The sequence below is a fragment of the Lepidothrix coronata genome, unplaced genomic scaffold (genome assembly GCF_001604755.1).
Source record: "Lepidothrix coronata isolate B3197 unplaced genomic scaffold, Lepidothrix_coronata-1.0 Scaffold260, whole genome shotgun sequence".
Lineage (NCBI taxonomy): Eukaryota > Metazoa > Chordata > Aves > Passeriformes > Pipridae > Lepidothrix > Lepidothrix coronata.
In genome coordinates this window covers 775,785-898,692 of record NW_016690440.1, presented here as the reverse complement: position 1 = coordinate 898,692, position 122,908 = coordinate 775,785, and the positions used below count along the sequence as shown (strand labels likewise).

The 122,908-nt window shown below is 48.8% G+C and overlaps 2 protein-coding genes across 19 annotated transcripts in view; both read left to right on the top strand.

Moving 5' to 3' along the window:
* The first annotated feature begins 2,949 nt into the window (after positions 1 to 2,949).
* RALGAPB (Ral GTPase activating protein non-catalytic beta subunit) lies at positions 2,950 to 66,617 on the top strand. 5 transcript variants are annotated; one of them, XM_017835590.1, is made up of 31 exons: positions 2,950 to 3,037; positions 9,607 to 9,819; positions 10,237 to 10,439; positions 14,486 to 14,649; positions 15,269 to 15,455; positions 19,891 to 20,022; positions 21,158 to 21,336; positions 23,558 to 23,706; positions 23,817 to 24,033; positions 28,893 to 28,928; positions 30,611 to 30,812; positions 32,185 to 32,352; positions 33,129 to 33,243; positions 33,488 to 33,635; positions 36,347 to 36,411; positions 36,594 to 36,726; positions 38,693 to 38,814; positions 41,179 to 41,361; positions 43,619 to 43,770; positions 45,391 to 45,578; positions 47,720 to 47,826; positions 49,395 to 49,547; positions 50,181 to 50,390; positions 51,117 to 51,275; positions 53,233 to 53,401; positions 55,946 to 56,068; positions 56,811 to 56,947; positions 57,717 to 57,825; positions 60,232 to 60,310; positions 60,729 to 60,877; positions 62,528 to 66,617. In XM_017835590.1, exons 2-31 carry the CDS (start codon positions 9,637 to 9,639, stop codon positions 62,719 to 62,721), a joined length of 4,515 nt encoding a protein of 1,504 aa, XP_017691079.1. In that variant the 5' UTR covers positions 2,950 to 3,037; positions 9,607 to 9,636; the 3' UTR covers positions 62,722 to 66,617. The 5 variants fall into 5 exon arrangements, with proteins under 5 accessions (XP_017691079.1, XP_017691078.1, XP_017691081.1 ...); XM_017835589.1 differs by having other exon boundaries at positions 38,681 to 38,814; XM_017835592.1 differs by lacking the exon at positions 28,893 to 28,928.
* A 21,857-nt stretch (positions 66,618 to 88,474) lies between these two features.
* CHD6 (chromodomain helicase DNA binding protein 6) overlaps positions 88,475 to 122,908 on the top strand; it is an 89,023-nt gene continuing 54,589 nt past the window's right edge. For 6 of the 14 annotated variants that reach the window (XM_017835572.1, XM_017835570.1, XM_017835571.1 and 3 more), the window contains exons 1-2: positions 103,720 to 103,896; positions 120,791 to 120,846. In XM_017835572.1, coding sequence (XP_017691061.1) covers positions 103,884 to 103,896; positions 120,791 to 120,846 — 69 coding nt within the window. In that variant the 5' untranslated portion in view covers positions 103,720 to 103,883. Of the gene's footprint in view, positions 88,584 to 92,893; positions 93,329 to 93,991; positions 94,104 to 103,716; positions 103,897 to 107,563; positions 107,649 to 120,790; positions 120,847 to 122,908 lie in introns of those variants that run through there. The other 8 variants (XM_017835581.1, XM_017835573.1, XM_017835575.1 and 5 more) reach the window with 7 other exon arrangements.

Genomic DNA, 122,908 nt, shown 5'->3' with positions numbered 1-122,908 from the left:
ACGCAATGAGGGCTCTCAGCCTTGAGGAGTTTCCTCGGGGGAGCCCCTGTCTGCTGACCCTCAGCTCCGAGGAGGAGCAGCTCCACTGATCCCCGCTGGGGCTCGGTCTGTAGCCCCATTGAATGTGATCTGTGGTCAGATACAGTCACGTTACCCCTCACTGAGCGAGGTCTGACCTCCTGCCCCACCACAGCCACCACGCGGGTGTGATGGGGCTGGTCGTGCCGGCCAGCCGGGACATGGCCCGCTCACCGGCCGGAGGGGCTGGTCCTTGCTGGGACGGGTGCACTGCCACACCCTCACACAAACATTATCATGACACTCGTGAATTGGGGGAGTACTACAAACCCCAGTGTGGCCTATGGGAATGACACAAAGTCAACCATCCCAGCTGGTGACAACTGTGACATTATCTGATAAAGCTGTTGAGGTACATGTGATGGGAGGGTTAACTGCTGGATTACAGCCGTGAGAAGGGACATGAGAGGGTATCCTGAGGACAAGGTGGACCCAAAGTTCCAAAGATGTTGGGATACTAAAGTCAGCTGATCCAGTGCAGATAGAAACAGACGGAGGCCAATCCCTCTCCTTAAAAAAATACCCAGTATCTCAGGAAGCAAGGAAAGGTATAAGATCAGTAACTGAAGATTTTCTGAAAAAAGTGATGTCAATTCTTCATGAGTATCCTGTAATACTCCTGCCTTGCCTGTTAAAAAACCTAAACTAGGCCTGGATGGAAAAATAGTTCATAGATTTATCCAAGACTTAAAAGAAATTAATTAATGGGTAACTGTACTGCAGCTAGTAGTTCCTGATCCTTCGACAATGATAACCATGATGCCTTGGCTAATGCCAGTTGATTTGTGTGCAGCCTTTGTCCTGTTCTAGTGCATCTGGAATCTCTGTATATTTTTGCTTTCACCTGGGAAAGGAAACAGTCAACGTGGACTAGATTCCAACATACCTGGTGGTTGTGTTATGTGTGGTCCACACAAAAGAAATGTAGAGCTATCATTTCAGAGGTTCATCTGTGCCTAATTGTGCCTGATTATCCCCCTACATCAAAGGTCTTTCCTATGCACAACACAACCACCTTTCCCGCTCGGTGCAGCCTGATGTTACGGCCCCGTGAGCCATCGGCTCCACTCCGAGTTCCGTGCCCCACAACTCAGTGATGTGCAAACCCCACCGTGCAGTCCTCTGTGCCACAGAGGAGCTTTGGAGTGGCCAGAGAGCAGGAGTATCCAGCACTTCACATGGGCTGATACACAACACCCAGCAAATGAAAGCTTTGGTGAATCCTGGGTGGGGCTCCACAGGTTCTGCATGAGGCAAAGAGAAATCATTTCATACTCCGCAAATCCTGGGGGACGTGGTAAGGGGTGTCTGCTTGTCCTTCCAAGATGATATTTGTGGTCCACGTGCCACAATTTCTGCAGGGATGGATCTTCCCTACTGAGAGCCAGAAGACTGCAGGCGGGCAGGCAGCTGGGAGGGGACACAGCCAGGACAGCTGACCCCGGCTGACCAAAGGGGTATTCCAGACCATGTGCTGTCATGGTCAGCAAGAAAAGCTGAAGGAAATGAGCTGGTGAAGTCCAACAGTTGTTGGGCTGAAGTGAATTTAACAAGGGACAAGTGGCAAAAGCCGCCTTTGGCGACCAGCCCAGAGGCCCATGTATCCTTGGCATAGACTGTTTCAGGGGAGGGTAATTCAAGGACCCAAAAGGGCACTGCTGGGCCTTTGCTGTAGCTGTTGTGGGCACAGAGAAAATTAAGCAGCCATCTCCCTTGCCCGGCCTCTTGGAGGACGCCTCTCTTGTGGGGTTGCTGCAAAGTTGAAGAACAGCGGGTGCCAATGGCTCCTCCAGTGGTGCACTGGGGGCAATATCCCACTGAGTGACACTTCCCAGTTCCCATCCATGAGCTGATTCGTGGCCGTGATCAGCAGGACCCGCTCACAATTTAACTGCCCTGTATGGGCACCATGAAAGTCTGACAGGGGGGAGCTCACAGTGGGCCATCACGACCTGAACAAGTGTCGCTGTACCAGATGTGCTGGAGCTCCAGTACAAACTGGAGTCCAAGCAGCCCAGTGGTGCCGCAACTGACATTGCCCATGTGTTTTTGTCAGTGCCTGTGGCAGCAGTGTGCAAGCCACTGTTCGCTGTTATGTGGAGGGGTGTCCAGTACACCTGGAATCGACTGTCCCGGGGGGGGAAAGCACCACCTTCCCATTTGCCATGGACTGACTAAGGCTGCACTGGAAGAGGGTGATGCCCTGAATGTCTGCAGCACATCGGTGACATCATGGTTACAGATGCAGAATAAGGGCTGAGACCACCTCTCCTCAAGACTTTGTTGAGGGGACTTCTAGTCTGAAATCACAGGAATCCAACAGTGACCAGGAGCAGAGAGTCCCTGACCCTGGCTGGGAGGGTGAAAGGGACGGCCAGATTTACTGTGCTATGTGGATTCAATGGCCTGGCACGTGTGGTCCATGGAGTACGGGGCTGGAGGGGGACAGATACAGGGTGTGCCCTAATGCCATCAGGGTGCAAGGCCTGCACCCCTCGGGTCAGCGCCTGCCTCGGTCGCTGCCCGCGTGGCTCGAGCTGGACGGGCCCAGCTCTGCCTCTGGGGCGGCAGCGGCTCCTCAGCCCGAGGCTCCCGGGGCGGCCGTGCCCGGGGCGGGGAAGCTGCAGGCGGGGCGGGCGCGGCCCCTTTAAGAGGGAGCGCAGAGCGGCGGAGCCAGGCGCGGCTGCGGCCGCTCGGCGCATGCGCACATCCTGACCCCGCGACTTATTCGGTGCCGCCGGCGCGGGGCCCGCGAGCCGGGGCGGGGAGTGGCGCTGCAGCACGGCCGCGCATGCGCAGGGCGCGGCCCCGCCGTGCGCTTTGTGGCGCTGCCGGAAGCGGGCGCGGGCCGAGCGCAGCGAGCGGCGCTCCTGGTCCCGCTGCCGGAGCCGAGCGGCCGCGGCCCCGGCGGCCTGAGGGAGCGGCCCGGCCCGACATGCCTGCCGGGCCCTCGGCGCAGGTAAGGCGGCCGGGCCTCTCGCCGCGGCGCCGCCGAGCGCGGGGCCTGTGGCGCGGGCGCCGCCTGGAGCCTCCGCTGCGCTGACCTCTGTACTGCCGCTGCGGGGCCCGCGCGGGCCGGGCGGGGCCGCGCCTTCCCCGGGGCTCTCCCCGCGCCGAGCCGGGGCTGCGGGGCGGGCGGAAGCGACCCCCGGGGACTCCTGCGGCCCAGGGCCCCCCTCGGCCGTGCCCCCGCCCCGGGAGCGGTGGGAGGTGTCACCTCGCCTTCCTCCCGTGCGGGCCCTGCGAGCGGGGCCTGGCCTGGGGCAGCGCAAAGTTTGTGTCGCTGCTCCCCGCAGACTCCGACCGCGGCCCGGGGGTGCCGAGCGTGCCCGGCCCGGGCTGGGCCTCCAGGGCTCGGCCGGGGTTCTGCTCCCCCCGCCTCGCTCGGTCTCCGGGGCCTACGGGCATTTATTGCTATTTATTTGGCGAGCAGTAGATGTAGCGAGGCTTCTCCCCAGGCCAAGGGTGTTGTGGCTGCGGGAGAGTCCTTCTTGGGCAGTTTGTAGAGTCCCACGTGAAACTGGACTGAGAAAGAAGTGAAATTGTAAAATAAACTGTTGAGTAAAAATTATTCTCAGTCTGAGTCAGGCAAATGCATTGTTCGTGGTTGAGTTTGTTACATGGTTTTTGGCAGAAATGAGGGGTGCGAAAACTTATTAAATTCTCAGATGACCTGCCTGGGAGATAATTTTCTCGACCCTTCTGTTAAAAACGAGTGATGGTGAGAAGCAAAGTAGTAGACTGAGTAACAAAGTTTGAAAACAGAGTAACAACCAAAACATACAAAACTGACTGATGTTTTTGCTTTCCTATTCTGCTAATCTTCAGCTATTACAGTGGGCAGCTTCTGGGCAGTGGCTTCCCCCTGCTCCCTGCCTTGGTTGGTGCCCAGCAGTGTTCCCGGGAACCAGGAGGGGGTGATGGGGACAGCGAGACCCCAGCCTTGTGGCTTAAATGGCACCTTGCGTTTGAGACCCAACCTTCCCTGTGGCACAGTCATGTATTAATTTCTGCTACAGTAAGGCAATAAAATCTGACAAATTCATCTTCCCTGAGCAAAGGTAGTTGGGATTCTCTTCTCTTACACTCTGTAGCTCCGTGGCTGAATGGCCTGGGAAAGGATCACAGGAGTTCTTGTTTTTTCTGTGCCTGATCTCTTCCTTCCTGACCTTTTTTTCATTTAATAGTAATCCTGACATGCATATTCATTTATTTTTTAACAAAATACTCACTTAAAATGCCAACTTTGTGCTAGTCTTTCTCTCAGATAGGTCTTCTGTTTGGCTCTTGCTATTTTTATTTTTTGCCTGCTCCCTGCCTGTTATCCTTTACACACAGTGTGTGCCTTGAGGAGAGCTGACCTGTTGGATGGCTCTAACAAAGAGCTGTGCTTTGTCTGTCCTGGTGGGCTTAATACCAGAGGTGCTGAGTTAGGCTGAGCTACATGGAGGTCACTTTCTCCAACATGAACTTGCAGAGTGCTGAGACAAGTGGGCACATGGCAGCTGTCTGTTCTCAGGATGTCACAGACCTGAGGAAAATTGCTCATAAACCTCCCTGCTGTGTGCTTTGGGGAAGGCAGGTTGTGGTAGGATGGCTTTTTGGCAAAAATTGTTTACTCTAGAGAGCAGATGTTGGTACTGTTGGATAGGAGAGGTCGTGTTAATGGCAGGGATTTCTTGCTTTCTGGGAAATGCTTACAGAGCGTATCTAATATTGCAGAACTTTGATGTAGACCCTTTATGTGGATGCTTCTCTGGTTTAGGTTCAATTAGGCCTTCAGCCTTCCTTGAGTATCTCTGCTGATGGTCTTTGCATCTACTGTACTACTGACCACTGCCTCTGCTCTGATTTTTTGGTTCTACTAAACCCCAGTATGGATCCACCTTTGGGACAGCTCGTCCTTGTGCTTGAAATTCTTTTGCGTTGTGGGCAAGCACTTCATTGTACATGTGAAGCTGCTGAGTGTGAAGGACTAAATGTTCCCGTTTGCCCCCAGCACTGCCCTCCCTCAGCACACGATTTCTGAGGAGCTGCTCCATACGCAGGGATTGAGTCCCTGACCTCTCCCCTGCACACACTCCAAACACCCCACCTGAACTTAGGCTCTGACCTACTGCCCCTTCCTTCAAAGTAACTGCAGAATGTGGCTGTGTTTACTTAGGTGATTCTCACTGTCTAACTTCAGTCATCCAGGAGTTTAAATATTTTGGCTGCAGATGTTCATATTAAGTTTTTGGGAACTGGAAATAGAACTTTTTTTTTTATGGACTCATTACTATAAGTTCTTTCATGCTCACCAGCTTGAGAACCGAGGATCTTTGGTCTTAAATGCTGAAACATCCAATTTCAGTGGTTTATATGGTGATAGCTACTGAACCTCTTAAGCTGAAACAGATCTGGAGGAAATACATTGAAACTAGATTATTTACCACACTAAGGAATACTGGAATTGTGCTCGGTTTCTTAGTAGGTGATAAATATTTTAACTTCACATGTCTGCTTTGTTTTGCCAGTGTTAATGCTGACAATTTTTTTCCAGGTCTGTCTGTGGGAATCTGGAGATGTTTTATTTAGTGCAGCCTTCAGGAACATACAGTGAACATATAGTATACAAGAGTGTGTAAAACTGCTTGGTAAACTTCAGGGGTTTATTTACTCTTCTTTCACCCCTCCTCTTAATTAGCCTTCTGAGAATCCTTAATGATTTGAACTCTTATAAGACGTGTGTATGTGAAGTATGGTTATTCAGCTGCATGAAACTTGGGAGATATTAGTTGGGCCAGTGAGGGTCCTTTATGGAAGCTGAAGTACAGGAGTCAAAATCAGGGTATGCTATTGATGTGGTATGACAGTTGCTTTTTTTGTCTTCAATTTGCTGTTGCTGTTTCAGTAATGAGTGATAAATGCAGGCTCTATGAAGGGAGAGGGTCCTGCTGCTGCACAGCATTAGGTGCCTTTGGTCTAAGGCAAACTACAGAGCTGTCAGTGTGTGGAATCTGTCAGAGCACTTGCTCGGATACCATCGTGTGGGGAGACTTTCCAGCCTTTTTTAACTCATGTCCGGTTATAAGAAGCTGCACACTAGATGAGTTTAGCTGTACACCAATCCTAATAGATGGCAGCAATTTCCAATTCAAGTGGCAGTTCAAGTGGAGTCTTAAATGAAACTTCTAATCCTCACAAATAAAAACTTCTAACTGCTAAACGTAAGGGGCAAATAGATTGATATCCTGAGAAGTCCCCCTCATAAGGATTTTGCATCTGAAACAATTACTTGTTTCAGTACTCCTTGTGTATGGATAAGACTAACAGAAGATTTTCTTTTATGGCAAGACCAGATACAGATTCAATCATTAAATTTGTGTATGATGGCCAGGCAGCAGGCTGTGCCTGTGTGGTACCAGAGGTTTTGGCTACCGTGTCCTGCTGCTAAACCGCTTAAACATGACATATTGTACAGATATTCTATACAGATATCCTGTATCTGTTACAAGTGCTGCTCCTTGGAAGTGTGGAAGGGTCACCCAGAAAGGCTTTGCATCTTTGCTTTATCATGGCAGGGAGCTGCATGAAGGTGGGTGGTTGTGTCCTAGTGCAATGAGAGTTTTCCAAAATGCAGTAGGATTTGGGAATCCTTGTCCTTTCTGAGTTTTGTGTTCTAGATGAGAAAACTTCTACACAGGCATTGCGTACAGTTTGCTTGGGCTGTGCTGCGTTTCCACACATCTGGGCACACTGCTCTGGGCCGAGGGAGAGCAGCCACAGAGGGAGAGCAGCCTGTGCTGTGCTTATCACATCTGATAAGCTCCTACCAGGAGCCGTTCACTTCAACCCTGCAGCCAGAGGGTGGCTATGGAAAGGACATGCTGCTTTATCAGTTCCAATCAGTTTATTTAAATCAGCCTCCTCAAATGGTGTTACCTGCTTCTAATGAACTTGTATCACAGGAGAGGGATGGAGAGTGCTTCCGCCCTTCCCTCGTAGGGAGCAGCAAAGCTGGGGGGCAGGGAGAAGAGACACTCTGCTCTGGGGGTAGAGGCACAGGGCTGTGGGACTGAGAGGAGAAGGGGAGGTCCTGGAAAGTGGATGATATCTCACTTCTGTCCCTTCTGCTTCAACTTCAGACAAGCTGGAGACTAAGATGGCGTTCAGGGGACAGAAGGGGTAAGATAAAGAGACTGTGGCTATAGGATATGAAAGGAGAAGTATGGAAACTTAGATAATGAAGCTAAGCAGAGACTGAAGCCATCACTGATGATTGTAGGATTTCGGGGCTTTTGTTTGTTTCAGGGCTTTTGTTTGTTTCGGAGGGTTTTTTTTGTAGTGGATATTTGGGTTTTTTATCCTGTTTTTTGGTTGGTTTTCTTTTGTTGTTTTGGGGTTTTTTTCTGTGTGTGTGATGGTTTGGTTTGGTTTTGGGTTTTTTTGTGTGTGACTTCTCTGTGTCATGGAATTGTTGTTTTTCTCTAAGCCTAAGAGTTTTGCCTGCAGTGATAGGAGCATCCCCCCTGCCCCAGCCTGCAGAGGAGGGAAGGGTGAAGGATGTAGGGGATGTGCTTCCTGCAGGCTGCTGCTGCTCTGGTTAATTCACTTTCAGTTGAGCACATGTGATTGCTACCTCAAACCAGAAAGGATGTAGTTTGGAAGACCAAGATCTTGCTGCTTCACTTTCCCTCCTCTCTTGAAGGGAATCGCCAGGATTTTTACATGGGTTTTGAGTGTAAATAAACACTTGGGGAGTCAGCTAAATATGCAGACCTGTTTAAATGGCGGCTTGTCCCTAGGAAGGTGTATTTCTAGGCCTGGCTTCTTTTTTGGTTTTGGGCCAAGGAGTGCCTAAGAGTTGTTCATAACATTCCCTGTATAACTAACTGGCTTCCAAATTGTGCCAGGCAAGTGTAGTTGGCAAACAGACCTTGGAGTGCCATTCGTGACAGCTTGAGCTGATCTAAGCTGTGGCTGTTGGACACTCCTAGCTTTTCTCCTGTGCCAACCCTGTGGTCAGCTGGCTCAGATAAGGGATAAAAGACTGCTGGTGCTGGTAGGAGAGGAGGAAAGGAGATGATGCAGTTGCAGTGCTCAGGCTGCCATGGTGCCACCTGCTCGAGCAGGAGTGTGATGTTGTTGTGAGCAGGTACAAAGCCTGCTGCTGTCAGAGGGTGCTCCTGCCACCCCTCTGGCCCTGGGTCCTCACTGCTCCATTGTGTTGGCACAGATGTTTGTCTCATCTGAGTTAGATCAGATCTTGATTCACCTAAAAGCTGTCTCAGCAGACAAAACTGGGTGCTGGCTTAGCTCTCTGGATGTTTTGATGTGTGGATCAAACCTGGCTGCGTGTGGCAGATCTCCCTGAGCTGAGGCTGGAGGGCATTCCCATGCCTGGCTGCTGCCCTGCCCCGGGGGGGCTCTACCTGGGTTCCAGCCCCGTCCCTGCACAGCAGTGGGTGCTGTGGGTGCTGCTGGGGACACAAGGGTGCTGCTTCCTGAGAGGGACTGTGGAAGCACAGCTTAACTTTTGCTGCTTCTAATCTCCTCCCTTGGTTGTGGTTTCACAGCAATGCCAAAAAACCCACCCTAAACCTCCACCACTGCAAAAACCTGGTTAGTTCATGGTCACTTGGCTTCCTGATCTCAGACTGCAGTGAGGGGAAAAGCACAACTGCAGTTGTGCTGGGATTGTTGCTGATTGGAGAACTGTGTCTCCTCTCTAGTTCTGAGAGTGCTCCCTGAGAAATTTCCTAGTGGCTTTTCTGTCTGGACTCTGTGGGACAAATGTAGATTTTTAGAGAGTGACTGTGTGTGTTGACTTTACAAGGATTTGAAATGCATTAGAGCATACCCCAATGCCTTAGGTTTGGAACATGTATATGATGAAACTGTAAAGTGATGCTGGGTTTAAGTTAGTGATGCACTAGGACTCAGTCAGTCCTGAACTCACTGCAGATAAAGGGCACTCTTCACTATCACTCAGTCACATTTTTCAACTACAAGTTTTGAGTAGTGCATGTTGTAGGAGAAATACCTTATGAATGTAAAAGAGGCTGAATTTTTGTCTTCTGAGATGACTCAGGTTTTCCTGAAAGTTCCCTGGTATCTATTTTTAACTACTATTGAGGTAAAAAAGGGAAAAAGGGATGAATTGCAGCCATTGCTTCTATGAGCAATATACTTGTAGAACTATTTTCTACTTAGCTGAAGATGCCATGTAAGTGAGAGCATCTTTCCTACAAAGATGAGGCAAGCAGAAGTGTGAGGTGAAGTCGCTTCTCAAGTTTAAGTGTCTCAAATGGGCTGATAGGCCCAAGCTGAAACTTTCTGTAATCTCTAATAAAGCTCTTGGCTATATTAAAACATATTAAGGTTGAAGAACAGCTGTTGGAATCTCTTCCTGGTCTTCAAATGTATGACGTGGACATGTGCATCTTGAATTTACAAGGGTCTGGATTGTGACACACAGCCTCAGTTTGGTAACTCATGTCACAGACATTTCTACTAATCGTCTTTTTTCCTTCCTTGCCCCCCCAGGTGTTGTTTGGATTGTAGCATAGAGGCACTATGTACTCAGAGTGGAGATCCTTGCATCTTGTCATTCAAAATGATCAGGGGAATACCAGTGTACTTCACAGCTATCCTGAGAACGTGGGGAGAGAAGTGGCAAATGCAGTGGTGCGTCCGCTTGGACAAGCTTTAATTACATCATCTGTTGGAAGTGAGAGTTTACTAAAAACAGACAAAGAAGTAAGTGCATTTCTTGGAGATCATAGCTTTCAGAGTGGCAACTTAATGGTTTTCTATAGCCTCTTTTATTTTTCTCTTTTTAATAGTCCAAGTTTTATGAAATGTGTTACATTTTTAGGTTACTAATCTACATAAGGCTTCTATTAACAGGTAGTTCATCAGCTCTTGTGTGTTCCGAAGAACTCTCTCTACAGGTTAGACTTAAGAGATTCAGGATTTCAGAGTGATTTGTAGTTTATTCATATTCTTCATAATATCATGATGTACAAGTTAGTGGTTTAGCGTTTTCTTGCAGGATATGTTAAATAGAATTGCCCATACCACATAACTACTTTTGTTGAGTTAGAACCAATGTGCTCTGACCATTATTTACTTGCTAATATTTCTTTTTAATAACTTTTGCTTTGTGTTTGGTAGGTAAAATGGACTATGGAGGTGGTTTGTTATGGACTGACTCTCCCTCTGGACGGCGATACTGTGAAATACTGTGTGGATGTATATACAGATTGGATTATGGCTCTTGTGTTACCTAAGGACTCCATTCCTTTACCTGTTATTAAGGAACCAAACCTTTATGTTCAAAGCATTCTCAAACATCTCCAAAATCTCTTTGTACCGAGGTGAGTGTTAGGGCTGGGGTACTCAGGAGGCTGAGGGAGTCCAAGCTGTAGTCAGGAGATAACCTGTCAGAGACCTCGTGAGGCACAGAGGTTCATGACTAAAATAAGACTGGGTTTGCTGCAAGATTAGGAGGAACATGTTTGTCCACACCTGTTCTGTAATTTTCAGTAGCAAATTGAATTGTTGCTGCTAGGTTTAGGTAGTCAGAATCACAGATCATTCATAGACTTTAATGTTTACTGTCCTAAGAAGATCTGTCTCTGTTGGATGACTGGAGGGCGGGGGAAAGGCTGAAGAGCATCACTGTGCAACCGTGTGCTTTTTATTGTGTAAAACTGAGATAACCAAGAGCACCTCATGGCAGTCCCAGCCTTTGGTGATGCAAGATTTGACCCCCTTTCTGATGTGCTGGAGGATCTTGCAGTAAGTGACTGCTTTGTGACTGCATCTTGCTGCCTCTTAAATGGGCATGGTTATGCTGACTGTGCTTCACTGGTAGTTTTGAAAGAATCCCATGGAAGTGTGCTTGCTGCCTGACATCCTTGGATGTTGATGGTAAATAGACATGTTTCTACATCTTGGATCCGAGTGCTCAAACATCATACCTTGTTTATAATTTATGGCAAGTTTACCTGCTACTGTTGAACACGTGTATCAGATATGTAAGAGGAGATTCACTTGACTTCAGGTCGATGTTTAGTATATGTCCATAAGTATCAGATCATCTGCTTTTATCAGTATTAATAATATATCACTGCAAGTGGACTTCAAAGTGCTCTGCTGCACTTGGGTCACTCCACTTTACCTGCAGGCTTTGTTAATAAAGGACTTTGAATAATAACTTATGCAAATTCAGACACGGAGTTCATTGCTATTTACTGATTGCTTCAAAAATCTGCCACCTACCCTTAGTGGTTGTTGCTTTTAACTTGTAGTGAAAATGCATTTTAATTTCCATTAAAGGATGGTCAGGGCAATGGCACAAGTCTGCAGAAAGCAAGCTTGTGGGTTAGACTGCTGCAGGAGGTTGTCTCAGCTTTAATACTTGGAGAATACAGTCTGCTGTCTGGGATCCTTTATTCCCTTGGCACAGTAGAGAAGTTCTTCGCTAGTCCATTAAATAGTTGTTTGTGTCATCCCTTGCCTGCTCTCACACCAGGGGCCCTGGTAGCAGGCAGCTCAATAGTCCAGCTTCTTGCATGCTCTTGGCACAAGCTGCCATTTCACCCTTCTCTCCCAAATTCATGGTTGGAGCTTGATGCAGGGTGGTAGACTACACGTGATGACTGTTGAATGCAGTAATTAACATTTAGAGACGGGGGGACTGAAAAATCATTATTTTAAACACTGCCCACCCCTCCAGTATAACTAGTCTGTGGGTTTTTTTTCAAGAGTCTCTGAGATTTATCTGAAACACTGATTTTTTTCATGGCTGCTGCTGTCAACGCTTGGTGTTCAAGTCCCTGCTCTGTTTTCAGAAAAAAGAACTCCAAGTTTTGCCCTCCAAGTTTTGCTGTGATCAGAATTCACTCCAGCAACAGGAGGAATTTCTATTCTGGAAATGAAATGCAGAACTGAGTTGTGCACACCTGGCTTGAGTAAAAGCAAAGGCTCAGTCTAACATGCCTGTGGTGGGGCAGAGGAGAGTAATTTCTGGGCTTACCTTACTGATGCAGGTTGCTGGTGCTGATGGGCTCCTGTAGAATACTTACCCAGGAGCTCTACTAGCAACCTGTGTTGAACTATCTCCTGGAAAAATCTCCTGTTCTTCTGTTGAAAATACTAAACCTTTATTATAAGCCTCTGTCCTATGGAGGGTTGTGATTAAAATAGCTTCCTTTCTCATCCTAGTTCCCTGGAAATAATGTAGCTGTTGGTTTGGCTGCCTTAAAAGTGATGGCCCAGAGTTGTGGGGAGGTTTCAGACCCTGAGGAGGATGCATAGCTGAGGTGTGAAATGCAGCAGCCTGAAGTGGGCACTTCAATGTAAATGGCATCTCAGGAGCTTGTGTACACTGGTACAGAGTAGGTGTGCATAGACCATTCTAGTCTGAGTGCTCAGCTGAATCAAATGTTTACATGCATGGTCCTTGAAACAGTATGATGCTGAAAAATGAAACTCTGAAAGCTGGGTGAATCAAGTTGCCTTTCCTCTCTCTGCTGGAGTGACTGGAGGGAGTGTGCTTCTCTCCTTCCTTCCAGCACTGACCCTTGGTCCACCCCGAAGAAACACTTTGTTGACATATTTGAGCAGTCCCCAGGTGACCCCCAAACTTTTCATCTCTGGAAACCCTGGAGTATTCAGGAAGTCTTGAAGATTACTTAAGCAATAGTGCTTGTTGTTGCTATCAGGTAAAGTTTCAGTGCCACAAACACTGTTGGAAGCGCAGAAAGGAAATATGAGAACTCTCTCCTGTGTCTTGCCTCCCCAGGAGACTGGGGTGCAGTTACCAGGGTCCTCTGTGCAACAAAAATGTCTGGAATTGCTTAAGAGACCATGGAACAGGTGACTGTTCAAGTGCTTTTTTGTAATAACTTCATATGCTTCTCACAGGATCTCATGAGAACAGTGCTTGTTGCAAGGGAGTGTGGCCAAAAGCAAAGTTCTATAGAAATCCAGATGTCTAGAAATGGTGCAACCAAAACTTACCATCGGGTTGACTTTGTGAACAAGAGGAACTTATAGATGGACAGGGACCTTTGAGTTGCCTTTACGAGATTAGCTCAGAACTATCCTCAGAAGCATATGGAGCTCCTGTATATTTTTTACAGATTCTCTAAATTATTAGGGAAACAAGTCTCGAAACAGGCTTGGAAGCTTTAAGCCTATGTAGATTAAGGATATCTTTTGGTTTGAAGTATCTGCTCTGTCGTTGCTCAGACAAAAAACAGTGCTATAAGCAAGGCAGGGCTTGTCCCCAGGTTTGTTATTCTACAGAAATTCTGTGTTACGATCTAGCACTGCTGTCCAGCACTGAGGTCCTGAACTGTGGCTGGTGGTCTGCAATTTTGCATTAGACATTGTCTTGTCTCTTTGTAATCTTGTTTCCAGTACTGTAACACAGCATTTATGCTATAAAGATAAGAGCTGATAGTATTTAGTGGATCAGCACGTTCTTGGGGTTCTTGCCATGCAACATGACTTGTGGGTTATATCACACTGAAAGTGTTTGGTAGGAATCCCATAATACTCCTTAGTGGTCCAGTGGAAGGTAATACTTCTAAAATTTTTTTGGTCATCCCTTCAGTAAGTGGTAGGAGGGATGAGGAAATGGTGCACAGGTTGAAATATGCCTTACATATATTGCACACTCTAATTTGTAGGCTCTTTCACCCTTTAAACTTTTAGGCTTCCTCAGCTCTGTTTACCAGTGTCCTCAGATACTGTCCAGAACGTGTCATGTTACTGTTTTGTACATGTTCTGCCTTGTCCAGACTAACAGGTGGAAAGAGGTGATGCTGCTTTGTGCTGCTTCTCCAACACTTCATGTCGAGTGACTCAGCAGTGCCACTGTGGATCTGATCATTATTACAGAGAAAACTTTGATAATATGAAATAATTTCCTTTCTTCCTTACTTGCTCCCAGTTGCTTGGATTTACAGAAAAAGATGTAGAAAGCGGTCATTAAAAGGAAAATCAGACTCAAGGAAGAAGGGATAAGAGTTGACTTGGAAGCAAGAGGAGAACTAGGAAGAATTTAAATTAGTTTGCTAACAATATTTCTCCTAGTTTTGCCACTTCTGGATTATGTATGTAACAATTCATGATGTCTCAACTACATTCTCATTATTTGGCCCAGGCTGAATTCCTTTGAGATGATGGGTTGTGCTTGCTCCAGTGAGTGTTCACTCTATGGCAGTGAGTGTCTGATGGTACATCTTGTGCTCATTGAGGCAGGGTCAGAATGCCTAGAGACAGAGTTAGGGTGCACAGAAGCATGTTCCTGGCTCCCCTTCAGTTATGTTTCCTCTTGTAACTCCTGAAAATTGACAGCAGTTGTCAATTGAAGTTCTGTTCCTCAAGCACTGTTTTTTTTCTCTTGCAGGCCAGACCCAGGATCCAGTCAGATCAGACTGTGCTTGCAGGTTTTGAAAGCTGTCCAGAAACTGGCTCATGAATCGACAATTATGGCAAGAGAAACCTGGGAGGTTTTGTTGTTATTTCTTCTTCAGATCAATGACACTCTTCTAGCAGCTCCAACTGTGCAAGGTTCGTGTTCATCTTCATTTGGTTCAATTACTGGAAAATCTTTTGGCTCTGCTTGATGTTGGGCTGCCAGCGGGATGGCGGAACCTGTTAAAATCTCTTAGTAGCCAGCAAAGTATAATAGCTCACTCCTAATTTTGCTACATTGCTCCAAAATAAAACATTGCCAGAGAATGATTTGGAGCTGAGTTTTCCTAAGAGTAGTTTTGCAGGACAGTGACTCTGTACAGAAGCAGTTCATGGTGAACCGTTTCAGATGATGTTGTTCCTTTTTTGTTTCACTGAAACCCCTGTGTCTTACTGTTTGGCCTCCCTACTGAAAAATAATAGTGTCAGTTTTACCTATTTCAAAAAAACACTTCACTAGATAAAGTGCAATAGAAGACTGCCTGAGATTGGTGAATTCCCAGTGTCCCTTATTGGCACACAAGTGGCTGGGTTTTATCTATCGCATTTAGTCTTTCAAAAAGGCTAATTGGCTGTAGGAAGCAATCAAGAATCACTCTTAAAAATTAGGAAAAAATGAGCTTGATCTTTATGCACTTAAAGTGAAACCTCTTTGGGGAGATACTTGATGTTTAGATGGAATACTAGCTGAAGGTGTCTTCGTTTCTGTTACAAGGTGGCATTGCTGAGAACCTGGCTGAGAAGTTAATTGGCGTGCTGTTTGAGGTGTGGTTACTCGCCTGTACGCGGTGCTTTCCAACACCCCCGTACTGGAAAACTGCCAAAGAGATGGTGGCCAACTGGCGACATCACCCTGCAGTAGTTGAGCAGTGGAGCAAGGTCATCTGTGCCCTCACGTCCAGGTAGGAGCAATCCTGTGGAAGTAAACGCGGGTGTGGGGATGATCGTGGTTAGACGTTTTTTCTTTGTTGTTGCTTATTTGTGGAATGCGCAGCAATCCAAAAGTGTGGAGCAATACGATGAGCAATACAAAGTGACATCTTGCTGGTCTCCTTGGACTCTGCGTGTATGCCTTTGTTCTGCAAGGGAAGATCTGAGTTGGGTTGTCTCTGCTGTTGTGTAAGCTCAGCACCTCTCTGATATTTAGCACTTTGCAGTGTGTGTGTATTAGTCTCCATCACTGTGACTCTGCATCATGTGCCCTGAAGAATGACTCATGAATATTAGTGGAGCATTATGGTGTGTGTGTTTAATGGCAATCACCATCAGAATTGTTAGGTGCTTGTTACTGCTGCATGCTGCTGGGTTTGAGGTGACTCTGGGACTCTGCTTCTCCTGCCCTGTGGAGCTGAAGCCATGTTACAGCTGCCTGGTGCTTGTGCCCCAGCAGGTGGGATATGATGGGCCAGAGGCAGGCCACAGGCTCTCCTCTGCTCTAGAGAGTATGGGAGGAGAACTGTACCGAGCCTCGCTGAATATGGGAACAATGAGGATCATGAAAACGTAGAATTGTTTAGGTTGGGAAAGACCTCTAAGATCATTCCCTCAGTGTTGCCAAGCCCACCACTAAACCATATCCCCAAGGGCTACATCCACACACCTTTTAAATACCTTCTGGTGACTCCACCACTGCCCTGGGTAGCCTGTGCCAGTGCCTGACAGCCTTTTCCATGGAGAAACTTTCCCTAATGCACAATCTAAATGTCCCCTGCCACAACTTGAGGCCATTTCCCCTTGTCCTGTCCCTTGTTCCCTGTGAGCAGAGCCTGACCCCCTCCCGGCTCTCCCCTCCTGTCAGGGAGTTGCAGAGCCAGAAGGTCCTCCCTGAGCCTCCTTTTCTCCAGGCTGAGCCCCCCCCAGCTCCCTCAGCTGCTCCTGGTGCTCCAGCCCCTTCCCAGCTCTGTTCCCTTCCCTGGACATGCTCCAGCCCAGAACTGACCTCAGGATTTGAGGTACCTCAGCAGTGCCAGCACAGGGGACAATCACTGCCCTGATCCTACTGACCACACTGTTGCTGGTATAAGCCAGGTACCCTTGGGGTACTTGCCCACCTGGGCACACCTGGCTCATGTTCAGCTGCTGTTGATCAGCATCCCCAGGTCCTTTCCTACTGGGCTGCTTTCCAGCTGCTCTGCCCCAAACCTGTAGTTCTGTGTGGGGTTGCTGTGACTGAAGGGCAGGACGTGGCACTTCCCCTTGTTTAACCTCATACCATGGTCTTGGCCTCTTGATCTAACCTGTCCAAATCCCTCTAGAGATCCTTCCTGCCCTCCAGCAGGTCACCTCGGTGTCACTTGCAAACTGACTGAGGGAATACTCAGATCTGTGGGCTGCAGGAGAGTTTGGGCTCTAGTAGAAGGCTCTGAACAGTGAGGAGAGTTTCAGTGTCCTTAATACTGAGGTCTTTGTGATATGTTGTGGGACAGATCTCAGCCTCTTGGAGGAAAGAACTGAATTAATTGCTGATAAGAGGAGAGCTCCCAGCTCTCCTGAAATGTCAGTAACTTATTTCTGCAAAGATGCATTAAAATGGCTGCACTGTGAAATATTCAGTAGTATATTTTTCTACAAGGGTTTATTTTAACTCTGAAAACTTTGCTTTGAATTGCCTGTCAAAATTTGAAGTGTGGATAGATTTTTCTAGGTTATGCAGCTACTTGTTAAACCTGTGGGAAATAAAGCTGCAATACGAGTTCGGCATATTTCCCACGCTATTTCTTTAGCTATTTTTAGTTCATTAGATGGAGCGTTGCATAATGGAAAATACTTTATGATTCACTGATCTGAAAAGAACAGCCCTGTCTCAAAACATGTGTTGGTGTTCTGCACCATGCACTGTGCCTACACTTTATTTCCTACTGTTGAGTAACAGTCTTAGTTCTGTTGGTGCACAGTAATCTGCAGGGTTTCCCCAATGTTTTAGTCTGTGTTCACTGATGTTGGTTTACACCTGATACATGGAAAGTTGAGCTCCTCTGAGGCTGACTCTTAAAAGTTCAGTGGTATTTTAAGCTGCATTTTTAATACTTCAATGAAGTTCCAGCTTCAAAGAGTTAAAGTGTTTTAGTAAACAGTTCTCTGAATTAGCAATAAGCTGAGAGTAAATGTTTCAACTTAAAACCATATGGAAAATTATATTTGGACATCTGTACACATATACAGTGTTAATTTGTGTCCCTGGCTATGATTTCATAGCAGGATGAAACTGGAATCTTAGTTGTGTTGCCATGCCAATTGATACTACTTGTACCCCATCTAGGTTGCTTTAATTATATTTTAACTGACTTGAATGTGTGGCTTACACTTTATTTCTGTTTTCAGTCATTCTTGAAAATGGCCCATATTTCAGTCAAGATTTGGTCATACTCTATGAAAAACTGATTTCTTGCAAGCTCATAAGGAGAACTAAGCAGTGCAGTGTGCTGCCAGACAGTGGTGCGGGGCATGATGGTGCATGGGATTGGACCAGGCTGTTTTGGGTTTTTCAGAGCCAAGTAATTCCTCAGCAAAAACCTACCATAGGATGAAGCCTCTGGGCACTAAATATAGATGGACACAGTGCAGGAGAGCAGTTACTGCCTGGTACAGATGTGTGTATTTCTGGTGTTGAGGAAACTTCCCGGTGTGACCATTCCCGGGACTCCCTGGCAGTCGCACTCCCACCACCAGGGACTTTACCCGCAGCACTGAAGCCCCTTTGCAGCGGCGGCTCCCGTGCCTGGCAGGTCCCGCTCGGCTCCCCGCACACCCCACTCACAGTCACACCAGGGCTCCCATGGAGAGTCTCAGGTGTCTCGTTCCACAAAGCAATTTATTCACGGCACAGTAACGCGGGAGCAGCTGGAGCTGGTACCTCCAAGGAGGGACGCCCAACAAAAGACCCCTGGGCTTTTCTCCCCTCCCAGTCCAAGTGTGTGCAAGTCTCAGCTCTTCCTCCCCAGTCCTCAGCTCGTGCTGTGTCTCTGAGTGCCCAGGCACCCGGCTGGGCCACGGGTGCCCCTGCCCTCTGTTATGCCCAGGGGTGGCAGTTCCTCTTGCCTCAGGCTCCCTTCAGGCAGAGCAGAGTCTGCAGCTGGCACTGCGGCTGCACCCGAGCCCCCTGCGCCGAATGGTTGGGTAACCCAGCATCGGAGTTGGACCTGGGGAAGGCCTTGTGTCCTAAAGCTCTTCTGCTTCTCTTTCCAGGCTAGGCACTGTTATAGACTGTGATTTCAGACACTTGAGTTAATTGGCTGCAGGTTACTGTAGTGCCCAGTTCTGGGAGAAGTGGAAGATGGGAATTCAGCCCATTAGACTCTTGGTTTAGGGGTCAACCATAGACTATTTCTGTCCTCCTCTTCTCCTGCTTGTAATGACTTTATCTCTGTAAAAACTTTATGGCTTTATAAGTGACCAATGTGATGAATGGGACATTTCTTGACGCTTACAAGCAAGTTAGCTTAGGGAAGGACACAAACTGATTTCTAGGGATGCTGGGATATTCAGAAGGTTCAAGGCAAGTCTCCTCCATCCCTTTAGAGAACATCAGGATTATGTTGATCAGGGAACTGTAATTTGGTGAAGTTGGTATGAAGCAGGGGTCAGATTAGACAGCAGGAGCTGAGGGAAGGTCATTGGTGCCTGTTCAGGTAGTTGCAGCGCTTCTAGAGAAAGGTCTCCATTTACCCAAGCAGTGTCCTCATGGCTCTGCATCGCTGTGAACTCTGTGGGTTTGCTCTTGGCTGGTCTGTAGGTCCCAGCCCCTGGCAATCGTGGTGCATGTGTTTTGAAGAACTCCCTGATCCGTGGGTTGCAAGTCCTGTGCTGCTTGTAGGACCACACTGGGTGCTGTTCAGGGTGCTGGTGTGCAGTGTAGGTCATCAGACGGGCTGGAATTTAGACCCGTAACCTAATATGACTTGCTGGTGTCATTGAACACTTGTGCTAAAGAGCTGTGAGGATAAGGGCTTAAATTCCTTCCTTTTTTAATATTTATTTATTTATTTATTTTTAACTTTTTCCACTCTTCTTTTTTTATGTAGCATTCTGTCAGCTATGCATGTGGCTGGTAGTTGGTGACCCCTTTGGCCAAGCAATGGGAGAGCTGCCGAGGGCTGTTGTGCCTTAACAGCTCTTGGATTTGGCTGGAGCTTTAGGCAGGCTCCAAGGTATGCACCATTCAAAGCTGTAAGAGGGCTGAATGACTGTATGAAATGGGGATCTCTAGGAAAACTTGGGATATTGTGCTGTTGCCTGTGGGCTCACCTGTGGGCTGCTGGTACCTGTGGGGTTCAAATGCACTGCTGAGTTTTTGAGGAGTGTGAACTGAAGGACAGGTCTGTCTGACTTGCTTTCTAGGTTGCTGCGTTTTACCTACGGACCTTCATTTCCTCCGTTCAAAATCCCCGATGAAGACGCTGGTCTGATTCCTCTTGAAATGGATAATGAGTGCGTTGCACAAACTTGGTTTCGCTTTTTACATATGCTGAGGTAGTGTAATTACAGCCATCCATTGTTCTTGTTCTTGCATCAGCTTTATACATTTGAATGACAAATGAAACATTTCTCTGGAGATTGCCAAGATTAAGCACCTAAATAGAATAAAATGAGAGACTTGTGCCAGTGCCCTTCAGCAGCTCAGGGTGAGGCCCTGAGTGGGTTGTTCAACTTTGAACTCTCTGACTCTTTCAGAATGTAAACTGGTTCAGTTAATTAAAAGCTCTTTTAGCTATTTGGCATTTTGGAGGAGCTGAAAAATGAGTTCAATAGAATTTTGTTTCTCTGAGATAGCAAACAGGAAAAGCAGAACAATAGCTCTGAGAGATGTATACAACTTCTGTTTACTCTCCAGGGTGTTAAACTTAACCTACAAAAGATTATTTTTAATATGGGTGTTTCTCTTTAGTTTTTCTGAAGAAATCTACACAGTTAATCTTAACATGTTACTCTTTCTTAAATTTACGACTGAACCAAGCATTTTATTTTGTTTTAAAGATTCTTGGGAATGACATTACATTAATGCTTTCAAACACTGGCATATTAAACTTTTCATATAAAACATTTTTTAATAGTTAAGGCTAGATAAATGTTAGACTGTTTAAAATCTACTTCTTAACTAACTATAAAACCTCTTTTTTTTTTTCATTTGTGGTATTAATGTCACAAGTACTATACTCTTCAAATTTGGAATTGCTGTTTCAGGATTTGTGTCAGTCAGGAAAAATTTTTACAACCCACTCTCCTTCTTGTCACTGTTTGGCAATATTTAATTCACTGCTTACCTTTCCAGAATAGATTTAAAAATGTAAGGAACTCTTAACTGGGTTCAAAAAACCTCATAAGTAATTAATATTACTGCAATAGCGGGATTAGTCTATCAAGTGTATGCTCTGGTTTGTTTAATTTTAATAAAAGTATCCAGTGTGTTTGGGTAGTGTTTGAAATGAAGACAACTAAGTACTGCCAACCCAGGAAGTGATGGAGTAACTGCTAAAATGTATTGATACTGGATGCTGGTTTATGGTGTTATTTAAATGCCTTAAACTATTACATCTTCAAGTATTTTTAAAATTTTAACAGCTGTTCTTAAACTGACTAACATATATTTTTCTCTCTTTGTGTGCAGTAATCCTGTGGATTTGAGTAACCCAGCCATTATTAGCTCTACCCCCAAATTTCAGGAGCAGTTTCTGAATGTGAGTGGGATGACTCAAGAACTGAATCAGTACCCCTGCCTTAAACATCTGCCTCAAATATTCTTTCGTGCCATGCGTGGGATCAGCTGTTTAGTGGATGCATTCCTAGGTAATGCTTTTGTCTTACCCATGGATAGCTAGGAATATTAACTTAATCCTTATTTTATTCTCCTTAAATCTGTGTTCTCCATAAATACACCAATAACAATTTATCATTTGCAAGTATATTCTGGAATTGATAGGGAAGGGACCTCAGATCACTTTTAAAAAGAAATCTGTATGCACAATAGTAGTATTTGAATGCGTGAAGTTGGAGATGGCCTTAGTTTCAGATGCAAAACAAGTAAATTGGAAATCTAAAATAAAACAGGGATCTCTTTCCCAAACAAGGCTTCTTTTCTCTTTTTTCCTAATCACTAGTGCAAGTGCTATGCTTTAGCATGTTGTGAGTGCTCACCACTGTATTTCTGCAGTTTCTTTTGGCAACTGCTGTGTGCAGTGCCTGTTTTAGTAAAGTGTTGAATTTGGACTGTCATCTTCAGATCTTTGTGAGAGTTTCACTTAATTTACAATTAGTGGGTGACTAGTACTGTTGAGTAGAAAAGCTGTGTTTCTTTGTGTCTGCTGGTACATGAGAAGCTCAAATTGGACTGAAAGGTAAAGCAGATATAAGCACTGACTGGTCAGTTTTAAGTAACAGTATGGAATACCTGAAATTCAAAGCGTTATTCTTAGTATGCTTATTGAAAGTTCTTTGGTGGAAAGATGCCATTGTAAACTCTGAAGAACTGCCTCTCTCCAACTGCTTTTTTGCTTAAATGTGTGCAAATGTCATCTGCCAGAAGCATGAGCTGCTGTGAGACTGCAGGAGACTTGAGCAGATGCATAAATGGTTTTAGAAAACACCCTGGCTGTGGAATGAGACTGTCAGCTTGGAGAAGAGAAGGCTCCAGGGAGACTTTAGAGGTGCTTCCAGCCTAAAGGGGCTCCGAGAGAGCTGGAGAGGGACTTTGGACAAGGGCCTGGAGTGACAGGACAAGGAGGAATGGCTTCCCACAGACAGAGGGCAGGGTTAAATGGGATATTGGGAAGCAATTCTTGGCTCTGAGGGTGGTGAGGCCCTGGCACAGGTTGCCTAGAGAAGCTGTGGCTGCCCTATCCATGGAAGTGTCCAGGGCCAGGTTGGACAGAGCTTGGAGCAACCTGGGCTGGTGGAAACTGTCCATGGCAGGGGGTTGGACTTGATGGGCTCTAAGGTCCCTTCCAATCCAAACCATTCTATGGTTTTGTGAGTTGGACACTTCAGACTTAAGAATATGCCATGTAGGAAGGTGAAGCATCCAGGGGAATAGCATCCCAGGGAATAGCCCATGTGGAGTACGGAGACTGGAGACTACCATGCATTCAGGCACAGGAGAGCTCTCAGTGAAATTAAATTCAGGCTGTAGGTTTGGATGGGAAGGTGTGCTCAGGCAGACTTTGAAGCTGCAGAAACCCCTTCAGCAAAGGCTGATGAGAGAGTTCATTGCCTTCTGTCACAGGTGCTAAAGCACATGGTTTTTATCTTGCTCTCCCTGGTATGTACCTACACTGCTCTTCCCTACTTCATTCTTCAGGCAGGGTGTGAGAGTGTTGGTACTCATTAAAATGGGCAGAAGTGGTGTTTGTCGCTTCAAGTTTTGCAGAAGTTGAGTTCTGATTCTGACTGGGAGGAATAACTCTGTACACCATGAGTATTTCCCTGAAGCTGGGTAAAAACTGGTCTAACGTCCGGCTGCTGCCAGAAATATTACAGCTTGCTTGGCTTTCTTACCCTATCTCATGTACTGACTTAGTATTTAACTGTTCAGCAGCTGATTCAGCTGAAACCCAGCAGAAAGCTGTGTGGTGGATGAGTTTCATCTTAATTTAGTGAGCTAAGGTGGCTTTAAGGGCCAGACATCTCAGAGGTGTCTTAGAAAGGGTGGGGAGGTATGATTGGGAAAGAAAGGCAAAGGTGAGATGCATCTGAACTTTGGCAGGAGAGAGCTGTGAAATTGGCTTTGGCAGGTGAACCTTGCTCCTGTCCCTGTTTCTAGACTGGTTCCTCCCATGTGTCATTTCCCACAGCCTTAAGCGTGGGGTCCTTTGGTGTCTTGCTTATCTGATGTAATCACTGTTTTCATTTGCTTGTGCTTTTATTTCTGCCAGCAGTAAAAAGAGAGAGGTGTTTTTCTTACTGCTGCCGTTCTGGGGGGCAGGGCCAGGCGTGGCTGTTGCCTGAGCTGTGCCGAGCGAGGTGTGAGCCCGTGGGCTGTTGCTGACAGGCTGCTGTGTTTGTGGCCCCGCAGGCATTTCCCGGCCGCGGTCGGACAGCGCGCCGCCCACGCCCGTGAACAGGCTAAGCATGCCCCAGAACACCGCCACCAACACCACCCCGCCGCACAACCGCCGGCACCGCGCCGTGACTGTGAACAAAGCCACCATGAAAACCAGCACTGTAAGAGTTCCTGCTCTCTGTTGGAGTAGCTGACCCTTTGGATAACTTCCTCAGTTAGATGAAGGAATTTCCTTGCTTCTAGGAGCTGATCTGTTCTTCTGTTCAAATAGGTAACTACCGCACATACTTCAAAAGTGCAGCACCAACCCTCCTCTACTTCTCCACTCTCCAGCCCAAACCAGACAAGCTCTGAGCCACGGCCACTACCAGCTCCTCGCAGGCCAAAGGTTAACAGCATCTTGAACCTCTTTGGATCGTGGTTATTCGATGCAGCGTTTGTTCACTGTAAACTTCATAATGGAATAAACAGAGACAGCAGCATGACTGGTAAATATTACTGAAAAATATATGTACACTTTTTTCCTTGTTTTATTGACATTTCCTACCTGCAAGATTAACACATGCATAATAAAAAAAAAAGTAAAATCTGAAGTGCTCTGTTGTGGTTAACGCCTCCTGGCTGAGCCAGCACCTGCTATTAGCTGAGCAGGTTACTTTTTACTATTAAATACTCTCTTGCTCTAACAAGCATGGCACTCCTAATTATGGTAGTGGGGAAAATGTTATTAAGTGAAGGAGATCATGTGGTAGGATTCCACTTCTTAATTTGAAATCTTGAGTACCTACAAGTAATAGCAAGTTTCTGTAGTGACTCTTTTGTGTTTAAAAAATTGTCAAACATCCCTCCAGTTACTGCACAAAGTGCTGCTACTTGGTTTTGGAGAGCGTTGTGAAAACAGGAATGCTTAAAATAGCAAGTGAATTTGCTGCCTTTCAGTGATGATTGCTGTGTATTTCCCCAAATGACTTGATACCTTGATTGTCTTCAGCCCTTAACTGCTCAACTTATTTTGTCTCCTGTGAGAACGGATGTTTTGAGATATCATAGCAGAATTAGTGCTCTGCTCAGAGAGACTTTTTAGCTCTCATCTTTTAGTGATAATATTCAGAAAAGAATAATCTTTCTCCTTGCTTTTTCCCTGTTCCTTGGTATTTTGAATGTCTGCTAAACTCTTCCAAGAGATCTATTGATCAATCTATCAGGAGCTCACTGGCCTAAGAAAAATAGGGGATAGAGGTTTGTTGTAGCAAGTTGAATGTATAGTAGGACTTGACAGCACCAGTTAAACTGGTGATCTTTCTTGTTTGTTGTGTCAAATCCCTGTGTGGAGGTTTAGGATTCGGAATCTTCTAAAAGTATTTTTAGGTATGTAGCACATAGTTTTTGAAAGTCTTTGTTGTGGATTTCTGTGACAGGAGGTTGGAGTCTCTCTGTAGAAGGCCTGTGACACCTGACTAGGGAAATAGCTGAGCTTAGGAAGGAGTAAATCATCTTTGAGGGTGTGTTCACTTGCATATGCATTTAGTGTATTTCTGCCTTTAGTTCTTTTCAGATTGATGGGATCATTTCAGTTTTGACACAACCTGTTTCTTGAGCAGTTTTAATGAAGTACTTAAACTCGGAAGGATGTCAGCTGAGATGCTGCTTATGCAACAATGCCAGCTGTAAACAGAGGTGTTGTGATGCTGGCAGAAGTACAGAGACATCCAAAATCAAAAGGATTGACTTCCTTGAAGGGGTTCCAGGGTCTTCTATTTATATTGCAGTGTCTTAAGTCACCTAACAGCAGTCAGAAAATTGTCATGTTGCCAGCCTTAGAGGGATTTAGTAGCTTTCTGGAAACTAGAGACAGCTCTTTGGAATCAATTCTGTTCCTTCTCTGTGCTCTTCTGAGCTGTCCATAGTGAGACCAGTCTTTGCATGTTGTGTGATCTTCTGTGTATTAGCAGTGGAGTCCCACGAAACTGTGTCATGTCCTGGCTCTTCTAGCGATTTGGAAGACAGAATTAACTTGCAGAAATTAGTCAAGTGCCTGCTGCCTTTCCAGGGTGTTGTTACTGCTGTGGAAGGTACTGGTCACTGGTCGCAGCAGTGCTGCAGTGGGCTGGCTGAAGGAGAGAGAACCCATACTGGCTGAAGATGGACCCATACTGCTGGCACTCTGTAGGGAGGCCCCAAACTCTGATTGCCTAGTTTATCCTTTTGCTCAGCCTTTCCTGAGGGAAAGTGCACCAAGACATATAAAAGGCCAGGCCCCTGCAGTTTCTGCTGACTTGAAGCATCAGTGTCTTTTTAATGAGGTTTAAATCCAAATTGAGAAGTTTCTGTTCTGGGAGTCTGCTCTGTGAATCCTGCTGCATCCAAGTGAAGTGTTTTCCTCCTCGAAGAGCGTAAGGCAGGAGATGCTGTGCTGGATGAGATGGGCCAGGAGGGTTCTGTACTGGGACCCCCCATTACAGAAGTGATCAAATCTGCACATTGTGCCCATCCACCTGCCTTTGCTCATGCTGCCCAGTGTAAATGTGGCTTGAAGGACAGGGAAGGGACATTTAGGTGCCACAGTTCCTTCCCTTAGGAAAGAGGTCAAACATAAATCTGATGCTTTATGGCTGTAGTTGGGCTATTCCTGTATGTCATGGTCCATCTGTTCCCCTTTGTAACCATGATGCTTTAGCCACTAGCTGGAATATTCTTACTGTATTTGACACTGCTGTTGATAATCTTGGTGTTAGCTTCAGGAAGCACTATTATTTTTGAGTGCTTCAAATATTTTATGCTTGGGAAATGTCTGCACTTACAATCAGCTTTGTCGTATAGTGTTGTCTCCCACTGGCCCACAAGCACTATTTTTCTTTTAGTTCTGGAACTGCAGCTGTATAAGATCTCGGCAGCTTTAAAAAACCCTGCTAATGTTCTCTTTGTTTCAATGCCATGCAGTTAAGAATTCCTTCTCTGTTGGCTCTCTGATGTGGCTTCTGTGTTTCACTTCTATCTGGAGGACTGAGAACCACTTTTCAAAAGGAGGTGAACTGTTGTGTTACAGCTTGCTCCTTGGTCCTGCAGAGACCCAGTGCCCTGGGACACCTCTCGGGAATGCTGCATTTTCCAGTGTTTCTTGCTCCTCTTCTGTCGCCCTGCACATTATCAGTGAGGACCCCTATGACCTGATTGCCATGAGCTCAGTGCAGTGCCTGGCAGGTAACCCTGTGGTCTCAAGCTCTAGTTCAGAATTTGGTTTGGTACTTTTAAACAAACCTTGATGACTCACATGGCCAAGCACATCATCCTTCTCCCATCTTGCAGTGCACATCTTTTTGATGAGCTTTAAGTAAAGAGCAGTTGATCAAGGCTCATGTGAGTGAGTACTCCTCCACCCTGGCTTTTTTTTTTTTGTCCCAGGGCCTCATGTCTTACCTCTGGAACTCTTTAACCTCCAGAAAGGAAGTCACAAAAAATGATCGGTAGAAAAATGTCCAGCTTTTTGTAGGTCTTGAGAAGGAAAACTATCTGAATGGGTGGAAGGGTGACTGAACTTGCTCTACTTGGCCTTGCTTTGCTGGGGAGGGCTGACTATATAATCTCCAGAGGCCCCTCCAGTCTCAACTCTCAGGTTAACTGCTGCCCCACTCTTGTTCAATTTTCTGTCATCTTCATAGTGAACTTCTTGTACCAACCCTGACTTGATTCAGAAGAGACATAAGTGTTCCACATTTGTAGTTTAGTCTGTCTCTCTTCGGGAAGAGAGAATTGTTCTCTCTCACAAGATTAGCTGGAGGTCATCTGTATATGGCTGAGTGCTTGTGGAGGTTATCACCTGGAAAGCAGTTGTCCTGTTTGCTCTTTCAAGATCCTTCAAGGTAGTCCTGTGTCATTGTTTGGATTCTGAAGCAGGGTGATGATTTTGCCATCATTGGCGTGATGCTTTTGGGCCTTGACTGACCTTATCAGATTTTGGTTTCTGCACCCAGACCTTTATGGCTTTATGGTGGGCAGCTGATAAACATCACTGTGTTGTTGTGAGAGAGTAAAAATGACCTGTTGAAAAATGTGTAGGTGGTTTGAAAGCAGCTGAATCCTGATTGCATAGTCTTTAGAATAAGATGGGTGGATGGTATTTATGTAGCTGATACTGTGGGTTGAATGATCCCTGTGATAGAAAACACCTTCATAAGAAATTTGCTAGGGAGCTTGTATGAGGTTGACCCTGAGAATGATCTCTGGGGTGTGTGTACCTGTGCCAAGTGCAGCTCTAGTGGCAGGATGTGTTTCAGACCATCTTGGCCATACGGTGTGTGCTGTTGCTGTCCTCAGCCTTTGAGAACTGGGACACACTCACGAGTACCTTGTGCCAGCATTTCAGCAACTGAATCTTCCAGTCTGATGGGCTCGTTCTTAGTGCTTGTCCCTAAAGCGGTTGGTCACAGCCTGCCAGCTCTGTGGTTTATGGCAGCTGAAGGAGACACCTTGCTGGATTGCTGGTGTCACCCAAGTGCTGTTGGCAGTGGGGGAGTCTTGGGGTGTACCCTCATCTCTTCTGGCCCTCCTGTCATTAATGTCCCAGAGAATGCTTCTGGGGTTCCAGGAGCAAACTCCAAGCAGCCCTGACTGGAGACATCTTGAGTGCTGCTGAGGGGCTTGGTGGTGGGTGTTGGTCTGACCCTGCCAGTTGGTCTGACCACTCTTACCAGGTGGTGCCTGGTACCTGGCAGCTGGAGTCCTTCCTCTCTTCTTTCTCTGGACATTGATTAAGATGTTGGTGTTTCTGGGAGCGTTCTACCTTTTGTTTCTGCTTTGGAAGGTTGGTGGTGGAGCTGGGGGTCAGGAGAGGCGTGCTCGGGTGTTTTGGTTGTTAGCGGCTTGGCTTAGGGCAGTGGGAGCTGTAACACTGTCACGATCTCCTGGTTTGGAAGCAGCAGTACTGCTGTGAGGAGACTGCAGGTAAGTGCTGTCCCCCTGCAAGACATACCCCAAGTCACAGGAGCCCTAGGATAGCCTTGTGTATGCTCCATGTGCAGTGTGACACGGGGACAGGTCTGTGAGCTGGGAGGGGTTAATACAGCCTTTTAAAGAATGGATGCACATAGGTATGAACAGCTCTAAATCTTAGTAGTATTTTGTAACTTTTTGTTCATTGTTTTGCATGGTACTTTCAAAACCATAATTTTGGACCTGAATGCCAATTTCCTATGTGTTTAACGAGCTTGCTATATCATAAAGCTTTTAATCTATTTTTTAAAAAAGCTAAAAGCTTCTTAACTTATATTACAATTTCACCATCTTAAAAGTATTTTATAACTACTGCTGTCCTTTGATTTGTTTCCATTTTATTTCTATTATCTTGCAGCATCTTTTATCCAAATTCTTCTTTCTTATAAATCTTGTAAGTAGGAACCAGTAGCTTTTCCTTAATTGCTGTCATGCTTTTCTTTTTCCATAATCCCATATTTTATTTGTAAATTCATGCTCATCGTCTCTTGTAGCTTTCGCACTTTTACTTGAAAAAGACAAGTAATTTTTTTTGTGTGTGTTTTTCAATGGGGAGGATTGTTGGCAAAAGCAAATTAATCTGCCTGAATCAGTCCCATCTTTTCTGTACTTTAGTCTGTGATCATGTCATGAATTTCAGGACTTTGCACTAACCATGTTTTTTTTACTTAAAGCTTATTTTACAGACCTAGTGTTTGATTTGTATGCATTGTGCATGTAGTGTTTTTTTCCAACTACAGTATATTGCTGGATAGCTTATTTAGGACAAAAAAATGGCTCATGGGAAGATGCATAAAGATTTGTGATTATTTGCTACTTACGTCATGAAAATTTGCAAGGTAACCATAGGTTAAATGCCGAATTTGAGGACAAAAATTCAGAGTAGACACTTGTCATTAAGACATTTCCTTTAAAAAATAAAACAAAAAACCCACTATCTGTAAATTATCAGGTATTCCAACTGCCAAAGTGTTAACACGCCTTTGTTTGCAAGGCTGACCATGAACCTGCTGTTCCCCCAGTGTCCCAGAGTTGAGACAGAGGAAGTTCTCTTATGCCAGTGGAAATACATTGGTGTGATTCTGTCAGGAGCACACATTGTCTGCTCTTTGCTTTTGTAGTTATAGAAATTTTGGAAATCCGTAGAGTCTTAGCTAAAAATAAGAAGGCACTCTTTCTGACATTAGTAATCCTAGAGTGAAGTCATCCAAGGAAAAGACAAAAAAAAATTAAAAAAAAAAAATCCCATTGAGTGCACTATATGTTTTGTTTTGGCTGCCATCCTGGAAGAAAGGATGGAGCCTGCAGAGCGAGTGGTCTCGTATCCACATGACACCGGAAATCTCTGTAGGAAGACCTGGTTTGGGGTGGATTGGCAGAGCTGGCCTACGGGAGTGAGCACAGAGCTGGCAGAGCCGTGTCCCCGTTAGGTCACAGGGGCTCCCGAGGGGCTGCTGTGGGACAGGGGCAGGAGTGGGCCAGCCCCTGTAGCTGCTGTCTGGGGGCTCTCGTAACCTCATACTTACTTGGCACTTTCAGTGGTCATCTGAGGAGGGGGACACCGAATTAGGAGAGTGGGTTCTACAACCTTCCTTTTCTCTTATGAGTCCTTAGAATTTTTGGGTTGATGTTCAGAGCAGCATGAGATGAGTTGGCCAGCTGGAAATTAAGTACTTCCTTGGAGGTCATAGTAATGGCACCATCTAAATTTTGGGGATTTTTTTTCAAGGCAGGAAGGCAAGGTGGCACTTCATTGTTGTGGGGACGAGAACTAGGTGAGGGAGATCCTTGTCCTCCAGAGAGGGTAGGAAGCTAATACTGGATATAATCTTACTCTTCCCAGCAGAAAGGAAGGGGCAGTCTCCAGCATATGAAGGTCAGTTGTTGTCATCCTTACAGAGCAAAAAAGTTAGTTACACCCAAAAATGCTTCCTGAACAGAGGCGCTGGCTCAAATACAGTGAACTAACAGCTTGATGTTAACTACTAAATTGGACGTGATCTTTGTGTCCCGGATCCCATGAGCCTGTTCTGTACATTGGCACACACAGTGAAATGCTGTTTTTTCTCTTCCCAGCTATAGCGACCCAAGCTAGTGTGGAGTTCCGCCGGAAAGGATCCCAAATGTCCACAGACACTATGGCTTCCAACCCCATGTTTGATGCGAGTGAATTCCCAGACAACTATGAAGCAGGAAGGGCAGAGGCGTGCGGGACACTGTGTAGGATATTTTGTAGCAAGAAGACTGGGGAGGAAATATTACCAGCTTACCTATCCCGGTACTAACCTACCTTCCAGTTGCTTTATTGGTGTGACTTCGTGGTGCAGATTAATTCCCAGTAAACAGCATTCTGCTGCTGTCCAAATCCCGTGGTGCCAGTTCAAAACCACCAGGTTGGCCTTCAGAGGCTGGAGGTGCTATCCCTGGCTAACCCCAGTGCTGGTCTCCTCTTGCATTCTCATGATGCTGATTTTCATTGGGTTTTCTTCAAGTTCCAGTTGAAGGGGAGTCTCTTAAAGTGTGCCTCCAGCTGGAAGGAACATTTTCTTTGGCACTTTCTTGCCTCTTGTATTTTTATTTTTGTTTAATCTGTCACTGAATATTGTTCAGATGGAAAAAGCGTGCAGACATGAGACTTTGTACACTTTATTAGACCACAGAGGGTCTTGTGTTGTCAAATACCACAACACTGGGTTTGGTTTTTTGTGGTTGCTTATTTATCACCCTTTGAATATTGAAATGTGGGAATTATTTGAAACAGTTGTGTTTGAACTGCCTCTGTGTTCAGTTTTGTTTCTAATAAAATAAGGCAGTCTTGCCTATCATAGTATACCTTCTTCCCAAATTTTTAGTAAGTAAAATAGCAAAGGCTAAGGCAGAGAGTCAGTTTTAAATCATGATTCTCTCAAACTGTTCGTGTATATTTTTCCCAGATGGCATCAAAACTTCCCAGAAGACTGAACAATTTTATATCTTGAATGTTGTAGTATTTTGCTTATAGATAGTTCATGTTTCTCTTGCCTGGTCAGTGGGACTCCTCTGGGTCTGAAAGCCTTCTGAAAAACTAAGGAGGTATAAGTATTCTTTAGCCAGAAGCTGCAAAAGAAGCTGCCTTGGAATGGTGGGCAGAGAGTTCCTGCTCCTACTTTTTCATTTGAACCGGTTATGTTGGTTATGTTTGGTCTCATTTTCCAGATTGCTGTCCTGGCATCCTGTCCCTTGTCCTGTCCACCACTTCCCCTGAGATTTCTCAGTATTTTTCTCATGTTAAAATCAGGGTTCCACTCCCACCCTTACATGGGGAGGGAGTAGCGGGGAGCAGGTGATCCAGCACTGTTAGTAATCAGCTGGGTGTATTAGCACGGCTCCCAGGGTGGGTGTTGCAACAAGTTAGTGATTTCAGTAAAACTGCTGCCTGGCTTTTCACATGAAATACCTGTGATCTGGGAAGGTCTTGTTTAGCTGGTCAGGTGTGTTTGCCCATGCCAAAGTAATGTGGGGGGATGCTCATATCAATATTTCTTAGCTCTGGTTCTGAAACTTACTATATTTTATGTAGACGAGATCAAATAGTGGCTGCACATTCTTGTTCATGTGGGATTCTGATGGTTTTTATATGCAAATAATTTAATTTTATCTTTCTTTGTCAGATTTTACATGCTTTTAATTCAGGGTTTGCAGATAGCAGATTTCGTTTGCCACCCCGTTCTTGCCAGTGTTATTCTAAACTCCCCTCCTCTGTTCTGCTGTGACCTGAAAGGAATCGATGTCGTGGTTCCCTACTTCATTTCGGCTCTTGAAACTATTTTACCTGACAGGTAAATTGCTGTTTCCATACAAACATCATCAGATGTTGGGAGGTGTTTGTCTTCTGTCATTCCTGAGTAGTTTCACCGAAGGAATTCTGCCACGTGGGGCTCACAGTGCGTGTGTATTTGGTGGTGATAATAGCAGCACTGTGTAAGCTCAAATTTTCAATTTTATTTGAGGCAGTTTTCTTTAAAGCAATAATAATGCTTTCTTTAAATGTAATATGTGAGTTGGTAGCTGCATATTCATGGATGGAAAGCAGTACCTTTAAGAATAGGGAAAAGGAGTGATTTAGCTCAAATATATTGAAAGCCTACTGATTTTAAACTTTCACAAGATATTCATTAGTGGCTGTTGCTACAGTGAATTCAATAAGTGAGTAATTGTACACAACATTAAATGGAAAAATTGATAATTTAAACTGATGAAATTGGAGTAGGTTCTTAAACCAGAAGATATAACCTCACTTGTCAGAGCTTTATAGATTTCTGGATGTTTTGCTAAGTAAAGCACTTAGTAGTACTCTCTGAATGCCTTTTTCAATGCATGTGTTATGTCTTGGTACTGCATTTTGTTTTGAAGTTATGCATAAAATATTATTTATCTGCTGGGCTTAAATCTGAGCCAATGCTTCTTTTGGATAGGTCTTAGAAAAAACAGCTACATTGCATACTGCAAATTACTTAAGACCATTGGGTGGCTGTATATTTAATTTTAACTTAATTAAATTTGGCTCCAGATTCCTGTGAAAAGTTGATTAACTGTGTGATGCTTTGATTTGCAGAGAACTCTCAAAGTTTAAAATCTATGTAAACCCCACAGAGCTAAGAAGAGCTTCCATTAACATCTTGCTGTCTCTGTTGCCTCTTCCTCATCATTTTGGAACAATAAAGTCTGAGGTAGTAAACTTATCACTTTATTTGCGTTTCCGTTTTATTTTCCCTGTTGTTTTGGAGTGGGATTTGATGGTTTGTGGGTTGTATTGGGTGTTCTCTTTGGCACTGAAACACAGCGACCGAGGGAACAGTAAGACCATATTACAGGTTGTCAGTAGCAACGAGTGCTGTGGATGTTGACTTTTGAAACAATACCCCACTGACGTGATCTTTAATTGATACTGAAATAAGTGTGTTTTTCCTTCAGGTTGTCCTGGAAGGGAAATTCAGCAATGATGACAGCTCAACATATGATAAACCAGTAACATTCCTGTCCTTGAAGCTGAGGCTTGTGAATATACTTATAGGAGCTTTGCAAACAGAAACAGATCCCAACAACACTCAAATGATACTAGGTTATTTCAACTTTTTTATTTATTGACTGTGTTGTAGAAGTGTCTGTCTTAGTCTGTCCTGGGATAACATGGGTTATTAGCAATGTATTGCTTTGCAAGAAGAAGGTTTAAATTCCTGGCAGGTTGTCATATTGTAATCTCCCTCATACTATGAAAATGTCTTAAAAAGCCTCATGTTTTTGTTAATCTCTTTCTTTTTACAGATGTGGAGTAGTACTTGAAAAGTAGAGGGGAAAGTAAAACACATCCTAGCATAAAAAGTCAGTCATAACTAGGAATGGAAATAGTAAAAATTGTCATTTTAATTTTGGGAAGGATTCGCAACTAATGGATTACAAGGAAAACCTTAGTTTTTGGCATAGTTAAACCTAGAAACAAATTGAAGTACCAGAGACTGATAGTCCAGCTCTGGCAAAATACAGATGACATTTGTTTAGCAGTGTGTAAATCCTCAGGCAAAAGCCAAAGTTTTGAATAGAGTCTGGAGATGCACTGTGCACAGTTTGGCAACAAACTGTTCTTTGAGGTAAAGAGTGGATTAACATTATGCTGAATACTCAGAAAGGAAGTAGAAGATAAAAACTTGGATAGTGCATAATCTATCAAACATTTTCAGACAAGTAAAAAGGTACTCGCCTATTATTCTCCCCCAGTTTTCTCTTTCAACACGATGTCCTTACAACTTCCCTATTGTCTGTATAAAAAGGCAACAGTGTGCCTTGTTCTGGGAGGCAGAGACTCTAGCTGGTTGACAGGGGAGGGCAAGGAAATGAGGTGAGCAATTAAGGGAAAGGAAAGAAACACAGTCTGCAAAGACTTTTGGAAGGTTACCTTACAGGAGTTGAAACAGTTTCTTTTCTAGCAGAAGACTAGAGTGCAGTAATTTGAAAGAATGATTTGCAGCCAGTGCTGGTGAAGGGGGGAGTATCCTCCTGGTTTGCAAGTGAGACCCTCAGAGCACCGGTGCTCGGAGGGTTGCCCCACCTCCAGCGCCACGTCTGGCACCACAGGGCGATGCTCTGTTAGACCCAGCCATGCAGTCCTGTGCCCCTCACAACCAGCTGGTTTGCAGCCAGCTGGGTAGGTGCTCTGCCTTGAATGGGATTTTTGCTATTATTATTCCCATGCTAGTCCATCACAGTTCATCTCCCCTGTATTCCTCTTCTGAAACTCTTGTTTCCATATATGCTGCTGGCTTTAGCTGGAGGGAATTCATGAACCTCCATTTTAGCCAGAAATTCTCACATGTTCACCAGCTTCTCAACAAAAACACTGTTTCCAGCTGCCGCTAAATGTTTGACAGCAAGTGGTGCATTTCATAGAATCACAGAATGGTTTGGGCTGGAAAGGACCTTAAAGACCATCTTGTTCCACCCCCTACCATGGGCAGGGACACCTTCCACTAGCCCAGGTTGCTCCAAGCCCTGTCCAACCTGGCCTTGGACACTCCCAGGGATGGGGCAGCCACAGCTTCTCTGGGCAACCTGTGCCAGGGCCTCCCCACCCTCACAGGGAAGAATTCCTTCCAAGTATCCCATCTATCCCTGCCCTCTGGCAGTGGGAAGCCATTGCCCCTTGTTCTGGCATTTCCCTTCATAGAGCAAGTGGTGTCTTCCTAAATGTTCATTGCTGGGTGAGACAGGGAAGAGAGGCAGAAAACTAAAGCTGGTGCTACCAGATGTGTCAGTGTCAGCCTGTTTCAGGTCCATGTCCTTACTCCTTCATTCCTCATCATCTGGAGGTGATGCTGCCAAACAGATACAGGCTGTTCACCCTATTTTACCTAAAACAGATCAGCAGTTTTAATTTAAATGTGTTACACTTATATCTTTCCCAAGGTTGAAGAGAAAACTCCCTCCTTGCTCGTTTAGATGCAGTGGGGTTGGTGACCCCTGCACTTAAGAGCTTCAGCTTTTTGAATACAGTATTTTGGTCACTGTTGGAAAACATAGCATGGAAAGTGACAGGCTGGGGAAGACTTCCAGGTAGAGGGAATTTCAGTGTATGCCATCTCAGATTATGAACTGGCCTTCTGATACATATCCTTAAATTTCACCGGAGTTTTTAAATGAGCACAATCTGATGGGAGACAAGGAACCATTCCAGCCCTTCTGTGAAGCCAGAATCCTTCCAAACTGAGGAATTTGACAGACCTATCACAGAATACTTGGGGTCCAAGGGACCTTTGAAGATCATCCAGTGCAACCCTCCCACCAAGGCAGGGTCACCTAGAGCAGGTTACACAGGAACACATCCAGGTGGGTTTTGAATGTCCCTAAAGAGGGAGACTCTGTGTTCTCCCTTGGCACCTGTTCCAGGGCTCTGCCACCCTCTATGGAAAGTTCTTCCTCATGTTGAGCTGGAACTTCTTGTGGTTTACTTTATGGCCATTATTCCTTGTCCTGCCACTGAACAGAGTCTGGCACCATCCTCTTGACGTATTTATTTTTATATCTTGAGATATATGTATGTATTGATGAGATCCCCTCTCAGTCTTTTCTAGACTGTGTTCAAAGCATTTTTAAAATAGCTGAAAGCAGCTTCCATCTGCTTCAAATGGCTAACCCTGAATCAAATCCTATGTTTTAATAAGAGATTTTATAAAACAGGGTGGCTGTCTTGTATGCTAGACCTTCTGTGCTTCTTTGTAAATTTTAGCAGTGAATGTTCTACTGCAGTCTGTAGTTACCTTCTGATATCTGGTTCTGCAGGTGCAATGTTAAATATTGTTCAGGATTCAGCACTGTTAGAAGCCATTGGCTGTCAGATGGAAACGGTGAGTTTCTCTTTGTTTATTAAGTCACCTCTTCAGAAAGAATGCATTCCTCACTTTACCTGCTACTGAAAGCAGCTCAGGTAGCATCTTCAGGTTTGATCATCTTTTGTATCTAAGAGCACCCACTGGCATAAGGAACTCTAATCAGAAAAAGCTCCTGTAAACTGCCTTTCCCTTTGCAGAACGGTGGTGAAAACAACCTGTTCAAAAGCCACAGTCGCACCAACAGTGGCATCAGCACCGCGAGCGGCGGCAGCACAGAGCCCACGACGCCCGACAGCGAGCGGCCAGCACAAGCCCTGCTGAGGGACTATGGTAAGGACAGCTCTTTGGAAAACCCTGTCACTGTATGCCAGGATGATGCTGCCTGGCTTTTTCTGTTCCAACTCTGGCTAATCCATTAATGTGCCCGGGTGTGAACCCAGGTGGACAGTCCATCTGCCGATTTGTGCTCTCGTGCCCTTCCGGTGATTGTTTTAATCCTACTGAAGGACTCTTAACATTTTCAAGATAAGAATGTAAAAGCTTATGGAAAACGTGTTTGCAAACTGCTTTATTTTAACTTATGTTTTCAAGACACTTAGTTTTTGTCAACAATAATGGCATAAATGTACACCAAGTGTAAATTAATCTTTTCATTCATTTTGGTGTCGTTCCAAATGCTCACCTGACCTCTGCAGCACCTTTTCTTAAACCACATTTAAAGGACTCTGGTTTTTGTAAAGCAAGTAAGCAGAATGCTTGTGATGTCTCATTTGTTATAACAAGAGAATTTAGTAATTAACTTCAGTTTGCTATGTCTTGTACTGTACATTTTTGATTCTTCGTAGAAAAATCTATGTTGTTCTAACTCTGTGTGTGGTAAGCTGGCTGAATGTCAAGATCCTGCAATTTCGTTTGCACTTGTGTCTTCATCAGTTTAACTGATGTCAGCCAAGTAAATGTGAGAACAAATCACCTTTTTATTATACTGTAGCCTTGGTTGACAACTCTGTCCTCACCAACCAAAAATATTTGGTGGTGGGTTTTTTTATCTAGTTTTCTAAACAGCAAGAGAAGGGAGATTAGCAGGAAAGGCTTCAGTATATTCTGGGGATTCATATAAACATGTTGATGCTTTCCCTACAGGATTTGCTTGTTGGAAATTATCAAATTGCTAATTTTCAGCACACCATTTGAATTGTTCAGTGGGTGTTTTCACTGACAAGTGCTTGTAAAAATATTCATTTGTGAGATTAAAAAAATCTTCTAAATATTTGACTTACTGAGTCTTCAAATCATGACATAACTTGAAATATATTTTGTAGCATATGCCTTTTATTGGATTTTTTAAATTTCCGGTGCACAGAAGGTAAGGTTGTGAGGAATTTATGAAAAGAATTTGTGTTTCCACTGGATGCTTCAAACAAGAGAAAACTGAAGACAAAATGGTCTATTGTAACTGTTTAGCCATAGCAGACTCTTGAATCTGCTGCTGGTGTAACACTGGACATAGCTCTGGAGTGGTTAATATGCTAATTTAAGTTTTGGGAAGGATATACCTTAGCTGTCATAGTTCTCATGTCTCTTTGTAACTAGTCATTGAGCAATTTTTTGTTTCTGACGTTAATTTACATACTTTGGTTTTAACAAATACATGTAGTATTTATGTTTCTAATATTTTGAAGTGAGAACAACTGATACTTAAAACATTTTCTATTTTTAATTTTGAGCTAAAAGTTCAAGGGAGCGAAAGGTTACAAAAAATTGTCTTTCTCCAGCACTGGTTCTTTCATTATCCACATCTCTTGAACCTAGTGCAGCTTTTGATTAACACTAGGTGAGGAAGGAATGGTTAACTTCTGACACAGATATCTAAAATTACATGTGCTCTATTAGTTCATCAATACAATTACTAATGTTTAATATACATTACCAATGCCTAAATTTTTCTGAGACTACAAGACATGACAGCAATTTAAGTACAATAGCAAAACCTGAAGCTGACTGTTCTGCTGCTGAAGTGCAGCAGAGCACTGGGATTATCCAAAATGCCTTAAGAAAAAAATTAAATGGAGCTAGCTAGTCTGAATGGGTTTGTATAATGCCTGGAGTGTACAGGAGGGAGTTAGTCTATGCAAAAGTCACCAAATTTTGAGATTCTGGGTTGGGTATGATTTATTTTATGTTTGTATTGTGGCTGCTTTGCCTTGTGCCTGTGCTTTGCTTATTGTCACTAATGCTTAGTTATTTTCCCTCCCTGTGGTGTGGTTTTGGGGTTATATCCTAGCTCTTCATACAGATACAGCTGCTGGACTGCTGATACGCAGCATCCACCTGGTAACCCAAAGGCTCAACTCCCAGTGGAGGCAGGACATGAGTATCTCTCTGGCTGCCCTGGAGCTTCTCTCTGGACTGGCAAAGGTGAGAGGTGCAGTTTGGTGTGCTCTGGCCCCTTCTCACAGGGTGGTTTTAGTCCTGTTTGGGTGAAAGTCATGGCATCAAACAGATTTCTGTGTCTGAGTTTGTCAGCAAATGTTCTGTTTGGGCACCAGAAAAAGCAGCATTGTAGGTCATTTTCTCCCAGTTTAAATGCACTGTGGCTCAAAGGACACGTGCCCTGGGGGTGCCTCTTGACTGAAACTGCTGCTCAGGGTGGCCTGTTCAGACACACTGCTCTGCTGCATGACTGGCAGGTTTTGTTGAGCTGGCTGGCTGGCTCCTAACCTTTGTAACGGATTCCCACTTGTGTCTGGCTTTGGTTTTTGTTTTGCTTTTTTATTCTACACAATCTGCCGTATTAGGTTGCATAGTTGAGGAAGAACTTGCCACTAAATTGGCAGTGTCAGTGCAGGGGCCTGGGCCATCAGTTTTCAACCTTCCTGTAAGCCATTTGATGTAGCTTTGCTTGGATGGGGGTGTGGTATGTCCGTTCCCTCTGTAACCCCACTGGGAAACGAGGTTTTGGTGATGTTAGTTGGCAGATGGCAAATATGCCAGGGAATTAAACAACTTTACTGCCCTTTTTGTATTGTACCTGCTTTTCCCTTTCCTCCTCATTTTGGAAATAGTTTTTAGAGCTTGAAGAAAGATGTCATATTTCTAATATGGAGGTGCCACCTTCTTCAGGGCTTTGTCTGCACACAGTTGCTTAATTCAACACAAATAACAACTAAAGCTACTAGGTGGGGACAGGAGAACTGTTGAGAAGCAAAATGCCCTTTTCTGCCTGAGGGCTCTTGTCCCCAAGCTGGACTTCGTGACCTTTGTTAAGCAAAAGTCTAGTGCACTTACAGCAGCCATGATAACCTGGCATGACAATTCAGCTTTTCCTGTCATATTTCCACAGGAACTCAACAGATCTCCTTGAAATATGTGTCTCAGGCAGTTTTTATAGTGTGAAGTCAGCACTGAGCTGTGTTGGACTGAGTGCTTATTTATTATTGCAGCAGCATGAGCTGAAGAATGTATTTGAAAGTGTTTGCGATGAATTAATGTATATTATGGGGTCTTAAAGAGTGTCATACAGAACCAGGGGTTTCTTGGTGGTTTAGCCAAGTTTTATTTCTTTTTTTTTTCCTTCTCGCAATGGTATGGGAATGTGGAAATATATTATCTTTTCAAATGCTTCCTCGGTTAATATTAAATATTATATTTAATAATTCTGACGCAACTGAAATAATTCTTCCCTGGGATCTTTTTCCCCTTCATAACAAAGTGGGTAGAAAGAAATCACCTCTTTGTGCAGAACTGCAGCAAGGAACCTGTTCTGTTTGTGCCTTTGGAGGTGACAACTCCCAAAGCCCTTCTCAGGGAGGGGCTGCCCTGGCTTATATCTGTTCAGCACCGGGTTATCAGTGGGACTTGGGAAAGTCAAAAATGCTACTTCCTGCAAGGTTCATGAACCTGCCTTTCATAAGCTCATCTTGAGGACACTGCCATAGATCTTGGGCTTCTGAAGGACACACTGCCTTAATCCCGGGGCTCTGAATTGTCACTCCCATTTGTGGAGTACGTCTGCCTGGCTCCAGTGCTGTCACCAGCAAGCCCATCCACCTTCCTGCCTGGATAAAAGTGCACCTGAATGAGTAAAGCTCTACAAGGCATAGTCAGATGCTACAGAGTAGGAAAAATCCAGCTGTTGCTGTGCTGAGTCACAGTTCTTTAGCTGTATAATGCACACCCTCATGACTGTGCCTGGCTGTTTCCTGACCCTCTGGTCTGGAGCCTTCCTCCCTGCAGCCCTGAGCTGGGAGAGAAGCAGAGGGGTGTTAGCAGTGAGTTTTGGGGAATGGGTTATGGGTTTTTTGTCAGCCTGCTTCTCTGAGAGTGGCTTTCCTGTCCCTTTTTCTTCTGGTGAAAGTTACTCTGCTGAGAGTATGTCTAGGGGAAAGTTATCTGAGCAGAATGAAACCCTTTGGGAAGGGAGACTTCCACTCAAGAGAGACTTGAGTGGGTTCTTAGAGATACCAAATGGGTTGCCAGAGCTAAGAAGTGGCATTTGCTGAAAGTAAATTTCCAATACTGCAAATTCAGCTTGCATTTGATTTCTTATCAAACCATGTTGGTACCACTCTTGCTCTTGAAAACCAAGCCATGCAATGTGATGGCACCTCAGTGCAGCATTTCTTTCCACTTAAATAATTTTACCCACAATTTTAAGCTGTAATCATAAAAGACCTCAACTGCTTGTTCCCGTTTCTTAAAACTGCATTTCAAAATGCACTTCTTTCTTCTCTGGAAGATTTCTGTGGAGGAATTCTCACGCTGTCCTCCTTGCTTGGCCAGGTGAAGGTGGTGGTGGACCCCTGTGATCGGAAGCGGGCGATCAGCTCCGTGTGCAGCTACATCGTGTACCAGTGCAGCCGCCCGGCCCCGCTGCACTCCCGCGACCTGCACTCCATGATCGTGGCAGCGTTCCAGTGCCTCTGCGTGTGGCTCACGGAGCACCCCGACATGCTGGATGAGAAGGTCGGAGTCTCTGCTGCACAGATTTTGAGCACTGCAGTTGTGATCTTTTCGTGCCCAAGCTGTTGGTTTACTTTAAAATATATGTTTTTTAAAAATATACTTAAAAATATATATATTTTTAAAATGTACGAAAATATATATATTTTTAAAAAATATACTAAAAATAGGTATATATTTTAAAAATATACTAAAAATAGGTATATATTTTAAAAATATACTAAAAAGATATATGTTTTAAAAATATACTTTAAAAAAGATATATGTTTTAAAAATATACTTTAAAATAGTGGGGGATTTTTTTAGGAATTTCAAAACTGGTTTTTGTGCAAAATACTTCTGAACTTCAACTCCCACTCTTTATTCTCCAATAATGTTTTTAGCTTCAAAATTACCTTTATAGTTCTAAAAATATGTCAGTCTTTCTTCTTGCCTTGTGAAACTGGAAGAAGAGAGAAGAAACCTGGAAAAAAACAGAAAACAAAAAGAGAAATGTGGAATTGAATGGAGTACATATAGCTACCTGCTGCAGGTAGCCATGACTCTTCTCATTTCTCAACTCTTACCTGACTAAAGCATCTTCTAGACTTAACAGAATTCCTCTGGTATTTTGATAATCAGAGTTTGTTTCACCAAGAAATCAGTCTTCTAGAAACTGAGCAAAGCATAGCTCAATCTAAGATGGAATTTGCTTGGGAAGCTGGAGAAGAGCATGATGATGAGAGCGTGATGTTTCTAATTGCCTTCTGCCCTGCTGCTTAAAAAAATAAAAATTTATGTGCATATTTTTATTGTTGGTCTCCTTTCAGAGCCAACTCAATGATCTTTCTGTATTTTTATAGATTATGGATTTTTATGTATAATGTAATATTTTGATGTAGTTTTAGATAGAACATTATTTCTTTTTTTTTTCTCCTTGCAGTGATATGGGAATCATATTTTGTTTATATATGCTATAACACATATAAAAATATGTGTATTTTTAAAAAGTGAGAACTGAAAACCCACAAGCAGGACTTTAAATAAAGATGCTTTATACATATGCTTTGGAGTACTGGCATGGCAGTAGGTGACTGGGACAGGATGGGTTTAATTCCCTGGATGTGGCACAGCATGGGTTTAATCAGTTGCCTTATTCCATTTCATTAGGATCTTTTTTTATTTCAGTTGGCAGTATCAGGAGATAGTGTTATATACTGTGTGTGTTATGAACTGGACAGAGTAGCTCATTCCTGAGTCACGATAGTCAGGCGGGGACCTTTCCCTGCATTTGCACATATTAGAAATGCAGCTTTCCAGGTGCCTCCCCTTATACTTGCTTTGAATTTCACCTGCTGGATTGCCAGCCAAAACTGTAAACTCTGCTGCAACTCTTCACGGCCAGTCTTTGCAGCTCAGTGCTGGTTAATTTTGCTCTGTCAGAAAACTCTTATTTTTCGTCTTCGCCTCTTGTTCTATATCGGTGATGAATATAAGGAAGGACAGAGGCCAAGATAGAGAACCCTGTCTGGTCTGCAGTGGTACAAACTGACCACTTGTATTCAATTTTAGCCACTTATTTATTCAGTAGCGTGCTTGCCTTGTTATTCTGTAGCTCAGGCCATGAGATCTGAACCTTTGTTGTAGCAATCCAAATATTTTCAGCAGATGATTTTTTTATGTACGGCACTTGTAAGTCATACCTGTGGCTCTACTGAGTGCTGGCCTCTCCTGTGATAGATTTGTTGAAGCTTTTACAGTGTACTTTTAGAATATTCTTATTCTTCTCTTGATGAATTAGATACCGTGATATATTTTACTAATGAAAGCTGTTGGCAATTGAAAGATTTAGAAAAGGATTTCTTGCAATTTGCCAGATGAGTTGATTCTTAATGTGCTTAGAACTTAAAAGTTCTGCAGAGAGTCCCAGAAATGCATTATTCTCTTTAAATATGTTTACATTTTTCAGTTGCATTCATAATAGTCCTCTTGGCAATTTGGTACATATGTAATGCAATATACTGTGTGTATTTATTCATTCAAAGCACTTTTTACCATTAGCGTGCAAACGTAAGTAGTTATCTATAGATGGAGAAAATACCAGTTCTGTAGCAAATGTGATCTTTCTCTAACAGTGTTGGAATAATCTTCTGCCTTTATTTCTGACCTCATATTACCAGCAGTGCTTTATTTTACTTAATGAAATATCACTGTTTCTCTATGGTCTTGGAGATGTTTATCGGAGTGCTTCTGCTTTAAGGTGGTTCCTCTTGTGTTCTAGGATTGTTTGAAAGAGGTACTGGAGATTGTGGAGCTGGGCATTTCAGGGAGTAAATCCAAAAACAGTGAACAGGAGGTCAAGTACAAAGGAGATAAGGAGCCAAACCCCGCATCCATGAGAGTAAAGGATGCTGCTGAAGCTACACTAACGTGGTATGTAATTAATTTGCCAGAGTACCTTTAATGTTCAGTGTTACCTCGACTGAGGGTGTTTAATTAGGAGTTCCCAGTTCCCAGCTGGTGATCTCTGATGTAACAAGAGCATTTGAGAAGTTAGGCAGAAGCTCCCTTGCTTTGCCCTTTGGGCCGGACACTGCCTTAAATCTGTTCCCCCTCCCACTCCAGGTATTAACAGAAAAGAGATCCCTGTGATCACTGTTTTCCCCTCCTGCCTGCTCTCTTCCTTGTACACCAAAACCTAGACCCTCCTGCAGAGGCCTCTCTGCAGACAGCAATTCCCTCTCTCTCCCACTTGACCTAGTGATCCTGTCTTTCCATTGCCTCTTCTTCTCAACCTGACAACACACACTGTCCCCACCCTGACTGGGAACTGAGAGACACTGTGTGTGATAGCAGGGAATGGCACATGCAGCAGATGTAGCTGGAGCAGGATGGGATGGCTTCCTGCCCACAGCGTTGGGCTTGCTTAATATATTTGAGAGGTTCTGCTGGAAATGCAGTAACAGATAATGTGTGGGCTGGGGAGGGGAAGCACAGAGAGGAAAATTGGGATTTGCTCCAGAGAAGTTGGAAAGCACTGTGTTATGGGCTGAACAGCATGATGGTAGACAGGACAGATTGAGGATGGGGAGGATAAATATGTTTTGCAAAAGGTGATAGCTGCTTTCCATTTTGCTTTGGTTTGCAATCCAACTGTTATAAATGTTGCTGTTAGTAAAAACAACTGTGTAGTTTCAGAGGAAAAGCTACTGCTCTTTGGAACTTGTAGACAAACCTTTATTGTTGCCTAAAAGCGTTTCTTTTCATTTAGGGAGAGGAAACTATCCATTTTCAGAGTAAAGTGGAAAAGCATGTGGGGAGGATTTTAATAAACTTACTTTTGGTCTTGGTGCTGGTGTTAAGAATAAAGTCCTGACTTAGATCATATGATCTTCAGTGTGACACTGGACAACTCTCATTAGTGGTTCCTGCCATAGAAATTTTCAGTTTAGGTACTGTTAGGTAGATCCTGTACAACTTCAGATGATTTAAACTGATGGTTCTAGAAGCCTCCCAAGGCTGTACCTCCAAGGAGGTAGGCACACCTGGAGGCTTTCTTCCAGGGAAGGTTGCCATCTGTGGTTGTCATGCTTGTGTGATCCTGGATGTTTTAGGGTCTTAATCCCTTAAAGAGTTTTATGTTACTGTTATCTGTACTTGAAGAAAGCAAAGGCAATCATAACTAATGCACTGCCATATCTGATATGAGAGGGCTGAAGTATGGATGATTGGAGAAATAATCTTTTAAGAATGAACATAAACAAAGCTGTGGAAGGGTACAGATTTTCATGCATTAAATCAAGTCTTAATATATTTATAACCCAGGTTATAAAGAAACTCGTTCTGTAGGCAGAGTATCCTTCTTTGTAGGTTTTCATGTATGTTTTTCTGAAGTTACTGATTACTTTAAAACAGGCTGATGGGTGAGGGCAGGTGTGCCCTGGTAGAGTAGCTGCTAGATTAAGATACAGATGAAGAATATGAGTGCAGGTTTTTTCTTGGGGGAACAGTTCATTGTCTTAATCTGTCATAACCCTCGTTTCCCACTTGCAGCATTATGCAGTTACTTGGAGCCTTTCCTTCTCCCAGTGGTCCTGCTTCTCCGTGCAGCTTGGTGAATGAAGCCACGTTGATTAAATATTCCCGTCTCCCTACCATAAACAAGCACAGCTTCCGTTACTTCGTTTTGGATAACAGTGTCATCCTGGCCATGTTGGAGCAGCCTCTAGGGAATGAACAGAGTAAGTTCAGACTCCCCATTTCCTTCTTCCTCTGGTTGAAACTCTTGTATAGAGCTGCAAAACAAAGGTACTTCTTCAAGTGTCCCTCCCATGTTTCAGGGACTTACATGTTGTGGGTGTGCACACTGAGCAGAGGTGCTCTGGCATAAAGTGGTGGGAGTAACTGTAATGCCACTAATAGTCAAACGTGCACAAGCCCACCCAAATGGTTCATGCAGTTGTCAAGGTGTTTCACCCAGTTAGATTGGATACTTGCTGCTGAATACCACTGAAATTATGGGTGATGGACAAAGGCAAGAGCATTATAGTTTGAAACATTCTTGTTCATAAAGCAATGAAAATGTAAAGAGTATAGGAGATTTGATGGGTGTAAGTGCTCAGCACATGGTGATGTGTCTCCTTTATACTTGCACCATTGCTGTTGCTTGCTTTAGACCTCCTATTACTGCATATTTCTGTGGGTGCTTTCAACTCGGATGGTTTTTAAGTGCTTAGAAGCTGTTATAACTTTTCCATGTCCATCCTGTTCTGTCAATGACGCCTCCTGTAAAGCAGATTTGTCACAGAGCGTTGGCTTTCACAGCTGAATCTTAACTTTGTTTCAACCTCATAGACTTTGATCACCGAGAATTTATATTACAAAAGTCTGGTATTAAATTAAATGATACTTTGAACTGAATAACTGATCCCTCTGCAAGTCTTCATGTGTCATGGCATTACCTAACAGAACAGATAAAAATTCTCTTACATGCCACCTCAGTTTAACCTATGTTAGATCTGCTGTATTTTCCTCATCTATGGACACGATGGGGCCTGGATACTAGTCTTGAGAACAGAGATCTCACAGAACTGCATGAACTGGCTAGGAGAAGTTATTTTGAATTGTGGTCCAGAGTGCTCTGACCTCATTGAAAATCATTAAACAGATCTTGCAGGAGGCTCTGATGCTGGGAGCTATTGCCACACATCCACCCCCAGTCTGTGTTGGAGCAAGTGTTGCTCCTGACTGGAATGGATTAGAGCATGCTAGAATGGCTAAGCAATTCTCATCCTCACTCTGCCTCTACTAAGTGCATTACTCGGGAATCCTGTAAAGCTATCAGAATCACAAATTAGATTACCTTTTCTTGCCGTGCATAACTTGCTAACAAATCCCATTTGAATTACAAGATTAATTGCAATAATGAATGAGTACGTCAGGTCGCTTCTGAGGCAGATCACTGAAGGGAATGATTGTGGGGAGTTGGTTTTGGTGGTCTCTGTGCGTGCTTGTGTAGCTATGCTGCACTCTGTACTTCCCCTGAAATACTGGGGAAGGAACAAAAATCTGCTAGTTACCTGATGGTGCCAGTGTGTGGTTTGTGTGCACTAAAGATAAATGCAAATACCTTTACAAAGAAAAGCTGTAGAACTATGATGATCCCTCATCTAAGGTGTCTATTATCAGTGGCCTTTTAGATCTCAAAGGAGGACTGAAGTCCCTGCAATAGTAAAATCATCATTGTGCCAGTAGAAAGGCACCTCAGAACTCTGCAGTCTGACCTCCTGCTCTAACTAAAGGCCAGCATTGAATTTGGACCAGGGCAATGCAACCTGGTGTTGTCCAAGTAGGTCTTGCAAACCTGTGAGGACAACTTCTCTATGTCCCTATTTCTTGTGAAAACTTTTCAATGGTGTGGAGTCAGAATCTTCCCCAGTCTTTGACCATTGTCTCTTGTCCTTCCCCTGTTCTTACTGCTGCTGTTTGTGAGGGACCTTTGCAGAAGGTCCTGGAAGCATCCTGGAATCTGTGTCCATATGGTTGTTGTCTCACCTGAATAGGCAGTGACTGGACAATCTTCTTCAGTTTCCTGGGGATAATTTGGAGAGAAACTGTGATATGGGTGAATTTGGGTGAAAGTTACTTTTAATCATGAAACTGAGCTGGCAACTCCTGAACAGACCACAAAGTGGAATAGCAGTTGCTGCAGAGAGGGGGTTTGCTTGCTTCTCACTGGGAATTGTCTTCAGGGTCGGGGAGGAGTTAACCTTGAAAACAAAACCTCTGCCATCATGCCTGCATTTCTCTCTTGTTAAATGATTACACAGTGAACTGTTTACAACATATGATGTATTATTCTCTTAACCCATGTGCTTTGCAGATGACTCTTTCCCCTCTGTCACGGTTTTGATCCGTGGGACATCTGGAAGATTTGCATGGGCCCAGCAACTCTGTCTTTTACCAAGAGGAGCTAAAGCAAATCAAAAGGTCTCTATCAAAGCCCGTAAAGAAATCTTTAACTTAGAGATGTTCAGCAGAAATTCCACTAATGTGAGACAGCCCCCCAGAGCTGGTGATTATACATTAAGGCTGAGCTACGGGGCCTTTAGCTGTAGGTAATGTGCCACATCTCTGGTGACTCTTTACCACTTGTGATTAGTATTAACTGCAGGCTGTGAAAGTGCTGTTGCCTTCTAGACTTGCTTAGGGGGAGGGGGCATTCTCTTTTTTTTTTTTTTTTTTCTGAAAGCATCTTCTGAAGTGGTGGGTAAGGCACAGTGTATTTAGTGTGTAGGCATGAGTGTTGGTGCTGGTTTTCAGGTGTCAGGCAAAGCCCTTGCAGCACAGGGAGCGAAGTCTGGAGGCATAGAATGTGGTGCTGCAGAGAGAACAGCTCTTTAAGCTACAGAGCCTGATGATGCAAAGATGGCTGTAAACCTGCTGTGAAAAAAATTATTCAGATGAACTCTGGAACAGGTCCGGAGAGGAACAGTGGAGGAGAAATACCCCAGTCTCATTTTACACTAAAGTTCCTTACTGCAGTTGTCTAGTGGAGCATGTACTCCTGCTATGAAAATTTCTGTCTGTGAATTTCTCCAAATCTTTAAATTCTTCACATGACCCTTGGTAAAATAAAGGCAATAATGATGTAGCTGAAAAGAGTGTTTGTCAGTCTCAGCTGGAATGTCCACATGAAGCAGCCTTCGGGAAGACCCTCTGGGATGTGTTTGGAGCTGTGCTGTCACTGGAGCTGAGCCCCATGGCTAAATAGTGTCAGTCCAAGTGTGCTACCTCTTACAGCAAAGGACAGGCCATGACTTCACTGCTGAGCTCCTCACTTTTCCAACTTGAAGGCATTCTATAACTTTAATATTAATAGTTTTGCCCTTCTGAAATGTAATTGGTAGTAAATAAATGTATGAAACAGCACTCAAGATGCAATGAAAGGTCTTGCTTGCTTGGACCTTATGCACCTGTAAACCTGCACCTAGATCTTTTGTTGCTCTCCTTGGTAACGAAGTTTGGAACTACATACTGGCAGTATAGAACATAATGTAGTAGCCATGTCAGAATTACACCATGATCCATGATGTAAGCCCTTCAGATATTCTGGCAGTGCATTTCCCTCCTGACCCACAGCATTGCTGCTCTCCTCGAGGCCTTGGCTTTTTGTGATCATCAGTCAGGAGGGTTGAAATGGAGCTTCTCAAACACTTGCCAGCTTTCACTCAGTACACTTAGAATGGGCTGAAAATAAGATGTTGCCATGTAAGCTTGCCATTTTTATTGGGATTTGCAACTGCTTAGAGGTTAGACAGTAAGCCGGGTTCATAGGTTCCAAAATGGGCAGAATTGTGTCTCTTTTTAAAATTCAGTCACATTTTTAATGCAGGTCTATTAGCTTAAAGTACTTAATGTTTTTTTTAATGATCGGTTCACTAATGGATTAGTGCAGTTCTGATAGGGAAGGGAGAGGGAATGTTTTTCATCTGCTATAATAAAGTATTGTCTAGTGATACAATACCTGGAATGTAAAAACAATCTTTTTTCGTCAGACATTTGTACCAGAACCTCGACCAGCTCCTAAAAATGATGTTGGATTGAAATACAGTGTGAAACACCGCCCTTTTCCTGAAGAAGTGGACAAGATTCCATTTGTGAAAGCTGACTTGAGTATTCCTGATTTACATGAAATTGTGAATGAGGAAGTAAGTAACTGTCTCTGACTTGATTTTCTTCTTGGGGTTTTTGACTGTTCATGAGTCATGGACTAATGTCTTGCTGTAAGTAGTTTTACTCTTTAGCTTGTCTAATTTCATATTAATGGAATAATAACCTCTGCAAATTAATGAAATCTGTGTACTTCTGCAGGAAGATGACAATGCTTTGGATGTGTTTTTTGGGAGGCACTGCTCAACATGTTTTAATGCTGATCCTAACACCTTGGTATTGTGGGAAGCAATGACTTGCATTTTGTTACTTCTTCTAGAGAAATGGAAAGGGGGAGCTTTTTTGGGACCTCCTGGCGGGGCAAAAGGGAGTGCATGTCTCAAATATTTTAAAGTTTCACAGAGTCTAATGTGTTTGAGTTTCTGTTCACCAGAACAGAGGCCATAGCCCATCGTGGATATTTACAACAGCTCTCTTGTGCAAACATGATGTTCAGATGTTCACTTTGTAACGTTGCAAGGTCTTGCTGATAGTGTTTTAGTAACCGTCCTGGCGGTGCGTTGCAGTTGCTGCTGTACCTGTGACTTAGAGCTTTCCTAAGGGCTGGAACTGTTTTCTCTGTTGCTCTTGGTGGTTTTGGTGAAATCAGCAGTTCACACAATGTTTTCTAGCTCGAAGAGCGACACGAAAAGCTGAGGAATGGCATGGCCCAGCAGATTGTCTTTGAGACTTCCATAGATCAGAAGAGCGAGGAGGAGTGGCGGAAGAAGAGCTTTCCTGATCCGATCACGGAGTGCAAGCCCCCGCCGCCGGCACAGGAGTTCCAGACCGCGCGCCTCTTCCTCTCTCACTTTGGGTTCCTCTCACTAGAGGCATTGAAGGTGATCTTTGTGTGCAGTGGGTGCATAAGCCATCACATTCACACTTGAAATCATTCCCACAGCTTGAGTTAGGTTTTGGAGTGATTTTTGAAGATTTTCTGAACATGACTGCCGTGGAAGTTCTGCTGCAGAGGTGGTTGTGCTGAAGTGGTTTAGTCCTACATAAACACTTAGGGGTACATAGTGGATGTAGAGGTTGCTTTTTAAAGCTGAAATAAGAATTTATAGAGATGATCCATATTCTTAGCTTGAAATTCTATTTTAGTTTGAAATTTGCTTTTCCTTCCAGAAAGCTGTCAACAAAAGTAGATGATTGAGCATTTGCAAAAATGATGTCTGAAAGTGCTCAATATTTTCCATATTATTGGTATTTAGGTTAATATGAAATTGCACATGTGACTATGTGCGTAGCTGTGATGTTTTGAAAGCATCTGCTGCTTTTGTTGTGTGCTCTTCCAGAGCAAAATCTGATGGCTGTTTCACTGGCAAAATACCGTTTTTATTTAATGAGAGTAGAATGCAACAAATTGTCAACCTGTCATGCTTGCTGTTACTCATTTACAGTAACAGGATTATATTGCATCAGAAATTTGTGTATTATTTTGCTCTTAGAAAAGGGAAATGGTCTTTTTATATTTTAATGGATTGCTATTCCAGCCACAAAGACCTTTCAGTTAAGAAAGATTTTATTTTTTTTAAGCTGATGAACTCTTGTCTATTGGACAGGAACCTGCTAACAGTCGTCTACCTCCTCACCTGATTGCACTTGACTCTGCTCTTCCTGGGTTTTTTGATGACCTTGGCTACTTGGATTTACTACCTTGTCGTCCTTTTGATACTGTTTTCATTTTCTACATGAAGGCAGGCCAGAAAACGAGCCAGGAGGTAAGTGAAAGCGTGCCAGCTAGTCTATATTGTCTTGTTTCTAGTAATTTTCAAGTGAGTAAAGCATCACTGCTGGTGATGAGAGTGGAGTGCCAGAACCACTGTGAGCTACAAGTCACTGCATACTCTCTTCATCTGTAGGTTGAAGTACGTTGCTCACATTTAGGATTATTGTAACACTTTTAATATTTAAAAAAAATATATATATATGAAAATATTAATAGTATTTTTATTATCTGTTCTGTCCTTATTGTCCTTATTTGTAGAGTTCAAAGATTCAGATCAGAAAAGCATTTCAGCTTTGTTGGCTCAGCTTGCAGGAAAGGTTGCAGTTTGTTCCAGCAATGTGCAATGTCAAGGTAGTTGGTTTCATTCTAATGTTAAACACATGTTAAAGGAATGAAAAACTTTCTGCAAGTAGGGAAGTATTATTGCTTTGTAAGTCCTTACATTATACTATTTAGATTCAAGGGCAATTAGGTTAATCAGGTTAATTTGTGCAAATCTCAACTGTGATTTCTTTGTGACCTATAAACTTCCTAAGAGGGTTTATGGGCTCATTAGAGAAGTGTTTCTCTAGTACCTTCTCATTCCATTCATAATTCTCCTAGTAAAGAGTAGAAGCATGATGTCAACTCCTTGTGTCACTGTGGATGCACAGTGGACAGAACACTGAAGCACCTTCTGCTTCTGTGTGGGACACAATTCATTTCCTGAAACCAAGATCATGCTGTTTGTGATTGCTCAAACTGAAGTTCAGAGTAGCCACTGAACTGTAGTTCAGTGTTTTCACTGAAAACGAAGTGTTTTCATCTGCTAAGTCAGCTGTGAAACAAGATACACTAGGTTTGCCTTTGAGCTGAGATATGCTCTTGCTGAGCTGGCAGAATGTTTGTTTATATGCTCTTGTGGAGCTCTTATGTCTTCTAAACCACACTTATCCTGTCTTGTTCTGATGCACAGCTATGACTTCAATGTGCTCAGTAATGAGGGTTAATAATGATATTTCAGTGCACTGTGTGTGGTCACTGCTGAACTCTGTACGAGGCACTGGGATGGGGTGTCAGGACCATGTGGCTACATGGAGCCTCCAGCCTGAAAGCTTTTCTTCCACTGCCCATCCCTGCAGTTTCTTCTTTGCTGGGGCCTGTATCCTGGTGTTCTGCCCCTGCACAAACCAAAGTCATTGATGCTCCTGACCCAGCACAAATTCCTGCGTGGCCCGGAAAGGATGGATGCATTGTCTGTTCCACCAACCCCAGTGGTTCTGGTACCCAAATCAGAAATCACCCATGTCCCTGTGTGCTGTTTGGTGAAGGGCTCAACTCTCACTTGGTCATAATGAGATAAAAATTGCCATCAGATGTGGAAACATCCCAGATCTCTGTCAGAAGTAGGATTAAAGTGAACAGGACAGTGTGATGTTTGATTAAAGCGCACTCTCAGTCCTGCTGAAAATTATTTTGGAAAATGTTTCATAATTTAATGTGCTGTGACGCCTGCCCTCTAAATTGCTGTATGTCGTGTACAGGTGAGTAGTGAGGAAAATACTTATCTCTGCTAATTTCACCTCAGTTTAATAGTGAAAATTGTCCAGAAAACCCTTGTGTTAACTTTGGTACTAAGGTAGATTCTGCACTGAACGCTCTGTATTTTGTTCCTGATGAGTGGCTGACTCTCAAAATTACCATTTCCAGCAGTTTGATTCACTGTTTTACAGGCTTTGAAAATGCTAGCAGAAAGTCAAGTTGATTGAATAGGACATGGCCAAGCAGGATGGGAGGATGCTGGGCAGCAGGGAGTAGTGTCCATGTAGAAAGTCTGGGGTTCCGGGCTTGTTCTGTAGCTGTATTTGGGCAAAACCGTGTTGGTGACAAAAAATGTTAATTAAAAAACTATGGAGGAAGAGACTTGTTTCCTGCTCCTCTACCAACATGGTTGCCGCTGGTTGTTTCAGATCCTGAAGAACATGGAGTCTTCCAGAATTGTTCAGCCCCACTTCCTGGAGTTCTTATTGTCTCTTGGCTGGTCTGTTGACGTCGGGAAGCACCCTGGGTGGACTGGTCATGTCTCAACAAGCTGGTCAATCAACAGCTGCAACAGTGATGAAGAGGGACCTGAACAAGGTAAGATGTAGTAAATGCTATAATACTAAATTAAAATGTTTAGGCTCCTTTAGAAGACAATTTAAAATTTCTTTCTCCTGTATACCTGTCTGAGCACTGGCATTTTTTTTGGATTTTTTTGATAAATGCTGATGTTTGCTAGAAAGAAATGTGTAAATGTCTGTATGTTGTTGGGAGGAAGTAGTCTCAGCAAGAAATACCTCCAAGCTATATTTTTAGCAGAGTTGATGAGTCTTTATTATATTATCCCAAACCAGTATTCAGGTGAAATCGGTTGCACGTTGTGCTGCGTACTGGCAAATAGGCTTGAAATACTGTGTGATTCAGTGTTCTGTAAGTAGATTAAAATGGGATGTTGACTCATAAGTTAGCCCTGTAGTCATGCTTGGTAGGAAGGAATGAAAACAAGCTGCTGTTTGTAGGTCCCAGAAGTTGGAGCCCACATACAGCTCCTCTGTCCTGCTTCATTGGCTCTGCTGTTTTCCACTAGAGCAACTCCTCCCCTGGGCTTGTCATGTACCACCCTCTCCCCATTCTGTCACCCAAAATGATCCTCAGGCCAGTGAGTTGCTGTCCCAGGGTGGGAAACTGTGAATTGGGTTAGTTTCTCCCTTGGACAACTTGATCAGATTCCCCAGGAATTGGTAGTGTCTGAGTTGGTTTCAGTGTCACTGCTCTGAGGACGAGGCCTGCTCTTGGTGACCTCCAGAGCTGCAGCCTCTGCTGTGGGCCACCCAAAAGCAGGGAACAGGCTGGTCCCAGCTCCTTCATTGTCCTTGACCTTATGTTTGCATCAGATGTGACACTGTTACAGCTGCAGGTGCTTAAGCAGCACTTGCTCTGCTGTCCTGTCACTGTGCCTTGGGAATGCCCTTCACCAGCTGAAGGCTTGTCCCTTCAGTTATAGAATAAAATACAAACCATCAAAGGCCAGAAATGCTGGGGAGAGGTTAGAGAACAGGCATGGCTTTCTCTGAGCAAGTTAGAATGGGTTACAGAATTACCAGGTCTGGGTTTAATTTTGCAGTAAGGCCAGGGTCAGAATGTGCTTTCCTCAGAGGCGGAGCCCTCTCCACTCCCTTGGCAGTGGATTTGTCAGTATGACTGTGCAGAAGGCAGTGCCCTGAATTAGTGGGGGACCTGGTTTGATGTGGGCTTTTTAACTTGGATTTTTTTCAGCCATTTGAATGGGATCACAGACCACCAAATAGCTGAATTAATTCAACTAACAGGGGGAAGAAGGAACCCAAAAGGCATTCAGAAATAGAAGAGAGAGAGGGCAGGTTACTACTCATCTGGTTCTGCTGAGGAAGAGTGGGAGCACAAGTCTGATGAGGAATGGCTGAGGGAGCTAGGGGGGCTCAGCTGGAGAAAAAGAGGTTCAGGGGGCACCTTCTGACTCTGCAACTCCGTGACAGGAGGGGGGAGCCAGGTCGGGTTCAATATCTTCTCCCAGGTAACAAGTGACAGGACAAGAGGAAATGTCCTCAAGTTGTGAAGGGTTGTCCAGGTGCCCAGGACAGTAGTGGAATAACCATCCCTGCAGGGATTTGAAAGCCTGTGGATGTGGCCCTTGGGGACATGGGTTAGAGGTGGGCTTGGCAGTGGTGAGTTGACAGTTGGACTTGATGATCTTGGAGATCTTCTCCAACTTACATGATTCTGTGATTCTAGAATAGCTTCCAGCGAGTTGTGATTAAAATAATTTCTTGGACATGTTTCCCTGCACACCTCCAAAAGCAAAGAAGTTCTTAAACAGTTGTGTTTGGGTTGTGGTGCTGTTCCCTGGGAGCTGTGCGCTGGAGATGTGGGAACCTTTCCCTGATGGTGAAACATGGCTTGGAGTCTTTGGTGTGGCTCTGGCTACTTCTCTGTCAGCGTGCTGAATTTCACTGCTCCACTGGCTTTGCTGAGGCAGCTATCCCAGGAACCCTTCTGTAAACTGGAACAGAGAAGTAATTCATTTCAAAGTCCTTGCTAGTCTTTCTGGAGGTGACATGGGGAAGGAAAAGAGGGGAGTGAGGTTCTTTCTGTATTTGAAGGCCTCTATTGGCCAACTGTGACAAAGGAATCAGTAGGAAGTCAGAATGAGGAGCTTCCTTGCATGGATTGTAGCCAGATCTTAGTTTCTTGACAGAGAAAATACTGAGGAGAGTCTGTAGAAACTGGTTTGAATTCTAGAATAGTATCAGATTGGAGTTATAAATGTTGGAATCCTTTGGGAATGGAATGACTAACTGAATGATCCTGCTAGAGGGAATGCTCAGAAATAGATAGTAGGTATATTCTTGTAGTAGATGTGCTTACTAGAATACTAGGAAATAAGGAATCCAGTACATTGGAAATGTGTTCAACATAAAGCCATTCCCAACCCAAAATGCCTTTTCCTTCAAAAAAGCAAAAACATTTATCTGAGAAGAGTGGTTAGCCATGAGATGTGACTGTGAAATCCTTTAATTTTAAAATGAGATTTGCATGATTTTTTCTCATTGATTGCACCTTGTGCTTCCTTCTGGCCAAACTGTCCTTTTCTGTCCATTTTAGATGATCTAATTATCTCAGAAGATGTTGGGGCAAGTATCTTCAACGGGCAGAAGAAGGTGCTGTACTATGCAGATGCTCTGACAGAAATCGCCTTTGTTGTCCCGTCACCAGTGGAGTCCCTGAGTAAGATTTCTCTGTACATGCTCTTCACAAAAATGAAACCAACATTTTTTTGTTAGAGAGCCTTTTCAGAAGCAAAACCTTAATAAGCTACCTAGTAGTGTGTTTAGCAAGACTCTTGTCAGAAAGCTATGGATATTTAAATTACAGCATCCTAGTCCTTAGACTCCTTCCTGAGGTGGCATCTGTTCTGAGCCCCTCTTTCTCAGTGTGAGATGATCAGTAGATGCCCAGGGGTGCACAGCAGTTTTGCTGTTATGTGGGTGTGTTACACTGGACCTGTGGTTCACCAGCAACTGGTGATGTGTGGGGGTTTTTTTCCCTTTTCCTGTCAGTGATGTGCTCCTGCAGCACATGGAGGAGCATGTGCACCACTGCTAGGTAGGGAAGCAACAGGTTTCATGGCATCCTTGAGACACTAAAACTGATGTGCAAAAGTTACCTGGAATAAAAGGGTTGTAGACATATGAAGGAGGAGACTGTATTCTGCAGAAAATTGCTGGGACACTGGTGAATCCATAGGGGATGCTTTAATTGCAGTCTGTTTCTGGAATAATTGGCAGTTGTTGTCTCCTGACTCCTCTTCCTGCTTATGGGTGCTATGGTGGCTTGGCCATACATCTATGTGTATTTAGTTTCAAAAGCCTTACAACATTTTTTAGTTTCAAAATTGTACACATGATGACAGTAAAGTTTTTTTGGCAGAAGAGTAGACAAAACCCACCTTCTTTCTTCTGACCTACAGCTGACTCACTGGAAAGCAGTGTCTCTGACCAAGAAAGTGACTCCAACATGGATCTGCTGCCAGGAATATTGAAGCAGCAGCCTCTGACACTTGAACTCTTCCCCAGCCATACAGACAATCTTAATCCCTCCCAACGGGTAAGGCAAAACTTGCATTGAAAAGTGGCTATTTTTTTTCTTTTTCTCTCAAGAAGCACACTGGCAACGCTGCAGGATTTTTCATAGTATATGATTTGGTTTCCTGGGATGTAGAACTCCTTGTTCCTTGCCGTTAATCTTTGTCTGCTTTGGTCCTGCCAGAATTTGCACCTACAGTAGGAGATTGTGAGACTACATTACAAATATAAAACTTAGGCATGCTAAGTAGCAATACTCTGCATCCTGAAATGCGTGCAGGAAAAAGTATATGCAGTAGTTACAGAGTAATTAAGATGCAAATCCATGCTTGGAAAACTGAGGATGGATAGATGTGAACACTTTTCCTACCTGCCCAGTTTAAAACAGTGTGTCAGTTGTGTCTGAAGTACCAGATGTGAAGTTGCTTTTGTACCGTAACAAAGCAGAAAAACATGAACTGCTGTATCTGTAAGCAAAGGATTCACAATTGTTGATTGCCTGTTTAGAATTCACTTCCAAATGTATATTTAGGTACTGATTTAAGGTCTTTGAGAACATTAAGAAAAATTTTAAATTGATGCAAGATTGAATGTATTAATTTGGGTTGAATATAAGTAGTGTGGAGACCCAGATTGCAGTGGGTAGTTCCAGCACAGCTGCCCTGACTCGAGAGCTGGTAGAGCTTGTACCTGGCTGAGATGTGCATGACCGGGGAGCAGCTGGGAAGTACTCGTTGGCTGCATTACTGGACTCATGATGTTTGTAAATGTTACCCTTGTGTTCAAAACAGCTCAGTCCTACTTCCAGATCCAAGAGGATGCCTCAGGGCCGGACCATTCCACCGATGGGACCTGAAACCAAAGTGTATGTGGTCTGGGTGGAACGTTACGATGATATCGGTGCGTACAAGTTCTTACTGTTCACTGAAGTAACAACAGAGCAGGAACCAGAGAAAAAACTGTTCCCTTCTTTTATTAAATACTAGATCATGAAACCACAGACCGGTTTGGGTTGGAAAGGACCTTTAAAGGTCATTTAGTACAAGCCCCCTGCCATGCTCAGGGACACCTTCCACTAGATGGGGTTGCTCCAAGCCCCATCCAGCCTGGCCTTGGACATTTCCAGGGTTGGGGCAGCCACAGCGTCTCTGGCCAACCTTTACCAGGGCCTCACCACCCTCACAATAAAAATAAATCCTTATTAATGTCTGTAACAACACTTCTAAGATTCTGAATCATTTTTCTGATATTTGAATGGCAATCCATGGGGTGTAGATGAATCAGTAGCATATGTAGCTCTGAAGTTCCCTTTAGCTCTGGCAGTACCTGTGAAATGCTGTCATGAACCTTCTTAAGCTCAGCACACAACGCAGTGTGCCTCCCTTCTTTTGAGTTCCACTCAGTTGCTGTCTCCTCAGGGTGAATGTGGTTTCCTTTAACAAAAATGGCTTCTGACACCTGCTGCTTCTGTGCTGAAGAGATCATCACCCTCCTTGGTTTGGTGGTACCTTTGAAACTCTCCATGTTCTCTCTCAGGAGAGGGCTTGTTTGTTCTGCACTCAAGGTGCCTGTCCCATGCTGTGCATCCCAGCTCCCTTCCTGCCCTGTTGCTCAGGCAGGGTCCTGCTCCTGCTGCAACTTCATGTTTCTTAGTTTGGTGGTTCCTCTCTTACTCTGGGTAGTGGCTGGTCTGGCAGAGACCCAGCTTTGCTCATCCTGTTACAGCCATGGCGTGGCCATGGTGGGCAGCTCTAGGTTTGAGGAGTCCTTCGTCCCCAAGAGCTTTTTGTGTGCTGGTTCCAAGCCACAGCCTGGCCACAGCGCTGTGCGAGTCTCTCTGCACTGGCCCAGCTTAGCAGTGCCTGCAACACAGGCCAGTAACCGATGCTTTACAATCTTTGATTTCTAATCCTGGTTCTCAGTCTGGCAGTAAGGGTGGACCTTAATTAAGTCCTTAGCTCCTTCCAGAGTAAAGCCAACAAGAGAGTGGGAGCGATCAAGAGGAAGCTTCCTGTGAAGTGTAGATGTGAATTGTCAGGAAGACCACCATTGTCCACAGCACATCCCTCAGAGCCTTACTGGGATCAGGAGAGACAGCAGGTTCTGCAGCATCATTTCCTTATCCGGACATGGGCCCAGAGGGTGTTCCTTTTACCTTCAGGAGTCCCTCGCCCACTTCAGTTTCCAAACTGGTGTCCCTGACCCACTTCCTTCTTGGATGGCAGCTAAAGCCAACTCACTGCAGAGGCAACAACTGTGCCACACAGGCATGTTTCTGCTTGGCTGCTTCTTTCAGCAGCCGTAGGAATCTCCCAGAGCTCTGGGCCTGGAGCTGAAGAAATGAGTTTGTGAGCCTCAGTAAGTGTGGCAGTTGGATGGGGGGAGGGGGAGCTCTTGGAAGTGGCTCCTAGCCCAGGGGCTTTGCCATATGCTCCTTATGTTCTTGGCTTTTGCCTTATGCTTCTTGCATATCTTAGAGTCTGGACAGTGGAAAAGCTGTCACTTTTTAGTCAAGGGTGTCACTCCAGTGCCAACTGCCCGCCCTCCCTCTTGCTCTGTCTCAGAGTGTTTCCATGGCTCCCCATGCTCTCCCTCTCTTGCTCCAGCTGTTGAGTACCCAGCTCTCATGGCAAAATCTGGGTTTGGACCTTAGACTCTTTCTGTCGAAGCACTGTCCTGCTGCCCAGACTGGACTTTTGTGAATGACCCTCAACATCTGTCACCCCAACAAGGAAGTGCCAAATCCCCTTCCAGGCATTCAGGTTCTTGCTTCCTCCTCCTGCACCTTCATTATCCAGTCCTTGTTACCAAGTGCATGGCAGCAGAGTTGTAGGTTATGGTGGGGATCTGGGGAGCTTGGATTTGAGGAAGGATACTGTGTTTGTGGGAGCAGGGCTCAAGGGAACTGTAGGTGTGAGCAGTGGCATTGTTTGACATTCTTAGCGCTGTTCTTGAGGCTGATTGCTTGTGGATGGGTGGAGATACTGTGAATAATAATTTGAAAGCTCTTTTTGTAATTGAAGTAGTTCATCTCATTCCTGCATTCAAAGTTCCTCTAGAGATTTTGACCTTTGAGAGAATGGAGGATATGGGACCTGCTCTGTTGAGTGCAGGTGGCTGAGGTGTGTCTGTACACTCCAATGAATGCTTAAACTTAAAGACACTACCATGTAAGAACATCCATGGTATAAATGCTTGAGGGCTGTGTGGATTTGACTGATGATAAATAATTTTTCCCTGCACACACACAAAAAAAATCAAAGACCGGAGTAGATAAACTTTATTTGGTGCATGCTGTTCTTACAGAAAACTTCCCCCTCCCTGATCTGGTGTCTGAGACAAGCACTGGTGTGGAAACCACAGCCAATAGTAGCACTTCCCTGAGGTAAGACTGCTCTTATTTTCATTATTTTTCTTGATTCCTCAGTGGACCTTTTTTGGTAGAAAACATGAAAGAGCTTTTCATATCACTGTAGATAAAACATCAATTAGGGAACAGAAAATGTGTCATTTTATCTGAGTCTGTGATGAGCCTCCCTCCTGATTCACTCCCTGGTGAGGTGGTTAGTGCTGTGTACGGATTGTGCCCAGGCTGCAGGGCTCTCCAGCCTATGGAGACAGGAGATCATAGGCACAGTACAACTGATGGAGCCCTCCTAAGGTCCAGAGCATACCCCAGGATCCTGCTGCCTTAGCCATGAGGCATTTTTTAACTTTAACACTTGAAGTGGACATTTTTCTTCTATAGATTAATTGCAACAGTGCTGTAAAACTGATTTAACAGTTCTGGTTTTTCTCTTAAGATCTACCACTCCTGAGAAGGAAGTTCCTGTGATCTTCATCCATCCTTTAAACACTGGCTTATTCAGGATAAAACTACAAGGAGCAACTGGGAAATTCAACATGGTTATCCCACTGGTGGATGGAATGATAGTCAGCAGGAGAGCTCTTGGTAAGCTAAAGGGTTTTAGGAAGGCTCATGTTTTTATTTTATTTCTTTTTAATCATAATATATCTGCAAAATACGTGGTCTGGAATCTTTCCTTGGAAAAAGTGTTGGGCATGGCAGAACAAACAAAAGCCATGGTTTTGCAGCAGCGGCAGGAGCAGGAACAGCAGAGGGAGCAGGAGGGCAGTGCTTGGCTGCCAGCACAGCAGGAGAGAGGGGCTGGGCTGGAGATTGGAGTGGGGCCTCTTCTTTACATAGGAGAGATCCCAAATGTGACCCTAACGTTTGCATGGAGAACCAAGGTGTGCCGGAGGGTACTGCTGAATTTTTGGCTGTGTTGGCATGCTGTGTGTTCCTTCTGGTTCAGAAGCCAGGTAGGGGTTAAAACCACAGCAGCTGAAGATTTTCTAATGTGTTCAGTAAAAATACCATGCAGACATGTGTTAACAGGGTGTGTGTCCACTGCCTCTTCCTCTATTCCTGGGTGGATTCATGGATCTATCTTGGTATTGGTGCTACTTAGCTTCAGCAACTGGAAGTCTCACCCAGTGAGAGCAGTTCATGGGACAGAGCAAAATGAACTAATGGGCATTAGAATACCTGTACCTGCCCATAAAACTGCTTTGTAGGAGATGACTTTCAGGTTCTGGGGTTTGCATGCTTAATTCAGCACTGGGGAAATTAAAGCCAGACTGAGCCCTAAATAACATTTATAAATTCAGCTGATGACAGTGGCTTTTACTGACAAAGAATCAGGTGTGTTTTCCTAGAGTTGGGTTTGTTTTTCAGCTGCATCAGGACTGTTAATATAGTGAAATTTGTTGTCTCTGAGTTCAGCAGCTGTGGTTTGTATGCAGTCAGGAATTAAGTCCTCTAAATAAGGAAGACTGTTTCTGCCTGTAAGGAAGAGCTTGTGAAACAGCAAAAGGGGTAAGGGACACTTACTTCCTTGGAGACATATGAATTTCATTTCAAAATAAAATAAGATAAAGTTCACTGCCAGTTTTGGCCAAATGCTACTGCTTCTGTTCCCCACCTCCTTCTTCCTCCACATCCAGCAGTGTGAGTTACAGAGAGGTGAAAACAGTGGCAAAGGCAGTGAGGGGAAGAGAAACCAGTGCCAGCCACAACCCAGCAGGTCTTTTCTCATCCCCTTTCCAAGTGGGAGACTGCAATTTCTAATGGAAAAAAGTACTGACAGGCACTTGTTTCACTCTCAGGGCTCCCCTGGCATTACCTGGTGTGACCTCGGGCCCCCCAAGCTCCGATGTCCCCGTGTGGTGTGGTCAGGGCTGTGGCACTGCAACTCTTATATTGGCTGCCCTGGATTCTTTGCCCTCTTGTCCCAAGGGTGCTGTTGCAGGCAGCTGCTTGCCTCTGGCAAAGCTGAGAAATCCTTCTCCTCCTCCAGCCAGTTTTGGGTACTACAGAGTGAGTCCCTTCCTTCCTTTTTCCCAGTGAATGTCCTTGCAGGCCTAGGGACCATGGCTGTCTGTTATCACTTGCTCATGGAGAAAAGTCCTTGACTTGGTGGTGCTGAACATCTCCCCTGGGTTTAGATGGGACAGACCCCAAAATTGTCTTTAGCTGGGAAACCAGCAAAGGGGCACAGGCTTGAATTTAAACTTGATTCAAATGTTGTTTCTTTTTCAGGTTTCTTAGTGAGGCAGACAGTAATAAATATTTGTCGGAGAAAGAGGCTGGAAAGTGATTCCTACAACCCCCCCCATGTCCGCCGAAAACAGAAAATAGCAGATATTGTCAATAAATACCGGAACAGGCAGCTGGAGCCGGAGTTTTATACCTCACTTTTCCAGGAGGTTGGGCTCAAGAACTGCAACCCCTAGGTCACTATCCTTCCAGGACAATTAGATCAGAGCTTGGTGGCTACACTAATGAAAACAGTTAAATAACAACAACAAATTTCCTCAGCCCTCTGGAATTCAGGAAATCATGTTCTAGCACAAGTCAGCAGATACCATGTGGGAGGAATGAGAAATTAATCCAAAACATTGCAGTTGGGATATTGACTTAATTCACCTACCCTCAATAGATTACTGAATTCCAGTCTTCCTGGATGCTAGCAACATAATCTCTTCACCTAGTCATCCATTCCAGACTAATTAGGAACTGTATGTGTCTCACTCTGAGGGGAAAACAATCAAAGTAAAGCCATCTCTGCATATGAGGATGGAAAACAGAATACAAACAAACCTGCCATCAAACACCTCGCTGCACCCACATGTCCAAGGGGAAGGGAGCAGGATCTCTCCTTGGGGGAGAAATCTGTTTCGGAGCATTAACTATCCCTGCAAGAACTTCAAAGACATGTTCAGTCCCCCTTCAGCACTCAACAGAAGATCCTTCACTGCTTGTAATCCATTTGTGTACCAAAAGCAAGAAGAGGAAGATTGCTTGGAAACACCAGGCCCTGAAATCCAAAGCCCAGATGCTGTGTGTGGCCATTCCCTCCAGGGCTGGGAGTGAGTCCATCTGCATGAGATTTGTCCTGCTGACAGCAACCACCACTTGAAATTAACTGACTTTCCAACAGGAGTTGTTACTGGATAGAAGCTTTTGGTTATATAAAAGCAAGGTTATGACTTTCAGGTCTGTTGCAAAATGTCACATTTAATTTCAGTAGCTTGATTTTTATTTTTTTAAATTTTTTTTATGCAACTACTTAATTTATTTTGAAGTGTCTGTATCACCTACTCACCATTTCCATAAAAAGTATAAACATCACTTGCCTTCCTTCCATTGGATTGAAATCTGAGATTCCAGGGCTGCCTCCTCCTTGTTATTTATAGCATGAGCAGTTTTCGCAGCTTCTACAACACTTTTCAGAAGCTCCTGTTAAACAGACTAAAACAACTTGAAAAGAAAATTCAAGAGTTCTTCTTTTTCCCCATTAACTGCAATTCCATGAAAGCACCTTTGGAGTTATAACTTCAGATTGTTTTAAGTCTCCTGTACGGTCTCACACTTGGCAGCAGTGCTTCCCTTCCACCTAGGTCAGGAGTTTTTGTTTTCAGCCTGTGGATTTGACGTGTTCAGGACTCGAAGGATGTGCTGGGAAAAGGTGTTTACAGCTCTGGGTGTGACACTGGGAATCTCAGAGGTGCCTTGGGCGCTGGCAGCCTTGGGAGCACCCTCTATCTCCTGGCACATCCCAGCTGGTGTTGCAGCAATGGATCATGGCTGGCACTCCTGGGGAGGTGCAGCCTCTGGTCACTGGCAGCAGCAAAGGTCCTTACCCTTCCAGCACCAGGTAATGGAAGAGGATGACTGTGAGCAGGAATTTTGGGGAGGTCCTCACGTTATTTCAAAAGTGGTTTTTATTAGCCATGCTGTGCATTGCAGTGATACCTGTCAGGCACTGAATTTTGATATTTCAGAGTTACTTTTTGCAACAGTTCTGACCTGAAACAGTCTTAATTGTTTCATTAGCTGCCAAGGACAGACCTTGCTCCCAGCTTTCCATGTGGTTTTTCACAAAGAGATCATGGAAACACAGGCCCCTAAAAATACATGTGAAAGGACTTTCAGGTTATCAACCAAGCAGATTTTAGGCAACGTGTGCTTGTTCAAAGGGACAAGTGCACTGACTTCTTAACTCAGGAGCTCTGTAATTTGATCCAGATGAATCAATAGTGAAAAAATGAAGCCACCCGAAGAAAACTCCTGCAGCAGGAAGCACGCTCCGTGCTGCCCACGTGGCACATGGCAGGAGGAGCCCTAAGGCAGCATTTGGGTGCATTGGCCAAGATGTGCAGGGAACCTTGGACAGCCTCATTCCTCTGCCAAACTCCTGCCAGCAGCAATTTAATGCACAGACACTAAATTTACCCACACTGTGTATGTACCTATTGGATCCAGTTAATGGCCAAACACACTTCAGTCCGCTGGTTTAAGAGGCATGAGCGATGCATGTGTAACCAATAAACATCCTGAGCAATCCCATGTCTGCACATCAGTAGCATACCAGCAACCCCCATCCTGCAGCAGGGTGTTACACAGGCTGGGTGCAGCACTGAGCTGCACCACGAGCTGCTGTCAGGCTGCACCCAGGAACGCAGGGATGGGCATCTGGGGAAACCCTCCGTGGGTTCTGGCACGGCCAAGATTGCCAGCTGGATTGCCTGAAGATTTACTTTTTAAAAAAGGCCTGTGCTTGGCTGGAGGGTCGTCTTCAGTCTGTTTCCATGTTCATCTGAGGCATGGGGTTGGCACCCATGGGAGCAGGAACAGCCATGAGAGCAATGGGACTTGGCAGAGCTCTGGAAAGAAGGGAACTTGGGCACGTTTTGGCTGCTCCAGTGCTGGGGGACGGGTGTTTAGACCCTGTGTCAGATGAGCTGTAGAACCAGCTGGTGAGCAGGTCACGAGCTGGCAGGGGGCATGGCTGTAGGTAGTGGATTCACTCTCTGGAAAGGTGAGCCTTCAGGACAGGCCCAGTGCAGTATAAAAACATTGTGATGCAGAAATGCACTGCCTTTCCCCAGGGTTTGGATGCTGGTGGCAGCAGTGGGCACCCTGGGTAGAGCTGTGCCACTGGAGGGTGCCTGCAGGGACTGTCCCTCCTTCTCCTGTGTGTGTGTAGCTCTCAGGCTTCATAACAAAATGCATACCACCACTTTGGGAATTATATCCAGCTCCTGTTGAAGTCTGGCCAAACTAATGGCTTTAGCTAGTCCAGAGTACAGCCTTGAGAGTTTTTCCCTTAAAGTGTCAGAGCAAATGGTGTTTATTTCCATGGCATTTGCAAGAGTTAGACGAGAATCCAGAGGGTTTTTTTACATCACAAACTGCTGCCGGGGGGTTTTGATTTGATGCTTGAGTGGTCTGGGTCAGTGTCCCCGTCCAGCAGAGGTGACAAGCACTGACCCCCTCACTGACCTGCATGTAGGTGGCACTGAGCTGCAAGTGTTCCACAAGAACTAAACTGAGACTCTCTCTTTTCATCAAACCTTTCAGTTTGGGGTCATAATTCTGTTTTAACAGAGCAGGAAGGGTGACCACCATCACCTTGTTACAGAGTGTTGGAATTATAGAAATTTTAGTACCTTAATAGAGATTCTTTTAAAGAAAAGCATTTCTTTTAAAGCTAATTTTAAAAAGGCATTAGAACCTTACAGCAGGCAGGAGAAGGGGAGGACAGTGCCTGTAGAAATTCGGGTGTCTGTGGGTAGCAGTGTGTGCAAGGCCATAGGGAGGAGCAGCCCTGGCTGCCCCTGGGCTGTGTGTGCTGGGTTCTCCATAGGTCACAGTGTTTCCTTCCACGGGGTTCTGAATGCCCAGGAAGAGGAGAGAACTAAATTTCAGCCTCACAGACAAATTTCATGCTATTTCATGATTGTGTGATTGAGTGATGTCTCTGAAGGCAAACACAGCCCTTTTCCCCATGGATTTAGCAGGAGCAATTAGAAGTGAGGATGCCAGATATCATGTGCTTCAATCATAGACAATTTGTATGAATACTTGTATGTTGCCAAGACATGAACTTTTTGTTCTTATTGTATTTTTCTGTAAATATTCCTGGCGCTAAGTTGTAAAGTAAAGGCAAAATGTAAATATGAAGATGTGAACTATGTTCCCTTGTCTCTAGTACTTTATCTCTTATTTGTTTAGGGAAGGCACACAAAGGCTTGTTTGTATTTATGCCAATTCTTTGTCCAGGAGAAACACATCAAATATTGAATGTAACACAATTAGTCCAATAAATTTTAAAGATTCTTATCTAGTAACTTTGCACTAGTCAATTTTTAATATTTTCAAAGCTTTGGTTGAAATTCTCCAGAGTTGTTTCCCGGGGCAGTAGCAGACAGAGGCAGCAGAATTGCACACCCTCTCCACCACAGTAGCTCTGAGAACAGCGCACTGGCTTCTAGAGAGGGAAATCACATGGCATCTCAACAGCATGGGGAATGACAATGTGGAAAGACAGCTGTTGAAGGGAGATAGGTGTTCCTGCAATGCCAGTGTTCTCTGGTCACTCCATGTCTGCTTCCCATCTCGGGTGTGGGCCCCCCATGGCACAGCTGCTCCAGGCACCTGCAGGGAGGCTGCTGGGATAAAGCCACGTGCTTCAGGTGTGGCATGGAGTTCTGTGAGTGTGAGGGATGGCTCTGCTGTCCAGGCAGATGGGGGAGAAGGGCTGTGACTTCCCAGGTTTGCATTTGGAGAGGAGCTGGGCAGCAGTGAGAGAGGGCGATGTGCCCAGCGAGCCCTGGGGAACTGGGATGGCTTCAGGAGGCCTGGGGTAGAGAGTGGGTTTGTCAGTGGCATCCAGCCAGATCCCCGGGGACCCTCTCTGGGCTCCCTAGGGAGGGGAAGAGGAGGATCCTGCCTGTGTATCTGTGCTGCAGTGCTGGTTCCCTGGCAGGGGCCCTGCAGTGTCCCTGTGATTTCACCTTTGCAGCAGCTCCGGTGCCTTTCCCAAGCTGCCCCCTCCTTGATGTACCTGAGGGCTGGAACAAAAACACTCAACTGACCGTTCCAGAAACCTTGAGCCGGGATATGTGAACATCTGTTTTCCTGCTGGCTCCATCTTTGGTAACTTCAGCTGGTGCCACCTGCCCGAGCTCCTCACCATGATGCTTCAGGGAAGGTTAGGGCAGGTCCCACACTGATCTCTGAAGAATCACACAAGTGAGCATTAAATAGTTAAATATCTTCCTTCACCATCCCACAGTGCATGGCCAGGGGCAGGAAGGGTATTCTGGGGCAGGTGTTGGAGCCCGATGCTTTCTTCTTCCCTACAAAGGAAGCGAAAGGCCCCAGCGGAGCAGCCCAGCCTCTCCCAGGGGCTGGGGACCCTTGGCTATTCCTGCCCTGTGTCCTGCCCACTTGTTCAGGCTTCTTACTCACTGGGAGCTTCTGCATGTTGCTCTTCCAGTGGCCTTTCCCCAGCTTTCATTTTGCTGAGTGCAGGTTCTGGCCATGCCTGAGCCCGTGCAGGGCACAGGTCTGCAGTTGATGTCTGCTCCTCCTCCAGGCAAAGGAAAGAACTTTCCTTTGCTGCAGTTCTCCTAACACAAGTTTTCAGCCCAAAGTGGACAGGCTCTTTGTCCCTGGCAAAATGAAGTGCAGGCAGTCTGGTGGCAGGATCCCGAGTGGCCCAGATCCCTCCTGCCACATGCTGCATTTGGGTGGCCTTGGGAGAGCTCCCAGCAGGACCAGGGGCTGGGCAGGGGGCTGAGGGCACCTCCTGGTCTGGGGTCCTTGGGAGGAGGGATGTTGGGGAGGGATCAGTCACTGCTCAGCTGTTTCAGGAGAATGGAAATCCCACCTAAGGGCCGTGGATTGGAAGTGCCTCTCCATCAGCCGAGCCTGTGGAATGGGCGGTGCTTGGCACGGGTGGCTGCACCGTGGGGAACAAGCTTCAGCTGCGAGCCCAGGAGCTCAAAGGCAAACTCCAGTGGCTCCTCAGCCTCAGCTCCTGGGGCAGAAGGGCCCGGCCGGGAGCAGACCTGGGAAGCTGCTCGGTTTCTGTGGAAGGTCCCCTGTGCCCCGCGGGTGTTCCCTGCCGAGGCTGGGAGTGGAGTCACAGAACTGCTGTAGTGCACCCGGGGTTGTTTGGGAGACAGCACACGGGTGACTGCTGTAAGAACAGAGTAACAAATCCGGGATGAGGCAAGAGTGGCCGCAGCCTGGAGCAGCCCAGCAGTGTTGATCTCACCCTCTGCCACAGCCAGAAATGAGAATTAACCCCATGTCCTGCCCAGTCCGGGCAAGAAAAGGGGCTGGTAGGGGGGTGTAGAGGAGATGGCTCTTCCCCAGCACCCTCTGTCATCTTCATCAGCTCAATTCCTATAAACTTCCTGAGGAAGCAGAAGCACTGCACACCAACACCCAAGACACCTGTTCTTGCTGCAGCATGGCTGCTTCTGACCACAAATGAAGCCAAATTGCATTGCAGATCATTTTCCAGGGTGAAATGTAATTTAGTTACTGCTTTAAACTGAGAAAATAGGCTGAAAGTGGAGCTGCTGAGCTGTGGCTGGTGGAATCCTCCAGCACACTCACTATCCCCAGGCCAGGCACGTGCTGATGGTGTATCCCTGGGCGGTGCTGCTGCTTCCAGAGCATCCCTGGACCGTATCAGTGCCCCCAGTGTCCCTGGGCCACATCATTGCCACTGGGATGTGCCTGGGCTGTGCTGGTGACACTGGGCTGCCCAGTGGCCACACTGGCCAGGTACCCCAGGGCTGTAGAGTCCACTGGGGCATCCCAGGGTGTGGGTTGGGTCATCTCCGTGACAACATCACAGGGGAGGGCAGCGTGTTGCTGTGGCAGCCAGCACCCAGCTGCTGGAGCAGCGCAGGGGGCTCAGCTCTGGCTTTTGGCTTTGCATGCTGCTTTGGGAATCCCCCTCCTTTCCTGTGAGGCTCCAGAAGCTGTGAGCAGCACTCCAGGCATGGCAGCAGCCACAGGAGCTGGGTGGAGGCTCACCCGGGCGCAGGTGAGGTTTAAACTGCTCTTTCTGCTTCCACGAGAGCCATGAGATTTTCTGCTTTCTTACATTTACTTTTATAAATTATATTTTATATTACTATATTAATCTTAATAAATATTCAATTTATTACAGTTCTGCTGTACCAAAAGTACCCACCCTGCACATGGGTCCCAGCTGTGCTCGGCACCCCAGCGGAGTGGGATGGGAAGAGCTGACCCCCCCTCGGCTCTGGGCTCACACCAGGGATTCTTACAAAGGTGTTCCTGGGAAGGCAGAGATGTTCCAGTCCCTCCCTCGTTGGCTGCCCCTGGCGCTGGTGTCGGTGGGACGGGAAGAGCCGCAGACATCGGCACCCCCCTCTGCGGGCTCTGGGGGAACAGGCTGCTGTCGGCGGTCACCCCCCGCACCCGTGCGGGGCAGAGCCCGAGCAGAGCAGGGGGCCAGGGGCGTGGGGCCAGCACGTGGGGCTGACGGGCAGTGAGTGCCACAGGGGTCCTGAGCTCCCTCCCCATCGTGTCTCAGCCCCGACCCCAAACTGGGTTTTTAATTCCCCAGCACAGCCCCCCCTTGCCACCGTGCCCACCGCCCACATCCCGGCACATCCCCGTTGGGAACTCTCCGGCACGTGCCCTTCTGCCACCCTGGGGTCCCACAGCCCCCCCCAGACTCTAGTGGGCCCTGGGGGGTCAGTGCTCACCCCGCCGTGGGGGCTCTGCTGGGACTGCCCTGCCCGGTGCGGGCGGAGGGTCGGGAGGGCCGGGGGGCCCCGAGCAGCCCCTCCACAGTGCTGCAGACCCCCACCCCACGGGGGCATCCCCGAGCCCGCACTGGGGCCCGTGTTCCTCCAGCCGGGACCGGGGGCCAAGTGCCCTCGTGCTCCCACAGCAGCCCCTGACGGAAGCCCATTTGATGACATTATTCAATGATTCAGTGCATTTTCTGCCTCTTAAAATACTTAATATACGTGCCTGTGTGATTCATTATTATTATCATTATCTAATAAAAGATTATCTGACTCACTTTCATGTTTTTTCCAATTACAAATTGAAATTGTTCCCACTCTGACCTTGCAGCTGCTGGATTTTCTAAAATTAGCCATCAAATGATGCATTTTACTAAGATAATTAATTAGCTAAACTGAGAAAATTGAGTAGTAGAACTGCTTCACACGCTGCTAATTATCTTTTATTATGTCATCTTTACATGCAAATAAAGAAATATTGTGATTATTTTAAATACTGTTTTCATTAGCTAATTCACTCATTAGTGCAGCGACGGCTCTGTCTTCCCCGGCAGCAGGAGCCTGTGGGGACTTGCTGCTGATCGACTGCAGGACTCTGCCTTTCAGGTTGAGAAAATTGAGTTAGTCCAAATTAGGTTTATTTTGTCAATTTATTTTAACAGCAGTGATGGGCAGCAGGCAGGAGGGCTCAGGGACGTTGGGAGAGCTGGGAGCACCCAGAGCTCCTGCTGAAGGCTGGGGGGAATCCCAGGTGGTGGGAGAGTGTGATGTAGGGGTGCTGCCCCCCAGGCTCCTCTTCCCCAGGGGCCCTCCTTTTTCAGGATGTGTCCTGTGATCCCAATCTTCATTCCAGCCATCCCAGAGCTACTCCTGGCACCTTGTGGGAGTCTGGGAGCAGTTGGGTGGACACCACTTATGGTGCTACACAGAAACTCTTCCTGTCAGACACTGTCCATGTGGCCACGGGTGCTCCAGGGCAGCAGCATCGGTGCAGTGGGACCCCAAAACCTCCCACTTCAATGGGGGTTTCCTTCCCCAGAGCAGGTGGTCAGCAGAAGCCAGTGTGGGATGCTGAGAGCCCCCAGTGCTCCCCAGGCCTGCAGGTCGGGCTGGTCCAGGCACTGGCCACAGGCAGGAACTCCTGCATTTGGGGATCCCAGGCCACACTTGCATTGCCCCCCAAGAGCTCCCGGAGCTCTTTCCCAACTCCCCGCTGGCTCCTGGGCTGTTGGGTGCTTTATGCTCCCAACATTGGCTCTGGCACCCAGATCCCTTCGCTGGCAGAGGCACAATGGGCCAGGGGATGCATGTTGCTCCCTCCAGGTTTTTGCTCAGAAATACCAGCTGTATTTATTCCAGTGGGGAATTCCTGCGGGGGGAAGAGGGAGCCTCTCTCCAGGCAGGTGGCTTTTCACAACCCTGTAATACCCCAGGGGGATGAACAGGGGCGAGGACTGCCATAGGGATGCTTCCTTCTGGCTCACTGGGCCATACGAGGTTCATGCTGGGGTCGGGGTGAAGGCAGCATCGCCACGTGCCACGGGAGCCACTGGGCAGAGGGGTCACAGTGCCCTGTCCCCGACCCTGCAGGCACAGCCCACTCCTCCCACAGCCCTCGCTGAGCACCAGTGGTGCCACAGAAGGGGCCTGGCAATGCCCCTGCCCGTGGGGGCAAAGGGACTGGGCTGAGGGAGGAGCTGGTGGCAGTGCCAGCTGTGGGACAGGATGGGGCAAGAGTGAATGGGGCATTCAGGGCCCTGGGGGCAGCGGGATGAAGGAGCAGGGCTGGGCTGCAGCAGGAACCAAGCCCCGGGTACAGCCCCCACATGTTCCAGGTTGGAGCTCCTGGGCAGCATGGACACATCGTGGAACTTGTCTGCCAGGATGGAGCCCTGGTGTGTGCCAGGGGAATGGGAGCAGCCAGGCCCTGAGGTGGCTGCCTGCTCAGTGCACTGGAACCACGGCTTTCTGCCTGGAAAGTGCAGGCAGTAGGCAGGGCCCGCTGAGCTATTCCAAAACCCCCACTCCCAATATTTATCACCTTGAGACTCCTGCCATGGCAGAGGCTTCATCCTGGGAGATGTGCAGCCAACCCCAACAGCACAAATGGCCTGTTCAGGTCCATGGTGAGCACACATCATGCAGAGCAATGCAGAAGTGGGGTCAAGGAGCAGGCAAGACCAGCAGAAGGGGGTCACAACCACCGAGGATCGCCAAAGAAGCCCCCGATTCTTTTCAGGAACTCTCCATCAGAAAACTGTGCATGCCCCATACTGTTGCATCAGACATGAAGAATCCCCTCCCTGGGGAGGGCTGTAGGCATTCCCGTGCCAACCTGAATGTCTGTGTTTCATAGACACCCAACTTTGTGTTTAATGGGTTCCCACTCCCCACAAATCGAGACTGTGACCATTACTCTGACCATGGATATCAAAATTGCAATGATTGGATTCACTGGATCCATGGGTGGTGATATCTTTCCCCTCCACTATCTACTCTTGTCCTTTCCGTCTCTTTCTTTCTTTTCTTCATATATTTTCTTCATGATATTTTTAAACTTTTATAGAAAAGAACAAAACCAGCTGCCTTCCTCCTTTCCTCTGCAATCAAATTGTTTTAAAATAAATCTGCCTAATATGTACACCAGTCATTCATTCTTATTTTACTCTAATTAACCCCAAGGCAACAAGACTCTGCCTCAGAGGTGGGTCATGACAAGCTCTTGGCCTGCCTCAGACTTTGAGTTTCTGCACTGGGGCTGAGCCCATCCAAGCAGGGTCAACCCAGTCCCACAGCCCCACACACCTCCCTCCAGCTTTACCAGGTCCCTCCAACCACTGGGCTGTCCTTTTGGAAAGGGAACTCTGCCTGGTCCTTGCACAGAGAGCAAAAGGAATGAGCTGGAATAATGACAAGGGCGATTTAACCAAAAAACCAAAGGGGAAAGCTCAGCACCTTGCTGGGAGGGGGAATCCAAGATGTGGAGCAGAGTTTTCTCCTCACTGTTTGAAAGTGGTCATCAGGAGCACAGGGCTGCAGGTCCCAGGCAGGACAGGACGAGTTTCAGCCTTTGGCTTCACACTCCACAAGGGACAGGAAGGACACAGCCCACCCCTGCACAGCCCTGCTCAGCCCTACTCACTGGCAGAGCTTACAGAACCATGGAATCAGACTGGTTTGGGTGGGAAGGGAGCTTGAAGCTTATTTAGTACAAGCCCCCTGCCATGGACAGGAACACCTTCCACTGTCCCAGGTTGCTCCAAGCCCCGTCCACAGCTTCTCTGGGCAACCTGTGCCAGGGCCTCCCCACCCTCACAGGGAAGATTCTTCCCAATATCCTATCTAACCCTGTCCTCTGGCAGTGGGAAGCCATTCTCTCTTCTTCTGTCCTCCTATCCCTTGTCCAAAGTCCATCTTCAGCTCTCTTGGAGCCCCTTTAGGCACTGGAAGGAACTCTAAGGTCTCCTGGAGCCTTCCTTTCTCCAGGTGAACCTCCCCAGCTCTCCCAGCCTGAGCAGAGCAGAGGGGCTCCAGCCCTTGGGGCATCTCTGTGACTTCCTCTGGACTCACTCCAGCAGCTCCATATCTTTCTTATGTTGGGAGCTCTGGAGCTGGAGGCAGCCCTGGAGTCAAGGTCTCACCTGAGCAGAGCAGAGGGGGAGGATCCCTCCCCCACCCTGCTGACCACGCTATTGGGGATGCAGCTCAGCCCAGGTTGGTTTTCTAGGATGCCAGTGCACACTGCCTGCCAGTAGCCATTTTCCCTTGGGAATACCAGAGCTCTCCTGCCTTAAATCTCATATTCACCACAGGGATGACTCATGCTGCTGTTTCTGCTAATTCCAGAATAATTCCAGACTGGTTTGCCCTGGGGATGGAATTAGTTATTTGATCCAGAGCCATCATACACATCCATCCTCTGCATGATCCTTGCAAGTCTGGGGACGTTGGGCACACAAGGACTGCCCAGAGTTGCTGTTTGCAACCCACAGACCCATCTTCATTCTGCAGAAACTCATTGCAGCAAAACCGTGCTGAGCTGTGTCCTGATGCTGGCACAAACCCAGCATGGCAGCAGCAATCTTTGCCAGGGAGGACAGTGCCACCATCCTCTACATCAGACCAGACACCCGTCACTCCAAACCTACATTTCTTTGTAATTTTCTGTAACTAAGTAGCAATTCTATCCCTAAGCAGTTGTTGGCCGTTGGGATACTGAGTGACATTTATGGCTGATGAATTCCGTGAGAGGCGAGCAGGGGCACAGCCAGGGGCTCCTCCGAGGTGGGACAGTGAAGGGGCAGTGGGGTTGGGGGGTGGCTGCTGCCAGGCTGCCCCAGGACACTGGTCATGACAGTAGTGGGTGCTGGGTGTCCTGGGAGCTGCTCCGTGCTGACACTCCAGGGACACCCCACTGCCTCTGCAGGTGGATTTGGGGATGCCACATGGCCCCAGTCCAGCCCTGAGAGGGCACCAGTGCCAAGGCCAAGGCCACAGGCAGTGCCAGTCGGGGAGCCCCACCCCTGCAAGCCAGCAAGGGAAGGACTTGCTGGGTTTTTGTTCTACTTTATCCGTGACCTTTCAACTGGAGCAAAATCTGCTCTGGCAGCGCAGCGGACAGACAGAGGGGAGGGCAGTGGGAGGGGCAGCCCAGGCAGCTCAGCCCAAGGAGCTGTGCTCTGCTGGCTGCACCACAGCCCATCCTCCTCATCCTGTGCTGACAGAACACCTGGAATGGAGGAGGGAAACGGGGAGACAACATGGGAGGCCATGAGCTGCATCCCTCCTCCAGTCTCCCACAGCATGTGGTAGCAAGGAGCACCCTAATTACTGCCTCTAATTAGGAGAGTGAGCAACTCCATGAGGGCTGTGCAGCCCCCTCTGCCACAGAGCAGGGACCCCCTGGCACGGCCCCATGCAGGATGAGGGGCCATGGTGGGGGATCGCTGCCACTGTCAGGCACCCCTGGATACAGACTCACTTTCACTGAAGCATTTTTAGGATGTTCAGCTTCAAGATTCAAGATTTCCAGCTGTGAACCCCAAACTGCAGTGTTGTCAATGTGGGGAGGCAGCACTGGCCCAAGCAACCTTTAGTGTGGGTAGGAATGAGGTGCTGGAGCAAAGGACACCTTGGAGGGGTCGGTCCAGCTGAACCCTGGGGAGCTGAAGGTCTCCCTGGTGAGCAGGGTGCCACAGAGGTGCAGAAATTCACCCCAGGCTCAGCAGAGATCAACTGGCCACCCGATGCAGGTACCCCTGCTCCCAGCTCTGGTCTCTTCTCCACTCCAGGGATACAGACAGGGAATATGGGTGACAAGGGAGCCATTGTGCTGATGTGTTCCCAACCAAGGGCTTCCCAGAGCCCTGCAGCGGGAGAGCAGAGGTGCTACCAGTCCAGCCTTGTGCCTCCTCTGGCACAGGGCTCCTTGTGGCATCTGAGAGCAGTAACAGCTGCCAGGGCATGTGGCCTCCTCAACCCTGGCCACGCAAGGATGGTGGACACAGGGATGGTGCTGACAGGGATGGAGCCCACAGGGATGGTGGGGATGGGGCACATGGGGATATGCTCATGGAGCATCCACACACAGGGATGGAGCACATCCAGGGTGGTGCTGACAAGGATGGAACACACAGGGATGGACCACAGGGGGGTGATGCAGATGGGGATGGTGCACACACAGGGGTGGTACAGGGGGAGCAGTGGTTGCTGAGATGGCCCAGCAGACTTGCTCTCATAGCTGCATGAGCCCCAGCCTGCAGCCAGGCATTGGCTGCAAGAGCCACCAGTGTTTGGGGGCAGGAGAGCAGCAGCTGATGAGCTAATTTTGGCTCACAGGGTGCCACACGCCACTCCTTCCTGCACAGCCACAAAAGCCAGGGTCACTCAGGATCAGGGAGGCAGAGAACATGGGACACCTTTGGTAAGTGACAGCTGGGGACAATGCAGAGAGTCACCTCCCTCGTGGTGTTGCATGGTGCTGCAACCTTGGGCTGAGGCTGTGGTCCTCCTTCAGGGTCCCTCAGCCTGAAAGGACACCAAAGCACATTCAAACCCTCAGACCCTCCCTCTCACTCTTCTGGAGCTTGCCTCTACTGGAAGTGGCTGCTCTTCATGCCCCTATTCCTTCCCACCTCTCTGACCGGTCCTGCAGGAAACCCTCATTTTTGCCCAAAAAATATGTGCCTGAAGTATTTTTTGTTTGCTTCTGCTTTGCTCTGTCCCTGTTTTCTTCCTCCCCCACAACTTTCCTGCTTTGGGCCTGATTAAATCCTGTCCTCCTGCCCTGGCACGGCATCACTGTCCCCTGTGAGAAGTCCCCCAACAGGGACAAATCAGGATGAGTGGGCCCTTCCTCCATGACAGCCCATGAACTGACTTGACACCCTGGTGACCCTGGTTTGCACTGCTTTCCCAACAGTGTTTCAGGAACAGCAGCACAGTCGTCACCGTGGTGAAGGCCCAGCTGCTGCCTGACTCAGTGTCCCCACCAGTGATGCCCCAGGGCCATGTCACACACCTGCCAGGGCTGCAGGGTGCCAGGGAGCTGGGGGGTGCCCAAGGAGTCCTGGGGTGCTGTTCCAGGGCGTGGTATGTGGTGGGACCCACGAGGTCCCACACCAGACTGGGCACTGGTGGCTGCAGGCACCAAAGCAGCCACTCACCTGTGGTGGGGACAGGCAGGTGACAGCCACCTGACGGGTGGCTGGAGGCTGGTGAGGGACACACAGAGGGGATCTACAATCCACCCCTCTGACCATGTAGGGAACTGGAAATATTCAGCACCCTTAATTCCTGCTAAATAATCGTCCTGGTTCATCAGGGTTTGTAACAAGACAATAAGGAATTGAATTGCTCTAGTTCCCTAAGAATTGCTGTGAGATTTCCAAAGGGAATAAATTAGTTCATTGCATCAAGGAAAATGAAAATGAGTTTTGCTTTCAGAAAGGAAACTTCCCTATCCCATGGCATTCAGCTGCAGCATAGATCTTAAAAGGTTCCCTTATTTTCTTCCGTGTTCATCCTCAGTGGAGACCTTGGCTCAGTGGCTGGCAGGGTGACTCATGGGATGCTGGAAGTCTTCAGCCCCAGCCTGAGCTTTGCTTGTCCCAATATCTGCCCCTTGTCCCTTGTTCCCCTACTCCAGAGCAAAGAATCTGGCTCTGCCTCCACTCCTGCAGCCCTGGGTGCTCCTGGTCCCCTGTGGCCAGGCCTGAGGGTGCTGGCAGGGCCAGGGGCACCTCCCACACCTGGAATTCAGCCCCATCCCTCGCCCTGGGCTGCTCTAGATTAGCAGTTCCCAAAAACTGCCCCTCTCACCCTCGCCAGGCCAGGGGTGTCCAGCACCCACATGGGCAGCCCAGCAACGTTGTCCTCCTGCTGCCACACCAGGGGATGGGCTTGGCCACATCCAGCCAAGACCTGCAGATGCAGCAGGAGGACAGGAGGCTCCTCGCATTGAGCTGATGGCTGTTTAATGAGCTATTTTTCCTTCACACTGTTGATTTCCCTTCGGCTCTGCTGCAAGTTGGCTTGCCTCTGGGAAACAAGGATGTGGCACCTCTGAGCAGGGCTCTGCCTTAAATCCACGGGATGTGCTGGAGTGGCATGGGCAGGGAGCATCCTGCTGCTTGAGGCTGCTCCAGGCAGCACTGAGTGGGCGTGTTTATCCAAGCCAGTGTTGATGACAAAGCACAAAATTTCAGGAGAGGGTTCACACCCTGAGGAAGTGTGTCCATATCTTGTATTTACACCAGATACTGAAAATGTCCAAGTGTGGCCTTGCAGCTGGAATAACTCAAACATGGCTTTTCCTGGCTCCACGCTCTGCTGCTGACCGCAGTGAACACACAGGCACACAGACACACCGAGCCTTTTCTTGCACCCTCAGTGACTCTCCAGCCAGCACAGAGGGGCCCAGAAGTCCTGCATCTGCCACCAGCCCTTTGCCTTCATGCTTGTGGTGGGAACAGGCCATGCCCAGACAATGCCACCCCTGCCCAAAGCTGCCTCCAGCAGTGCTGGGGGATGCTGCACAGAGCCAGATGCTGTTCAGAGCCCAGCTCCCCCTTATCCTCTTTCCTCCTTGGCGACCCTCACTCACCTCCTGGCACCAGGGTGGAAGCAGAAGGGGTGCCAGCCCTGCCAGCCCCAGCACACGGAGGGATGTGCAGCCTGTAACTTGCAGGAGCCGCAGGTGACCCAGCAGGGAGGTGGCATTTCCAGTGCAGCCCTTGGGCATAGAGTAGAGCAGGGCTGGGGCACCCCGCTGGGGCACTCTGGAGGGATAAACAAAAGGAGCTGGAAGTCTAAACGTGCGATCAAGATTATGATTTAATTGGCATAACAAAGGCTTGGTGGGCTCTGGCACGACTGGAATATTAATATGAAAAGATGAAGCTTGTTCTGGAAAGACAGGTAGAGGATTAAGGGGAAATGTACTGTTTCATACAGGAAGGCAAGACACATTTGGTTTGCTACCCAGGGAGAACCTGGCTACCATCCTGCTGAGCTGAGGGGCTTTCCATGAGCAATTGCCAGGCTCAACAAAACCCAGGACATCGGGGTGATGCAGAACGTGCCTACCCGAGCAGCTGGTGTGGTTCTAGAACAGGGAGGACAGATTGTCCAGCAAACACTCATAAGGCTTTAAAGGTGATTTTTTTGGGGGAAGAGGCAAGTAGAAGAGAAAGGATCTACCTCCAGGGCATGGATGTGGAGTGTGGGGGGAAATCAGTGGGATGAATGCTACCCAGACATGAAAGAGCCCCTTGCCTTGCAGAGAAAGAGAGCTAGAGCTTGGGACCAAGAATAGGGAGCAGGGTGCTCAGGGTTTTGTTCAGGTACAGTTCAAATAGCTCCACAAGTGTCCAGCCCAAAGCTCTGTGAGCCCAGGCCACCTTCCCCGTGAAAGTCTTGTCCTTAGAGCAACTTCCCTGAGTCCACTGAGTGCTGTCCTGCCCCTGTGCACCCCAGGCACCTCCTGTTCCCTGTTATTGGCCATGTCTGCTGTTCACAGCTCACCAGCCTGGCTGGAAAGAGGTTGTGGAAGACCACAGCAACAGCCATGCCAAGGGCAGTGTCAGTATGGGGAACATCCCACGCTGTCTCCAAACTCCCAGAGCAACAGGCCGGCAGGTTTGGATGTAAATGCATCCATTTGGAATGCAATATTGAGAAGACCAAAGGGAAAAGAAAAAGGATTCTGTGACAAGGCAGTGAGAGCACATGGGGGGACAGGCAAATCCAGGGCTGATGCTGCAGGGTGGAAAGGGGAAGCCCTGGAGGGATACTGCCGTGCCAGGGGCATTCACTGCCTCGGTGCCTCAGCCTGGACCAGCCAGGGTGTGCAGTCATCCTGAGCAGTGAGAGACAACAACTCTGCCAGGAACTGGGTTGGGGAGCTTGGAGAGACAGAGCAGTGCAGGCAGGCCAGGTCTGGCAGCCCTTTGTGAATGCAGGCAGAGCAGGCAGTGGGAGAGCCTGGAGCAGGAAGAGTGCAGCCAAAATTGGGGGGCTGGGTCAGCAGAAGGGCAATGCTGTGTGGATCTTTAAAAAGGAGAGAAAACTGAGTGCTCATTGCTGCTTCAGACCCCTGAGAAACACCAGGACAAGCAGCAAAGCAGCCCAAGACCCTGCAGGGCAGCACACAGGGGAGCAGTCACCAACACCACAGTGTGTACAGCTTGATGTTCATAAGGTTTTCACTCAGGTCCATAAAAACATCTCTGCAGCAAGCTGCAGATCATATCCATCCTTGTTGTGAAGTGAGTGCTGGTCCCAGCTCAGATAACCATCTCTAGCCTGCCACTGTCAGCAGGTGAGATCATGGAATACAGAACTGCAGGCACAACACGAAGATAGGAAGTGTGGGAATTACGTTGGAAGACAGATCCTTACCCCAAGCTCCCCCTCCATGCCACCCTCACTGAGAAATTAGGAAAACAGGCTTGGGGAGCAGGACATCACAAAGCACAGCCCCACACTGGCAGCATCCCAGCACAACCAGCGTGCTGTATAAACAAGGAATTGTATAAACAAAGAAATTACTCCCTTGCAAGAAGCAATTTTTGGGGGAAGGACTTGACATGCTAATAAATAACTGCAGAGCAAGGGGCTAACAGCAAAAAAAGGGGCAAACACAATGCTGGGGGGTGTAACCCTGAGAGGGTTTCAGAGGTGCTGGAAGCAGTTCTTGCCATTCCCCACGGTGGCAGGGAGTGGGGCTGGAGAAGGCAGCTATGTCTGGACATTGCCCTTTGGGCTGGTTGGAGAGGATCCAGAGAAGGATGTCAGAGACCTGGAAAACATGACCAGCAAGAAAATCCAGCAAATGTGGGACTGCTTAATGGTAGGAGGGAGCGGAAGGGTCTGTGGCAGCATCTGCAGGAATGTAAATGATTCCTGCAACGAGGAATCTGTCCATGCCAGATAACACGAATAGAGGTCAGCTTAGATCATGACAGGGCAAATCAAGCCAGGTTAATAATCTTCCCAGTGATGAGAGGGAGGGACTGGAGCCTCCATTGCTGAGGTTTCTTAGGACAAGAGGGCATGGTCTTAAGCTGTGTCAGGGGAGGTTTAGGTTGAATATTAGGAAAAAATTTTTACAGAGAGAATGATCAGGCATTGGAATGGGCTGCCCAGGGAGGGGGTGGAGTCACCATCCCTGGAGGTGTTTAAGGTGAGGCTAGATGTGGCATCAGTGCCATGGTCTGGTAAATATGGCAGGGTTGGATCAAGGGCTGGACTTGATGATCTCGGAGGTCTTTCCAACTTGGTTGATTCTATGATTCTGTGATTCTAAAAGAGCCAGGTCCCCAACAACACGGTGTTCAACGGTATGAGCAATAGCTGGTCCCAAAGCTTTCCTCGTTTCCAGGATTTTACCATTTCTGGGCACAAGCATATGGAAAACTATTATAGCAGGGGCCTGTCTGGCTTTATGGCCTGTCAATAAGGAAAGGTAGAACTGGGCAAGGCCTGGAAATAACCCCCAGAGACCTACGGGGATGAAAGGGTCTGTATGGACCATGGGACACCATTGTCACAATCACAGAGAGTCACACAGGGAAGTGCTGGGGATATCAAACCAGCTTCCCCAGGAAATTACAGATGGAGAAGTTACAGGAAGGAACTTTTAGGGTAAAACAAAGCAGATGAAGCTCAAGTGGGCAGCAGATCCCCTGTCATGCTGGGTGCTCAATGAGAGCATGGGGAAAGAGGACCCTGGTGAGGAAACCTGGCTAGAATCAAGGTCAATTGGAGACAGCAACAGGAAAATGTGCCAGGAGAGAAACAGTGTTTACAGAGCTGAGGGCTGTGTAATTTGAATTTGTGAAATAATTTCCGGTCTCAGTCTCAGGGGCAGTGATATCCAGTGGCTGTGCTTTGGTTGCACATGTGGGATGAGCAGAGCTCACGTGGGAGGCCGGTGACGGATGTTCGAGGCCTGGCTAATGATAAGCAGCATGTTAAGCACCCTTCACTCTTGTTAATTGGAGGAGTGCTGAGGAGCACCTGTGAGCTGGCAGCTCCGAAGCAACAGGAGCCACAAAACTTGAGCAAAAAGTAAGTGCCAGGGATGTCACCGAGAAACTGTGGAAAACTGGGAAACTGTGAATCTTTCTCCCCCCAGGTAAAGCTGCTGCCCACAAGGTGACCCCAGGGTTAGGTCTGACCAGCCGAAGGCGGCAGCTCCTGCCACCACAGCTGACCATGGCAGCACTACATGGGGTCTGCAGGGCAAGGGGCGTGGGTGCTGGTGCAGCACAGAGCAGGGGGATGCAGAGCACCACAGCTGGCTGCTCAACTCTTCTCCTCAGCCACAGAAGAGCAGCAGTAAAAGAAGATTAAATATAAGTTCCCCATAGATGTGAATTTTCATGTGTAATTTGCGCTCCATATGTGCCCGCAGGATAAGGTGGGCTCTGATACGTGTCCCAGGGACAGACTTCTGGGACAACCTCCCATGGGGCAGATGGGGGCCAGTGGGGAAGGAAGCTCCCAAGTCCTCGCTGCATCATCCATCACAAGCTTACACCTGAGCCATGAGCAGGGTCCAGTGCTGGGCAGCCCCCAGGTCTGCAGCACTGACAAAGCAGAGGGCTCAGGCAGGGGCAAGGTGAGTGATGGCCCTGTGCACAGCACCCCATCTACCCTGACATCAACTTGCAGCAGCAAAGCCAAGGAAACCACTTAATAATCCCAAATCATCCCACAGGAAAATTTACAACAGCAATCATATAATTTATTTGATAGAAGCTCCTGAGGGCAGAGGAATTTCCTCAAATAACCACATCCAAGGAAACAGTCCTTCCCTGGGGACTTTCAAGCTGAAGCCTACCTTGTAGACTTCCTAGACCAAGGCCAAGGAAACACCAGTCTGTTGGATCCCTGGGATCTCCTGCATAGGCCAGAGGTTGACTGCTTCTGCTGCAGCAGGGCAGCGCAGGCAGGATAACCCTGCAGGCAACAAGCAAAGCCAAGGCTGAGAGGCATCTGGGCTGGGCATCTCCAATCCCACACACAGTTCAGCCACCTCTTCAGCTGCCCACGGAGGAGCCACCACCTCCTTGCTGTTGGCTCCAGTGAAGGGCACCTGACGTGTGGAAGTTTCCACACAGGTCAGCCCATGGTGACCCCTGGAGCTGGGGAGTCCTGTGGTGCCCCAGATATGTCCAAGTATCTCACCTGGGTACAGAGCTGCTCTTCAGACCTTGCACCAGAAGTCAGTCTGCCTTAATCTGCTCTGGCACACCAGTCTATAAGATGCTGAATTCTGCCTTGATGACACGGTTATTTACTCATGGCTGCTCACAAACTTTGCAGGGACTTTAAAATCTGCTCCCTCCCCTCTGGCTGCCTGCAGGCTCCATGCTTCACAGGGGCATAGGTGTGTTCCAACTGCCAAGAAGCAAAGGGGCATGTGCTGTGGCATCAGAGGAATTCCCTCTCCTTCCTGCTCCCCTGGATCTGGCTGGGACCGTGGCCACATCCAGTGGAAAAGGGATACCCTGCCCGAGACCCTGCCCACACTCAGCAGCTTGCCATCCCCTTTCTGGCTTGTGCCTCATCAGAGGCTGTTGAGCTGTTGAGCTCTGCTTCTCTCCCACTTTGCAGCATGGCAGGGGCTGGGCTGGCACCCCTGTCCCCAGTGGGACCTGGTGACTGGACCTGCATGTCCCCCTTGCTCAGGCAGCTTGGGGGTCACTGCCCGCCATCAAGTGCTCCCAAGAAAATGGGATATTTCTCAATCAGCTTAAGAGGGTTTGTTCTAGGAGAAAGCCAAACATATTAGGTTTTGCTCTAAAAGACATAATTTTATGTGAATTCTGGTAATTACTCCTCACCCTCCCCTTTGAGCCCCAGGCCATGTGTGTCTCCAGCCCCTGGAGATGGTTCTGCACAGTGTCTGGTTCCCAGACACAGGACTCCTGTATGTGCACAAACCCCTGGCCAGCACTGAGCCTTTGTCAGCATCTGCACTGTGGAGGCAGCAGAAGAGCAGAGGCTGAGCAGCCCAACAGCCCTGTCAGACTCAAACTCCAGCCTGAAGTGACAGATCAGTGCTTTCAGGTCGAGCCTGTGCCCTGTGTGGGGGGAGGACGCTTGAGCTGACCTGACTGCCAGGTGCAGCACACCCAGGCTGGCTGTGACCCCACTCTGTGGCCAGGACACGGTCTGTTCATGCTGATGACTTTGGCACAATAACCCCAGTTGTTTTGGCCAGGGTTGTATCAGCATGAGGAATGTCTTGAAATTTGTGTCTAGACAAGAAGGATGCAGTAAACCAGCACTGTCTACTGGTGTGCATCTTTATGTAGCTCAGTCTATGGTCCAGACTTGGATACTGTCTTGTCCACTATAAAATCTGCAGGACAGCTTCTGGACAGCTTCTGGACAAATGCACCCCTCTGCCTTGCTTTGCAAATGGATTGTCAAAGTGGGATGGGAGAACTGAGGCTCCTGGTCCTCAGTTCCTGCCAACCTCCATTCAGGGAGCCAGGATGGAGGTCAGACAGAGCAACTTGGCAATGAGAGCCAAGCTTCCCCTCCAGCCTGGGCCTGGCGCTGTGTGGTCAAGTCATTGGCACGGGAGGATGCCTGGTAGAAAGGAGCTGAGGGATCCTTCACTCACCTTGTGCTGGGACGAATGGGACAGCCCAGGAAGACTATTCTGTGTGTAAAAGCTCCAGAGCCCCAGCAAAGCCACCGGCTTGTGAGGATGCCACAGGTAAACCACACCAACCTCCCCAGAACCAGGCAAGTGAAGGACCCTCTGAACAGTGCAAACATACAAAAGGCCACAACAAGGCAGGGGCTGCTACCTCAGCAGCTGAGACTAATTTACTGAGGTGAACAAAGCCCTGCATCCCTTTCCCTGAAGACCCCCAAGGCTAACATCAACTAATTGCTCCTTTAATGGTCTCTTCAGCCTGCTTCCAAAACCTGTGGAATGGCTGCCCAGTTCCCAGGTGAGGACTGCCACCAGAGAAAAATCTTTGTGTCCCTGGGCTTGTGTGGTGGAGTGAAAGATCAGTCCAAGGGAACCCCACTTGCTCTGCCTGCCCCTGCAGAAACCCAGCACATTTCTTGCAGGCAGCTCTGGAGCATCCCTCTCTGTAAGAGGACAAGATTAGCCTGGAAACACTTGGCATTTCTTCAGCCTCGAGAGATTGTCCTTTCTTCTGCCAGAGCTGTCCCTGCGGCCGCCAGGGCCTGTCCCTGCAGTGGCAGCATGCCCAGCCCTGTGCCTGTGGATGCCTGAGGGTTGCCCAGACCTGCCATGTGCCAGATGGGCACAAGCACCCGTCCGGACAAAGTGCTGCAGCCCCGGGGTGTGCCTGGGTAATCCGTACTGCTGCTGCATCTTAAGCAGGCACTGGAAGTCTCTGGGGCTCCTGGCCAGGAGATGCAGTGCCATTGGCAGTATCCTGCAGGCATGGCACAGTGCTGCCGTGCCACTCAGCCCGGCGCTCCGGTACAGGGAGGCTGCGCCTTCTGCTGCAAAATCTGGTCTTGGATAAATCAGCGACATTTGTGAGTGGCATGTGATGTTGGAGGTTCCCCCATCCCTGGTGGCAGCTCAGCCCTTGCTGCTCTTCACGCCTGGCACAGAGCTGCATGCAAGGGCTGCTAGAGCAGAGCCACTGCCCCAGTCACACAGGGAACATGATGCAGGGCACAACCACCCACGTGGGCTCACAGCCTAGGACCTTGTGCCCAACTCGCTGCAGACCCTGGGAGTCCTCAGGACCACTCTACAAGGAGGAGCACATCCTGGGTGCCACCAGGCCCCAAATGGTGCTGCTTCCTCCTGCTTCAGGGACACTGGCTGGGAGAGAGGCACAGGCACCCCAAGAACTGATGTCCCAGGAGGAGAGCAGGCTGAAGGTCTTCCTCTGCCTTTGCCACTGATGGTCTGTGAAAGCCAATAAAGTGTATTATTGCCTTTAATTTTAACTGCTTTCTTTGCACTTCTTGCTGTTGCCTGGCTGATGCTTCCCACCTTCATTTGCATTTTGCTTTTCATGATTCCAGGTGACATTGGTTTCAAGGGAAGTATGTAACAGTAATGTGTTTCTCTTTCAGGATGAGGGATACCTGTAAATCAAGGCCACAGGGGATGTTTGTGCATGTGGTGGGCAGTAGCCTCCACATAGCACATTGCAGGTAAGGATGCAGGTAAGGATGCATCCTAGAGCAGAGCTGGCCGTGCCCCCCGGGGAGGAGGCAGGTCCCATGTAGGCAGTGAGGTCTGAGGGTGTTCTGAACCCAGAGGAGTTTTCCAGGGAGGACTGCCTATTTATAAATGCCAAACTAACATAATTTTATTATTATTATTATTATTATTATTATTATTTAAAATCAGATCAGAAGACAGTGATCACAAAGACTGTGCACAGCAATGGTTTGTGTTATAAAATCATACGTTCTTTGTTGTGTCTGGTATTGGGGCCTAGAAAATTGAGAAGCCCAGAGAGGCATCAGTGACGGATGACTAAGGCAGGCACAGGGCCCTTGAATACAGGTGGAGGAGCTGGGCTGGTTTCTCCTGGTGAAAAGGTGCCAGGAGCTGATCCAACAGCAGTACTGGAAAGGCAGTTTAAAGGATGATGGACTCAAATCCTTCTTGGCAGCAGTAACCACAAAATAAGTCCTGAAAGGTTAAGGTGAGATGTTGGAATGCTGCAGCCTTGCCAGGTCACCAGAAGGGTGGGGGAATGGGTGCTATGGCCCAGGTAGGCAGAACCATGGCTGATCTCATCTTGTGTAGATCACCAAGGTGGTGTTGGGAAGGGACCTCTGGAAATCCCTTACACAGCCTTATTTCTCTTCGTTTTATTGTTCTCTAATCACTGACTGGACAATTTTACCTGTACAGCAATGAGTCACTTCTTTTGAGACCACTTGAGCAAAAGTGGTTAATCTGCAAATAAGGTGCTTTGGGTTCCTGGTCACAAAGTACTAATTAATTCCACATTTACAGCCATTCTTCACACTGTGGCCAAGGTGCTGCTCTGGAGACAGAGGGAAGATACAGCACAGGATGGTGTTTGGTTAGCCAAAGGTTGCCCAGTGCAGGATGAACAGAGCAGGTACAGGCACGGCTTGGGGCTAGAGAAAGAGCAGGCAGGACTAGGGAAAGGGAAGGGCACTAGCAAGGAATACTGCACCCATGCTGGTCTTCTATAAGCAGAGAAAGAATCTGAAGCTGGGGACAGGAGAGACAAAACATACATGTGAGATTTCAGCAGTGTCCACAAGTGCCATCCACGGGCAAGGAGCCAAACTGAGGGAGGAGAAGGGGTGGTAGGTGGAGTTGTGGGTTGGAGCAAGTGAGAAATGATAAAGGGGAATGCTGCAGAGAAGGAAGTCCTGCTTCGCTGGAAGAGTAAAGTGGTGATACTGGTCTGCGCGGGAGACTTGGAGGAGGCATGGAACGGGGCATGATGGATCTGTGTCCCTTGGCTGTGTCCTCTGCAGTTAATCTACAAGCGTGCAGTGGCAGGTACCTGCAGAGGACACCAGCACTGCCCAGTGGGGCTGTCCAGCAGACCCCCGTGACTGGTGGAAGAGCTGTATAGCTCAGGAGAGAGCATCTGGGGAAATCCAGGAGGCCTAAAAGGAATGTGCCAGCTGGACAGCACAGAACATCAGTGCCAGCTGCTGCTGGACAGGCCAGGACTTCAGTGGGTGCAGTGCAGGGCTGTGCCAGCTTCCTGTGGGGCCTGGCAGGCAGGATGGCTGCACGACGACTGCCCTACCCTCGGTTAATCAGCCTGAGTCTCAGTAGAGCTAATTAGCTCCAACAGAGTTCCTTTTGGTGCTGGAGCATCCCTGCATCAGCTGGGAGGATGGAGTGACTGCACACTGCCAGCCCCGCTCCTCTTCCCCAGCAGCCCTGGGTGCTGCTGGTCTGGCCGTGGGTGCTGAGCAAAGCCCTCAGCGTTGTGTGAGTGGGAACAGGCATTCCAACGGGGTCTGGTTGTGAGAAATTCCAGTGGAAAGCCCACCTCGGCTGGCTTGGCTCACCGTTAGCCAGTGCTGGACCCGAATCTTGCCGGTTGCTCCCTGACAAGTTTCTCCCTGGACAGGTGGCTCACCCAGCCCATGTCCTAAGCCTGCTCCCAGCGCCTCTCCGGGAACACACCTCCGAGAGCGACATTCCCTGGCGCTGCATTCTCTGGAGCATCCCACCGGGCAGCGACATTCCCTCCTCCCGGGCCAGCGGCCTCCCAGCGCTGCTCCCGCACTTCGCTCCGACGTTCGCAGCTCGACGGGCGGCAGCGCCTGCGGGGCCGGGCCGGGGACAACCCCCGCGGCAAGGCCGGGCGGCGCGGGGCTGTGCCGTGCGGTGTCCTTGTGCTGTGCGGGGTGGGGCTGGGCTGTGCGGTCTGGGCGGGGCGAGGCTGTGCGGTGTCCCTGTGCTGTGCAGTGTCCCCGTTCTGTGTGGGGCTGTGCAGTGTCCCCGTGCTGTGCGGTGTCCCTGTGCAGTGCGGGGCTGTGCGGTGTCTCCGTGCCGTGCGGTGTCCCCTTGCCGTGCGGGGTCCCTGTGCAGTGCGGGGCTGTGCGGGGTCCCCGCGCCGTGCGGGGTCCTCGTGCCGTGCGGGGTCCTCGTGCCGTGCGGGGTCCTCGTGCCGTGCGGTCTGTGCGGGCTCTGTGCGGGACCAGGCCCTGTCCACATCCGGGCCCCGCGCGGACGTGGAGCGCGCGGGCGGGGCGGCGCGCGCGGGGGCGGCGGCGCGGCCAATGAGCGGCGCCGCCGGCGGCGCAAACAGGAGCACAATGGAGCGGGCGGCGGGCGCGCCGCAGACAAGCTTGGCGCGAGCACCGCGCGCCTGACGGGCCGGCCCGCCAATGGGCGGCGGCGCTCGGCCCCGGGCAGCCAATGGGCTCGGCGCGGGGGCGGGCCCGGGCGAGGTTAGGGTGTCCTTGCAGGGTGCTGGGCTAAACTTCACCAAATAAAAGCTGTTTGTGTTGGGGCGGCCGCGGAGCCATTTTGGGTAAGTTCTGCTCCCAACTTTAGGTTCCCCCGCCCGGCGGGGCCGGGCCCGGGGCGGCGGGGCCGGGGCGGCGGCGGGGCCTCGCCGGGGCGGCGCTATGAATGAACTCGGCGGCGGCGGCGCGGGCCGCGGGGCGGGCGGGGGCCGGGGCGGCCGCCGGCCCTGTCATGGCTCCGGCCGCGGGGAGGGGCGGCGGCGCCCCCGGGCCCTCCGCGCCGCCCTCCCCCGCCCCCCGGGCCGCGGCGCCGCGGGGGGGGCCGCGGCCCGTCCCGCCGGTCCTGCGGGGCGCGGGCACTGCCGGCTCCGGGCCGGCAGCGGCGGCGCTCCCGGGGCGTGCGGGGCCGGGGGCGGGGCGGGCTCCCCGCGGCGCTGCGCGGAGGCTCCTCCCGGCCCGGAGGGGGGAGCGAGCCCCCGGCGCGGGGTGGGGGTGCCGGAGCCCCCCCGCGGGGCGCAGCTCCCCGCCGGCATCCCGGCCGCGGAGCTCCAGAAAATCCATAACTGCGGCTTTAAACTTGGCGGGCGGGGGCAGCGGGGCCCTGTGCGGGCTGGAGGCGCGGGGGCGGCGCGGGGGGTTGCGGGGGAGGGGCCGCTCCCCCCGCGGATAACGCGGGCCGGTCCCGCTGCGCGGAGCAGCCGCGGGCTGTGGTGACACCGCAGCCATGTCGCGGCACACATCGCAGCCGCCTCTCGCCGCAGTCATCGCGCCCGCTGCGTGTCGGTGCCCGCGCCGGGGGGTTCCCCTGTGTCCGCCAGTGGCGTTTGCTGGCGATGGAGGTGGATTTTAGCCTTGATCGCTGAGGTCTGTAGGGTGAACGCTGTGAAAGACGCACACAAACAATACGGGAAGAGGAAGCGAAATCCTCAGCTTGGTTGCTGCTGCGGGGGTGCAGCACCCGCCTGGGAGCAGCGGCCCCTCTGTTTATCGATTCGCCTCCTGCCAACTACACTGAACTCGCGGTGGAGTCGGGGACCGCGGGGGCCAGGCCGGTGGCCCCGCAACACACAGAGCTGGTGCTGCCTGCTCTGGGTGCTGGCCTTGGATGTGGTAGTTCTTCCGCAATTTTGCTATGAAAGGTGCTTGGTTTGTTTCTTCAGTGAGTTGGGATGCTTTTAGCCAAAAGCTCAGGCTTTTTTTGTTGTTTACCTCCTGCTCGAGAAATGCAGCAAATGCTGTTGGGGTTGGAGAATGAGAGGGGTGGAGATGGTTCGCTGTGGTTGTGCAGTGTTCTGTGGGTCTGGGCAGAAGCCTCCAGCACCCGTCAGGCAGCCCCAGCCTCCGTGGCAGAGGGCTCCCAGGGGGCAGACGGATGCGTTGCAGTCGTTAGATGTTTGTCCCTTCGGTCGCAGGGTATCTCTTTAACTGATATGGGGTCAGTTGGATATGGATGTTGCTGCAGGAGAGGAAACACTGAGCTCTGAGTATTTTCCTCGCTGTGAAGTGTTGCTGTTGCTTTTGGGCCCCATTCAGATGATAGCACAGGAATAAGTGCTGTCTTACCTCCACTTGCCCTTTGTTTACCTTGTCCACGCAGTAGCTTTGCTGTGCTGCTTTGCAGATAAATTGTTGTTTTGGTCCAGCTGTTGAAGTATGAAGCAATAACAGCATATTTTGCTCTGAGAGTAAATTCTTCTTGGAGTAAATAGATTGTTTCTCTCAAGGTTTTTGGCCTCCAGCTGGGTTGGTTTTGGTTTAGGGCTGTCCCTGGGTTCCTTTCCCGAAAATTGATTCATCTTCCACTGCAAAGCATAATGTTGCTGTCTGTTTGCCTTTGGGAACACTAATTCAGCCCATGTTTCCAAATTGGTACAGCTGTGTGAACTTGCAGGTCCTTCAGGAGCGCTGGACACACTGCTGCGTTGGCTTTGCTGCAGAGATGGGCAGCATGGCAGCAGTGGGGTGAAGCTGACTGAATGTTGCCCCTCAAGTGCTTCAAGCTGTAAAGCATGATAACTAGGAGAGCTGGATCCTATCAAAGCGTCTGCACGTGCCTCGTGCACAGAACTGGAAATATGTGTTGTTATTCTTCAAACAAAAAACAAAGTCAAGGAGAGGACTTGGAGAAAAACTGATGTTGGTCCGTTTACACTTCCGTGAAGTTTGAAGCCCATCCTGCAGCCGTGGGTGTTTATTCCTGCCTGTTGTGCCATTCCTCCCAGCAGAAACGTCAGCTGCCCTGTCCCTGAGGAGGCAGTTGCAGCCCCTTGCTGCGGGCTGGTGTGGGTACCCTGTTTGAACCTGTGAGACTAAGGCAGCTTTGTACTGTTTCTCATGCTCGCAGCTGTGAATAATGGGCATCTCTCACACAAGATGCTATCACAGGGACCCTCATTACCTTGTTCTGAGCGCTGCTGTCTGATTTGGTAGTGTACATTTGTTTAAAGGCTTCAGTTTACCTCTCCCTCCATTGCCCTGTGTGGTGGCCTTGGGGGACAGTGGCTCTGTCTACGCTGCTAGTCTTTAAGCAGCTGGCCCTAGGTGTACCAGTGCTAGACACAGTGTTCAGTGCTGTGGGTGTTTTTGGGGTCTGTTGATTTCTAGTGGCTTGGTGGAGAAGGCTCTCAGAGGAATATCTTGTTTTCCTGACTGCTTTTTACTGTATTTCTTCAACAGGAAACAGATCTCTGCCCCTCGCCAAATGTAATCTTAATAATTTTTAAGATTTAGTTTTCTTGAGCGATCTGTAATATTTTCTCACCAGTTTCTCCAAAGACAAACTTTTACAGGTGGCTAATATGAAGGTCACTATAATGGATTGTGTTATTTCAAGAGGGCTTTGCACAAGCATGTGAACTTGTTTTTGTGAGATGGCTCGGCTGCCAGAGCAGGGCTTTGTGTTTTGCTGTGGTGTCCTGGCCTGTCTGGGCTTTGCAGAGATAAGAGCTGGTGTGGCGCTCGTCAGCGTGCAGGAGAAGCTTGCCCTCGCAAAGAGCGGAGAGCTGATCAGCCTTGTGCTGAGAGTGAGCCCTTGGTGCGGGAACGTGGACTCCTGTGTTGGGTCTGGAGAGCAGGCATGTGTGGGGAGGCTGCTCTGAGATTGTCTTAAAGAGACACTGGCAACCTCAGTGGTTGGATGTCTCACTGGGTAAGACTTTGGGGGAGCCAAGAGGGCTTCTTTCATTGCTCCTACAAGCAGCAGTGAGTGCATTTCTCCTCTTTCACCCCTAATTTCCTGCTTGGTACAGTGGAATCAACCTCTGGTGTTGGTGATTCCAGCCAGGCAGAGGCAGAGTGGTTGTTGGGGGCCAACAAGTGCTGTCAAAGGTTGAGAAGATAATCAGAGTGAGTGGTCTAAATGCAGTCAAGCAGCAGTGTTTGCTGTGGGCACGGTGTTGGTGCCAGTGCGGGCAGGGTTTGTGCAGTGGGTTCTCAGCACCCTAAAACCCTGTGAAAGCAGAGGTGCCCTTCACCACGGGATTGGTATCAGTGTCAGTGCCTGCATTGCCAAGCGTGGTGGTGGTGGGACCAAAATCTTGTAGGGAAGTGCAGGGCCCTGCAGAGCAGTGAGCTGTAAGTGTTGTTCTGGGCAGCACCTGTCCCAGCCAGCCTCCAGCCATCATCAGGCACAGCCTGCTGGAATAACAGCGCTGGGAAAGCTGACCAAACTGGCAGCAAATGGGGAAAACTGTGGTGCTGTGGGTGTCAGCTTGTGACATGAGGAGACTCTGATTTTGCTTTCTAATATCTCAGGCTGGTGCAATATGTTTTCCTTGTGATAGGACAATGCCTTCAACTTTCCCTTATATGGGAAAATCTGGGATGCAGCCTAGCAATCCGCCAATATGTGGCTAATAATTTTTAGCATTGTTGTGTTGGATGTGTCAAGTCATCCTAAGAATTAGGATGTCCCACCTGGGACACTGTGGCTAGTCTTTAATGTTTGAGGCAGATCCCTGGCAGATCCCTGGGGAAAGCTTATGACTGTGCCCTAGGGAATGCCTGAGCGCACTCGCTCTTCGGGAAGTCAGCTAAAAGCTGGGAGAGTTTGTGCCTGGACATAGGGCTCCTGCCCTGCAGCTCCTGCCCTGCGCTGCACTGGGGCCCAGTGCTCAGAGAGGTGCTGGGGACCTGCGTTCTGTTGGCACGGGGGTGAGGCAGGGCAGCTCTTCACCCATCCTTTGTATGGGAACCTCCTCCCTGCAGAGGAAACGCTGCCTTGAGGTTAAGGGGTGCACGCTGCTTCTGTGCTGCAGCCTGTTGTCTCCAAGGCATTCCCAGCCTGTAGAGACTATAAATCCTGCTCTAACAGGAGCAAAACACTCCTTTCAGTTCAGAAAAGGAGAAGCGTGGGAACTGAGTCCCAGTCCCTCTTTGTTTTTCATGTGGGTGCTGGAAATGCGCTTGCAGAGGTGCATTGGGTATTGTTCAAGGAGTGTGGGTGTTTCTGTGATGGTGAGATTTTGGCTTGGCTATGGGGTGCCCATCACATTTTCCATCTCTGGTTTCCCTACGAGGACTGCTGTTCTGTGGTATTATGAATGTCTGTCCTCAGAGGTATATCGTGCCTTCTGCAGGCCTGCCTTTTTTCCCTCACTATGCGGCCCTTCTGTTGCACTAGGATAGGTACTGTTATCTGCTTGGTTGGTTTGGGATGGTTGGTTTTACTGGGCTGTTTTGGAGTTCTTCTGTTTTGTGTTTTTCCTGATGAGATCAAGCTTAGATCTCTTCTGGTGAAGCTTTCTGATGCTTATCTGGCTCTCTCTGCCATTTGGCTCAGTTGTTACGAGAAGTCTGGGTTGAAATGCAGGTAACTCATTGCTTCCTTTTGGGGTCACTGTGCCGAAAGCAGGGGAAAGTTATGATAATCAATTTGCAGAGTATTTGTTTTCTAAGTGTTTCCATGAAAGCATGGGATCTGTGGAACTCTGCTTTGCAGTAGAGTAGAAAGAGGCAGTATGTGGGGTCAGGCTGGTGTTGCCCCAGCCCCGTGAACTGGCTGCATGTCCCTGCTAACATGCCCATTATTGCAAGGGAGGGACAGGTAGGCAAGGTTGTCTCATTCACTACCTGATGCGGTCCTAAAGCATGTGTTTGAATTACATCGTGGTAGCTCTGGCACAGGAACATAGGTGGAAGGGCATGAGTGTGTGTGTGGGACCCCAGGCCAGCAGCCTGTGGGAAGGCCTTGTGGGGGAAGAGCAGCCTCTGGCTGGCAGAATGCTTTGGGAGAGAAAGCACTTACTGCCCGTAGTGCTAAAGCCCCCTGGGAGGGGCCCCCAGCCCAGGAGGTACCTCATTTGCACTGCCTTGAAGGCAGAAGCAGGACTTCAGCCAATTGAGGGACTTCAGCTACCAGACCCTCCCTGTTAGCAGCCACTGCTAAGAGTTATGCTCCCTCTGTATTGCACTGGAAATAGGTATTTGTTTTATGGAATTTGTTTTATGGACATAGTTTCATTTTACACTTCAGCTTTATACTCTATGGCTGCCTTGGAAGGTGAATTCCAGCGTTAGCAATTAGCTACATGCAGGAACGAGGATGCTGCAAAGTTATGGGGGACTTCCACCTCTTTGACATAGAGGTAGGTGAAGTATTGGTTCTTTAAGAAACATTAATGTCTTGTTATATATGTGCATCGAGGCAGAACTAAAGTTAGTCCTAGATACAAGAATAAATATTAGTGCTTTGCTATATACGTGCTGTGAAAGCTGCTATTTTTGTGTGAGCTACTGCCTTGGGTCTCTAGGTCTTGTGCACGGAGCACTTTTAACCCTCTTTCTTTCATCTGCTTTGGCTGAACTTAAAATATACTTTAGATAAAATGAAGTTTAAGTGTTCAGTGTCTGTTAATTGAGGATCAGAGAAGAGCCATTCTCTCTTGAGGACTCCCCTAAGTGCCTGGTGTATCCTTGCTGTACCCTGTGCTTGCTTAGCCTGAGAAGGAGCGTGGTGGGGTGTGGAAATGCACAGCCCATTGCTCTTATTTGTATGCTTCTCTGCTTGTTGCTTTAGGGCAAGCAAAGCCCTGTTTCTCAGTGATCTTTCTCAGTCCCCGTAGGGTGCCCCTCACCAGAGTATCTGAGCCTTTCCCAGCATGCACTTTGGTGCATACATAAAAGCAGGTTTCTCTCCTCCACTGCTGACAAGAGACTGTGCTTGATTTGTTTGCATGGTGATGTTGTGGGGAGGCTGGCTGAAGCAAGGCTTGTGCTTACTTGTGAAGGTGCTGAGGTTTGTGGTTACCCTGATTTCTTCAGAGAGGTGGTTGCAGATTTGTGGGCCAGTCACAGTGGCTGCTCCACCTCCTTGTTCTGGAGGGTGAGAGTTTTTGTCTGAGAATAATGTCACTGGTTTGGAGTTGAGCCAGTCCCACACTGTGCTTTGAGTGTGAGGACCAGGGTCCCGAATCCAGAAGGCAAAGGAAGGAGTTGAGTCACTGTGGGCACAGGCTCTTTGAAGCTTTAGTAGTTGTAATTTCAAGGAGAGTGCCCTCTCCAGGGGCCTTGTAGTGAGGTATGACTTTGCAGCTTGCAGGCCCTGTGTGTTTGAATAGGTACAGCTGTGCCTGCATCTGACAGGGCACAGTGTTGTTGGGTGTGGAGATATGATTATCTGCAGATGCTGCTCTCTGGTTTCTAGACAGGCTCTCCACTGGCTGCTGTACTGAGTGGAACATGGCACTAGGGCTGAGGACAGTGCTCTTAAACCCTTTCCTGGATCCAGCTCTACCTCCTGCTCTTTCTGTCACTCTGAGCTGGAAGAGGGAGATGTCTGACAGAGAAGTGAATTTCCAGACCTTGTTGCATGATTGTTACTCCACAGACGCCTGCTGAAGGAAGAGCTCAGAAAATGAGTGGCTTATCCAGGTACAGAGGGAGAGGAGATGCAGAAGCTGTGTTGGCATGGACTTCCAACAGTTATGTGCAGTGAGATGAGCTAGGACATCGGTCTGTGGGAACTGTGCTTTCCTGCTGTGTCCAGGGTTTGCTCACCTGGCCTCCACATTCCTACATGTCAAAGGAGACTGATGTTTATAGACCTGCCAGGCAAGCAGGGACAAGAGTCTCTTAGTGGCTTGGCTCAGCTGGTGCTGTGTGCTTGCTTGCTGTCTGGGTGACCCCATGGTGATGGTACTGGTTGGCCAGGAGTGTCCTGGACATCATCTGTCTGTGTCCTGAAGGAATGCAGCTTGAGTCCAGGAGAGACCCACAGCAGCTCTGCCTGTGTGCTGTTGGAAGAGGCTTGGTGTGCTCTGGGGTTCCAGCTCTGTTTGGAAAAAGGGACTCTGCAACGCTGGGGCTCTGCAGCCTGTGTTAGTGATGGTGGCTTGATGTGCTCTGGCATGAGGGGTGTGCTCAGCTGTGGCTCTCCAGTCTGGCAAGGCTGATGCTCTCTCCACTGCCCCCTGAGCTAACTCTGACCACAGGATCACGAGCTGGGGCAAGAAGGGGCTACCTCTCCATATGTGCTTTCAGTAGCATTTTACTTGCAGCATGTCCAGGCAGGGCCTCGGGTGCTTGCTGTTTAAAAAGGCTACCCAAGTGTATGAAAGCATTGCCCATAGCTGAGGAGCTGGCATCATTGAACCCCAAGCATTTGTGTATGAGGAATTGAGGAATTTCTCTTTGGCACTGCTCTCTGCCTTCCATACTTTAGTCGTTCTTGGGACTGTGTAAAAGATACAAATGTAAGGAAGCATTGAGATGATTGAGAGGAAAGTCTTGTTACATCTGAACTCTGGAGACTGTTCTCCAAAGTAACTTCAGCTGAGATTGTGTAGAACTTGTATCTCAGAGGGTTAAATTCAAAGCAATCTGCAAGCCCTTGGAGGTGAATGTCAGGGATTTATAGTCCTTGCTGGGCAATGGAAGTGAAGGTGTATGTAAGGATGTGAACCTGGAGACTGGGGGTTAGTGATGCTGCTTGTGAGGAGTGCTCCTGCTCTGTGCTGCATCAGGAAAGTTCACTAAAATTTGCTTTCTCTCCCTGTTTTTTAGATGCTTGGGAAACAGGTCTGATGCTTCAGTTTGCAGCAGACTTTGTTGCTATTTTGGAGCGAGGTTTGCTAGATTCTGTTAGGGTGTACAGGCAGAACAGATGCCATGAGCTGTGGGACCTCTTTCTGGGTGATGAGGAGCAACTTGGCTCCCCTAGTACCTGGCCCTGCTGCAGGCAGGGGTCTTGCCAGCCAACCTTTCTGCCCTGTCCTAGAGAGGGTGACTCGAGTTTGCAGCACTGGCAGGGCAGGTGCAGCCTGTGCATGTGCAGGAGCTCCTCTCCAGCAGGGCAGCATCCATCAGGCGGCCTCTGTAAGCTGCTATTGAAGCTGTCCTGCGCTTAGAGAGTGAGCGGTGTAGCAAAGTGTCCTTTTGCTCCTAGAGGTCCCTTCTATGCCCGCTCCAGCCTGCACTGCGTGTGAGAGCACAGACCAAGCTGAGCTTCCTTTATCACGTGGTTTCTGAGACCCGTAGGACCAGGATGCAGGGCTGCCTGGCCCAAAGAAGAGCTGCTCACTCATCACAAGCTGAGACTACCTTGGGATCAGCCTTCAGTGCCCATGCTTACAAGCTGTGGTGTGAGGTGTGGCCACGGTGGGCAAAGCACCAGCAAGGCTGGCCCTGAGCTCACTTCATGCACTGAACACCCCTCCCCTCTTTGCTGCCTGTGCACGGACAAGGTGTTTGGCAAAGCAGTTGTATCCAGTCCTGCTTGCAAGGCCCTGGAAATGCTTAAAATGCTCACTCTTCCTGTGGCCCAGCTGCTGGTGACTTGGCCACGTTTCATTCAGCTCCTGGCTTGAATGTGTTTCTTGGGGCACATTCCAGTGGGCTATTCACTAGATGAAGCAGGAGGTTGGCAGGAGGACACCAACTTTTTCTTTCACCCTTTTCCTTTACTGTAGTTTTAGTAGGAGGACAATGGAGAATAACTTACAGTCAGCAGGTAACAGGAGCAATTGGGGGACATCAGGTGGATGACTGACAGGGATAAGAGTGATCCACCATGAAGGTCTGTCAGGAGGCAGGGAGTTTCAACTGGAGAAGACTGACAAAAATGCCTGAAGGAATGATTTTTCAGGACTGGACTCTGCAGTGGGGTGTCCATTACCATATGGAGCTGTGGCCAGAATTGCTGTGCCTTCTCAGCAGGAAATCTGCTCTTCATGTGTGTCTACAGCCAAGCCTTGAGGTGCGCTGCAAGCATTTGTTCACTCTCTCAGTAGCCCTGCTGTGAAGGTTGATTTTTTTTTTAAATTTTTTTTTTTTTTTTGGTCCTTATTCCACCATTGGAAAGTAGAGGCACAAAGGGCTTGATTGCCTTTGAGGAGCTGTTTGCAGTGTGGCAAAGCTGTTTTCTGACAGCTTGAGTTTGCTGTCCAGGACATTAACAACAGTAAGAGGGGAAGATCTGTGCTTTCAGGAATGCCATCTCATTTTTTGGCCATCTGCCTTGGGATAGCATGAGTTTGGTGTCATTCGGTGTATAGCTGTCAAGCAGTAACCTTATAAAAGGGTCTTTGAGTTGGCCAGCTGTCAAGGTGTGCTGGTTGAGCTGGCTTTTGTACACCTTTCTTGCTAATAAAGGTGCTATTGGCTAAATTATGTGCCTGGTGGCATCTTTACAGGGACAGTGACCTTGAGGATGGACTTGGACAGCTAAGTGAAGCTCTGAGTGCTTGTGCTCGAGGAATAAAAGGCAGCAGGAAAATGTGCAAAGTGCGCAGGGTGCTGGTTTCTGCTGAAACCTCTGTGTCCCTCCTGGTAGCTGGAGAGCAGCTGGATGATTTGCTCTGATGCAAGAAGCCTCTGAAGCAGCTGATAATAACCCCTGTGCTCCTGTGAGCTCAGTAATTCATCACAGACTTTTCTTACACTGCTGGGAAGTCTGGTTCCTCATTGGTCTGGGAAGCCAGCAGGAGCTGAGCCCGTGATCCTCTCATTGCCCAGGCGTAACAGGCAGGCACTTCAGGGAAGAAAGCCTGCTTCCAGCACCAAGAGTGTGTCCTCAGAGCTTCTTCGCCCATTTCCATCTAAAATGTAGCTGGGGTTGTGTTGTCACTCTGACCTGAGGCTTTCCACAGCCTCCTTGGCAGCCCAGGCGCATCTGCCTTGCACTTGAGGCTCTCTGCCTTGTGGAGGAGCAGACTGCGTGTACTGTCCCGGGCTGGGGAACAGAAGTTGCCCACCAGGCATCTTTTTGGTTGCCAGCAAGCCGGTCCTGCTGCTGTGTTGAGCTGCCATTAGCAGTGTGCTCCTGGCTCCCCCATACAAGGAGAGAGGCTGTGAGCTGGCTGCCTCTGGCTGCAGGAGGGTACCAGAGGGGCTGGAGAGCTGTGCAGGACACTGCCGAGGTGGCAGTTGGCTGTAGGCTTTACTGGCTTGCACAGCTTGGGACTCTGATGTAGCATGTGGATACAGATACTGTGTTTTCCCTTATTTTAAAGTAGGAAATGAAGTGCTGGGAGTGTGATGGGAGAAGTGAGAAGGCTTTATGGCCACTGGCACAGTCTGTTCCCTGGACACTCCATTCATGTCCTTCTTGTTGGCTTGCTGACCAACATGCTGGGGCTAGTGAATAAATGGAAGGAAGATTTGGCACTGGTAATGGAGAAATGGCTTTTTAAGATTTGGCAGATGGGGCAGTTAATTTGGCCTGTGTGGTGGCCTGGGTTGAATGCCACACCAGAGGGTGTTTGTGTTTAATGGGGAGCAGAGGTCTGGAAGTGCCACATCAGTGATGTGCGACGGGCTTTACTGATGTGGCAGGAGCTGGGGTTGCTCTTGACAGAGCATGCAAATTGTGCTGGTGGGATGCTGCCCTGCAGGGAGCTGCTGCAGACCCCCTGCACGTACAGGAGTGCTGTAGCTGTTTGTGCACACCAATGCACCCATGAAATCGTGGCGCTCAGCACTGCTGCAGGTGGTCATGTGCCTGCCCCTGTGGGAGCCAACCTGCTAGGTGCCAGCTATGAGCCTTGGCAGGCTTGGCCTGCCTCCGTTCTCTCTTCCTTGGCTGCATAGGTACTGAATTGTAGAGGTTTGGTTTATCTTTCCTCTGTTTTTTGCCTTGCTGATGTTGAGGATTAAAATCCAGTGCTTGGGGCTTATGAGCAACTGTTTGGAGTGAGACTCTTGGCCTGCAAATCAAAAGGCAACAGACGTACTAGGCTTGAGAAACCTCTTGCTCCTGGCAGCTCCTGCACACCAGGGTAGCAGGGGGATGATGTGGGAAAGGGCATACAGCTGATGCTGGGTGCATCCCCGTGGCAGGGAAGGGGCTGCAGTGATGCTGGGTGCATCCCCACTCTGCAGACGGCCACCTCTCAATTCCCAGTGCCACTTGGGAGTGGTGTGTCCCCTTGTTTTAGGCTGTCCATGAAGGTGATGAGGGAAATACCTTTTAGGGTGAGCTCAGACCTGGTTTCCCTTTCTTTAGCAGCAAGGTGGAGTGCATTTCTTTGTGCATGCTGACTGGGCAGGCATGGCTTTGCATTCATGACGTGCCTTTGCTGAACAAAACTAAAGGGGTTTCAGCCATTCTGCTGCTTTCTCTTCCCTTGTGCTGTTGGTCTTTGCTTGTTGCTGTGCTTCCTGGAGTCTGAGCAAGCCCTTGGTTCTCAGCCCTCTGGCACTGTGCAGCTTTGAAATAGCTGCTGAAGGTCATTGTGGTTATGGTCTTGGGTTAGGAGCTGCATTTGAAAACCCTTCAGAAAGGAGCTATTGCTGGTTTTGCCACGTGAGCTTGTCATGAGAGTCATGAAGTGCAGCTGACTGAAGCTGCATTACCGGGGGCTGTATCCAGCCTGCGTGTGCTCTCTTGCTTGTTGGGTGCCAACAGAGCATCCTCTGTGCACAGGCAGTGGCACAGGCCCAAGTGTCTCCCCAGGGTCTCTGACGTGGCTGTCGCTGTAGAGCTGAGAGCTTGGGAGCAGAGTGTTGGTGCTGAGCAGGCTTTTTGGAGGGGAACGCTGTGCAGCATCACTGTATTCCTAATCCCAGGAAGCAAGCAGCGAGGAGGTTGTGATGAATTATTGCCTGCCCGTCAAAGTCTTGTTGCCTGTTCTCCTGTGGGGTGGTGGAGTTTGGTGTCCTGGGAAGGTGCTGCAGGATTGCCGTGGGAAGGTGCTGCAGGATTGCCGTGTGCATTGGGTGGCCTTATTAGTATATCTCTTGGCTTCCCTGGCCCCAAAGAGAACACAGTTCTTTCTCCCCCTCCTTCTTTTTTTTAAAGATTAAAATATTTTAAGAACAGAAAATTGCTTGGAGCATAGCTGTGGCTTCCTTGGGAGTGGCTGTTGGTGTGATGCTCTGCCTGTCCTGGACACGTGCACCCACCCGAGGCATGTTTGCTCCCTTACTTTGGGATATTTGGACCTATGTGGACCTCTCCTTGCTTCCCTTCTGCTGCCGTGTGTCCTGCTGAGGGCTGTGGGCCCTGTGTCCCCTTCCCATCGGCACCAGGGAGCAGTGAGGGAGTGTTAGGGCAGCTCTGAATAAAGACCACTTGGCTGCTCAGCGAAGCCTCTGCTGATGGGATGCTGAGGGAATCTCACTTTCCGTAGCTGTGTGAGCAGAGCTGGGAAGCTGCTTCTCCATAGCCTCGGCTTGGGAAGGAAAATGTACACAGTGCTGCCTTGCAGCGAGCTCGCAGGCTCCCCAGCCCCCCGCGTCGCTGCTGCTGCTGCTTCTCTTACTAAACTACTGGGTTATTTTTAACTTGGAAAAATTACAACCCGAGATTGGCATTCTCTACCCCCAGCGGAGGGCTGGAGGCAGGATGTGGGGGAGGCACTGCGGAGGGCTGGGAATGCGGCTGGCCGCTCGGCCGGCCCGGCTCCAGGCCGTGCCCCGGCCCCGCCGCGCAGCCGGGCGGGGAGGCCGCTCCTCCTCGGCGCGGCTGCAGTTGCAGCCTGGATTCCCATGGCGAAGGCACGGAGCAGCTGCAGACACATAAACAAATCCCGCTGCAGCAGGCTGTGGGGAGAGAGCCGGGCTCTGCCTGCCAGGCTCGCTTGCGTGACAGCCTGCAGACGGGTAGCTGCTGACGGGGGCTGGGTACCTCCTTCAAAGAGTATCCCGCAGAGATGCTCCCGGGTGATGGAGTGTGCTGTGGAGGAGCAGCCAGCCAGGTTGCTGTTTTGCCCAACAGAGGAGGCTTTGCTGGACCACGCAGCCCAAATTCAGCTTGCAGAGAGCTGGTGGGGAGGAGCCAGGGAGAGAAGTGTCACTCTTGTGCCGTGTTTTTCTTTCCCCCTCCCCTAGCTCTGTCTCTACAGTGTTTTGCAGGCAGTTGTGTTGCCAGCGCTTGTCTCCCCTGTCTGGATCTCCCCGAGTGAGCAGGAGCACCTTTGTAAATCCAGTGGCAGGGAGATGTTTCTGCAGAGTCCCTTATCCATGCAGCCCACAGGAGTGTAAGTTCCCTCAGTCCCTCTGGATTGCACCAGACACTCAAGCTTCAAGCTCTGGCAGCTCTGCTGCTGAGATGTGTCTGTGCAGCCCTGGCTGGGAACAGGGATTGATAAGGTAGCAAGACTTAAACAGCACCAGAGGACTGCAGATACGTCTCTCTCTGCTGTTTCTCTCAGAGAAACCGTGTAGGTTGAGCCAAGCAGATAAAGAAGAATGCAGGCTCCAAGTTCTCCTCTTGGTCTGTCCCAGCCAGACCCGTGGGTCCTTGACTGCTGCTCACCTGCAGTGTGGATGCATCAGGTAGGGAGGGTGGCTGATGCCTGGGCCATGCTTGTTTGTCCTCAGGTTTGCTGTCTTCCTTGCCAGCAGCAAAGCTGTTGAGGGTGGAGAGTGTTCTGGAGGCTCCTCTAATGGGCAGGTGCTGCCAGGGCCTGGGGCCCTCTGCTCCAGCTTGTCTGGGAAAGCCTGCCAGAGCCCATCAGTCCTAACCTGTCATCTGCTACTCAGTAGCTTTCCTAGTGACTGGGGCAGGAGTAGCAGTGTAAGGCAGCAAACCTCTTGACAAGCAATGGCCAATACTTATTTCTCTCAGCTGTCTTCAGGCAGATGCAGGCACCCTTGCTGCTTTGGGAATAATTTGTTTGCTTGTCGAGGCTGGTCCCTTACTCCCATCGCACTGATCCCATTTGGCCTCGCTTTGGACAGTGAGCTGGTGTGAGGCTCCCCAGGCTGTGGGATGGGGCACAGCATGAGATACTGATGCTGTTCCTGTGCGTCTGACCTCAAGCCAGGGCTCCATGAGTTCCTGCTGGAGCAGTAGTACTGATGCCTCAGCTCTGCAAAGGCCTGACGTGATGCCTGACCCTGTTACAGAAATTACATGTTTTGGTGTTATCCCTGTATGATAGGGAATGGCTTCTGGCTTCTCTCCTCAAGACTTGTAAGGTTTGTTGTCAGGCATGAGACACTGTTCTGTGGTTGAGCCAAGGGCTGCTGCCATGATGATGGCAGGTAGTGGAGGGCAGAGCAGCTCTTGGACAGCCAGGGCTGGACCAGCACCTCTTCCCCTCAGTGAGCTACTCTGCAGCTTATGTGAGGCAGTGGGGTGTCCCCACCACCCCAGAGTGGTGTGTACACACAAGGACAGCTCCTGACACTGGCATTGGAGTTGGTGTGTGGGGTGAAAGACCAGGACCCTTTGCTTGTGAGAAAGGCTTCTGAAAGTTCTCAAGTTGCCCCATTAGCTGGTGCCCTTTGTTGCTGCCTTGTGTCTGGCAGGGCTGAACAGGGCCCTTGTGCTGTGGCTGTGGGAGCTGCCTGCAGTTATTTCTGAGACTGCTCATCAGTCTGTACTGTGACCTCTGCCAGTGTTTCTCAGGGCAGCTTATCACATCCTCAGGTACCAGAGCAGCAAGGCTGTGCTGAGCCACCTTCTGTCCATGAGCCTGGCTTGCTGCTGGCCTGCAGGCCTGAGCAGCGCCTTTGGACCTGGCACTCCTGACTGATCTCTTTTCCTTCAAGCTGTGCCCGAGCACTGGGGAGATGGAGCACTTCCTGAGGTGCTTCAGCAGAGCAGACCTGCTTGTCTGAAAATTAGTGATTTCATGGCATGGCTGTGCAATTCTTGTCTCTTCTTTATCTCCCTGCCTTCCTGCTTGGCCTTTGGGGCTGCATGTGAAGTGCTGTGCCTGTTTGGGATCTGTATTTTCAAAGAATCCTTCTTGTAATCAAAACCACGGCAGGGGAGGAGAGAAGGGCCACATGATGTTGAGGAGGTGAACAAGGAAGGAAGCGTCACCAGAAGTCTGCTGACATATGGAGGTTGGACACTTCTTGCTGCTTGCTGTGAGACCTTGTCCTTGGCACCTCCCCGGACCTTGAGCCTGCTGTGCTGTGCCAGGTGCTGCTCCTGTGTCTGGGAAGGGGACCCTCAGGCTGCAGGGAGCTGGAAGATGAGTCAGCCAGGTATATTGTACTAGAGCACTTCTCTGGTTTGTAATAAGCAGAGGGGCCCCTAGCCTGAAGTATGGGGCTCCTGTTCCCCTTGAATGTCTTTGATGAACCACCAGAAGAGTTCATCTTCCAGTCTGCCTGGTAGGAAAAGCAGCTGATCACTAAATCTAAGAATCATAGAATAGAGTGGGTTGGAAGGGACCAACAGTTACTGTGCTTCAGCAAGTTAGGGACTCTCACTTCTGGCCTGGGACTTGAGTACCCAAGAGACCTGCTGAGAAGCAAATATGTTCCCTTTGCTGGATTTTTATGCCTTCACTGAGATGTGGCATGTATGTGCAGGGTGCCGAGTGGCTTGGTTGTGTAAGTGAATGTTTGCCATGCGTGTGGGCTGAAAATCAGAATTGAAATGTATCGTGTGCAGTCTCCTCTGGAGATACTCAAAACCTGCCTGGACACGATCCTGTACAACCTGTTTGAGGTAAACCTACTTTAACAGGGGGCTTGGGTGAGATGATCTCAAGAGGTCGCTTCGAATTCCAGCAATTCTGGGACTGTGTGGTGGCACACATCAGCTTACAAGTTTACAATGCCCAAGGCTGCTTCAAGCTTCTGCTCTTTGCTGCAGCAGCTTTGGATGGACTTTGGTACAGAATTCCTATTTAGAAAGGGAAAAGAAAGAGTGCAGGTTTTCCAAATGAGTTATCGCCAGTGTTTCTGACACATAAGTGGACATGCCCACAAGGACCTGTGGGTGCCTCTTTCCTTCATGAGGTGGTTTGTGAGCATTGCTTGTTCCTTGAATCCCATCTCCTCTTGCACTTGGAGAAAGCCACATGCCCCTTTTGTTTATCCTTCTGAAGAGTATCACTAAGGACCTGGTGGTGGGGTGTTGATTTTTGTTTTAACTGCAGTCATTGTTTCCTGGCTGCAGTTTATTTCTACAGATAAAATCTGAGCTTTTTCCCCTTTGAAGAAGGCAGCCACCTGCCTCACACAGGCAGCTGAACATGGAACTGTACTGCAGGGATGTGCTCTAATAAAGTAAAAAAATTTGCTGCTGCACTGCATAAGGAGTGTTCTTGGGCAAATGCCATTAGTTTCTGCAGATGCTGAGGCCTCTGCTTTGTCTGGGTTTGTGGCCCTGTTGACTGTTGGTGACAAGCCTAGGGACGTGACCTGGGGCAACAGACAGGGCTGTGCTCATGCCTGCCCTGGGGCTGAGTTGGCCTCAGGAGAGCTTCTCAGCTGCAGCTAAGGCATGTACAGAGGGGTTAGGGGGCCTGGGGACATCTGAGCTGTCAGAGAAGAGAGAGGAGGACAGGGCTTGAAGATAATGCAGAGCCTGGAATACAGGACTGCGTTCAGAGCTGCCGACTCCCACCTTCCTCACCATGCTGCAGATGAGATTTCCTGTCAGGAAATGAAAGTTGCTCTTTGGATAAAGGCAATGAATAAAACTTTCTTTCTGAAGTGCCTTGTTGTGTCCGTGACTGAGGAGCTGTTGGAGCATCTGTTCCTGTTGAGACATAGAATTCTTGAAGGGATATTGGTGGAAGTCTTTAATGGGACAATGCCAGATATTGTGCTCAGAGATTGAACTTCATATGTCTGAAGTCATCTGTGGGCCTGGTCCTTGGTGGTGGTTTTGAGGATATCTTGGGAGCACATGCAGGAGCACATAAGGAGAGGGAAGGGCTGAGAGAAGTCTGAATGTGTCCCCACGGGAAAGATGGGGTAGCCTGACTCTGCTATATGCATTACTGGTTTTGGAGGCTGTTCCCCAGGTTGTTGTGAACCATAGAATCATAGTAGTTTGGAAAAGGCCTTTAAGATCATTAAGCCCAATTATAAACATAGCACTGCTGAAGTCACCACTCAACCATGTCCCTAAGTGGCACACTCACACATCTTTTAAATCCCTTCAGGAATAGTGACTCCACCACTGCCCTGGGCAGCTGTGCCAGGGCTGGACAACCCTTTTGGTAGAGAAATTTTCCCTGTGTCCGACCAAAACCTCCCCTGGTGCAGCTTGAGGCCATTTCTTGCTACCAGGTAGAAGAGCCCACCTGGCTCCACCCTTCTGTCAGGGAATTGTACAAAGCAAGAAGGTCCTCCCTGAGCCTCCTTTTCTCCAGGCTGGGCCCCTCCAGCTCCCTCAGATGCTTCTCACCAAACTTGTGCTCCAGACCCTTCCCCAGCTCCGTTCCCTTCTCTGGACATGCTCCAGTCCTTCAGTCTCATGAGGGTCACTTCCTTGTCATGAGGGTCCCAGCACTGAACCAAAGCTCCATCCCCCTGCATTGTTCCTCCCAAAGTGCTCGTCCTGTTGGGACCCTGAGAACTGGTCCTGTTTGACTGATCCTCACCTATGTGTATGTGTTAAGTTAAAGGGAGGACACCTTTTTGTTGGGTATTTTGGTGATCAGTGAACTTACATTAGCCCGGCCCATTTTGGGGATGCAAAGAACCAACGGGAATTTGAGATGTGAGAGCCCACCAGCAGAGTCTCCTAAAAGACGAGTGGGACGTCAGCTGAGAGCAACTTGGATGGTGCAGATGCATCTTATTGCTTGCTCTTGGAATACATAACCTGTGGGCACAGTCCTTTTCTGCTTGTTCACGCATGCTATGCTTTCAGCTCTCTGGCTGTGGAGACCGTTGGTTTTGTGGGCCAGTCTAATTACAGCTCATTCCCACAAGATATGTTTTAATGTAATTCTATCTTAGGTGGTGTTGGTGTTCTCTGTGATGAAGCTCCTTTGTGCAGCTGGAATAATCCTTGTCTAGCTTTCACTGTTTTGCAGTGCAAATCTGTACAGTGCCTCAGGCTGGCTCTTTTTAAGGTTTCAACAAGAACGGGTGTTGTTTTTAAGAAAGAGGTTACAGAAAAAGGCAAAATCTGATCTTTTACCTGTCCTTGTAAAAATTCAGTGAGCCTCAGCACAGCATCAGCCTCTGAAAACAAACATTTGATTTTTAAAAGTTCTGTTTGTCGCTGTGCTCTATTCCCTTTGCATCTCTGTGAAGGAGGGCAGGAGCCTGACGCCATCGCAGGCTTTGTCTTGCCTTAAATGGAGAAGTGTCTTTCTCTGAAACCTCGTCCTCATTCTCCTGCTGAGCCTGAGACATGGAACCCCAGGTATTGCACAGGCATTGCACAGGTAAAAATTTCTCCCATCCCAAGTGTTTTGGCAGTTACCTTCCAGCCCCACTCCCATGGCAGCTCTTATCCTTCAGTCCTGTCCCTAGCCTGTCATTTCTTGGGAAGGGGTGGACATGGCCCTGAAGCCATGGGGCAGACCTGAGACTTCTCCTAGCATGGGTCTCCAGGTGTTTCTTTCTGGCAGCCCCTTTCCAGCTCTGCTCTGCCTGCAGCTCCAGGCTGTTCTCAACCCTAGCTCTCTCTTTTTGGGGAAGCTCTAGGGAAGGCTGCTGAGCCATTTTCCAGACCAAAGGTTTCTCTAAGCCCCAGCCTCTGTAGAGGCCCCCACTTTGCCTTGGCAGCCCATAGCCATCCACGTTCCAGTTTTATTTCAAGACTTCCTCTGTCCATCAGTGTCACCCTGATCCTAATTTTGTAGCTGAACCTTTTGACAGTCGAAGTGCAGCTCTAGGCTTTGTCCCTCTCTCCACCCTAACCCTGGCTCTAGCTCTCATATTCCACAGAACAATTGGAAAGGCCCCACAGCCATTGGATGAAAACTGACCCAGCCCAGCTGTCCTGCCAGCCCCTGTTTGGATGTTGAAGTCCCAGCTCAGCTGTAAGTTCTGTCTTTCACTCAACCCTTTTATTTTTTGTGAAGAACTAGAGGGAAGACCCCTAAACCATGGCTCACACCAAAGCTTTTGCTCAGCCCAGGACTCTGAGCTGTTCTCACTTACCTTTGGCAGCCCTTTTCCAGTTTTGCTCCAGATGGGTCAGGCATTCTGCTTCTGAGCCTGACTCCTCGTTTGCCTGTGGGCTGTAAAGAAGGGATGTAAGGAAGGGCCCCCAGCCATTTCTTGGCTAAAGGTGTCTCCCACATGGGTCTCTTGGCAGCCCCTCTCCCCAGGTGTGGTGTAGCCTTTCCTTTCAGTCCAGACCCTGGCCTTGGGAGCTGTTTTCCAGCTGAGCTCTAGGAGAAGCCTCTGAGCCATTTCCCAGCCCAGCCCCTTTACCTTTTGGCAGTCTCTTTCCAGCCCCATATGAGCTCTAGGCTTTTTCTGACCCTGACCCTGGTTTTTCAGCTGAGCCTTAGCCAAGTCCCCCAGCCTTTTTCCTGATGAAGGCTTTCTCCCAGGTGAGGCCTTGTGCAGCCCTTGCTTTGCTTGAGTGAGCCCTGCCTTGCCATGCTGCCTCTGCACCTCTGGGTTTTCTTTTTCTTAGCCATAGCCATGATTTTCCTGAGAAGCCATAGAGGAGTCTCCTACCAGTTACCTGGACCAGTGTTTTCTCCCAGCCCAGCACTCTTGGAAGCTGCCAGGTACTTTTGCATCCCCTTTGCAGCCCTGCTTGAGAATGCACACAGGATCACTCTTGAGGAGAAAAGACAACACAGAAAGAATCATGTCTTGTCGATACCACCTAAGGAGTCCTTCTGCTGTGCCTTTTGCAACCAGACTTGTCTATCTCGTATTGGCCTTTTTAGCCACCAGCCCGCTTGTAGCAGATGTGAGTAGAGCCCTTCCCAAATCTTCGTTCGCGAAGCCCGGCCATGATGATGTAGCCCCGCTCCAGCTGCTGCTCTGGACTTTATTTGTCTCAGCACTATCCCAACCCTTATCTCACGGCCAAGGTCATTCTTGAGGAATGTGTCTGCAAGCCCAGGTCTTTTAGCACCCCCCACTTTCTTCTTGTGAGCCCTTTCTGGCCCCTCTCAAGCTATGGGTTTTGGCTTTCCTTCACCCTAGTCTTAATTTCACATCTGAAGCTCAGCCACGAGGCTTCTCCCAAGCCGGGTGTTGTGGCAGTTCCCACTGTGCTCCGGCAATGCAGTTCCAGCCCCACTCCCCTGGTTGTCCTGTGCCTCTGGAGGGCCTGTTCCCCAGGCTTGCCCGTGACACAGAACAGAGTTGTGGTTAGCTGGGGTTCCTTAAAATGTTATGTGCAAATTTCTGTTTTTGTTTTTTTTTTAAAGTCAGAAACCTGCTGTTTCAAAGTCAAACAGACAGGGAATGTGCAACATGAACTTGTTTCCCTTTTCCCCTTCCTTCTCGTTTGCTCTCTGGGAATACCGAGCCGATGAAGGATATGGATGCTAGCACACACAGGCTAGCATCCCAGTTTTGCATCCAGGCTTTGGATTTGGAGTCTGGTGTTGCTGCTAGCACGCAACCTTGGTGGGCATTATTTTTCTTGTGGAACAGCTGCCCACAGAAGTTCAGTTAGTAGTGCTTGTGCAACCTTCACTGAAGCATTTTCAGGTTTTCAAGTGTTTCCTTTAAATATCCTCTTGAGTTGTGAGGTGGTATGGTTGAAATGCAGCCAAGGCCATGAGCACCTCAGACCTCAGGCTCCAGGAGAGGGGGAGAGGTGCTGCTCTGAGAGGTGGGCAGCAGATGCTCCTGCTGCTGCCCAGGTGTGGAGGCACTACTGCCCTAGAGCTGCCGTAAAGGACTTCTTTATGGGCAGAATCAGTTTTTCAGCCTGTAAAACAGTTTTGGGGCTCTTGTGTGGCTCTTAAAGGTAACTTGCACAGATTTGAAGGAAAAGGAGCCAACAGCAAGTTGCTAAGTGCCTGTGACAAGGGGTATGAGCTCTGATCCAGGCTGCCCCTTGGAGTGTGGGCAGCAGTGCCATGTGCCCCTTGCACTGGGGCTGGTCTGCACCCACTCCCTGCTGCTCTGTGAGGAGGGGTGGGAGATGTCAGGACTGGGCCTCTGGTGAAAAGTCTGCATCTTTTATATTTTCCTAGGGTAAAACTGCAGCCTCTGAATCTGGAAAATTGTTTCAAAAAAGCAAGTCTGAGGTTTAAACCCTCTTAGAAACCTTTTCCTTTTTTGGGATAAGCAGCATCTTGAAAGAGGGTAACAAACTGTGAGCCCTTCCTCCCACTGAGCTGGGTTTCTAGCACCCTGCCTCCCCTGACCCAACAGTGCTCCCAAAAAGCTCCCAAAATAGTTGGTACTTCCCATCCCTGGGGCAATTATTTGATCCTCTGCAGCTGATCTGAGCTATTCTCAGAGCTAACAGCTGGTCCGGGCAGGCTCCTGGGTTGGGGGCTGTGCACCCCCGGAACCCAGGCTGGGTTCTGTAGCCCTCTCCGGTGAGCGGGGTTGTGGTCCTGTTAGGAGCCCTCAGTGCAGGGCTGCCCGTGGGGGGGTCCAGTCCTGCAGCCCATGTCCCCTCCTGTGCAGAATCACCTATGCTGCAGTTCCCAACTGAACTGCATCTGTGAGCGAACTGCACACAGAGCTCGCTGTCATTGTCACACAAGGTGATGAGATGAGTATTAGAATTATTTGTTCTTCTGCAGTAGTTTTAAATACTGACAGTTTTGGATGCAGTGTTAGTGTCTCTCTGGGAGCTTTGTGCAACTGGAGTGGATTCATCAGGATTTCCTTCTAGAAGCTCTTAGCCTGCAGGTGAGGAGGTGTGTGTTGCAGCAAGCATCTGCCCAGTCAGACTGAAGCAGCAAAACAATGAATGCTGCTTGCTGTGATTACAGACCACTAGCTATGCCCTATGTTAATTTAATTAATGTTAGAGAATATTGTTTGAAACGTTTTTGTCTTTAGTTTCAAAACCTGGCCAAAAATATACATATCTCATTAAACAGGGGCTTTGAGAGTGCTGTGGGATATGTCTGAGGTAATCTGAGATCTGTTTGGTGGGCCAAGGGGGACCTTGAAGAGCTACTGTTTTCACCCCTTGCACAAGTTGCAGGCACACTAGCAGTATAACTACTTTTGCAAACCATATACTAAAAATTCTTTGGAGTCCTGTGGCAGGTTGTCTTAGAGATTACCTGTTTCTAGCACTGTGAGTTACGATGCCTGTTAGAGCCTTGCGCTCACAGGGGCGTTGCGGGGTCTCTCTGTGGGCCTCACGTGCCACTGCAGGTGTGGCAGACACTGCAGGTGGGGGCCTGTGGGGACACGAGGGTGTGCTCAGAGGGTGCTGCACACGCGCCTGTCACCCAGCCTGCCATGGCCCGAGGGCTTCTCATGTCTGGTGGTAACAGTGATATTTCAGATGTGTGAATGTGGGCTTGAGAAAAAAAGTCTGCTGGTCAGCCTGATGCTGGGTAGTCAGACTCCCAGAGGGGCTGTGAAATGTTTCCCGGGCTGGCCCTTGCTCTGGGCAGGCAACATGGCCAGGGATGCGCTTCCAGAGGCTTGGTAAAAAGTCAGGGATACTTTCTCACTTGAGAGACAGCTCAGCACAGGGGAGAAAAAAGGCTGGAAGCTGTTCTTGATGGGACTGGGGACCTCCTCTGGGCAGTGTACTCTAAAGTGAGGTATGGTGGATCCCAGCATCCCCCATCCTGGACAAACATCTGAGATCTGGAGAGGAGCTTTTCCTTAGGGACTGGCACAGACTCCTCTGAGCCTTCCCCAGCCTCCTGAATTTGCCCCATTTGCTCAGTCATGCCAGCCCTTGGAAGCATTGGGTGTGCTGTTGAACTGCTGATCACTACAAGCAGAGTTCTGTCTTGGATTTTCCTGGGGTGCAGAAAGGAGAGTGCCATGTTATCTCCAGCTTCAGTCCTCTCTGACCTCAGGCTGGCCTTCCCTGAAGTGCAGCCCCTGGCATGCAGAGCAGCAGTGGAGCTGGGGTCCAGCATGTGAGGCATTCCTCCTGCTTTTGCACCCTGGGCTGCCTCTCTGATCTTTTTAGCCCCCTATATAGGATATAAATATAGGTATAATCTAAAATAATAGGAAGACAGAAGCAAGGTAGGTGCAGAAAAGCAGGCTTCCTGTTCCAGCACTGGCCCTCACAGGAGCTTGGGACAGAGCTGCGAGAGGAGGGTCTCCGAAGCACAGAGGAGCAGGGACGTGCTGTGTGACATATGAACAGCCCCAACAGGAGCTTTGGTGTTGAATAGTGCCATAGCTTGGCTATGGCAGAGGGAATGTGCACTCAGGCTGGAATGTCAGCTGGGCAGCGAATTACAAGGGAACATGGTGGTTTAGAACAATGAAGGAAGGTGCAAGGAGAACTGCAGCCCATGTGGACTTGCCTGTCAGGGTATTGTCTGAGCACCTACTGCTTCATTTCCATGCTTCAGAGCTTTTCATGAGCCAGGAAGGATATGTTGCTTGTGTAGCTGTAAAATCCTTGCCTGGCATGTGTGAGACTCTGTTCGGGAGACTCACCATTTTGTTTGCAGAAGTGCACTCAGCTGTGGGGTGCTGAAAGGATCTGTGGGGCAGCCAGGACAGTGATAGGAAGGTGCTGCAGGCAGCAGGGCAGAGTGGGACCCTGAGCTGGTGGGGCTACCTCTCTTGAGCAAGCAAGTCCTACAAGCCATGAGTCCTGCCAAGATCCTGTGCTTGGGATGTGCTGTTGTGCTTGGAGTTGAATCTAGCTACCCGGTACTTGGGTGCTGGATGCTTGGTACCTGCTCCTGCCATGTGCAGAAGGGTATACCAGCTGCTCCAGAACATCTCCTAGCTCAGCTTCATGTGAGTGCTCACGTTCTCCTGGGTGGCTCTCTGCGGGCCAGGTGCCGGAGTCTGATGGTGGTGTAGCACTGCACGTACAAATGGAGTCCTTGGTGCTCTGTTTATGATGCCCAGCACATGCATCAGTCATGGGTTGTACTTGAGGGTGAGTGCACAAGTGTGCATTTTGTTTGCTCAGAGCTAGATTTTCAGCAGATGGTGTCGAGCAAGCAAGAAATTGGATGCTTTGGGGTAGAGACGTGTTGTATGGTGGAAAGTCTGGAAAGGCGCTTTGGCTTTTGTGCCAGCATCCACCTCTCCTTCTGACATGCAACAGGATGTAGGCAAAGGCAGTCTGTCTTTCCATCAGGTATGATCTTGAAAAGCATCCTCAGTGGGGGCCCATCTGTGATGTCTTTGTCCCGGGCAGTCCCTGGGGCTGCTCATGGCTGTTCTGAAAGGCAGTGCTAACTCCCGAGTGCTGTGGGCTCAAAATGTTGTGTTCCTGTGTCCCTGCTCACACGGATGAGTTAACGTGGTACATGGGTGCTGGGTGGCACACACCATCCAAGGCTCTGCGCTCCTGAGGCTCCAGCTCAGATGCCACTGTGGCTAAGCCAGGCCAAGAGGACTAGCTCACACATGCCTTTGGGTATATCCCTGTTACCACTTTAGGACTTTATTCCTTTTCCTTCATTTGTTGACCTCCTCCCACAGACTAGGCAAGTGTGTTTCTGCAATGCCTGTTCAAAGTTCTCCTCGAACCCTGGAGATCTTTCTCTTTACAGGCTGATTAGTCAGAGCCACTGTGACTTTTCCGTGCCCTTGCTCTCAGCTCACTTTCAGCACCTCTTTTTCTCCTCCACCTGAAGATCATATTGAGATCTTCTCCCATTTCTGAGGGAAAATGGAGGTGAACCACTCTGCAGGACGTGTCCTGACGGAGCTGCATGCACAAATGAGATCAAGGGTCGCTCCTCGCAGTGAGCTGTGGTTGCTGTCACAGATGCTTGAGGACGGATGTTGGGGCTGCGTGGCAGGAGCACTGTGTGTGTCCGCAGGATACTGGGAGCACATGACCCACATGTTAGCAAGCCTCAGCCTCTGAACTAGGAAAATCAGAAGAGCCACTCTTGTGGGAATGATGGTAGAAGAAGGAGAACACATGATCACTGCTTGGTCTTGGGTTGGTGTTTGCTCAGTTGTGGAATTTCTGATAGTGTTTTTGGCTTCTGCACAGATGCTGCAACTCCTGGAGGAGCCCAGGCTGGAGTGACAGGAAATACTGGCATGATGTGGACTCAGTCTGGTATAGGGATGGCTTCTGCTTTCAGAACAATAAAAATAAATCCAAGGGAGTAGGATAGTAACCTGATGTGCCTCAGATTGTGTAACCCTAAACGTCATTGCTAGCAGCAGATGCTGTGCAGAGGCTGTGCCATAGCAAGTTGGGCTGCTCATGGAGAGGGTCAAAACACAGCGTTCAGCACTGCTCTGCTTGTCTGTTGAAATGCAACAATCCAGTTCCCAGTGCTGGTCAGCCTGCCAGCGTGTGCCATGGTGGTGTGCTCGTGACATATGTGCAGTGCCCGGCACCGGGGGCTTGCCGAGGAGGCTGTGCCACCACCTCATGAAGGAGGACTTGCCCTTGGCTGTTGACAGCGCTGGTACCTGCCTGGTGCAGGGATGTTGCAGGCTGGCAGCGCAGGGGTGGGATGCATGTCAATTAAAAAGCATAAAAAGGCATAAAAATTTGAGCATGGAGAATGAAAACTCCCCACTTGTAACAGTGGCAATAAAGCTGAATCTAGCAGCCTGGAGCGCTTGCGTGATGTGCTAGTGAGAACATGTTGATCTACATATGAAAACCATAAGCTTATTTAGAAAATTGGGCTGTCTCATTTGAGATTAGAGTTTCTCTTATAATCTGCAAATACTTAATTAGCATGGAAATGGCTAGTTAAGTGGGGTTCTCAGTGCACATAAAGCCACATTCCAGTGTGGTGGTACACCCTAGCAGGTGGTGTGCTTCTCTTCAGGATGCTGGACAAGTTCCTGGCTCTCAGACCAGGCAGAATGATCTGGATACAGCAGGCAAAAGCAGACCACAGCACTGGGCAGACATGAATGTGTCCCTTTCCTCCTGTCCAGCTTGTCCCCTAAGAGATGGTGGCAAGAGCTGTTTGCTCCACAGGATTATGAACAGTACAATGTGTTAAATGCCCCAGGTTCCCTGGTGTCTGGAGTCACAGCTGGCCACAGTAACTCTGGCCCCTGCCAGCACAGAGCTTAATGGAGCCTTCCACAGACCAGAATGGCATGTCATCCTGGGAGCTGGAGCAGGGCCCTGCGAGGCCCTGGGGTGCTGCCATCCTCTCATGGCACCCTGTCTGCAGCCAGCTCTGAGTGTGGAGACCAGGGGCTCTCTCCTGACACTTGCAGGGACTTTGCAGGGCCTCTCCTTGGACTTGAATGACTTTGCACGTGGTTGGAGTGGGTATCTCAGTTAGAATCATTGAATCACTAGGGTTGGAAGAGACCTTTAAGATCAACTGTCCACCCAGCACTACCACTGTAACCGCTAAACCACATCACCCAGCGCCAGATCCAGATGCCTCTTAAACACCTCCTTGGATGGAGACTCCACTACCTCCCTGGGCAACCTGTTCCAATGCCTGACCATCCATACAGTGAAAAATCTTTTTCTAATATCTAATCTGAATCTCCTCTGTCTCAGCCTATGGCCATTCCCTCTGGTCCTCTCACTGCCGGCACCGTAGGAGAGACCGGCCCCCACCTCATGCAACCTCTTGTCAGGGAGTTACAGAGACCAGTGAGGTCCCCCTGAGCTTGCTCTTCTCGAGACTAAATAAACCCAGCTCCCTCCACCGTTCCTCATAAGACATGTTCTCTAGATCCTTCACGAGCCTTCTTGCCCTGTGCTGGACACACTCCAGCACCTCAATGTCCTTTTTAAAGTGAGGGGTCCACAACTGAACACAGTACTCGAGGTGCAGCCTCACCAGTGCCAAGTACAGGGGGATGATCACTTCCCTGGTCCTGCTGGCTGTGCTGTTATTGATACAGACCAAGATGCCATTGACCTTCTTGGCCACCTGGGCATACTGCTGGCTCATATTGAGCTGGCTGTCAACCAGCATCCCCAAGTCCCTTTCTGCCCAACAGTTCTCAAGCACTCCTCCCCCAGCCTGTAGCACTGTGTGGGGTTGCTGTGACCTGGCACTTGCCTTACTACTGAACCTCATGCAGCTGTCCTTAGCCCACTGATGGAGTGTGTCCAGGTCACTCTGTAGAGCCTTCCTACCCTCGAGCAGATCAAGCAGATCTTGAGGTTAAACTGTCTTCTCTGGATCTAACTGGATCTCTGGATCCCAGCCTTGTTTTATCAAGACATGCACACGCTGGCTTCAATGCTATGGAAAGACACAGTTTGTAGGGTGAGTGTGATACTATTGTGTGCCTGTAATGAGAGGGTAGAGCATGCAGAAGACCTGTCTGCTGCCTTGGGACTGCTGCTGAGCATGGGACTGCCCTGCCATGGGGCTGGCCTGGCCCTGTCCTGGCTTGCTGTGCCAAGCAGCTGAGCTCTGACAGCGATGGGACATGACTGCCTATAATGCCTGGGTAGAGCATGGTATGTTCAAGATGATGTACATGGGAACAGACAGAAGAAGAAAGATGTATAGATGTTTCCTCCTGGCTCTTTGAGAGAGAGGAAAGTCTGTCTGCTCTGTTTCTGTCTATCTAATGCCGATTGTGGCCTGAGCCAAGCGCTTTCGAGGCACAGTCTGTCCTGGGCTGTGGCCAGTGGTGAGGACTGCTTGACACTTCACTTCCAAGGGCCAGAGTGGCTCTTTTTGTGGCTGTGAGCAGCCCTTGCTGCTGAGAGGAGGAGGCACATAGCCTGGTAGCTGCCTCCTGCTGGTGTCAGAGCAGGCACTGTGCAGGGCACCTTCTGGGTTCACTTGTGTCTCCCACAGCTCATTCCTGGGTGTGAACCCGAGTAGAAACAAAGGTGTGTGCTGAGAAGTGACCATTCTGCTTCTGTCATGAAAAAACCTCCTCCTGTGCTCTGTTCTCCCATGTCCTTTCTTGAACCCGTGCCCTTGTCCCCTCTGGTCCGGATGCTCATTCAGAGCGTGCCAGAGGGCTGGCCAAGAGCTCCTTCTCCCTTGCTTGTGCCAGTGCTGCCAGCCATGCTTGGCTCGCACGGTGCCTGGGCTTCTGCCCTGCCTCTTGTAAACCCCTAAAGCCAGGGGTGGTCTGCAGCCTGCTGCACTCAGGGAACTGCCAAAGGCCTTCCCTGATACTGACTTTAACCTGGGAAAATTGTTCATGAGTCGTGTTGCACTCCTAGGGGAAAACAGATACTAGGAATGGGCGGGTAGGTTACCCTGCCCCAGCCTGGTCCAGAGGTGCCCTGGGAAGGAGAATGGCATGCTGCAGGCAGAGGGCTGCTTTGGCAGTGGGGTCCTGGCTCTCCTTCCTGGGCCAGGAAGAGCCCAGGAACATCCCTGCCCCACACAGCCGATCCTGGGAGCACTGGACCTGCAGCATCACCCAGCTGCCTGCTCGCTGTCCCGGTGCAGAACCTGTGCCTGGCCTCCTGCTGCAGGTGACAAGGCTCATGAAGCAAGGCTAAAGCTCGGTCCCTTGAGCAGCTGGCTCGCAGTGCTGACTGCCCTTCCCTGCCTGCAGCCATTATCCTGCTGGCCCAGTGTCCCCTGCTTGAGATCCTGCCCTAGCTGGAGCACTGGGGCCCTGGGAACGGGTGGGGTGGTGCCAGAACAGCAGCTGATGGGAGCAGAGGCCAGGACTGCAGGACAGCCACCAGGGCTGATGGCAGCAGGGCCCTGCAGCTCTTGCTGGGCTCTGGAGGTAACAGAGTTGGGCCACTTGCTCACTGCAGCACCAAGTGTCTTGGTATCCTTCAGCCCTCTTTGGGCAGCTGCAGCTGCCTGTGCTAACACTGTACAGGAGGGACCTGGGCCACTGAATGCGTGTGATCCACAGTATATGATTTTTTATTTGACTTTTTTGTTTAAAAGTCCTGAAACCCTAGAGCTGAGTGATAGGCCTCTTGTAGGCCACACAACGAGAGACTTCCAGCCTGGGCTAGCCCCATGCTGAGGAACTTGTAGCAAGGTATTTATCTTGACTTTAGCTTGCTGGAAGTTTTGCTGCCATACAGACAATGTATGAGCCTTTCTCCTTCCCTGGTATTTCACGGGTCTCGATGAAACCTCTGGTGTGCTCCATGTGGAACCCTCACTCTGCTGGGATGGGATCAGAGGGCCACAAGTGCCCTCTCTGGGCTCACTTAGGCCTTGCCCCGGGCATTGGAGGTGGACAGAGCTGCACTGGTGAGATGCAGCAGTTCGTGGAGGGGTGTGGTTGGATGTACCAATGTCCTGCTCTACTGCCTTGGGAGAATCCTGTGCTGCTGGATCCCATCCTGGTGCTATCCCCACAGCTGTGTCAGCTGGAGACATGCACAGGCATCATAATGCCAGGTGCCAGGACTCAGCCTGCAGCCTGGAGGTTGACTGGATGGTGTGAGCTCTGTCCTGGGGCTGGCCTGCAGAAACCCTCAGTGTCTGCCAAGGGGTGATCCAGGCACTTAGTTAAAAGTGTCAGGGAGCGAATCTTTGGGGCAAGGAAGTAGTGGGGAGAGCTCCCTGAGCACAGAAAGGACACCATGCCTTTACAGGGCTCTAAGGGACCTCACAGCCTTTTGATGATGGAAAGAACAGAAGAAAATTGATTGAGCTCTGGAACAGGCTCCCCAAGGAAGTGGTCATGGCACCAAGTTTGTCTGAGTTCAAGAAACATTTGGACAACACTCTCAGGCACATGGTATTGTTCTCGGGGTGTCCTGCACAGGGCCAGGAGTTGGACTCGATGATCCTGATGGGTCCCTTCCAACTCAGCATATTCTGTAATTCTAAAATCTGTGAGTGAAGGGCTGGGAAGCAGAGCCAGGGCAAGAGCAACTCCTGTCCTGGGAGGTGGGAGGGACTGGGTGGGCCCTGGCAGGCCCTACTGGGTGCCAGCTGGGGCTGATGGGGTAAGACCAGTGCACTTGAGTGCTGCTGGCAAGGAGGGGTAAGCTGAGCACCTTGGAGCCTCCTGCAGCACAGAAGCCACCATAAAAGACAAACCAAACCCAGGTCTCCAACACTTCTGGCTGCAGGCACACCCTTGGGATGGGACTGCTCTCTGCTGGAGCCCAGCAGGATTGTTCTGAGCTGCTGTGGCCACTGAAATCTCTGCCTGGTCCTTTCTGGAGGGCACCTCTGCTGCAGCTGCATGTCTTCCAGCCCTGTGTCCTCTGGGCCCTTCTGGGGCACATTTGGAGCGGTACAGCATGACAGGCTTAGTCATGAGAAAGAAGTCCTGTTCATCCTGTCCACAGATACCATCAAACTCCTCCCTGCTCAGGTGGTGGCACTGGGTGCTTTGCCTTGCTCCCACCAAGCCTGACTTAGAAATGAGCCATGCTGGCCTGGCCCATACCATGTAGCCAGGACCAGAGTTAGAACCCTTTGCCTCTTCTCCTTGGTGTGGTGGGTGTGTGCCATGGACCAGCATCTGCACGCAGATGTCCCCTCACACTGGCCTAAGCACTGCCCAGCTGTAGGGCCTGTTGGGTTTTGGTAAGGTTTGGGCCTAGCAGGGTGCTCCTGCTGGGGAGGGGAGACATGATGGGGGGTCTCTGGGGCCGGCCTGCAGGCTGGAGGTGGTGGGAGCTGTGCCCTCGTGCCCAGTGAGTCTGACAGCTCATGGCTTGTGGAGTGGGGTTTGCATGGTACAGGAGGGAAAGGAGAGGCAGGTGTTTGTGAGATTTGTGTCTAAAACACTTGTCAAATACTTCAGAGCTCTTTGGCACCCGTTGCTGACACTGTGGGGCAGACAACTGCTGAGGGTCGGCTGCCCAAAAAGCATCTACTGCTGACAGCTCTGTTGTGTGTGCTGTGGCTGAGGCTGCTGTGGGACAGGCATGGGACTGTGACCTCAGCCTGCCCCCTTGACTGTCACAGCATGTTCATCCTGGGGAGCTGTAGTCCCATCCATCCAGAATTGGTGCTGTTTCCAATGCCGGCCCTGTGTGCGCCCTCTCTGGGGCTGCTCCTGGCCTCCCTACTGCCACGGCACCGTCAGGAGGAAGGCAGAGAGCCCAGCTTTCTTGTGACTCTGGCAGTGTCCAACCTATGCCCAGTCCCCAGAGGACTCAGGCCTGGGCAGGTGAATGCTCACCAGCCAGCCTGGTCCTCAGTGTGCGTGACAGCCCGTGGAGGGTGTGCTGGGTGCTGTGTCTCTGCGTTTGGGCAGAGCTGCTCCAACCATGCCTGCAGGAAGCTGTAGCCATCATGGAGAGATGAGCTAAAACGTGCTGCTGGCCAAGCTGGACCACAGCCACCAGTTGCAGGAGCCCTTAAGGAAGAGTCTTTTTGTCCCAGAGAGCTGTCGGTGTGCTGCATTGCCACAGACCCCTCATTGGTCCCCTCCTCCAAAGGGGGACAGTGTGGGGACCTGGTCATACAGGCCTCTAGCACTAAGGTGCTGCTGAGAGCTGGGCTTGAAACTGCATCCCCTCTGGCCAGGCCTGTTATGCTGCTCCTGTGGGCTGTGAGGTGGGTGCTCACACAGCATCCTCCGGTGCTGCAGGGGCACAGGCCTGAGGACACAGCCAGCCCCAGTGCTGCGCTAGGGCTGCTGCAGCTTGTGGGGAGATGCTGTCTGCCAGCATTTCTCTTGCCCTCTTTGCTTGCCCCATCCTTATCCCCATAGCAGCTCTTCCCTGGTCGTGGTCACAGGGCTTGCAGCCTGCCTCAAGCTCCTGCATCCTCTCTGTGTCTCCTGCTGTTATTGCTGCTTGGCAGAGTGCTTTGTTTATTTACTGTGTCCCCCTGCTTGCTGCAGAGTTTTTGGCATCCAGTAAGTCTCTCAGTGGGGCCTGGGATGTGTCTGGGGCTCTGGGGAGTTGGAATGTGTTCTCTGCTAGCCCTGGGTGCGCCAGTTCTTGCTGAGACTGTGACTGCCAGATTGGTCTTGCCCAGTGGGTTTCAGGTAGCACCGAGCTGTGGGGAGATCTGTGGTTGGGCTCCTTGCCGTGGCTTAGCAGAGCAGATGTCCCCAGAGCTGTCCCTGAGAGTGTTTCGCTCCGTCAGCTTTGTTGCTCTGGGCAGCACTGGGGTTGGCTCGGCCTCCTGGAGGGGTGAGTGGAAGGATGGAGTGCCTCAGGTTCACCAGTCTCGTCATTGTGAATTTTTTTTTGTGTTGTGTCTTGCAGAAATAACATTCATCCCAGATTTGATGATAATGAAAATACAGAAAAAAGAAAAGCAGGTTTGTGACCCTCTCTCCTTCTCCCAACTTAGCTGGCAAGGCTGGGGACCATGTCCTGTGTGCTGTGTGGGAATTGTTGCAGTGGATGGGTGGTGGGAAGGAGGCCAGGATGGGGAAAGGTTCTGGCATTTCCAGACAAGGTTGCAACTCAGCACCTTGAGATTTCATCTGAGCTGCAACCCAGAGCGGGCCATTGATCAAGGTGGGTTTTGTCTTCAGTAGTGGAAGTGTTCTTGATTTGGTGCTGTCCCCAGTGAAGGAGCAGCCCTTCTTTTGCCTCAAAGCCCATAGTATTGGTTCTTGGTGGTATCTTATTACAAAACCACACATTTACTGTGATTACAGTTACTAACATGATACCAAAGGACTAACACCAGCTGGGAGGTTGGGGAAGATCATGCCTGGGAGCTGTGTGAGCTTGGCCAGGGAATCTTCTTCCTTTACTCAGAAAAAATTCCATCCCACCAAGCTGCCATTTCTGAATTGCCGCATCAGATCTTAACAACCTGCTGCTCCCAGAGGAGATTTATGAGCCAGTGGTCTCTGTATTAACCATGTGCAGGGGAAGAGCCTGACCGTCGGCGCTCTGCTGAGGGGAAAGGACCTGTTACATGTGTGGAGCCTCACTCTGCCTGCAGGGCTGAAATATTGCTGGAGGTATAAAACAAACTGGTCTGCCCAGAGCTAATTTGTGTCTGTGCTGCTTTTAATGGGAAACCATTAAATTGAACACAGAGTTAAGGAATAAATCTCTTTGAGAGCATGAGCCGGTACCATTTCTAACCAGCTCCGAAAGCAGCGTGTGCTGCTCAGGGCACTCCAGATCACACCACCATGGCAGGGTGATGGGATGAGGAAGGGAGGGAAGGGTTTGGAAGAGGTGAGTGTGCTGTTCTGGGTTTGCAGCAAAGCAACTGCTGTGGATATTGGAAGGTGTGTGTGGACAGACCACCAGTACTGTGGGAAGTAGTGAGCTTATCAGTGTGTCCTAAAGATGCTGTGAAAAAGCAGAGCCAGCTTCAAGGTGAGGAGGAGAAGGGGAGCGTGGCAGGTCTTGCATACCAGCACGGCTGGATCGCTCCTGATGGGGCAGGGCAAGGCCTGGAGGAGAGTGAGGTGCTTTAGGGGATGGGTCTGTGATCTCCCTGCTCTGGTAGTGAAGCCCAGGTAAGAAGTCCACACCACTCATTGGGCTAATAATAGCAGGTTTGACTGCTGTGGAAATGTGATTGCTGAGATGATGTGGGTTTTAAGCACAGCAGAACCACCTTCCACCAGCATTTGGAGATTCTAGAGGGCTCAACTGCTGAATTGTTTTGTGTAACTGCCCCTGAAGATAAAATCTGTGAGGGAGATAAAGACATGCCAGTGTGAGCAGGGAGGGGTAGAAGTCCAGCTGCTCATCTCTTGAGCTCTTGAAGACAGCAGCAGTGTAGGACAATCCTTGCAGCATGTCGCGGGGTGGGGTGCAGTGTTCCCAAGTTTGGTGTTTGGAAGAAAGCCTGGCCAAGCAAGGCTCCTGGGGGCACCGCGGGTTTCTGGTTGCAGTGGTGAAGGGCTCCCTGTCATGCTCAGCAGAGTGGCATTGAGGGCAGAACTAGCAAGAGGTGCCATTCCACATCACTCTGCACACCTGAGCCCAGGAGCTCCCACACCTTGTAAACAGACTTCTCATGGCACCAAGGAGGCTGTTGCCTTCCATTCAGCAGTCTGTGGAGAAAATGAGATGCTTGTGTGGTTCCCAGGGCTCTCAAGGGTCATGCGTTTCCATATGTGTCTCCCTGCCAGCCTCTCACCTGCGGAAGCTCCATGTTGGTTGTCATGTAGGTGTAGGTTCAAGCCCATGGGTGAAAAGGCTGGCAAAATGCTGGCACCCATCATATTGCTGAGGGATGGCAGGAGAGCTGCCAGCTGCCTTTGGAAACAAGTAATGCGTGTCCTCTCTTGCTTTGCCAAGCCCTTGGCTGCCCTAGGCCAATGCCTTGTCATGCCATGTCCACTGCCAGTGGATTGGGAAACCTGGGCTGGAGAGCTGGGCTGTCTGGGAAGGAGCCCCTCTCTG

Excerpts from the sequence above, each read along its gene's own strand:
- RALGAPB (XM_017835589.1), top strand. The coding sequence starts at position 9,637 with ATGTACTCAGAGTGGAGATCCTTGCATCTTGTCATTCAAAATGATCAG. Across the intron at positions 33,244-33,487 it reads TTGGAACAATAAAGTCTGAG|GTTGTCCTGGAAGGGAAATT; the intron begins GTAGTAAACTTA and ends TTTTTCCTTCAG. Across the intron at positions 51,276-53,232 it reads GCCAGAAAACGAGCCAGGAG|ATCCTGAAGAACATGGAGTC; the intron begins GTAAGTGAAAGC and ends TGGTTGTTTCAG.